We start from the raw sequence: 144,179 nt of genomic DNA, 5'->3' as shown, positions 1-144,179 counted from the left end.
AATCGATGATCATCTCCTTGGTTTTGGTGACATTAGGCATCAAGTTGTTATCCCTGCACCAGCCCTCTAGGTGTTTGACCTCCTCCCTGTACATAGTTTCATCATTTTTGCTGATGAGCCCCACCACTGTGGTATCATCTGATGATCGTCGATTTCAGACGGTCTCAGCCTGAGCACACACCCTTCAGCATCAGCGGCTCCACAGTGGAGAGAGTGGAAAACATCAAGTTCCTTGGGGTGCAGATCTCGGACAATCTCACCTGGTCCAGGAACACCACTGGATGGAAAACTTTGACTGCTGGCAAATATCACCAATTTGAGCCTGGAGGCGATTGAGGTATACAAATCCATCACGTTGTCATGGTGACAAAACTGCTCTAGCTCTGCCTCTGGCTTGGTGCTTTGGTTCGGCTTGTGAATTAGGAGCAGGAAAAGGCCACTTGGCTCCTCCTACCCTCCTCTTCTATTCAATGAGATCCCCGTTTTTGCATGCCCTTTCATTCTCCTTACCTTAATTAACAAATTTTAATGAGTATATTCTTCCTAAATCACAGACTCCCCTCTCAATGGACCATAGTCAGGTATATAAAATCCTGAGAGGCATAAATCAGATGAATGATTACAGTCTTTTTTTTTTCAGGAGAGGGGAGTCTATATGTTTAAGGGCACTTTATCTAAATGCCCATAGTATTTGAAACAAGATTAGTGAATTTGTGGCACAGATCAGTACCAAAGCATATGACTTAATGGCCATTACAGAAACCCGGCTGTAAGGTGGAGATGACTGGGATCTAAATATCCAAGGGTATCAGGTAATACGGAAAGATAGGCGGGAAGGCAGAGGAGGTGGAGTGGCGCTCTTGATTAGGGATGAGTTCAGGGTGATTGTGAGAGACGATATAAGATCTACGGAGCAGAATGTCGAGTCCATCTGGGTAGAGATTAAGAATAGTAAAGGGAAAAAATCACTGGTGGGTGTTGTCTATAGGCCGCCTAATAAAAATATTGCAGTGGCGGAGGCGATTAACTAAGAAATAACTGAGGCTTGTAAGAATGAAATGGCAGTTGTCATGGGGGATTTTAACTTCCACGTAGATTGGGTGAATCAGGTTGGTCAAGGAAGTTGATTTGGAAGAGGGGACTGAGCGTAGCGTAACAAAATTTGCTGATGACACTAAACTGAGTGGAAAAGCAAATTGTACAGAGGATGTGGAGAGTCTGCAGAGGGATAGAGATAGGTTAAGTGAGTGGGCCAAGGTCTGGCAGATGGAATACACCGTTGGTAAATGTGAGATCATGCACTTTGGAAGGAATAATAGAACAGCAAATTATTATTTAAATAGTGAAAGATTGCAGCATGCTGTTGTGCAGAGGGACTGGGGAGTGCTTGTGCATGAATTGCAAAAAGTTGGCTTGCAGGTACAACAAGTTAGTAAGAAGGCAAACTGAATGTTGGCCTTCATTGCTAGAGGGATTGAATTCAAGAGCAGGGAGGTCATGCTGCAACTGTACAGGGTACTGGTGAGGCCACACCTGGAGTACTGTGTGCAGTTCTGGTCTCCATACTTGAGGAAGGATATACTGGCTTTGGAGGCAGTGCAGAGGTGGTTCACCAGGTTGATCCCAGGGATGAAGGGGTTAACCTATGAGGAGAGACCGAGTCTCCTGGGACTATACTCTCTGGAGTTCAGAAGAATGAGAAGGGATCTTATAGAAACATAGAAAATTTTGAAAGGGATAGATAAGATAGAAGCAGGAAAGTTGTTTCCATTGGTAGGTGAGACAAGAACTAGGGGACATTGCCTCAAGATTCAGGGGAGAAGATTTAGGACGGAGATGAGGAGAAACTGTTTTTCCCAGAGAGTGGTGAATCTGTGGAATTCTCTGCCCAGGGAAGCAGTTGAGGCTTCTTCACTAAATATATTTAAGAAACAATTTAATAGGTTTTCACATAGTAAGGGAATTAAGAGTTATGGGAGAAAGGCAGGGAGATGGAGCTGAGCTTACGCACAGATGAAACATGATCTTATTGAATGGCAGGGCAGGCTCAATGGGCCGGATGGCCTACTCCTGCTCCTATATCTTGTCTTCTTGTATGTTTAAGGTGGGAGGTAAAGGATTTAAAAGGGACCTGAGAGGCATATTTTTTCACACTGAAGGTAGTGAGTGTATGGAATGAGCTACCAGAGAAAACAATAGGCACGAGTACAATTACAATGCTTAGGTTATTTAGGAATTTGAGGGATACAGGGCAAATGGGACTAACTCTGCTGACAGTTTGGTCAACATGGACGGATTGGGCCCAAAGGCCTGTTTTTGTGCTGTGTAACTCTGTGGTGCTATGAACTGAACCTTGCTGGTGTTCGCTGATCCTGGGGTTACCTTCTGCAGTTGTCCAGCTCCTAACATCCTGCCGGTTGTGCTGCTGTGGTCTGTCTATGAGTTAGTGTGAACCACCAGACTGCATGCAGCAAAAAAGGATCTGCTCACAACCTTGATTATCCTCTGAAGGCTCATACTGTGGTGGACTTTTCCACTGTTCCCAAATGTCTCCGATGATCAGACATATTTGAAAGCAATTTGAAGCATAGTTAAACAATATAAACAAACTCACTTAATGTCAAATTTAACATGCAAATTAAATAGAAATGTTACTGATAATTAAAATAAAATTAGAAAAATGCACTCACCTGAAATGGATTTGGCTCCATCAGGCAACACTGAATGAAACATACCCGGTCTCAGTTAGGCATTATTAAAAACCACTCCTTTACCTCATAGTTGGGCCAGAGGTGAACGTGATCTCCATTATGATCTGTACTTCCATCTGCAGCGCAACCTGATGCATTGTTCCTCATCATAATTCACGATAGTTCCATGAAAATCGCAGACCTGTTGCTGAGAGTTTACCTCCCTGTCCCCCAGCAGCCTGCCCTCACCCTGCATGTTATTGCTCAGTCCCAATCCCATGCCAGATTCCACGTGGATGTACACTAATACAGCGCACTGGTTATTGAAATCAAGATAGCACATGGGACGCCATTCCCTGCAGAAAGTGGCATACCATTGATCAATCGAAGCAACAGTCAGTAGACATCAGTGAGAAACGAGTCAGCAAGCAAATGATGAATGCTGATGGGCCTCTTCCTGCTGCCAAGCATGCATCCAGCTGAACACACTGTACTTTTAGCAGGAGATTGAACACCAGTTTGGCAGCAGTTGCATGAAAGAGATCTTACAGACTGATTGTCAACATGATAACTAATTCAATATGCATACTGATAGCAAATTAGACTCAATTTGGCACTTTCTGAGCTCACACAGCAGATGCTGCGTAGCTGGATTTTGGACCCACTCTATTGTATATCAACAAATTAATATCTGTGACCATTTCATCTTACTTAAAATATACTTAAGCCACTACTTAAAGCAGATGGTTCATGTAATATGATTGCTGTAAGATACCAAGATTTCAAGTTTATAACCATGGAAAGAATGTAGAGGCAGACTTAGGTTAGAAAGAACAGAGGAGAAAGCAATTATTGATATTAAATTGCGGATGTCACAATTCAAGAGGAGGAATAGTTATTGTAATTTCTGCCAGAACAGGATGAGTCATGACTGGGAGGAGCAGTGAGCAAAGGACTACTGTTAATATTGAAATAACAATGGTACCAGAGAAATGGCTGCAAATTACAGAGGGGAAAATGCACGGAGGTACCAGTGTGGAGGTGTACCACTGGCACTTTCTTGACTGTGCAGTCCCATATTATGTTTCATGAATTTGTATCCTGCATAAGGAAATGGTTAATCCTTCATTAACTTCTGTCTACTTAAGGAGTTTATCTTCAAAGTCTGGATAAGTCAATTTTCTAATCTGGCACAATTACTTAATTGATCCTCAAACTCTCTTTAAAAGGTCTTTATTGATATCTCAGCTGTTCTTCTATGGACAATTTCTGAACAACGCATTTGCTGACAGCTGATGTTAGCAGATCAATAGAAGAGCACTGGACTTCCATAAGTGTGACAATTTATTTAAAATAAAGCTTTGTCAATATGCACAAGAGGCCTTTTGTTAATACCAACGTCTAAGTGAATAACACAATGAGCTTCGACTTTGAACCATGTGAATCTTTAGACAATTGTGGTGAAAGAGGTAAATTAAACTTCAGAAACTGAAAAGATTTCTCTAGTGATGCCCTCCAGCCAGAAGACTGCAAGATGTGAATTTTTAGCAGCTTATGTTGTTCTGAGTATAATCTTATGGGCATGTGCAATTATTATTAACAATGTTATTCTTATTTTTTCAAGGTTCAAAGGTTCATTTCATTGTCAATATATGCATGTACAATACCACTCCGATATTTTTGTCTTCTACGGAAAGACCATGGGAGTTGATGAAAGAAGAGACATCAAGTTCCCCCGTCATGGAAAAGAATAAGAAATAAAGTTTGCGGAACCCAAAATCATACCCCCCTCCACAGGAATAAAAAGCATCAACAGAGAATCCTCGACCTCCTTACTCTCAGAAAAAATATTTAATTTATATGTAGGGTTCTCAGTAATATTAACTGTAATGTTAACTGTTAAGGCTAACAAAATGGCTTCTCTGTAGCGTTGCATGAAATGGTTTCTCTGTAATGGTAACTGCTGAGGTAATGTTTCTCTGTAGCTGCGATGTTTGGGTTAAAGTTACAGATAACAGGGAACTAACAAATGATGACCTGTTATGCTATCTTGTATGGTGGGAACCAGGAGAAGGAGTTCGCGGGCTTTTCGATGAGGCAAGCAAAGAGAAAGGGAGAGTGCGGGAGCTGTTGGTGTTTCCTGGACAGCAGATACCGGAATTCGACAGTTCGGATGCTGTCAGAGGTTCGGAGGTCGATTGTGGACTGATCGGGAAGGCGTGAGCTCCAACGAATTATATTTTGTGCACAAGACTGATAAACGTACTGAGTGGCGCCTTTGCGTTATTTGTTTCTACTAACCACACCACCTAAAAGAGTTATGAAGTGTAATTATTTAATTGTAAATTATGTACTGTCTGATATTTTATGTTGTGGGTTTGTACCAGGATACATTATACAGCATCTACGCAAACGTAGACACAGTTTGGCGGGCAGACGGCAGTTTCCCCTCGATGAATGGGAGTTGTTAGAGCTGTGTGTAACATTTGTGGGTGCTTGTCCAGCGATTCAATTCTCTGGATGCTGTGTGATCACTCTGTTTAAAGTACAGTTGTGATGGCGACAGCTGCGTTTTGGTATGCGGCTGTGGGGGTGCAAGTGAGCAATGTGTGCGTGTTGAGGGGGGTGGAGACTAATATATTAGATGAAGTATTAGTTCAAGGTTTGAGTATGGTTGAGCTGTTGGCAAAGTGGAAATTGTACCGCGAAACTTTGATCTTGAGACGAGCACAGGCTTAGTGTTAGTGCAGACAAGCGAGGACGTACGAGGGGCGGGGTTGCCAGAGGTGATTGGCGTCCCAGGGGAGGCGGGACCATGGCGTCTGCAAATTGTTGGGGACGGAGGGGCCGGAGCTCAGCGAGGAGCTCAGGATGAGGGAGATCTTAGGGAACGAGTTCTCTCGGTACTGAGGGATGAAGGGAAAGAGTGGTCAGATTTGGAAAATTTGGTTAGTTCCCAACCCCTAGAGAAAGGCAAGGGTTCCAAGTTGGCATCTGCCATTCCCTCCCTGGCGAGAAAGGCAGAGGAGCCCCACCAGAAGATAAGAATTTTCTCTGGGATAACACCTAGCCCTGAAGGTAAAGAGGATTATGAGACATGGGTAGAGCAAACGTTGCTGCTCTTTGTTACATATACAAAGTCTAATTAATACCTTTGGATCAGATTATCTTACATAATAACTTAAAAAACCCTTTGTTAACATTGTCACTAAGTCCCAAGTAAGATATGAATCATGCATTTGTTTTAGAATTTTTGGTTGCCATTTTGAGGAATATCAGAAATCCCTAGAGCTGATCTGAAAGGTAGGGGATAAGGCTAAGCTGGCTGTCAAGGGACACCTTGGTGAGAGGGGTTACCTGAATGTACCACTGTAAGCTGTACGACTGTGCAGACCATGCCAGTGGAGCACAGGGCACTTTGTATGTCTTGTGGCTGGATGTGGGGCTGTCATGGGTAGTGGTTGCAAGTGGTCGCCTTAAGTCAGTATGATTTGGCAATTAGCCCTCAGAGCAAAGCACAAATAAACATTTAAGTGTGATCCAACATTGAATTTGTGGGAAGAATTTTATAATAACTAGAAAATAAAGTACATACTGTAGGTAAGCAAATTTCTTATTTCTGCTTTCTTCTGAAGGTTTGCAAAGTGAGTACCTCTAGGAAATTATTCATGATCTTCTGTCTCCCAAGGAAAGCAGCAGCATTTTGGAATGTGAAGATGGAAAAAAAGGAATATTCCAAGTTGTGAATTCTGATTCTCTGGCCAAGCCCTGGGGTCAAAGGAAAAAGAAGGAGCGCCTGCCCCATGAAAAACTCAGCAGAGCATTGAGGTAACATTGTGCATCAGAGTACCAGCTACATAGGGTCAATTCCTGTGCTGTTTGTAAGGGGTTTGTACGTTCTCCCCATGACCTCGCGGGTTTTCTCTGGGTGCTCCGGTTTCCTCCCACATTCCAAAGACGTTGGTACGTTAACTTGTCATTATAAATTGTCCCATGATTAGGCTAGGATTAAACTGGGTGATTGCAGGGTGTCGTGGGTCAAAGGGTCTGAAGAGTCTGTGTCGTAGATCAATAAAAAAAAATTTTAAATCTGACATTGAGATAACATCGAGGTAACATTGTGCGTCTCACGTTGAGGTAACATTGTGCGTCTGTCATTGAGGTAACAGTGTGCGTCAGACATTGAGGTAACATTGTGCGTCTGTCATTGAGGTAACAATGTGAATCTGTCATTGAAGTAACAGTGTGTCTGTCATTGAGGTAACGTGCATCTGACATTCAGGTAACATGCATCTGTCATTGAGGTAACAGTGTGCGTCTGTCATTGAGGTAATGTGTGTCTGACCTTGAGGTAACAGTGTGCACCTGACATTGAGGTAACGTTGTGCGTCTGTTGTTGAGGTAACAGTGTGCATCTCATATTGAGGTAACATTGAGCGTCTGTCGTTGAGGTAACGTTGTGTTTCTGACATTGAGGTAACAGTCTGTGTCTGTCATTGAGGTAACAGTGTGCGTCTGTCACTGAGGTAACATTGTGCGTCTGACATTGAGGTAACAGTGTGCATCTCATATTGAGGTACCATTGAGCATCTGTCATTGAGGTAACGTTGCGTTTCTGACATTGAGGTAACATTGTACGTCTGACATTGAGGTAACAGTGTGCATCTGATATTGAGATAACAGTGTGCATCTGACATTCAGGTAACAGTGTGCGTCTGACATTGAGATATCAGTGTGCATCTGACATTGAGGTAACATTGTGCGTCTGACATTGAGGTAACGTTGTGTTTCTGACATTGAGGTAACATTGTGCGTCTGACATTGAGGTAACAGTGTGCATCTGACATTGAGATAACAGTGTGCATCTGTCAATGAGGTAACATTGTGCATCTGACATTGAGATAACAGTGTGCATCTGACAATGAGGTAACAGTGTGCGTCTTACATTGAGGTAACAGTGTGCATCTGACATTGAGGTAACATTGTGCATCTGACATTGAGATAACATTGTGCATCTGACATTGAGATAACAGTGTGCATCTGACATTGAGGTAACGTTGTGTTTCTGACATTGAGATAACAGTGTACATCTGACATTGAGGTAGTCGTGTGCATCTGACATTGAGATAACAGTGTGCATCTGTCAATGAGGTAACAGTGTGCGTCTGACATTGAGGTAACATTGTGCATCTGACATTGAGGTAACAGTGTGCATCTGACATTGAGGTAATATGCATCTGTCATTGAGATAACAGTGTGCGTCTGTCATTGAGGTAACGTTGTGTGTCTGACATTGAGGTAACGTTGTGTTTCTGACATTGAGGTAGCAGTGTGCATCTGACATTGAGGTAACAGTGTGCGTCTGACATTGAGGTAACTTTATGTGTCTGACATTGAGGTAACAGTGTGCATCTGACATTGAGGTAACTTTGTGTGTCTGACATTGAGGTAACAGTGTGCACCTGACATTGAGGTAACGTTGTGCGTCTGTTGTTGAGGTAACAGTGTGCATCTCATATTGAGGTAACATTGAGCGTCTGTCGTTGAGGTAACGTTGTGTTTCTGACATTGAGGTAACATTGTGTGTCTGACATTGAGGTAACAGTGTGTGTCTGTCATTGAGGTAACAGTGTGTGTCTGTTATTGAGGTAACATTGTGCGTCTGTCGTTGAGGTAACATTGTGTGTCTGTCATTGAGGTAACATTGTGCATCTGACATTGAGGTAACAGTGTGCATCTGACATTGAGGTAACATTGTGCATCTGACATTGAGGTAACATTGTGCATCCGACATTGAGGTAACAGTGTGCATCTGACATTGAGGTAATATGCATCTGTCATTGAGATAACAGTGTGCGTCTGTCATTGAGGTAACGTTGTGTGTCTGACATTGAGGTAATGTTGTGTTTCTGACATTGAGGTAACATTGTGCATCTCATATTGAGGTAACATTGTGCATCTGACATTGAGGTAACAGTGTGCATCTGACATTGAGGTAACATTGTGCATCCGACATTGAGGTAACAGTGTGCATCTGACATTGAGGTAATATGCATCTGTCATTGAGATAACAGTGTGCGTCTGTCATTGAGGTAACGTTGTGTGTCTGACATTGAGGTAATGTTGTGTTTCTGACATTGAGGTAACATTATGCGTCTGACATTGATGTAACATTGTGCATCTGACATTGAGATAACAGTGTGCATCTGACATTGAGGTAACGTTGTGTTTCTGACGTTGAGATAACAGTGCATATCTAACATTGAGGTAGCAGTGTGCGTCTGACAATGAGGTAACAGTGTACGTCTGACATTGAGGTAGTAGTGTGAATCTGACATTGAGATAACAGTGTGCATCTGACAATGAGGTAACAGTGTGCGTCTGACATTGAGGTAACAGTGTGCATCTGTCATTGAGGTAACATTGTGCATCTGACATTGAGATAACAGTGTGCGTCTGACATTGAGATAACAGTGTGCATCTGACATTGAGGTAACGTTGTGTTTCTGACATTGAGGTAACGTTGTGTTTCTGACATTGAGGTAGCAGTGTGCATCTGACATTGAGGTAACTGTGTGCGTCTGACATTGAGGTAACTTTGTGTGTCTGACATTGAGATAACAGTGTGCATCTGTCATTGAGGAAATGTGCATCTGACATTGAGATAACAGTGTGCATCTGACATTGAGGTAACATTGTGCATCTGACATTGAGATAACATTGTGCATCTGACATTGAGATAACAGTGTGCATCTGACATTGAGGTAACGTTGTGTTTCTGACATTGAGATAACAGTGTACATCTGACATTGAGGTAGTCGTGTGCATCTGACATTGAGATAACAGTGTGCATCTGACAATGAGGTAACAGTGTGCATCTGACATTGAGGTAACAGTGTGCATCTGACATTGAGGTAATATGCATCTGTCATTGAGATAACAGTGTGCGTCTGTCATTGAGGTAACGTTGTGTGTCTGACATTGAGGTAACGTTGTGTTTCTGACATTGAGGTAGCAGTGTGCATCTGACATTGAGGTAACTGTGTGCGTCTGACATTGAGGTAACTTTATGTGTCTGACATTGAGGTAACAGTGTGCATCTGACATTGAGGTAACTTTGTGTGTCTGACATTGAGGTAACAGTGTGCACCTGACATTGAGGTAACGTTGTGCGTCTGTTGTTGAGGTAACAGTGTGCATCTCATATTGAAGTAACATTGAACGTCTGTCGTTGAGGTAACGTTGTGTTTCTGACATTGAGGTAACATTGTGTGTCTGACATTGAGGTAACATTGTGCGTCTGTCGTTGAGGTAACATTGTCTGTCTGTCATTGAGGTAACATTGTGCATCTGACATTGAGGTAACAGTGTGCATCTGACATTGAGGTAACATTGTGCATCTGACATTGAGGTAACATTGTGCATCCGACATTGAGGTAACAGTGTGCATCTGACATTGAGGTAATATGCATCTGTCATTGAGATAACAGTGTGCGTCTGTCATTGAGGTAACGTTGTGTGTCTGACATTGAGGTAATGTTGTGTTTCTGACATTGAGCTAACATTATGCGTCTGACATTGAGGTAACATTGTGCATCTGACATTGAGGTAACAGTGTGCATCTGACATTGAGGTAACGTTGTGTTTCTGACATTGAGGTAACAGTGTGCATCTGACATTGAGGTAATATGCATCTGTCATTGAGATAACAGTGTGCATCTGACATTGAGGTAGTAGTGTGCATCTGACATTGAGATAACAGTGTGCATCTGACAATGAGGTAACAGTGTGCGTCTGACATTGAGGTAACAGTGTGCATCTGACATTGAGGTAACATTGTGCATCTGACATTGAGATAACAGTGTGCATCTGACAATGAGGTAACAGTGTGCGTCTGACATTGAGGTAACAGTGTGCATCTGACATTGAGGTAACATTGTGCATCTGACATTGAGATAACATTGTGCATCTGACATTGAGATAACAGTGTGCATCTGACATTGAGGTAACGTTGTGTTTCTGACATTGAGATAACAGTGTACATCTGACATTGAGGTAGTCGTGTGCATCTGACATTGAGATAACAGTGTGCATCTGACAATGAGGTAACAGTGTGCGTCTGACATTGAGGTAACAGTCTGCATCTGACATTGAGGTAACAGTGTGCATCTGACATTGAGGTAATATGCATCTGTCATTGAGATAACAGTGTGCGTCTGTCATTGAGGTAACGTTGTGTGTCTGACATTGAGGTAACGTTGTGTTTCTGACATTGAGGTAGCAGTGTGCATCTGACATTGAGGTAACTGTGTGCGTCTGACATTGAGGTAACTTTGTGTGTCTGACATTGAGGTAACAGTGTGCATCTGACATTGAGGTAACTTTGTGTGTCTGACATTGAGGTAACAGTGTGCACCTGACATTGAGGTAACGTTGTGCGTCTGTTGTTGAGGTAACAGTGTGCATCTCATATTGAAGTAACATTGAGCGTCTGTCGTTGAGGTAACGTTGTGTTTCTGACATTGAGGTAACATTGTGTGTCTGACATTGAGGTAACAGTGTACATCTGTCATTGAGGTAACATTGTGCATCTGACATTGAGAAAACAGTGTGCATCTGACATTGAGGTAACATTGTGCATCTGACATTGAGGTAACAGTGTGCATCTGACATTGAGGTAACGTTGTGTTTCTGACATTGAGGTAACGTTGTGTTTCTGACATTGAGGTAGCAGTGTGCATCTGACATTGAGGTAACTGTGTGCGTCTGACATTGAGGTAACTTTGTGTGTCTGACATTGAGATAACAGTGTGCATCTGTCATTGAGGAAATGTGCATCTGACATTGAGATAACAGTGTGCATCTGACATTGAGGTAACATTGTGCATCTGACATTGAGATAACATTGTGCATCTGACATTGAGATAACAGTGTGCATCTGACATTGAGGTAACGTTGTGTTTCTGACATTGAGATAACAGTGTACATCTGACATTGAGGTAGTCGTGTGCATCTGACATTGAGATAACAGTGTGCATCTGACAATGAGGTAACAGTGTGCATCTGACATTGAGGTAACAGTGTGCATCTGACATTGAGGTAATATGTATCTGTCATTGAGATAACAGTGTGCGTCTGTCATTGAGGTAACGTTGTGTGTCTGACATTGAGGTAACGTTGTGTTTCTGACATTGAGGTAGCAGTGTGCATCTGACATTGAGGTAACTGTGTGCGCCTGACATTGAGGTAACTTTATGTGTCTGACATTGAGGTAACAGTGTGCATCTGACATTGAGGTAACTTTGTGTGTCTGACATTGAGGTAACAGTGTGCACCTGACATTGAGGTAACGTTGTGCGTCTGTTGTTGAGGTAACAGTGTGCATCTCATATTGAAGTAACATTGAACGTCTGTCGTTGAGGTAACGTTGTGTTTCTGACATTGAGGTAACATTGTGTGTCTGACATTGAGGTAACATTGTGCGTCTGTCGTTGAGGTAACATTGTGTGTCTGTCATTGAGGTAACATTGTGCATCTGACATTGAGGTAACAGTGTGCATCTGACATTGAGGTAACATTGTGCATCTGACATTGAGGTAACATTGTGCATCCGACATTGAGGTAACAGTGTGCATCTGATATTGAGGTAATATGCATCTGTCATTGAGATAACAGTGTGCATCTGACATTGAGGTAACGTTGTGTTTCTGACATTGAGATAACAGTGTACATCTGACATTGAGGTAGTCGTGTGCATCTGACATTGAGATAACAGTGTGCATCTGACAATGAGGTAACAGTGTGCGTCTGACATTGAGGTAACAGTCTGCATCTGACATTGAGGTAACAGTGTGCATCTGACATTGAGGTAATATGCATCTGTCATTGAGATAACAGTGTGCGTCTGTCATTGAGGTAACGTTGTGTGTCTGACATTGAGGTAACGTTGTGTTTCTGACATTGAGGTAGCAGTGTGCATCTGACATTGAGGTAACTGTGTGCGTCTGACATTGAGGTAACTTTGTGTGTCTGACATTGAGGTAACAGTGTGCATCTGACATTGAGGTAACTTTGTGTGTCTGACATTGAGGTAACAGTGTGCACCTGACATTGAGGTAACGTTGTGCGTCTGTTGTTGAGGTAACAGTGTGCATCTCATATTGAAGTAACATTGAGCGTCTGTCGTTGAGGTAACGTTGTGTTTCTGACATTGAGGTAACATTGTGTGTCTGACATTGAGGTAACAGTGTGTGTCTGTCATTGAGGTAACAGTGTGTGTCTGTTATTGAGGTAACATTGTGCGTCTGTCGTTGAGGTAACATTGTGTGTCTGTCATTGAGGTATCATTGTGCATCTGACATTGAGGTAACAGTGTGCATCTGACATTGAGGTAACATTGTGCATCTGACATTGAGGTAACATTGTGCATCTGACATTGAGGTAACAGTGTGCATCTGACATTGAGGTAACGTTGTGTTTCTGACATTGAGGTAACAGTGTGCATCTGACATTGAGGTAACATTGTGCGTCTGACATTGAGATAACAGTGTGCATCTGACATTGAGGTAGTAGTGTGCATCTGACATTGAGATAACAGTGTGCATCTGACAATGAGGTAACAGTGTGCGTCTGACATTGAGGTAACAGTGTGCATCTGACATTGAGGTAACATTGTGCATCTGACATTGAGATAACAGTGTGCATCTGACAATGAGGTAACAGTGTGCGTCTGACATTGAGGTAACAGTGTGCATCTGACATTGAGGTAACATTGTGCATCTGACATTGAGATAACATTGTGCATCTGACATTGAGATAACAGTGTGCATCTGACATTGAGGTAACGTTGTGTTTCTGACATTGAGATAACAGTGTGCATCTGACATTGAGGTAGTCGTGTGCATCTGACATTGAGATAACAGTGTGCATCTGACAATGAGGTAACAGTGTGCGTCTGACATTGAGGTAACAGTCTGCATCTGACATTGAGGTAACAGTGTGCATCTGACATTGAGGTAATATGCATCTGTCATTGAGATAACAGTGTGCGTCTGTCATTGAGGTAACGTTGTGTGTCTGACATTGAGGTAACGTTGTGTTTCTGACATTGAGGTAGCAGTGTGCATCTGACATTGAGGTAACTGTGTGCGTCTGACATTGAGGTAACTTTATGTGTCTGACATTGAGGTAACAGTGTGCATCTGACATTGAGGTAACTTTGTGTGTCTGACATTGAGGTAACAGTGTGCACCTGACATTGAGGTAACGTTGTGCGTCTGTTGTTGAGGTAACAGTGTGCATCTCATATTGAAGTAACATTGAGCGTCTGTCGTTGAGGTAACGTTGTGTTTCTGACATTGAGGTAACATTGTGTGTCTGACATTGAGGTAACAGTGTGTGTCTGTCATTGAGGTAACAGTGTGTGTCTGTTATTGAGGTAACATTGTGCGTCTGTCGTTGAGGTAACATTGTGTGTCTGTCATTGAGGTATCATTGTGCATCTGACATTGAGGTAACAGTGTGCATCTGACATTGAGGTAACATTGTGCATCTGACATTGAGGTAACATTGTGCATCCGACATTGAGGTAACAGTGTGCATCTGACATTGAGGTAATATGCATCTGTCATTGAGATAACAGTGTGCGTCTGTCATTGAGGTAACGTTGTGTGTCTGACATTGAGGTAATGTTGTGTTTCTGACATTGAGCTAACATTATGCGTCTGACATTGAGGTAACATTGTGCATCTGACATTGAGATAACAGTGTGCATCTGACATTGAGGTAACATTGTGCATCCGACATTGAGGTAACAGTGTGCATCTGACATTGAGGTAATATGCATCTGTCATTGAGATAACAGTGTGCGTCTGTCATTGAGGTAACGTTGTGTGTCTGACATTGAGGTAACGTTGTGTTTCTGACATTGAGGTAACAGTGTGCATCTGACATTGAGGTAACGTGTGCATCTGACATTGAGGTAACATTGTGCATCTGACATTGAGGTAACATTGTGCATCTGACATTGAGATAACAGTGTGCATCTGACATTGAGGTAACGTTGTGTTTCTGACGTTGAGATAACAGTGCATATCTAACATTGAGGTAGCAGTGTGCGTCTGACAATGAGGTAACAGTGTACGTCTGACATTGAGGTAGTAGTGTGCATCTGACATTGAGATAACAGTGTGCATCTGACAATGAGGTAACAGTGTGCGTCTGACATTGAGGTAACAGTGTGCATCTGTCATTGAGGTAACATTGTGCATCTGACATTGAGAGAACAGTGTGCGTCTGACATTGAGATAACAGTGTGCATCTGACATTGAGGTAACGTTGTGTTTCTGACATTGAGGTAACGTTGTGTTTCTGACATTGAGGTAGCAGTGTGCATCTGACATTGAGGTAACTGTGTGCGTCTGACATCGAGGTAACTTTGTGTGTCTGACATTGAGATAACAGTGTGCATCTGTCATTGAGGAAATGTGCATCTGACATTGAGATAACAGTGTGCATCTGACATTGAGGTAACATTGTGCATCTGACATTGAGATAACATTGTGCATCTGACATTGAGATAACAGTGTGCATCTGACATTGAGGTAACGTTGTGTTTCTGACATTGAGATAACAGTGTACATCTGACATTGAGGTAGTCGTGTGCATCTGACATTGAGATAACAGTGTGCATCTGACAATGAGGTAACAGTGTGCGTCTGACATTGAGGTAACAGTCTGCATCTGACATTGAGGTAACAGTGTGCATCTGACATTGAGGTAACATTGTGCATCTGACATTGAGGTAACAGTGTGCATCTGACATTGAGGTAACGTTGTGTGTCTGACATTGAGGTAACGTTGTGTTTCTGACATTGAGGTAGCAGTGTGCATCCCACATTGAGGTAACTGTGTGCGTCTGACATTGAGGTAAGTTTATGTGTCTGACATTGAGGTAACAGTGTGCATCTGACATTGAGGTAACTTTGTGTGTCTGACATTGAGGTAACAGTGTGCACCTGACATTGAGGTAACGTTGTGCGTCTGTTGTTGAGGTAACAGTGTGCATCTCATATTGAGGTAACATTGAGCGTCTGTCGTTGAGGTAACGTTGTGTTTCTGACTTTGAGGTAACATTGTGTGTCTGACATTGAGGTAACAGTGTGTGTCTGTCATTGAGGTAACAGTGTGTGTCTGTTATTGAGGTAACATTGTGCGTCTGTCGTTGAGGTAACATTGTGTGTCTGTCATTGAGGTAACATTGTGCATCTGACATTGAGGTAACAGTGTGCATCTGACATTGAGGTAACATTGTGCATCTGACATTGAGGTAACATTGTGCATCCGACATTGAGGTAACAGTGTGCATCTGATATTGAGGTAATATGCATCTGTCATTGAGATAACAGTGTGCGTCTGTCATTGAGGTAACGTTGTGTGTCTGACATTGAGGTAATGTTGTGTTTCTGACATTGAGCTAACATTATGCGTCTGACATTGAGGTAACATTGTGCATCTGACATTGAGATAACAGTGTGCATCTGACATTGAGGTAACGTTGTGTTTCTGACATTGAGGTAACAGTGTGCATTCCACATTGAGGTAATATGCATCTGTCATTGAGATAACAGTGTGCATCTGACATTGAGGTAGTAGTGTGCATCTGACATTGAGATAACAGTGTGCATCTGACAATGAGGTAACAGTGTGCGTCTGACATTGAGGTAACAGTGTGCATCTGACATTGAGGTAACATTGTGCATCTGACATTGAGATAACATTGTGCATCTGACATTGAGATAACAGTGTGCATCTGACATTGAGGTAACGTTGTGTTTCTGACATTGAGATAACAGTGTACATCTGACATTGAGGTAGTCGTGTGCATCTGACATTGAGATAACAGTGTGCATCTGACAATGAGGTAACAGTGTGCGTCTGACATTGAGGTAACAGTCTGCATCTGACATTGAGGTAACAGTGTGCATCTGACATTGAGGTAACATTGTGCATCTGACATTGAGGTAACAGTGTGCATCTGACATTGAGATAACTGTGTGCATCTGACATTGAGGTAACGTTGTGTTTCTGACATTGAGGTAGCAGTGTGCATCTGACATTGAGGTAACAGTGTGCATCTGACATTGAGGTAACTTTGTGTTTCTGACATTGAGGTAACAGTGTGCATCTGACATTGAGGTAACGTTGTGTTTCTGACATTGAGGTAACATTGTGCATCTCATATTGAGGTAACATTGTGCATCTGACATTGAGGTAACGTTGTGTTTCTGACATTGAGGTAACATTGTGTGTCTCTCATTGAGGTAACATTGTGCATCTGACATTGAGGTAACAGTGTGCATCTGACATTGAGGTAACAGTGTGCATCTGACATTGAGGTAACATTGTGCATCTGACATTGAGGTAACAGTGTGCATCTGACATTGAGGTAATATGCATCTGTCATTGAGATAACAGTGTGCGTCTGTCATTGAGGTAACGTTGTGTGTCTGACATTGAGGTAACGTTGTGTTTCTGACATTGAGGTAACATTGTGCGTCTGACATTGAGGTAACATTGTGCATCTGACATTGAGATAACAGTGTGCATCTGACATTGAGGTAACGTTGTGTTTCTGACGTTGAGGTAACAGTGCACATCTGACATTGAGGTAGCAGTGTGCGTCTGACAATGAGGTAACAGTGTACGTCTGACATTGAGGTAGCAGTGTGCGTCTGACATTGAGGTAACAGTGTGCATGTGACATTGAGGTAACATTGTGCATCTGACATTGAGATAACAGTGTGCGTCTGACATTGAGATAACAGTGTGCATCTGACATTGAGGTAACGTTGTGTTTCTGACATTGAGGTAGCAGTGTGCATCTGACATTGAGGTAACTGTGTGCGTCTGACATTGAGGTAACTTTGTGTGTCTGACATTGAGATAACAGTGTGCATCTGTCATTGAGGTAATATGCATCTGACATTGAGATAACAGTGTGCAGCTGTCATTGAGGTAACGTTGTGTTTCTGACATTGAGGTAACAGTGTGCATCTGACATTGAGGTAACTGTGTGCGTCTGACATTGAGGTAGTCGTGTGCATCTGACATTGAGATAACAGTGTGCATCTGACAATGAGGTAACATTGTGCATCTGACAATGAGGTAACAGTGTGCATCTGACATTGAGGTAACATTGTGCATCTGACATTGAGTTAACATTGTGCATCTGACATTGAGGTAACAGTGTGCATCTGACATTGAGGTAACGTTGTGTTTCTGACATTGAGGTAACAGTGTGCATCTGTCATTGAGGTAATATGCATCTGACATTGAGATAATAGTGTGCATCTGACATTGAGGTAACGTTGTGTTTCTGACATTGAGGTAGCAGTGTGCATCTGACATTGAGGTAACATTGTGCATGTGACATTGAGATAACAGTGTGCGTCTGACATTGAGATAACTGTGTATCTGACATTGAGGTAACGTTGTGTTTCTGACATTGAGGTAGCAGTGTGCATCTGACATTGAGGTAACTGTGTGCGTCTGACATTGAGGTAACTTTGTGTGTCTGACATTGAGATAACAGTGTGCATCTGACATTGAGGTAACGTTGTGTTTCTGACATTGAGGTAACATTGTGCATCTCATATTGAGGTAACATTGAGCATCTGTCATTGAGGTAACGTTGTGTTTCTGACATTGAGGTAACATTGTGTGTCTCTCATTGAGGTAACATTGTGCATCTGACATTGAGGTAACAGTGTGCATCTGACATTGAGGTAACAGTGTGCATCTGACATTGAGGTAACATTGTGCATCTGACATTGAGGTAACAGTGTGCATCTGACATTGAGGTAATATGCATCTGTCATTGAGATAACAGTGTGCGTCTGTCATTGAGGTAACGTTGTGTGTCTGACATTGAGGTAACGTTGTGTTTCTGACATTGAGGTAACATTATGCGTCTGACATTGAGGTAACATTGTGCATCTGACATTGAGGTAACAGTGTGCATCTGACATTGAGGTAACGTTGTGTTTCTGACGTTGAGGTAACAGTGCACATCTGACATTGAGGTAGTAGTGTGCATCTGACATTGAGGTAACAGTGTACGTCTGACATTGAGGTAGCAGTGTGCGTCTGACATTGAGGTAACAGTGTGCATGTGACATTGAGGTAACATTGTGCATCTGACATTGAGATAACAGTGTGCGTCTGACATTGAGATAACAGTGTGCATCTGACATTGAGGTAACGTTGTGTTTCTGACATTGAGGTAGCAGTGTGCATCTGACATTGAGGTAACTGTGTGCGTCTGACATTGAGGTAACTTTGTGTGTCTGACATTGAGATAACAGTGTGCATCTGTCATTGAGGTAATATGCATCTGACATTGAGATAACAGTGTGCAGCTGTCATTGAGGTAACGTTGTGTTTCTGACATTGAGGTAACAGTGTGCATCTGACATTGAGGTAACTGTGTGCGTCTGACATTGAGGTAGTCGTGTGCATCTGACATTGAGATAACAGTGTGCATCTGACAATGAGGTAACATTGTGCATCTGACAATGAGGTAACAGTGTGCATCTGACATTGAGGTAACATTGTGCATCTGACATTGAGTTAACATTGTGCATCTGACATTGAGGTAACAGTGTGCATCTGACATTGAGGTAACGTTGTGTTTCTGACATTGAGGTAACAGTGTGCATCTGTCATTGAGGTAATATGCATCTGACATTGAGATAATAGTGTGCATCTGACATTGAGGTAACGTTGTGTTTCTGACATTGAGGTAGCAGTGTGCATCTGACATTGAGGTAACAGTGTGCATCTGACATTGAGGTAACAGTGTGCATCTGTCATTGAGGTAACAGTGTGCATCTGTCATTGAGGTAATATGCAGCTGACATTGAGATAACAGTGTGCATCTGACATTGAGATAACAGTGTGCATCTGTCTTTGAGGTAACATTGTGTTTCTGACATTGAGGTAACAGTGTGTATCTGACATTGAGGTAACAGTGTGCGTCTGACATTGAGGTAACAGTGTGCATCTGACATTGAGGTAACATTGTGCATCTGACATCGAGGTAACAGTGTGCATCTGACATTGAGGTAATATACATCTGTCATTGAGATAACAGTGTGCGTCTGTCATTGAGGTAACTTTGTGTTTCTGACATTGAGGTAGCAGTGTGCATCTGACATTGAGGTAAGTGTGTGCGTCTGACATTGAGGTAACTTTGTGTGTCTGACATTGAGGTAACAGTGTGCATCTGACATTGAGGTAACGTTGTGCGTCTGTTGTTGAGGTAACAGTGTGCATCTCATATTGAGGTAACATTGAGCGTCTGTCGTTGAGGTAACGTTGTGTTTCTGACATTGAGGTAACATTGTGCGTCTGACATTGAGGTAACAGTGTGTGTCTGTCATTGAGGTAACAGTGTGTGTCTGTCATTGAGGTAACATTGTGCGTCTGTCGTTGAGGTAACATTGTGTGTCTGTCATTGAAGTAACATTGTGCGTCTGTCATTGCGGTAACAGTGTGCATCTGACATTGAGGTAACATTGTGCATCCGACATTGAGGTAACAGTGTGCATCTGACATTGAGATAACAGTGTGCATCTGACATTGAGATAACAGTGTGCGTCTGACATTGAGATAACAGTGTGCATCTGACATTGAGGTAGTAGTGTGCATCTGACAATGAGGTAACAGTGTACGTCTGATATTGAGGTAGTAGTGTGCATCTGACATTGAGATAACAGTGTGCATCTGACAATAAGGTAACAGTGTGCGTCTGACATTGAGGTAACATTGTGCATCTGACATTGAGATAACAGTGTGCATCTGTCATTGAGGTAATATGCATCTGACATTGAGATAACAGTGTGCATCTGACATTGAGATAACAGTGTGCATCTGTCATTGAGGTAACGTTGTGTTTCTGACATTGAGGTAACAGTGTGCATCTGTCATTGAGGTAACAGTGTGCATCTGTCATTGAGGTAATATGCAGCTGACATTGAGATAACAGTGTGCATCTGACATTGAGATAACAGTGTGCATCTGTCTTTGAGGTAACATTGTGTTTCTGACATTGAGGTAACAGTGTGCATCTGACATTGAGGTAACAGTGTGCGTCTGACATTGAGGTAACAGTGTGCATCTGACATTGAGGTAACAGTGTGCATCTGACATCGAGGTAACAGTGTGCATCTGACATTGAGGTAATATACATCTGTCATTGAGATAACAGTGTGCGTCTGACATTGAGGTAACTTTGTGTGTCTGACATTGAGGTAACAGTGTGCATCTGACATTGAGGTAACTTTGTGTGTCTGACATTGAGGTAACAGTGTGCACCTGACATTGAGGTAACGTTGTGCGTCTGTTGTTGAGGTAACAGTGTGCATCTCATATTGAGGTAACATTGAGCGTCTGTCGTTGAGGTAACGTTGTGTTTCTGACATTGAGGTAACATTTTGCGTCTGACATTGAGGTAACAGTGTGCATCTGACATTGAGGTAACAGTGTGCGTCTGACATTGAGGTAACAGTGTGCGTCTGACATTGAGGTAACAGTGTGCATCTGACATTGAGGTAACATTGTGCATCTGACATCGAGGTAACAGTGTGCATCTGACATTGAGGTAATATACATCTGTCATTGATATAATAGTGTGCGTCTGTCATTGAGGTAACGTTGTGTTTCTGACATTGAGGTAGCAGTGTGCATCTGACATTGAGGTAAGTGTGTGCGTCTGACATTGAGGTAACTTTGTGTGTCTGACATTGAGGTAACAGTGTGCACCTGACATTGAGGTAACGTTGTGCTTCTGTTGTTGAGGTAACAGTGTGCATCTCATATTGAGGTAACATTGAGCGTCTGTCGTTGAGGTAACGTTGTGTTTCTGACATTGAGGTAACATTGTGCGTCTGACATTGAGGTAACAGTGTGTGTCTGTCATTGAGGTAACAGTGTGCGTCTGTCATTGAGGTAACATTGTGCGTCTGTCGTTGAGGTAACATTGTGTGTCTGTCATTGAAGTAACATTGTGCGTCTGACATTGAGGTAACAGTGTGCATCTGACATTGAGGTAACATTGTGCATCCGACATTGAGGTAACAGTGTGCATCTGACATTGAGATAACAGTGTGCATCTGACATTGAGATAACAGTGTGCGTCTGACATTGAGATAACAGTGTGCATCTGACATTGAGGTAGTAGTGTGCATCTGACAATGAGGTAACAGTGTACGTCTGACATTGAGGTAGTAGTGTGCATCTGACATTGAGATAACAGTGTGCATCTGACAATAAGGTAACAGTGTGCGTCTGACATTGAGGTAACAGTGTGCATCTGACATTGAGGTAACATTGTGCATCTGACATTGAGATAACAGTGTGCATCTGTCATTGAGGTAATATGCATCTGACATTGAGATAACAGTGTGCATCTGACATTGAGATAACAGTGTGCATCTGTCATTGAGGTAACGTTGTGTTTCTGACATTGAGGTAACAGTGTGCATCTGACATTGAGGTAACGTTGTGCGTCTGTTGTTGAGGTAACAGTGTGCATCTCATATTGAGGTAACATTGAGCGTCTGTCGTTGAGGTAACATTGTGTGTCTGTCATTGAAATAACATTGTGCGTCTGACATTGAGGTAACAGTGTGTGTCTGTCATTGTGGTAACAGTGTGTGTCTGTCATTGAGGTAACATTGTGCGTCTGTCGTTGAGGTAACATTGTGTGTCTGTCATTGAGGTAACATTGTGCGTCTGTCATTGAGGTAACAGTGTGCGTCTGTTGTTGAGGTAACATTGTGCGTCTAACATTGAGGTAACAATGTGAATCTGTCATTGAAGTAACAGTGTGTCTGTCATTGAGGTAACATTGTGCGTCTGTCGTTGAGGTTACAGTGTGCGTCTGTTGTTGAGGTAACATTGTGCGTCTGTCGTTGAGGTAACAATGTGAATCTGTCATTGAAGTAACAGTGTGTCTGTCTTTGAGGTAACGTGCATCTGACATTCAGGTAACAGTGTGCGTCTGTCATTGAGGTAACAGTGTGCGTCTGTCATTGAGGTAATGTGTGTCTGACATTGAAGTATGTTAAAAGGAGAGCATTAAGCTTCCCTTAATCTATTCATTGATGTAGTAAAATGTGAACAGAGTCAATTAAACATCAGCTATGTTTTTGAGCCAGAAACAACTTACCTCATGAGTAAATATACACAGTAAACAAGTATATATTTGTTTGGCATTATGGGAATAGTTTGACTTCCAGAATAATTCCAGATTGGCACGAAAGTTTCTGTGAATCATGTTGGTAGACACCTGGTATATAATAATGATGAAAGGATTCTGTGAAATGGTTGCCTGTGGAAAACAGATGGTGTAGTGTTTGAACAGGGGAATTGAAAGAAAAAAATTCTCAAGTATAGTTAATGATGGGCAGTGGATATGTAAGTAAAAACAACAGTGCCATAGATGTTGTGCAAACCCATGTTTCATGTGTTAATTGAGTTCTTGCTGCAATTCCTTTGCAGTTATGGAGCACCCAGGAACCACATATTAATTAATGTCAATTAATTAACTTCAGGTTTATGCGTGCTTCATAACTGCAACTGGTAGGTTATCAACGTCAATAACACTTGATTTTCATGTTTAGCAGAGGGATCTAATTATTCAGAGGTCACTTCATTTTATTGTGCTTTTCAGGCATTATTTGAAAACAGGGATTCTGGAATGGGTGGATAAAAGATGAGTGTATAAATTTGGAAAGACTGCGTACAGCTGGAGATAAAAACTTTCATTCACTCATCAATTAAAATCCTTATTGATTGAAAATAGGAATCATTCTACAATACACCAGTAAATTCTTCAGACCTTTTTTTTTCTTTTTCTCCCAGAGATGCTTTCTCTTTGCTTTCTTTAACAATTCGATGACCATAATTCAACTCTACCCAAATCTTCCTGATTTAAAGACATACATCAATATCATCTGACAACATTATGTACACAGTGTAATTATATAGAGTAGCATTTTATTTGTTTTACTGAGGGAATTTGCCTAGCATTTTATAGGAATGTGCAAACTATTTTCTAACGATGGCTGAAAATTACTGTTGATGATGTTGCTATTTTACCAAGTCATTTTATGCGGTGAATGCTTCTGCTAAGGTACTGCAAAGACGAAAGTTATAACAGTGTCTGCTGCACCAGGCCACTGAAATAATAAACCACCAGTTTCAGTCTGTTATTTTCTTTTTTTTTGTATCTGTTTCTTCTTGCAATGTTCAAATTATATATGGAAACACTGAACTTAGATATGGACACTGAAAATACAACATGCCAGGAACAAAGAGCTTCCACTATGAGTGTAACAAAGCTCAATACATTGCTTACATTTGTAACTATACTGTGGAAATTGTGATAATAAAATAAATTTTCTCACATAATTCAAATGATCAGTTTTGCTATGATAGATTTTCTTCATTTGATACATTAATAATTATAATTATAAATTAGGTACATTGAAGCTGAAAATGCACAGACTGAGGAGAACTAGCCAAATGTGGTTGAGTTAGTATCTGAAAACATAATTGAAATAGATATTTCAGCCAACATTTCATTTTCTATCATTGAAAGAGAAATCCGATCTATATCTTACCACCATTCTTTCAACTGGAGCTTTAAATCGTTTTATATATTTTTTAGTGGTAAATTATTGATTGATTTCAGTGTTATTAACTGAGATGGCATCTACTTGTCTCAGCCTTTGCTGGGCCAAGTTCTTCCTGACCTCTTTGGACAAAGTGTCTCTTGATTTCTTCCTAAAGAAATTTTGAATTCCTTTTAGCTCCTCAGAAGAGAAATGTGTTGTTTACATACGATCTTAAGCTCTAACCTTGCTGTCCTTCGCCCCTCCTTAGAATCATCAATATCCTAAAAAACATCCTGAACCATGTGCATGTGAGCGAATTGAAACAAAATTTAGAAACGTTCTCCTCAGAAGCTTGCCTTGTCTAACATACAGGAAGATTAGAGTGACTTAGTCTGGGAGGTAACTGAGGAAAGTAGTCTAGGTAACCCTGCATGAGAGTGAAGGGAATTTAGTGAGTGCGACCAGAAGTGTCCCACTTTGAGTGAAGCAACTGACCCTGTATTACTGGTTCAACTCCCCACTGGTGTCACAAAAGCAGGCAACTTTCAAAAATCTCCTTAAATTGTGTCCCTGGACATTGCATTTATAGACAACAATTTTTAACGTTCTTTTGCTTCAGGCATGGAGCCCATTGCAGAGTCTTGATGGAGACACTATTTGACTGACTGAAGATATAATAAACATCGCTGCGGATCCAAAATAAGCGGCCATTAATTGCCTAAAGCAAGAGAATACCTCACGTGGAGGGTCTCCCCCTGACACTCCCATGCTATTACTCTTGGAATCACTTTGAATCAGGTTTGATATCACTGGCACATGTCGTGAAATTTGCTGTTTTGTGGCAGCTGTACAGTGCACTACATAATAATAACAATAAAAACTATAAATTACAATAAATAACAATAATAAAATTAAACAAGCAGTGAAAAAGAAAGGAAAAATACAGAGGTAGTTTTCATAGTGTTCTCCACATACCAACTGCTATCGTCCCAATCTTCACCTCCCCCAGCTCGCACCTTTCACCAGCTCCCCAGTCACCATGGACTCACCTTCACGATTGGGCAGGTGAGAAGGGCTCTGGGGAAACTCAGGCACGGCAAAGCACTGGGATTGGAGGGTGAGAACCCCCAAGGTCCTGAAGGAGTGTGCTGAGGAGCCGTGTGGAGTTCTCCAGAGCATTTTCAGTCTGAGTCTCAGCCTGGAAAGGGTCCCGACTATGTGGAAAACAGGTGTGGTCAAAGTACCCAAGAAGAGCCAACCAAAAGTCTTGAATGACTACCGTCCAGTGACCCTGACCCTGATCACACATCGTGAAGACCTGAGAGAGGCTGGTCCTGGCTTGCCTCTGACCCTGGTCAGGTCAGCCCGCCATCCCCTGCAGTTTGTCTACCAGGAGGACACTGGAGTTGAATTGGAGAACTCAGGGAAAGAAAGCAAGTTGTTTTGTTTATGTCTCCCCTCTTGCTGTGAAAGGGTGACATCTCTCTGTGCCTTTATTAGGGAGAGAGGGAGAGCCTGTGGCATGTTGAATTGTTGGATGAATGATTAGTTTTTGTTCTATTGCAGATCCTGGTCTTTCTTGGGGGTTTTGTTATTGCTTGCTTAGTGGGTGGAGGGGTGCTGATGTTTTTTTGTTGAAGCAAGAGGGGTGGGGAATATCATTGCTTTGCTGCTGCTTGTATGTGGGAGGGAGAGTGGGGAGGGGGCTTTAGAGTTCTAATGTTTTCCTGTCACTCATTCTTTGGGGCACTCTTCTGTTTTCATGGATGTTTGCGAAGAACAAGAATTTTAGGTTATACATTGTATACGTTCTCTGATATTCAATGGAACCATTGAAATTATAATTATATCACACCACTTAAGTCCTGACCCGGATCTGGGCCGTACCCTCCAAATATCCAGACCTGCATCTCGGTTTTTTTGCACTATCTTACTTTCCATTTTTCTATTTTCTATTTATGATTTATAATTTAAATTTTTAATATTTACTATCGATTTGTAATCCAGGGAGCGGGAAACACAGAATCAAATATCGCTATGATGATTGTACGTTCTAGTATCAATGATGGCGACAATGGAGTATGAAGTATAAATGTTAAAAACATGGTGTGTAAATTTGGGATTAAATATTGGACAGAATCTGAAAGGAAAAGAGAGAGACTTCCTTATTCAGCATCCGTTTTGTCAGATTTAAGTTCAGGCTACATTTTAACTGTTCCTACAATGCACCATTTGTGTTTGTTAAGCATGTGCGAAGGCAAACAATTTTCACCTCATTATATGGCTAAGTATGACCGTTTGTTTAGGATGCAAGGCACTGCATCTGCTGCCAGTGCCCAAAATTGAAAAGGCAGGGTGCTACTATTACTTCCAAGTTATCGTCATGAGAAGGTGCATCTGAGAGAGTTCTCTGAAGAAGCATTCTGTGATAGAAAGGTCTCAGAGAAAATGATAATCAAATCAATATTTTATTCTGGAGGAGTTATTTCTACTTTATTTGTATGATAATATTGCCTAACTGATATGTACGTCTTACTTTCTATAGGATCGTGAAAATATTTGGGATGGAATGAAGCCATTTATCAGAAGTAAAAAGTAACTTAACTTCCTTGCTCAGGCAGTCATATCACAAACAGTGTTGGCCACCTCCTACCCATGCAACAAACCAGTCTCTCAAGGCTTACTTTTACCTCTGCTATTCAGTCCATTGGATTTATACTGATTATCCTTGAGCAGGACACTATAAAAAGACTGATATGATGACTAAAATCATAAAATCAATGGCAGGATACTTGGTAGTGTGGAGGAGCAGAGGGATCTGGGGGTACATGTCCACAAATCCCTGAAAGTTGCCTCACAGGTGGATAGGGTAGTTAAGAAAGCTTATGGGGTGTTAGCTTTCTTAAGTTGAGGGATAGAGTTTAAGAGTCGCGATGTAATGATACAGCTCTATAAAACTCTGGTTAGGCCACACTTGGAGTACTGTGTCCGGTTCTGGTCGCCTTACTATAGGAAGCATGTGGAAGCATTGGAAAGGGTACAGAGGAAATTTACCAGAATGCTGCCTGGTTTAGAGAGCATGCATTATGATCAGAGATTAAGGGAGCTAGGGCTTTACTCTTTGGAGAGAAGGAGGATGAGAGGAGACATGATAGAGGTGTACAAGATAATAAGAGGACTAGATAGAGTGGATAGCCAGTGCCTCTTCCCCAGGGCACCACTGCTCAATACAAGAGGACATGGCTTTAAGGTAAAGGGTGGGAAGTTCAAGGGGGATATTAGAGGAAGGTTTTTTACTCAGAGTGTGTGGAATGCACTGCCTGAGTCAGTGGTGGAGGCAGATACATTAGTGAAGTTTAAGAGACTACTAGACAGGTATATGGAGGAATTTAAGGTGGGGGCTTATATGGGAGGCAGTGTTTGAGGGTCAGCACAACATTGTGGGCTGAAGGGCCTGTACTGCGCTGCACTATTCTATGTTCTATGTTCTATAACCTGGTCCTTGAAGTTTCATTCTTACATCTCTATGTAGCTGCATGTATTGTTGGTGATCCTTCCCATTCCCATCAGTTCTGCCCAGGTCTTTAATTACTGAACAGCTGTGTGTTCTAAACATTGTATCAGGAGGAGTTTTACAGATTCCTTGCCAATCTTTCTTTTTCAGAGGAATGCTAATTTTCTGGCTTGTACATTGAAGTTGCCTTGGAGGATCAGTTTATCTCCCTCTGGGCCCTAAGTTCTTTCAAGGCTAGAGTAGGCCTTATTCTTAGCTTCCAGTGTTGGGGCGGATGTGTTGATGACTGTGGCGTGCTGGTTCAGCATCACAGTAAGCTGGAGTGTCACTAGACATTGCCTCCCCAGAGGGGAGTCACTGAGCTGCCAGACCAGCTCATTCTTGCAAACTAAGCACAGCCCACGAAGGGACTGCACCTTTCCCATTCTGCTCTTATGGAGTTTTTTTCTTTGAGCTGGCGATCTGTTACTGATAATGACTCGTTCAGGGTGATGATGTCAATCTTGCAGCCATAACAGAAGAGCGCCATTCAGATTTGTCATTATTCGAAGTGTCCCTTGGGTTCCAGACTTTCAGGTCTGGAACATTATGATAAGGAGTGGAAGTAGCTCAAGTGCAATTTCTTTCATAGAGGGATTGTCTTGCACTTTAGATATCATACCCAGAGAGGCAAGGGGAGCCAAGATGTCCAGAGATTAAAGATTAAAAGGATTCAAAATACATTTATCATCAATGTATATATGCAGAAAACAACCCTGAGATACATCTTTTCCACAGAGCCACAAAACAAAGACATTAAACCTCCCAGTGTAAAAAGAAACAAACTGCACAAACAATAACAAAACATCACCCCCCCCAACGCATAAGAAAATGACAAATCACACAAATGCCAACAGGAACATCAACTCCCCCCACGTGCAAAAAAAAATCAAATCGTGCAAACGGCAACAAGAACATTAACAACATTCATGTGCAAAAAAGAAACAAATCATGCAAATGGCAACAAGAAAGTATGTGAGACATCATGGAAAATAAAACACAAAATTGAAAGAGTCCATGTTCATTTTGGCTCAGTGTTTGTTAGTTCGATCCATAAATTGCAAGCCCAGAACTCCAGTACCAGCCTCCAGCAGCAACAATGGAAAGAGAGAGAGACCATTTAAACGAAGGGACCTTCCCATGGGAGCAGCGAGAGAGAGAGTGACACACGCAGACACCTCCCTCCGACAGCAAGAGCAGGAGGCTGGCAGACAGTACTGAACACTCACTTGCCTTGATGCTTCAATCTTCCCTGGCACTTTAATTGACAAGATCAGTGAGAAATGAAGTTGATCATGGGCTCACACCCCATCTCTAAGCTTCTTGGCCTCGAGGCCACCTGCCTGCCAGAACCTTCTCAGAGACAGAAAAGTGCTAAATCGCCCAATTGGCTTGAAAACACACCATTAAAGTGTAGATCGCAGGCTCCAACAGTACCAGAGCCACATTTATAAGAAAAAGAAGACATAAAAGATGTGAAAGAAACCATTACATGTACCACCTAGAGAATGTCACCCATGATAGCGTTGTTTGCTGGCGCCATCTTCTTCTGGAATATGGTTTATTCAATAAACAAATACATATGTGGACACACTTTGTAGGTGTTTGTCAGCACGTAAGCACTTTCTCTATCTCTTCTCTTAAACACGTACACACACACACACACACACACACACAGAATGTGCACACAGTATACTGTGTGTTTATATGCAGAGGATTCTGGTTAATTGAGACACATCAGGACAAATATGTTTTGCCCCAATTAAGTGGCTGCCCCAATTAGCTGAAGTTTCATGGAAATACGGTACTGTGCAAATGTTTTAGGCACATGTAAAAAAGGCTATAAAGCGAAGGTGATTTCAAAAGTAATGAAATGAAATGTTTCTAAATATCAAAAAAATTACCATCAAGAGCAATAAACATAAAAAATTAAATCAAATCAATATTTGGTGTAATCACCCTTTATCTTTAAAACTGCATCAATTCTCTTAGGTACACTGTTGTGCAGTCTTATAAGAAAATTGGCTGGTAGATTGTTCCAAGATGCTTGTATGCTGCTGTGTTCTTTTGATTGACCATAAATGAATCAAATTAGTGCAGACACCTCGTGCAGGTAATGGACGGCTTTCATACAATGTTTTTGATGATTGCATCCTCCAAATCTTCATGTTTATTGTAACATTCAAGGTGATTGTCGATAGCTTCAAATATTTTTGTAGTTGCTAAGTAGTTGAAGCAGTGAAACCGTTTCATTTTCACTCCCAGCCCGAATGCTTGACATCGCTGCCAGCAAAACAGTTCTGAATTATCTCTTGGCTACTGTCAGTGACAAAATTCACTGCTTTTTGAACATAAGCACATGTGACTGACGTGATTTGAAAACTGTTGGTTCTAAACACAGTGTGCTGTATCGGCCATGCAAGTGCACATGACGGACTCTGGTTAGAAACTGTTCAGCACTTCTCCTGTCCCAATTAAGTAGCATAGTGTCCCAAATAAATGAAGGGAATCTCAGTAATTTCTTGATTAGTTTTTGTTATGTAAGAGTTGTCCATTGGTTTTAAATATATACATACACACACACGGCACACAGATTATGCACACCATATATGTGTTTACACACTCAGAAACACAGCACAGTTGGCCTTGCCCTATATTTTCTCTTGATTTATATCTCTTTTTGATCCATCCTACTCTTGATTCTCCCCATTCCTGAAAGTATTGTCCTTCGGAGTAATCCTGATCTCTCATCTTTTCCAATCCCTCTCTGTCCTCCTTCCTCTAACCATATGTCCTGACAGTGTACATGTGTACAGTTGATTGACAATAAACTGAACTCGAACTTGAATTCCAGCATCTGTAGGATCTCTCGTGATGTCTGTAAGTAGTTTGTATGTTTTCCCTGTGACTGCATGGATTTCCTCTGGGCGATCAGGTTTTCTCACACATTCCAGAGGCATTCGAGTTGGTAGGTCAGTTGGACACGTGCATAACTGGGCAGTGCAGGCTTGTTGGGATGAAAGAGCCTGTTACTGTGCTGTATCGCAAAAATAAAAGCCCCTGCCCCTGATCCCATCCACTTACTCTGTTCCCTCTAAGACTCTAACCTGTTCCTTTGCATTTTATTCCATAGATACCTTCCCAACTCTCCCTCCCGTCATTCTCCATCTACTGTTTGCTCAGCCTATTGCTTAGTGCAGACTCCCCAGCCTTCTCACAGAAGGCTTCAGGAGAAACTGCAGCGCCATCTAGTGCTGCTTGATGTAACTGGTTCCTCAGGGCTATGGGGGAGGGTAGGTGGGTGCTGGCTTGTGATTTCCTATTCACTGGAGATGCAGATATACCTTGTGGGAATGGGAGCATCTCACACAGTCACCATCTTTCAAAAGATAATTTGATGTGCTCAAATGAATGTTCAAGCTCAGAAGAACACTGTCTGGAGTTTGCAAACTCAAGATATTCTACAGATGCTGGAAATCTTGAGCCATATATAGAAAATCAACCTGCTGAAGGGTCTCGTCTATAAATATTGACAGTTTATTTCCCTCCAGAGATGCTGCCTGACCTGCTGAGTTCCTCCAGCATTTTGTGTGTGTGGAGCTTGCACATTTTCCCTCCCACTGCATGAGCTGCCTCCTATTTCTGGCACAGAACTGGACATTAATTGGCTCCTGTACATTGCGCCAGTGTGCAGGGATGTGGTGGGATTTTGGAGGATGCAGAAGTTGATGGGAGTATGGGGACAATAAAATGAGCTAGGGTGGGATTGGTCTGAAAATGGGTGCTTGCTGGTCAGCAGTAAACCAAAGGGTCTGTTTCCTTGCTGTGTCATTCTATGACTCTGGAGCACCATGGAAAGGCTCTTCTCGGACCACATCTCACAGACTGTCTGAAGAAACCCAAGCACCAGGAGCTGCAGGGTGCAAATAGCATATCGACTGTTCTGAAACCAGTTATAATTGCCATGTGTGATGTGATGGCATTTCTACCAGAAAACATAGGATTGACAGGAGTGACCAGAAGGTCTATGAGCTAACTAACCACAGCAAAGGGGATTGTTGAATTAGGTTTATGGGGACCTGAAAGCAACAATCCTGCAGTACAAGGATTCCAATGAATTGCTAGCTGTCAGGACATTATATTCAAGCCCATGGAGTTGGCAAAGGACAAATACGAGGGAGCATCATTTTAAGGTGATTGTATGGATGTTGGGGGGGGGGGCGGAGTTCAAGAGATAAGTGCTTTTTACACAGAGAGTGGTGGCTTTGTAGAACGCTCTACCAGAAGTGGTTGTAGAGGCAGATGCATTAGGGACATTTAAGAATCCCTTAGATAGGTACATGGAAGATAGTAAAATAGAGAGCTATATTGTTGTGTGAAGAAAGTCACTGGAGAAAAGTACTGATAGATATGAAGCAGCCTCTTCATTCAACAAAACTAGTTACAGCAGGCACCATATTGAGACGCTTTTGGTGGAAAGGTCTGCCTGGCCCACACTACCTGATATTTTATGTGCTGAACATCAAAGGACAATTCCATATTTACAATGCATCCACAATGCTTTCTTTGGAACTACACACAAGCTTTACATGTCCTGATTCACACCCATACCACAGACATCTAAGTAAGCTTTAATCAGCATTGTCTGGTCTGTGATTCAAGGCTTTTTGGAACCTATTGCTCAGCGCTGCATTTTAAATTAAGTCTACAATCTATACTCAAATTTGAAGATTGATGGCTGAAGTTATTTGCTAGGTGTGCAAACCCAAAAATCGCTCTAACAAGCTACTGTATGTTGGAGAGAATGTTTGGATTGACCTTAGAGTGGGGTAAAAGGTTTGGCACAAAATCATAGGTCAAAAGGCCTGTAGAGTACTGTAATGCTCTAAGTTTTACACTCTATGTTCTAAACGCAGTGCCTTGACTGATGAAAACCAGCATGCTAAACACTCTGTCTTCTTGTACAGCTGCTTTCTGTGAACTGTGCACTTGTGTTCCCAGGTCCCTCCGTTCCACAGCACGTGTAAGTGCCCTGCTTTCCACATTTCTATAGCTCTTTGTTTTGACTGACCAAAATGCATCACCTCACACTTATTCAAGTTGAAATCCATTTGCCATTCCTCAGCTCATCTCCCTAACTAATCGAGATCTTTTTGCTATTCATTGTAACCTGCTTCACCATCAACAAGTCCTCCCAATTTAGTGTCATCAGCAAACTTGCTTATCATGCCATGTACATTCATATCTAAATGATTTACATACATAATGAATAACAAGGGTACCAACATTGACCCCTAAGACACTGCACTAGTCACAGGCCTCTGGTTGGAGAATTGACCTTCAGCTATCACCCTCTTCTTCCTATCTTTGAGCCAATTTTGAGTCCATCTTGTTAGCTCCCCATGAACCTAACTTTCCAGATCGGCCTGCCATGCAAGACTTCATCAAAAGCCTTACTAAAGTGCATGGAGACAAAATCCACTGCTCTACCTTCATCTATCCCTGTAGGTACCTTTGAAAAAATAGTCAGACATGACCTCCTATGCACAAAACCATGTTAACTATTTCTGACCAGGCTTTGACTATTCAAATGATCTTGTCTCTCAGAATCTGCTCCAGTAACTTCTCTATGACTGGTCAGCTCATCAGCTTGTAGATCCCTGAACTGTTAGAGCTATACTTCTTAAGCAATAAAACAACAGTCTTCTGGAACTTGCCACCAGCCAACAGAGAAGCAATTGTCTCTACATAGGCCTCTGTGATTTCTTACTTGGCCTTCCATAAGTTTGAGGGGTGTGCTTGTTCAGGCCCTGTAGATTTGCCCACCTTAGCGCACTTCAAATCAACAGATACCTCCTTCATCATAAGAGGCATATGTTCCAAGACCTCACTACTTATTGCCCTCATTTTTTTGGGCATCAATTTTATTTTTGTTAATAAACTCTGACGAAGAAATACACATTAAAAAATCTCAGCCATCACCTGTGGCTCCACACACAAGCAGCCATGAGAGGACCTAATTCTCCCTAGTTACCCTTTTACTATTAATATAATTGCAGAACCTATTGCGATTATCTTTAACCTTTTCTGTCAAATCTATTTCATACTCTCTTTTTACTCTCCTAATTTCCCTCGTGTGGTCTTAAATTTTTTTATATTCATTGAGGGATTCATTCATAGCCCTCTGCCATCAAACACCCAAATTCCAGCCATACTGAGGACCATGAACAGGGATGGCCTTATCAAACACAAAGAAACAACTAGTGCTCACTGGAAGGAGTTCTTGAAATTACCCATGGCTCCAGCCTACAGCAAAATGTTTGGTCAGTCCTTGCCACAAGACTAAAGTCAAAAAGAGCACCTGATATGACAAGCAACAGGGCCCCAAGAGCATATTTTATCCCAGGATACGTCCATTTGCCAGGAGCACTCTGTAAATCCCTGGAGGAAGGCACCACCTCCCAGACCACGCACTCACCTGTACTGCTAAACAGCACCTGCTCCACCTGTGGCCCCGTCACTCACCTTAGAACACACCAAACTGAAGGAAAAGTAACTCAACCCAATTTTTAGCAACTGGGAAAGAAAGTTTGAGGGACAAGCTCCAAAGAAATGCTGTGAAGTTCAATTAATCCACAAGGTGGCAGCATCATGCAGGTGGACAACCAAAGAAGGTGTGTCACTGCACTAAATAAGAGTGAAGAAGGCTGAGAAATTTGAGGGAGTGGGTGAATGGAGAATTGGGTATGAAATAATAATTAACAATAAATTTACAGAGTTATCAAATTCTAACTATAAATATTATACTTATAAAGATTTATTGTAAAGTGGCAAAAATATTAAAAAGATTAAATAAAACTAAATGTAAAATACTAGTGAAGATTCCAGCAGCCATGTAAAGATTTACTGTGAGAGAAAACTGTCATGCATAATTGCATTTACAGTTTGAGTATGTGGTTAAGCCTGACCACTAGTTTAGAGTGACAAGCCAAAGAGGCAGGGCACCACATCAGCTGCCAAAGTACAAGCCTGAAGAAGAGAGAGACAGTTCCTGTTATTTCAGAGTTAACCTCATGGTCTGAAACAGGTGGAAGACCTCGCCGAAAAACACATTCTGCAAGACAAAGGTACTATAGGAAATGGCACTTCTATTTACACAGTGTGTAATGACTTTTCATTTGGTGCAGAACTATGATTGAATTTTTGTGTAAGTTTACTTATTTTTAGTATCTTAGCTGCACTGAGCTTATCTAAATGTTATCAAAACTATAGCCATAGCATGCAAACACTGCATACTGGATATTATAATATCAAATAAACTCTAAGTCTAATTTCCCCCATGACATTTAACTTGCTGAGCATATTGAAACCTGCTAAAAGAATAATAAAATATTCTATTCGGCAAGAGAGTAAAGAATTGTACCAAATACACTCACAATCAATTTTATTAATTTTACATTTTGATGTTTTGAAATTTGCATATTTTAAAATATATATGCTATGAAATAGATTTTTCTTTAAATTTTCATATGGCTCCTTTGCTAAGCAGAGTAAGGCTGGATTTAGGATAATGTTGCATTTTATATTATATTTTACATTAGAAAGAGCTCTTTCATTAAAATGACCTCCCTTTTAAAATAGTTAATAATCAATTCACTTACCTTGGTATTACAGTAACAAGGAACATTAAGAATCTTTTTCGAGAAAATTTTGCCAATCTTCTAAATTCTACAAAACAGAATCTGACACAGTGGTCACCCTTGTCCATGTCTCTGGTAGGTTGAATTAATGTTATTAAAATGTATATCCTTCCTAAATTTTTGTATTTATTTCAATCCTTACCAATTCTTATTTCTAAAGCTTTTTTTGATGCGTTAGATTCTATTATTTCGTCCTATCTATGGAAGGGCAAATGTTCCAGACTTAATAAAGCTCACCTTCAAAAATCTAAAAAGGAAGATGGTATGGCTCTGCCTAATTTTTGTTTATATTATTGGGCAGCCAATATTCGTTGTCTTATTTTTTGGTCTTTCTTCCATAAACAATCTGACTGCCCAAAATTGGTGGCAATGGAGTTGAATTCTAGTAAGGATCTTTCCATCTCTGCACTTCCTTGTCATTTGCCTAGACTAATTGTTGATCCTCTTATTAGACATACTCTGAGAACATGGGCTTAGTTCAGAAAATATAGTGGCCTTCATGGTTTCTCTCTCCCTAGCCCTATTTTACACAATCATCTTTTCCTACCTTCTATGTGGGATTCAACATTTCATGATTGGTACAGAAAGGGCATTAGATCTTTCATAGGTAATAGTTTTGCAACTTTTCAACAACTGTCTGTAAAGTTTAACCTATCTAATACTTATTTCTTTAGATATCTTCAAATTAGACATTTCATTAATAATAATAGGCATCCGTTAGTCTCGTGAGACCATGGATTTGCGCCTTGGAAGGTTTCCAGGGCGCAGGCCTGGGCAAGGTTGTATGGAAGACCAGTGGCTGCCCATGCTGCAAGTCTCCCCTCTTCACGACACTGATGTTATCCAAGGGAAGGGCATTAGGACCCATACAACTTGGCATTGGTGCCGTCACAGAGCAATGTGTGGTTAAGTGCCTTGCTCAAGGACACATATGCTGCCTCAGCCAAGGCTCGAACTAGCGACCTTCAAATCACTAGACGAATGCCTTAACCACTTGGCCACGTGCCAACACATTTTATTAACCCTTTAATGTCAAACTTTCCTGAGATGCCTGAGAAAAACGTTGTGGAACTCTTTCTTTGTATTAACCCATTGGATAAAGGTTTAATATCTGCTATTCGGGATAAGTTAGTGATCTTGAGGCGTGCCCCCTTCGATAAAATTAGAACTGCCTGGGAGCATGATTTAAATATTTCCCTATCTCATGCGGTTTGGGATTCAATTCTTAAGCCAGTTAACTCAACCTCTTTATGTGCTCGCCACTGCCTTTTGCAGTTTAAGGTTATACACAGGGCTCATATGTCTAAAACTAAATTATCATGGTTTCACCCTGACATTAGTCCCCATGTTTGATAAGTGTAAAGGGGGTGAGGCTTCTCTTATCCATATGTACTGGGCCCGTCCGAGTCTAGAGAAATTCTGGTGAGAAGTTTTTTCAACTCTATCCCATATTCTTAATTGCCATTTAGAACCTAACCCTCTGGTTGCTCTTTTTGGCACCTCGGGTGAAGCAGACATGCGCTTGAGTCCGACTAAACGTAAAACATTTTCTTTTGCTTCTCTTTTGGCTAGACGGTTACTTCTTCTTAGGTGGAGAGATGCTGCCCCACCCACTCACGCTCAATGGCTTAGTGATATTGTGTCCTGCTTAGACCTTGAAAAGATTCATTATTCACTTCTTCATTCGGACATAAAGTTTCATAAGGTGTGGGGACCTTTTCTTGAATACTTTCATAGCTCCTCTTTAGATTAAGTTTATCCTTTTTTTTTGTACTACAATCCCTTACTTTCAGCTTTTTTTCCTGTAAGGTTTACGGTTTTTTGCTGTGAATTACATTATAGTTTTGGTAGTCAGCATTATATTTTCTTTTTTTATATATGTATTACAGCTCTGTGGGGTTGAATACTCCGATTAATTTTTCTTTTACACGTAGAAGTGGTTGGCCTGGGGTTTTATAGCGGGAGGGTGGGGAGGGCACTAACTTTATATGATTTTATTTTGGGTGCTTTTTCCTCATTGTTATGAATTATATATTGGATATGTTTGTTTTGCACAGTATAAATCTCCGTTTGGTTTCTGGTTTTTTTCTGTCGCTATATTGTAGAAATGCATAAAAAATTAATAAAAGAAAAAAAAGAAAGAGCCCTGATAAAAATAAAGAGAGGAGGTATGGAGCATTTCCTGGATAATGAGGAATTAAGTTGTTTTTGTGAAATGGTGGAATGTGTTTCTATGAAATTTACTCCAGATGACTAATTCTTGAGGGAATGTACAGAACTATATTAAATTTTTAAAACTATGCTGCTGACAGCTGTGTCACAACATCTTCAGTGTTTGAAAATTTTATAAAGTCCAAATCCATTAACATTAACCTCTAATGTTGAAAATATTAATGTTTTGAAATAGCATTTGTTAAAAATGGCAAGAACATCTATAAACCAATCGACATTTCTGCTATCAGCACTAGACTTCTGAATGCAGTAAATAATTTGTACTGCTTTCTAAACTGAGCACTTTTTACATTGAGTCTCTCTGTTTTTCAAAAAAAGCACGGCAAGTATTACAAAACTTAATGGTGTTTTTGTACTGGCTAGTTGGTGCAATTCTATCATTCTGCATCCTAAGTTTTATCCAGCTATTTAGCTGATATTTAGTCTGGTATCAGTGCAGAATATTACATAATTTACCAAAAGACACCGATGAATCACAACCAGCATTTTCTTCAATTGTCCTTTGTCTACATTCAGTAAGTATATGGTTACTGTAGGAAATTGCTACTACTTTCGAGACAATATAGAAATACATTGTGTCTACAGCTTTGGAATACATGACATCAGTAACTGATAGTGTGTCTGTCTCATTACACAAATTAGGCTTTCTATGCTTTATCTCAAAGAGGATAATGAATAAATATAATAAGTTCAATCATTTGTATAGATTTCTGTTATTTTAGTGGAAAATATTTTACCAATCCAACAATTACAGTTGTTAACAATTTTGAGACAATCTAAAACCTATCAACTTTAATCTTTGGCTTTCACTTCTTTGCTAAAGACTCTAGTCTGTAGTGGACTTAGTTGTGTGATGAATTGATTTCATTGGGTTGACATTATTGATGTGTAATTGTAAACCACTTGCAGATAGAAATGAGGTTCCATTTTCAATCTGTGACTGTTCTTCGGTAGTGTTGCTTGATGTTCCAAATAGAGGCAATTTCTGTAAATTGAAGTGAATTGCACTTTCTCTTAACTCCAGTGTATTCTCTCAAACTTGACAAATAGCCATTTATTGTCATTTCTGTATCTGCCCTCAGTCTAGATTTTCATTGAAATTTGTATGTGACGCTGTTGCTTCTTCTATTCTATAGACTTCAATTTTGCTAACAAGTCTGAGAGGTGAACAGAATAATTAAATTAACAGGTTAATTGAAGGATTGCTTTTCCTTTTGAAGATCTACCCTCACTATTACGTCAACTAAAAAAAAACCTCAATAAATGTAACGGAGCATGATTTGGTGAACTCTGCACTGTCTTTCCTTTATTACCCCATATTATATTCAAATCCTGCTACAGGTTTCCCCCGCCATCCGAAGGTAGAGCGTTCCTATGAAACGGTTCGTAAGCCGGAATGTCGTAAAGCAAAGAAGCAATTACCATTTATTTATATGGGAAAATTTTGTGAGCGTTCGCAGACCCAAAAATAACCTACCAAATCATGCCAAATAACACATAAAACCTAAAATAACAGTAACATATAGCAAAAGCAGGAATGATATGATAAACACACAGCTTATATAAAGTGGAAATACTTTTCCACAACCATTGCCTGCACTGTTCTCCGTAGCAAAAATCTCACGCAAGTGCTCTCAGCAGGAAGTCTCACGCAAGCGCCGTTGGCAAAAACACGGTGCAAGCGCTCTCCAGTAACCTTTAAGCTATGAAGCTGCCAAATCGTACCAAATAACACATAAAAATACACAGTCGATGTAAAGTAGAAATAATGTACGTACAGTGTAGTATCACTTACCGGAATTGGGAAAGCACGGAGCACACTGATGATGGTGTGTTAGGCCGAGTCGTCGGAGGATGGGGTGGTGCAGTGGCCCCCACCTTCCAGGCAGCGAACCGATACCGATCCGCGAAGCATGCAGGGGTACAGTGGTAGCTAGTAGGCACACAGCACATCTTTAAGAAAAAAGCCGAAATAAACATGCTAATTAATTAGGTGCCACCCGGCACGTAATTGTCGGCCCAGATCAGTGCCAATTGCCGATTGCATCGCCTCTGATCTGGGGCGACAATTACGTGTCAGGCTGCACCTAATTAATTAGCATGTTATTTCGGCTTTTTTCTTAAAGATGTGCTGTATGTCTCCCGACTACTGCTGCATTCTCCGCGAATCGGTTTCTGTCCGCAGCCTGGGTGTTGGGGTGGTGGGACACTGGGGTGTCATCTCGTCGTCTGTTTCCATTAGAGCAGGCAGCTCATCTTCTCCTATGACTTCCCGCCTCGATGTAGAAGGTCGAGGTTCATCGTCTGCTGTAGCTGATGTGGAAGGCTTTCAAACCATCCTGCAAATATCCCCTAAACTGACGTACCCTTTCAAAATTAAAGTCGTGCTTTATCATTACTCATTCGGTTTCGATTGTTATCCTTTCCTCTTCCAATTGCATCAGCTCTTCATCTATCAGTTCTTGGTCATGGGATGCCAAAACCTCTTCAACATCATGTTCGTCAGCTTCCACAAGCCAAACTCACTTAGTCCTTACTTCGTTCACCACGATCAAAACGCTTAATTATGTCTAGTTTTACGCTAAGTGTAATACCCTTACGAGCTCTTTCAGGCTTTTCCGATACCATAGAACTGATCTTGCTAACGGCTGCTCACAGGCACGTGTTTAAGCAATGTCGGCGAGAATGCTGTTCCGAATCTGGGGGAGAGCGGCTGCGCAGGGCGCGCACTGACTTTTTTTGTGTGCTGCTTTTTTCATAACAGTGAAAGCACCTTCTGTTAGTGAAAACAGGGTACTAATGTAGGTCTTTCGTAACAGTGATGTTTCGTAAAGCGAACGTTTGAAAAGCGGGGGACACCTGTATTTTTCTCCTGGCTTATTTTTTTAAAGGCAATTTTATCACCAAGGCTAGGCTTGTCATTTTCAGATTCACCCTTCTCCCATTTTTGAACACAAGTTTATCATTTTCAATTCTTCCTTGGTCATCAAAAAAACCTTGGAGATAAACATAATGTAACTTAGTCGAAGGAGACAGAGTGTAAGAGGCTGTTTTGCGGTCTGACAGAGTGACTTACTTAACTCTACAAATTCCTGCCATGTAGAGTATGCTATATTTAACTTCCTCATATTGGATGAGGTTAGAATAACATTGAAATTAAAAGCACAATGTTAGGCTTTGAATTAGAATGTAGGTATTTTAAATTAAACTATGATTAAAACAGACTGTCTTAAATTAATAGCATAAGGAATGATCCTGTTTTAATCAAAATCCACTTTTATGTCTCTATTAGATATCACTTTCTAATGGAAATGGAGGTGCCTATGCAAATTATACCAGAATACTTCAAGAACTCAGAAGCAAGGCCAGCAATAAATGTCCAAACAGAAGCCAAGATTTCAACAGAAAAGGCTTTTGAGTCACAGGCTGTTCTGCCTGTCCGTGGTGTGATGTGGCAAATGACTCCTCCTCAGATCAAGCCACAGGGAGCTATGTCTTTAGAAACATTGCCCTTGGACAAGAAGACTTTGGAAGATAAGTCCCTGGAGAAAACGCCTTTAGATGTCAGCCTCCCCAAAGCCAAGTTCTATGACCATATGCAAATGGAAACAAAATCTTTAGAAGATCACATGTTAAAATTACAAAATCTCTGCCGCATTTGTGGAGTTTCCTTTAATACTAACAGTTATGACATGAAGTACCCAGTCAATGGCCCTGTTGATCATGTCACACAAGAGGTTCTTAAGAAAATGGGGCATGGAAACAGTTTTTGGCCAGAACTCATCCACAATACATTTAATGTAGATGTCACGACAGATTCAGAAGCCAGACATCCCACCCACTTCTGTCATAGTTGTTGGCGGATTGTCATTCAGACAATTAACAATCCAACTAATGAAGATGCATTCTTTCCCGTAAGCACAATTGTTCAGTGGAAACCACACTCCAGTTTTTGCAATGTTTGCAACTCTGCAAGTGGAACACGTAAACGCAAAGTTCTCAAACTGAGTGCACCAGGCACCAAGAAGCCTAAAGTAACAGTTGATGTGCCTATCAAATCAAGAGTTATTAAAAGAAAAGATAAAATAAATTCAACAAGTATCTTACTGGCTAAAAAGATTGTGAACTGCAAGAAGATGCATCTAAGTTCAAAAGTCCTTCTGCATGATTATCCCAATAACTTTATTCAGTCAGTGTCATGCCAGGTTTGTGAACATTTATTAGTTGACCCTGTGCAGTCACTGTGCAAGCATCTCTTCTGCAGAACATGCATTCTCAAATGCACTACAGTACTTGGAAAATTTTGTCCAGTTTGCAGGTTTCCATGTGATCCTGCAGAGTTTAAAAGTCCAGTGAAATCATTCATAAGTGTTCTCAATTCATTAGTTCTAAAATGTCCTGTGGAAGCCTGTGAAAAAGAGGTAAGATTTGGTGAATATCCCAAACACACCCAGAATCACAAAAAAACAAGAATGTCACAGAGCTATTCACCAATAAACAAAGGTGGCCGGCCTAGGCAACATTTGCTCTCTCTAACTCGCAGGGCTCAAAAACATCGTCTACGAGATCTCAAACTTCAGGTTAAGGCATTTGCAGAAAAGGAGGAAGGTGGTGATGTGAAGTCAGTATGCCTTACTCTGTTGTTGCTGGCATTGAGAGCTGGAAATGAGCATAGACAAGCAGATGAACTGGAAGCTCTCATGCAAGGTCATGGATCAGGGCTGAAGCCAGGAGTCTGCCTTGCCATTAGGATTAGTACGTTTCTGAGTTGCAGTCAGTATCATAAAATGTATAAGACGGTCAAAGCAGCAACTGGGAAGCAGATATTCCAACCACTGCATGCACTCCGGAATACAGAGAAAACATTGTTGCCAGGTTATTATTCATTTGAATGGGAGCCTCCTCTTGCAAATGTCTCCACCAACACTGAAGTGGGAATAATAGATGGTACATGTGGCTGGGCACAATGTGTTGACGATTACCCATTGGAAACAATTTCGAGAAGATTTAGGTACGATGTGGCGATTGTTTCAGCACTGAAGGATCTTGAGGATCATATTTTGGAAGGTTTAAAACTCAAAAATATAGATGAGTATGTGGGTGGACCTTTCACTGTAGTAATCAAAGAATCTTGTGATGGAATGGGAGATGTTAGTGAAAAACATGGATGTGGTCCTTCAGTTCCAGAAAAGGCAGTGAGGTATTCATTTACAATCATGAGTATAAGTGTAGCGAATGAAAATAATGAGAAGGTGAAAGTATTTGAAGAGCTGAAGCCAAATTCTGAATTGTGCTGCAAGCCTCTTTGCTTGATGCTGGCAGATGAATCTGACCATGAAACTTTGACGGCAATATTGGGTCCACTAATCACAGAAAGGGAAGCAATGAAACACAGTGACTTAATCCTTGAAATTGCAGAAATACCTAGATCCTTCCAGATTGTCTTTAGAGGCACAGGGTATGATGAGAAGCTGGTTCGTGAAGTCGAAGGCCTTGAAGCTTCAGGCTCTACGTACGTGTGTACGTTATGTGATTGCACTCGAAGTGACGCTTCGCAAAATCTGATCTTTCACTCTATAACAAGGAGCCACGAAGAGAACTTAGAGCGCTATGAAATTTGGCGCACAAATCCATATCATGAGACAGCTGAACAGTTACGCGACAGAGTGAAAGGGGTTTCAGCAAAAGCATTCATTGAAACACTGCCCTCCATAGATGCTTTGCATTGTGATATTGGGAATGCAACAGAGTTCTTCAAGCTGTTCCAGGATGAGATTGGGGAGGTGCACAAAAATCCAAATCCACCTAAGGAGGAAAAGAAAAGGTGGCAAGCAATGCTCGATAAACATCTAAGAAAAAAGATGAACCTGAAACCGGTCATGAGGATGAATGGAAACTTTGCAAGGAAACTAATGACTAATGAGACTGTGGAAGCAGTTTGTGAATTGATTCCCTCCGAAGAAAGACGAGAGATTCTCAGGGAGCTGATGCATCTTTACACTCTTATGAAACCTGTGTGGCGATCCACATTCCCACTCAGAGAGTGCCCTGAACTTCTTTGTCAATACAGCTTTCATTCCCAGAGATTTGCAGAACTGCTTCATACAGAGTTCAAGTACAGGTACGATGGCAAGATCACCAACTACCTTCATAAGACTTTGGCTCACGTCCCTGAGATCATTGAAAGGGATGGCTCTATTGGGGCATGGGCAAGTGAAGGAAATGAATCAGGCAACAAACTCTTTCGGCGTTTCAGAAAAATGAATGCAAGGCAGTCTAAGAGCTATGAGTTGGAAGATATTCTGAAGCACCACTGGCTGTATACTTCAAAGTATTTACAGAGGTTTATGGATGTGAACCATGAATTGAAAAATGAACCAGGTCCATTTGTACCAGAAGAATTAATCAGCCAACATGATCCAATAAATTCAATAGATGATGATTCCCTTTTTTTTAAGTTGAGTTCCTGAATTTGAAGTTGGTTCTAAGTCTTTTTAACCACAGGAGACGGAACAGTCTGTAATGTGGTGGCTTATTGTGGCCATATCTGGGAGACAGAGTTGATGTTGAAGACGTCCCAGAGGTGTGATTAAGAGAATAGGGTCAGTGTATGATGGGCAAGGTCAGCTGATAAACATACGTTTTAGCTGTAATCGAAGCAGGAAGTGATCACAAATCAGTGAGTCTTTCTGTATTTGGATTTTGTTCGGTAATCATAGAAAGCAGGAACTTTGGTTAGATTCTCTGCCTGAAAGATGAGGTAATTTTTCAATGAAGGAGAGATAACTCTCTTTCCCTCATTAGTGAGAGAGAGAGCCTGTTGGGATGTTGAAGTGTTAGGATGGACAGTCGTTTTTGAAGTCATGGTCTCTGGGGGTTTGCTATTGCTTGGGTTGGGGGGTGGCTGATGCTTTTGCTGATGTAAGTGGGGGGGGAGTGTAGATGCTTTTTCTGCCGCTCGTGCGTGGGTGGGGCTTTGGTGTTCTAACGCTTTCCTGTCATTCATTCTTTGTTTTTGTTTCTCTCTTGTGGATGTGTTCGAAGAGAAAGGATTTCAGGTTGTATACTGTATACATCCTTAGTTATTAAGTTGAACCATTGAACTATTCATGTTTTATTTCCTGAGTGCTAAATTAAAATATTTCAAAATCAACCAAACATGTTTATTGTTGGAAGGATAATGATGATGATCCTCAGTGCTGGTTGATTGACACCACAAAAGTCAATGGTGATGTACTGTATTATGATGCTTCTCTGAATAGGTGTCCTTATTTCCTTGAAAAATATGTATTTGGCTGCTTTTAAATTTTATGTTATTATTTCATAATGAAAATGGAAGATAAATGCAGCCAGTGATTACTGCAGCCAATACTAATCCAATGGCTCAAAGTGATCCTTCCCATCAGGAGAGCATAAAGACCTATGAAAGCATGGGGAGCACTGACAGAGCTTCACCATTGTCCAGCTCAGCATTGAGAAATGACTACTTCCAACACTCAGGCCTCTTGCTTCAACATGTGCTGTTTCCATAGCACTGGGTCTGGGTCCCAAAATAGGCAGCAGCAAGTTTGATTCTCCTAAGTTTTTATATATAGTTTTGCTGTCAATTTCTGATACCATTCTTGGAACATTTTGTTTCATTGTTATTAACTTCGTAGGAGATCTGCTAGTGTTTTTATTGTTTTTTTTTGTAGTTTATATCATACTTTGTATAGATATTACATTGCAACATTATTTTTGCCTCTGGATATTTTTCTTTTAAAATGACAACCAGCACCTACAGTTAAATAATTTCTGGTTCTGAAAGCTGAGCTACACTTCTATTAGTAGGCTTTTACGAACACAATAAATTGCAGACAGCATATACCATTAGCATGTTTGGAGATGTGGCAAAGAGCTTTTAAAAATTTGGCCATGTGTGATAAATGTCCTAACATCTAAATATAAAAGAAGATCACATCTTGTAATGTCAGAGGAATAGAGTTAGGCCCAGAATACAAATATAGTGTGTCACAAATACTTTATTTACTTAGTAGAGAATTCTTTTCTTAGTGCCAGTGTATTTTCCTTCGATTACTCTGAAAAGAAATATAAACGTACCAGATCCCAAAAAATAAATATTAGCACATTCGTGTTTAACCATGTCCTGCAATGTAAAATCAAGAACTAACTGAATACAACCATTGGAGTCTTCAGATAGGTGGTGATTATAGTAGTGTATTGGCATCAAAAAGCTGGAAGGAGGCTCTTACAAGTAATGTGCACACAAGTTAATGTTATTGCTCTACTGAAGGACTGAAAGAATGTGATTAAGGGGGAAAAAAAACAAATATCCTTTATTGCATGAGGACAATGCAAATTTTAATTGTTCTCAGCTGAAATCTGATTTGGTAATGGGCAATACACATGGTTCTCTTTAGGTAGTTTGTATTTTATGACAAATGTAATTCATTAATTTTGTTAAAGTAATGGATAATCTCGCATTGATAAACTTTTTTGGAGAATACGGAGCTGTAATGCAGGATTTTGACTCAAAATATCAACGACTCCTTTCCTACCACAGAAGTTGCTTGACTTGCTGAGTTTCTCCAGCAGCTTGTCTGTTGCTCTTTTTTAAAGACACATATGGAATTTATATCTATTTTGTTGAATACAGTGCTCATAAGAGCCACGGTGATTAGATGTACTTGTAGTGCAGTCTGTAGTGTTAGTTTATCATCTCTGTTTTTAGCATTTCACTCGGATACAAAGCAAATTTTGAAATTAATCAATATTCAATAGGTCAAAAACAGTTTTCAATGTTAATTAATAGGATCAGTGTTTATTCACAGCATCTATTTATCTAAAGGTCATAGAAGATGTTAGGCAGCTCATAAAAAAGACAAAAAGTTCTGGAGTTACCCTGCAGGTCATTCATTATCTGTTATGAGAGAAATTGAGTAAATGTCTCGAGTTGAATATCCTTCATTATCATTTTGTGGATTATTGCAGCTTGTGGAGGATGTTATGATGAACGTGCCTCAGCATGCATTTTGAAAATTCTGTGTATTGAAATGTATTCTGTCAAAATTTGCTCTGGTTTTTTAAAATAAAGATTTCAAACTTTCAAATAGTTGGTTATGAGTAATTTGTAACTTACAGCACCAATGATGTATTCGGCATTTCTACAATTCAAGTGATGTTTTGTGACTGAGAAAGTTGGCTGCAGAAAACAGAATGACATCTATACCTCAGATCCCTTAGACTCGCAGAGGTCTTATTTGTTATGTCCTGAACAGAATTTGCTTAGGGTCTCATTTCATTGCGACTGGTGACCTACAATTGCTGTTCCCTTACTGCTATGTGCTGTCTCTTACATCAAGATATTGGTTGGATCCAATACCCATGTTCGGAAAAGAAGACAATCACAAAGCAGGGATAGTGAGCGTGGGGAACATTAAATGGGACAGTGAATCCAGGAAGAATGCTCCTTCACCACTGCTGTGTGAATCTATCACAAAATGACCTAGGTTAGGAATTCATTACGCAACTTTTAATTAATTCAAAGCTTGCACTTTACTGTCTCTACCCAAATATTAACATAACTATGTTGACCTCAGGCCAACAATTTATGTTATGAATGCTATTGTTCCCTTTGTACCAATACTCACTCAGATCACCACTCCAATTTATTATGCAATGGGATCTCCCATTAACCAAATGATTGATCCTTCTTACCCCTGCTCCTGGCATGGTGGGGGGAAGGTCTTCCTTCCAATAGTTAGTCTCCAGGCTTCTTGCTGTTTCCCGTCATTCCTATTCTCTTTCCTTACCAGTTCAAAATGTTGTGTTTTGATTCTGGTCTATCTGGCTAATGTGTGTCAGATTCAGTTTATAGTCTTCTTACAAGTAATGGCTTGTATTAATGTCTTTTTCTTTGTTCTCCCTGAATCAGAGCAGTTGAGACAGATCAACCAGTTCCTAGATTCAGGTTACCTCAGGTCACAGACAGAGCATGCACATTCATAAACATGAATGTTCTATCTTATCAAAGAAACATCACTAATTCTTATTTGGATATTACCTCTAGTTATCAGTAGGTTATCAGTAGGTTATAAGTAGGGACCTCATTGTGTCCACTTTTAAGTGGTTTGTTCCAGCTATTCCTAAGTGCAACCTGTCAACAAAATAGAGGTTGCAGATCAGTCTCACAAAATGGCAACCTCCATTCCTTCCACCACATGGCAAGAATAAAGACATTTGATTTGTCTACTTCCACTGTCTTTGACTTATTTCATTTAGTTGTTTTCTTCCATATTTTTCATGCATGTTTCTTGAGAATTTTCTAGCAATCACCTTAAGCACTTCAAGTTAGATGATTCAATACTTAGTTCAACTTGAACAAACATGAAGGATATTTGCTCTATTCCTTTGTTCCTTTAATGACAAATTCTGCAGTTAGGATCAGGAGTGTCTGATTAAATTATTGGTCTTGTAATTTAAAGGTCTGGATTAAATAAAAGACAAGCCCCAATAATGATAAACATGAAGCTAACAGGTTGATGTAAATACACAACGGTTTACTAATAACTGCTCTACATGTCTTATCTGGCCTTTGAAGTAGCCTGGGAAGAAATTTGGACTGGATTAGCTGGATCCTTCAGACACAGCTGCCAAAGTGGATATGTGATAGGTCTGCAGAGGCAGTTAATACACCAGTATGAGGGCTAAACCAAATTGACCTTATCCTCATCAATCTACACGTTACAGATCTTTCTGCCCGTGACTTCCAGACAGTTCTTGTAGTGACAAAGTCTCATTTGCACACTGAAGAGACCATTCTGTTGATGGTAGACTATCAGAAGATAAAAGCAGAACTAAGTTATTCAGCCTCTCCTGTCTACTCGATCATTCAATGATATCATGGATAAAGCTTTACCGCAGTGATACTCCCCTGCACTGACTTCAGATTCCTTGATTCATTTAACATCTAAACATTCATTGATCTCCATATTAAATATTCTCAGTGACTGAACTTCAACAGTTATACTGTGACTGGAAAAACTTCCAGTACCTACAATGAGTACCAACAAAGGTCCAGTGATATACTTCCATATCAGGTTGGGGAGTGATTTGAAGAGAACCTACAAATGACCGTGTTTCCTTTTAACCTGCTGCCTTAACCTTGTTATGAGGTGCTGTCAGAGCAGACTGGGTGAGCTACTGCAGTGCAGGGCATTTTGAAGATGGTACATGCCTGTCACAATATCAGCAATGGAGGGAACAATTGTTTTGAGTGGTTGATGGGATGTCAATCAAATGGGCCACCGAATACATTGATTTTCTTGAGGGTTGTGGCACTGCACACATCCAGGCATGTAGAGTATTCCATCACACTCCTGATGTGTGCTTAGTAAATGGAGGAATGCCTGCTTAGTGCCAGGAGGTAAGCTACTAGTAGAGTTAAACAACACAGAAGCAGGCCCATTAGCTCAACTTGTCCATACTGACCAAGTTGCCTATTTGAGCTAGTCCCATATGTCCCGCTAAACCCTTCCTATCCCTGTCCAAATGTCTCTTGCACCTTATAACTGTATCTGCCTCTATCATTTCCAGTGGCAGCTTGTTTCATACACCCACCAACCTCTGAAAAATAAAACCCTCAGGTCACCATTAAATTCTTCCCCTCTCACTTTAAACTGGTACCCTGTAGTTTTAGACACATCTCTCCTGTGAAAGAGACTGTTACTAACACCACATAAAGATTCTAAAAGACCTGACTTGCTAGATTTTCTGCACATACTATTCTTTGCAGTTTTCATCATGATTTGGAAGTGTAATGATTAGAAAAGGTTTGAATTTGGTGATTAAAAAATTCAAAAAATCAACAAAGGGCAATGCAAATTGAGTTGTGAATATTAGGCTTGGAGGTGTGGGATGATGGAATAAAATTATTAATTGTAGTCTTCCTTGGAAAGCAAGGAACACTTTAAAGTTAAAGAAAGAGGCTTATGCTTGCCCCAGATTATTCAGTCTCTGACTTGCTCTTACATCTCTACTTCAGGTTGGTTTCTGATTGATGATGGCCCCCAGTGTATTGATGATGAGAAATCTGGTGATGGTAATGCCAGTTTTTGTCAATGGTGGGTACTTAGAGTCTTGGATGGTCAGTGTCTGGTCCTTCTATGCCATGAATGGCTCTTGCCACTTATCCCAAGTGTTGTCTAGATTTGCTGCAGTTATAGATTGCCTTGTGTGATGACGAGTTGTGAATGGTGAAATCATGAGCAACATTTCCTCTTCTGACCTAATGTTGAAAGAATGGTCACTGATGAAAGAGATGATGATGGTTAAACCTAGCGTATAGTCCTGAGGAACGCTGGCAGATATGTCCTAAGGTGGGCTGATCCTACAACCTCAAACATTTTTCTTTTTGTGAGGTATGACTCCAACTTCATGAGTGTTTTACTAGTCTTAACAGCAAGAACAGTAGCTCTCAGCTTGCCTCAGGAATTCAGAAAATTGGCCCATGTTTGGACCAAGGTTGTATGAGGTCCGGTGTTGAGTGGTTTTGGCAGGACCCAAACTGGGTATCGTTCAATAGGGTGCTGGTGTGTAAGTGCCACTTGATAGGATTGTTGACGACAGCTTCCATCACATTGCTGGTGACTGAATGCAGAGTACGTAGGTGGTAATTAGCTGGGCTGGAATTGATCTGTTCTTTGTGAAGAGAGAAATACCCTGGCAATTGTTCACAATATTGCAGAGATGCCAGAGTTATAACTGCCCAGGAATATACTGTAGCTACTCGGAGCATAGGCCTTTGGTGTTACAACTGAGATGTTGAATGGTCCATAGCTTTTGCTATATCTGTGCTCTCAGCCATTTCTTGGAGTGAATTGAATTGGGGAAGATACGGCGTGTACAAAAGGGATGAGTTATACCTAGACCTGAGGGGGTACAAAATCCTTGCAGGCAGATTTGCTAAAGATGTTTGGGAGGATTTAAACTAGCTTGGCAGGGCAATGGGACCCAGAGTGATAGTGCTGAGGATGAGGTAGTTAGCTTATAAACAAAGGTAATCTGTAATGAGACTCCCAGAAAGGAGAGGCTGATGACAGTGTAGAATTGCAGTTAACAGGATGAGTGGCAATGGAAAAGGCAGACAATATTGAAAAGGGTGAATACAAGACTGAAGATGTTGAATGAGCAGTATATAGAATAAGGCAGTTTAACTTGTAGTACAGTGACAGATTGGCATGTATGATGTTGTAGGTATCACTGAATCATGACTGTAAGAAGATTATAGCTGGGAGCTTAGTGTCCGAGGATACACATGGTATCGAAAGGACAGGCAGGTAGGCAAAGGGGGTGACGTGGCTCTGTTAGTAAAAAAATGAATCAAATCATTAGAAAGAGGTGGCATAGGGTTGGAAGGTATTGAATCGTTGTGGGTAGAGCTAATGAACTGCAAGGGTAAAAAGACCCTGATGGGAGTTATATACAGACCCCAAACAGTAGTAAGGACGTGGTCTACAAATTACAACGGGAGATAGAAAATGCATGCCAAAAGGGCAACATTACAATAGCCATGGGGAACTTTGATGTGTAGGTAGATTGGGAAAATCAGGTTGGTGCTGGAGAATGAATTTCTAGAACACCTATGAGATGGCCTTTTAGAGCAGCTTGTGATTGAGCCCACTAGAGTAGCAAATATTCTGGATTGTGTGTTGTGCAATGAATCTGAAATGATTAGAGAGCTTAAGGTAAAAGAACCTTTAGGGGAAGCGATCATAATATGATCGAATTCACCCTGAAATTTGAGAAGGAGAAGCTAACGTCAGATGTATCAGTATTACAGTGGAGTAAAGGGAATTACAGAGGCATGAGAGAGGAGTTGGCAGAAATTGAATGGAAAACAACACTGGCAGGGATGATGGCAGAAAGGCAATCGCTGGAATTTCTGGAAGCAATTTGGAAGGCACAGGATATATACATATCAAAAAGGAAGAAGTATTCTAAAGGCAAGATGACACAACCATGGCTAATAAGAGCAGTCAAAGCCAACATACAAGCCAAAGAGAAGGCATATAATAGAACAATAATTAGTGAGAAGTTAGAGAATTGGGGAATTTTAAAAAATCAACAGGAGGCAACTAAAAAAGTCATTAAGAAATAAAAGATGGAATATGAAAGTAAGCCAGCCAATAATATTAAAGAGGATACCAAAAGATTCTTCAGATACAGTACTTAAAGCGAGGTAAGAGAGGATTTCAAACCACTGGAAAATGATGCTGGAGAGCTAGTAATGGGGTCAAGGAAATGGTGGACAAACTGTCTACTGATGGACTTAGACAGGTTAGGAAAATGGACAAATAAATAGCAGATGGAATACAGTGTTGGGAAGTGTATGGTCATGCACTTTGGTAGAAAAAATTTCTATTTTCTAAATGGAAAGAATATACAAAAAACAGAGGCACAAAGGGACTTGGGAGTCCTTGTGCAGGATTCCCTAAAGGTTGATTTGCAGGTTGATGAGGAAGGCAAATGCAATGTTAGCATTTATTTCAAGAGCACTAGAATATAAAAGCAATGATGTAATGTTGAGACTTTATGTAGCACTGGTGAAGACTCACTTGGAGTATTGTGAAACTGGAGAGGGTTCAAAGGACGTTCACAAAAATGATTCCAGGATTGAATGGCTTGTCATATGAAGAGCGTTTGATGGCTCTGGGCCTGTATTCACTAGATTTCAGAAGAATGAGGTGTGATATCATTGAAACCTATTGAATGGCAAAAGGCTTTGATAGAGTGGATGTGGAGAAGATGTCTCCTGTAGTGGAAGAGCCCACGACCAGAGTACACAGCATCAGAACAGAGGGGCATCCTTTTAGAATGGAGGTGAGGAGGAATTTCTTTAGACAGAGAGTGGTGAATCTGTGGAATTCTTTGCTACAGGCAGCTGCGGATGCCAAGGCTTTATGTATACTTAAGGCAGAGGTTAATAGATTCTTGAATTGGTCAGGGCATGAAGGGATATGGGGAGAAGGCAGGAGACTGGATCCGAGAGGAAAATTGAATCAGCCATGACGAAATGGCAGAACAGACTTGATGGGCCAAATGGCCTAATTCTGTTCCTACATCTTATGGTTTTATGGTCTTATGGTTATGTGATGAGAGCATGTTGAATTAGGATCTTGGTCTTCCTGTTTTTACGATATACTTCAGTAAATAATTCTGCTTTAAGATGGCACTGGTGAAGCTCAGTGACTACTTACTGGTGGCAGACAAAACAAGAAATGGGACTAACACTTTTTCTTGTAAAGTCTATGGTAAACCATCACCACAAACAATGGTGAGGTGAGTGCAGGCGAGGCTGAATCTCGGGTCGAGGCACACGGGTGCAAGGCAAAGTCGAGGTGACCGTCGAGGCATGTTTGAGGCAAAGTCATGGTGAGTGGAGTGGCGCCTTCATTCATTTAATGTTTTGTAAAATACACATTCCTGAAATCCTTTATTTTGTAATACAGTCTTGAGGCCCATCCATCTAAACTGAGAGCGAGGTTACATTGAACTAAGCACCAGGCTGATTTGGAAATCTCTGGTACAGGCTGAAATGTGGTGGCAGGGTTCAGGCATGACGCATATCAATGTGACACCACCTGTGTCCCTAGTGCGGGGAGCAACCTGATGTTTGGATGATTTAAACGCTAGGCCAGATGGATTGAAGGGGCAGGATGACGGGACAAGAGGGAAGGGTTGGGCTGGTTCTGCTTGCTGCTCTGTGACACCTACTTGGCTCTGTGCTGAACTGAGTCTGGGGCTGTGGCCTGCACTGGCTGCTCCAGGCTCCATGTCTGAGGGTTCTGCAACATTTATTCGGCAATGTGCTGAACTGAGGCCGTGGGCCTGCTCTGACTGCTCCAGGCTATGTGTCTGTGGACTCACTTTTGTTCTGAATGCTATTTGCTTATTTCTATTCCTTGCACTTTTTTTTCCTCTGCACAACGGGTGTTTGATGGTCTTTTTTTATGGGTTCTTTTGAGTTTCTTTGTGGCTGTCTATAAGGAAATGAATCCCAAGGATGTATATTGTATTCATACTTTAATAATAAAAATGTACTCTGAACTTCGAACTTTGAAATAATTTAGAACTTAGCCAATTTGACTGAAGTTTTATGACTTTCAAATAAGCACAGAAAATGCTGGAACTACTCAAAAATCAAGTCACACCTGTGAAAAGAAAAATAAAGTCAATGTTTCACATTGGAGACTCTTTTGGAATTTCATCAGAGGAACATTTTCATCTGCTCAAGAAAGCTTGTTATTTTTCAGCTCTACAGCCTCTTGTTTTGCTGGAATAATATTAAAGTTGTAATGAGTAGCCTTCTATGGAATGGAAACAAGGACACTCACATCAAAGGCAGTCTTGCCTGAAGGGGCTTCGAATTTCTTCTTCTATTACTTACTGGTTGCTCCTGTTCTTGATAATCTCTCATCTTTAGCTCTGGTGGGGTTAGGTCTTTGGGCTAAAGGTTGTTTTGGTTAGCCATGGTTATCAACTAGCTGCTGGACCTTTTGTGATTTTCTATACATCTTCTGTTCATTAGATTATTTGCAATATTTTTGCTGGACTTCTAGATCTAAGCTTGTCTAACATATTGTGCATGTGCAGAAACTTTCTCCAACTAAATATTGGGAAGTTTGACTGCTTGGTCCCCTCTATATGCCCTGTGCCTTGACCACTGACTCTGTCTTCTGGAATCTCTCCTGGTATTATATTCAACTCAAAGATTAATTCCTGACCACATCCCTGCTTTCCTCTCTCAGTTCCTCAATGGCTGAAACTCTGATTTGAACTCCTGTTATGACGTGACCTTTTCAATGCATCGTGATCATCTTAATCCATTATGTCTGTGCTCATCGAATGTCTCAATTTAAAATAATCACCCTTGTTTTGCTTTCATATCTTACTGGCCTATAATTCTTCAAGATATATGTGCTCCTACAATTGTGATCTTTTGCACATCCCCAGTATCAATTCCACCTCAATGTGTAAGAATGCATTTAGATTCCAAGTCACTTGGCTCTGGAAAGCTCTCCCTAAACGTCTCCCCCTCTCCTTGTTTTTGTTTGTCACCTTCCAAAATGCTCTAGATAATGGCAGGAATTGAATGTTGGCAAATGTAGCACTGCTGCTTTATAAGTGGAAGAATGTGAAATTATTCACTTTGGTAGGAAAAAACAAAGGCAGATTTCTATTTAAATGGTGATAGACCATGAAGGCTTGAAATACAAAGGGACCTGTAAATCTTGTACACCTGTGACTGAAAGTAAACATGCAGGTGCAGCAAGCTGTTAAGAAGAGAACTAGTGTGTTGCCTTTCATTGGCTTTGAGGTTTTGTGACCACACCTGGAGTATTGCACACAGTTTTTTGTCTCTTTACCTAAGAACGATATAGAAGGAGCACCATAAAGGTTTACTAAATTTATTCCTGGGATGGTGAGGCAGTTGTACGAAGAGACATTTGGTTGATTACATTTACACTCAGAAGAATTTAGAAGAATGAGAGGGTGTCTCATTGAAATTAACAGGTCTTGACAGATGGGACACAGGGAAGGTAATTCCTATGGCTCAAGAGAGGGGTCTACAACTTGAGGTCACACTCAAAATGCATAGTAAATATCTAGGATTGAGATGAGAAACTTCTTCACTTGGAGGCTGGTGAACCTAAGGCATTGTTGTCCACAGGAGAATATGATATGAATATGTCATTACTGAGGAAAGAAACTGACAGATTTCTAGATACAAAGGAATGGGAGATTGCAAGTATATGGTATTGAGATAGAAAATCAAATTAATGGGATTAGCGTAGATGGACAAATGTGTTGATGCGGATGTGGTAGACTGAATATTTTGATCTTTTTCTTCTAGTTGTTTGTTAAACCTACTATTGTGGCCAAGCTTTTTGTCATCTTCCCTTACATCTCTTTCCATGGCTTAGCGTTAACTTTCTTTTGGAATGGGGCTTTGTTGGTGTGTTATGTCAGATTATTGTTATGATAGTATAAGGAGAATTATTTTGAACAACTAGACAAACAACTTAAATTAAATATCCAGATAATCTCCATAGAAAAGCTTTTAATAACGCAAGATATTTGGCAGAGAAGCTCATGGAAGGAATTCCAGATCTTAAGTGCAAGGATGCCAATGCTGGAATAATCAAAATCAGAGATGCTGGATTTTTAAATATGCGCAGAACTATTGGGAATCTTTGGAATGTTGTATTATCAGTGGGAATTACGAAATGAGAGAAGGTGCTGCCAAGGAAAGATTTGGAAGTGAAGATCAGACACTTAAAATTGAGTGGTTGCTAGACTAAACCAAAATAGGTTAGTGATCACATGTGGTAGGTGAATGTGTCTTGACCTAAGTCAGGATTTGGCATGGGAGTTTATTGCGTATGAATGCTGTTAGATCATAGGGATAAGACATTAAGTATCGTACTTGCTAGTATTGAGATTGGCAATACTAAACACATGAACATGTCTGGAGAGAATTTAGAAAACTGTAACACAGCAATTATAACTGGAAACTATTAGAAATGAATCTTCGGGATGTATATCCAAGACAGATGGAGCAAGGGAATGAACGGAAAGTTGAGATTCATCACATTCCAGTAGATGACCGATTTTCTGAGCTTTATGTAACCTTACACTCTCCATTGAATTCTGAGTATCAGAGCTTTCAGTAAATGAAATTTATTGCGTCGATCTTTAAAAGTCTCAATTCAAAGGGTAATTATCATTTTTATTTCTAGGTAACATTAACACCACAGAAGTAAAGTTAATAATCATTGAATTAACAAGCAGAGCAATAAAATGAAATTTGTAATCAGTTTCTTTAAAAATCCATTTCTGCATCAAATGTTGCATTCAAGGCAATAACACCAAAGAAACACTAAAGCTAACATTACAAAATAGCTTATGATCAAACAATAAAAAACTTCTTGGTCTTCCATACATCATTTAAATGTTGGATCTTATTACACAAAAGGTTTTATTGCATTTTAATGTATTTTACTGTGTTTTATAGTATTCTGAGCACCTTTGGCAATTTAGTTTAGTAGTCTCATTTGAGTAAATGGTGTCTTTTGTTAAATCAGATAATTTATATTTATGTTCAAAAAGAAAGAACTTAGACATTGTTATCAGTAAATGATAAGAAGCTAATTCAGTTTGCTGGTTGCTGCCTTTGCATTCCAGAAAACAATGTTTGTTAATTTTGTAGAGTAGAAAACCTAAATAACCTAAAAATCAGTATGCTGAGATATGAACATTAAAAATGCTATTTTTTCATAAATTTATAAACATAGAATTAATGATACATGTCTAACAATTTTAATCAAACAGTCTCTTCAGAAAGCTCTTCTTCATTGGCACCCTTTTCAGTGTTGCCGGTGACTTCTTACGGGGGGATTTTATTGGCGTTCGCTTTATCTGCTTTGGCTTGAGTGGAGTTTTAATTCCTCTGTCAATATAATGTTCATTGCAAAAGTACTTTATGTTCTCCTGAGAAAACTGAATCAGCTGCATTTCTGTGAGATTCATGCACTGAGCGTGTACCCAGTGTCCATCATCACCTGCATTCGAGCAGAAGATCATTGCAGGTTTTTTGAGTTCTGTAGAGTAATAAGGCACCCAGATCTTAATGTTCATATTGCAGTTGGCACTGCATTTAATCCAATAACCTTCTTCATCAGCATCATCCGTGTTTTCCACATCATCAGAGGGATCTGCTTCCACATCAAAGTGAAATTCTTCCGAATCTTCAAATGTGCTGTATTCCTCAGGATCAGTAAAGGATTCCTGGCTGGCAGACATCTGGCTTTCTTCTTTAGGCCGTCCAAAATTTGCAATGTAGAAGTAGTGTGCAATTGGTGTATCTTGTTTCGTTTCTCCAGGAATTCCTATTAACACTGCACTACTTCCCATATCACTGCCAAACCAGGTTTTGCTTGCTTTGATATCATTAGTCCATGCTGGGGGTTCTTTTTCCAAAATCTGAATGTTATTATTCTCCAGAATGATGGTGTTACAAATCATCCGCTTCTGGCTCTCAGATTCATAGCCACCAACAATGATGAATTCATCTGTGCCAGCCTGGGTCACGATTGCACTTGATACAGAGATACCTCCATGTAGTATTGTACATTTCACACTTGGATGAATGTCTGAAAGATCTACTTTTAGACTAAGCAATCTTGCAGGACGATTATTGTTTTTAATAGAATGACCACCTAATACATAGATGGTGTCAAGTTTTGAAATGGCAACATGGAATGAAAAGCCCTCTTCTATTTCTGGAATTACATGGGATGTGCAATGGCCGGTATTCATATCAATCAGAAATACCTCAGGTGAACAATCCACCAGGCTATTCCAGTTTTCTGTAGTTCTTTGTCCAGGAGCCAGGTACGATCTACCACCAAACAGGGCACATATAGTTTCTCCCTTGTCCTGAATCACATTGATGGTGTGGCCATATCTTCCACTGGGAACATCTCCTGTTACTTTCTTTTCAGTGCATTGAAGAGACGTTCGCTTTTTGGCAGCATTGTCATAAACCATCATGACATAAAGTGTATTAGGCAGCTCGTTATTTGGAGTTCTCCCACCATGAATGAGGTAAGAAAGGCTTGCTGCCTCTGCGGGATCTGAGTAATGAGTTACTGCAGGCCGACGCAGTGGTGGGAGATAGCATGATTCAGATGAAAATGAAACAGGTTTAAGTTTCAGCTGGTGACTCTTGAGATGAAGAAGGAAAACACCTGTGTTGCAGGATCTTTTAGGCCATCCTTTCTGTCCAAAAAGAAAGACTTCACTATGAAAATTCATTAAGGAGAATCCTGGGTGTATAAGGTTGGTATTGCTGTTCTCGGAAACCAATTGCAGGGTCATTGCTGCAGTAGAAAGCTGGCTGGACCTTTGAAAGGAAACTGAATAAAAAATCATGTTAGAAATGAAAAGAAAATAAAGACCGCAATAATGCAGAACTGACCATGTACAGACATTGCTATTAATCTATCATTTTAACAATAAGCCGATAATCAGTGCAACTTACTTTAAAACTGAATTATTTTGGGTTCATGATTTATTCATGAAAACATTTGCAAAATGACCTTTTAACAAATAGTTATTGCATTCCACATTGTTAAATTCACGTTCCATAAATCTTCGTTCTGCCAACTCCATACCTTTTGAATTCTAGCTAATGTTTTTTTTCTCTGTTTTAAAGTGTCATTCTTTTATTGAAACATCACTGGGAAGATATACAAATGATTTTTCAATCTCTGGAGCCCAGTGTGGTTTGAAAGTGCATCATCTGGAGATAATGGCCTAGAATTCATGGAAGCAATGAAGGCTGGAATAGGTAGAAAGGTCTGGAAGATGGAGATCGTTGCTAGACATTCCCAGCCATTATAGGAAGCAACTCCTGTGAGAGGAGTGAAAAGAACTGTAGCCAAAATGTGGGTTTGAAATTGCAAAGGGAGCTGGAAAGGGCATGTAATAAGGGTAATGTCACAATTGTAATGGGGGACTTCAATATGCAAGGGGACTGGGAAAATCAGATTGGTGTCAGATCGCAAGAGAGGGAATTTGCTGAATGTCTACAGAATTGCTTTTTAGAGCAGCTTGTGCTTGAGCCTGCTAGGGGAAAGGCTATCTTAGATTGGGTGTTGTGTAATAACCCTGACTTTGTTAGTCAGCTTAACGTAAAGGAACTCTTCAGAGGCAGTGGTCATAATATGATTGATTTCATACTGCAATTTGAGAGGGAGAAGCATAAGTCACATGTATCAGTATTGCAATGGAGTAAAGGGAATTACAAGGTGTGAGAGAGGAGCTTGCCCAGGTGGATTGGAGGGGGATGCTTGTGGGAACAGAGATGGCTGAAGTTTCTGGGAATAGTTTCCAACGCTCAGGATAGATATATCCCACTGAAGAAGTTGTTCTCATATGACAAGGGTAGATAACCATGGCTGACAAGGGAAGTTAAGGGCTGCATAAAAGCCAAGGAAAGGGCATATAAGATTTAAAAGGGAGTGGGAAGTTGGATGATTAGGAAACTTTAAAAATCCAACAAAGGCAGCTAAAAAAAACCTGTAAGAAGGGAAAAGAACGAGAAAATCTGCAGATGCTGGAAATCCAAGAAAGACACACAAAATGCTGGAGGAACTCAGCAGGCCAGGCAGCATCTATGGAAAAAAATAGTTGACGTTTTGGGCCGAGACCCTTCAGCAGAACGTTGAGTCCTTTTACACATTGTCTGTCAATGATTTAGATAATGGAATTGATAGCTTTGTGGCAAAGTTTGCAGATTGTATGAAGATGGGTGGAGGGATAGATAGTTCTGAGGAACACCACTAGGTAGAATCTGTGGTATGCCCTGTCACAGTCTGCGATGGAGGCCAAGTCCGTGCGTATATTCAAGGAAGCTGATAGATTCCCGATTGGTCGGGACATCAATGGATATGGTGAGAGGGCAGGTGTGTGATGTTGAATGGGATCTGGGATCAGCCATGATGAAATAATGGAGCGGGCTTGAAGGGCTGAATGGCCTAATTCTGCTCCTATGTCTTATGGTCTCGTGGTCTAACAGAAGTTAGCTTGATCAGGAGAAATGAGAATTGATTGTGGTGTGGTAAATTGGAATGAAATTTTCCAGAAGATTGGGTAAATTAATCAGAAAGAGAAGTTAAGTGATGGCTGGCTTTAGTCCAGAGCTATTTTGTGGTTTGATCAGGACCCAGGAGGAGCTGTGTATTTATTGTCTGCTTGGGACTAAAAGCAAGCAGGGTACTAATAAGTTTCTAAACCCATTTTAAATTTTATTCTATTTAGAGGTACAGCACAGTAATAGGCTCTTCTCCTCCAATGAGCACCCGGCACCCAATTACATCTATGTGATCAACTAACCCTCTAACCTGTGTATCCTTGGAATGTGGGAGGAAACTGGAGCACCCGGAGGAAACCAACGTAATCATAGGGAGAATGTACAAATTCCTTATGGACAGTGGTAGAGTTGTACCCAGGTGACCGGTGCAGAAACAGCATTACGCCAGCAGCTACACTATCATGCTGCCTCTGCTTATGTGAAATGCAAAGTCAGCCTATTGGTATTAAACTTTGAAAAATCCATAAATTCAGATTGGCTTTGCTTTAACATCTGCAGCCCTGATCTCTTTAATATTGTTTCTAAAGGTGTCATTTGGCAACTTTATTTTAATATTGCTTCAATCAGGATAAGCATGCCATAGTTGATGCTTGCGCAGTTAACATTATTCTAGGGCTACACTCATTTTATTCAAACCTTACCAGGGCACAGTTGTTATCAGCTCTTTTGGCCATTGACAATCTTAGTTATGAATTCTTTTTGTTATGGAGCCTAATGCGAACCTTTAAACATCCACCAGCTAATAGCTGAAGCCAGAACCCAGTTTCAAAACCTGAGTGTAACATTATTCATCTAACCAGCATCTGACGTGAGGAAAAGCTGTGAGCCGAGTTCTCTGTCATCCTTTCAACCTTTGTGCTGCTTGTGTCATGGGGGCAATTGTACACTCTCCTTCAATGACTTTCCTTCCCAGCCTAAATGAGATGGATTGCCTTCCTTTCTTTCCTATATTAAATATCTAAAGGTCCCACTCTTGCCTCCACCTTAGCTTCCTTTGAGGAACTATTTATGATTCCCTGCCTCTTCCTCAATATGCTATCCTTAATGACAATCTTGCTGCTGATGTAAGTTTACCTCTCCAACACCTTGCTCAACCCATGCTCTGTCGTTATCGGCCTGCTTTCTGGCGTCCAATTCTGGATTACTGTGCGTGGGAAAACCAAAATTATTATCTTCAATTCCTACAACAAGCTCCATTCCTGACCAGCTGATTTTATCTTCCTGTCTGGTTAGTGTGAAACTGACTCCAATTTTCCTAGTTTTGTTTTCTTATTTCACCTTGAACTGAGCATCTGAATTCCTACTCCCCCATTATCTTCTTTCTTTTAAAATTTTTTATTTTTATTTGGATAAGGAATTCACAAGTATCATGAACTTTTTTCACATGTATAACCTTTTCCATTTTTTTTATATATGTATAAGTCTATAATTATTTATACATTCCTAAGTACACATTAAGATGATATAAAAAGAAATTAGACACTTAAATAGATAATTATGTGCAGTTGAAATTCTACTCTATTAGGCTAAATGATGATATTAGTTGTTAAGAAAAATAGTAATAATAGTGGATTAATAATAATTTCCATATATCTCTTCTGGACCATTTCTTCCTGGTCCAAAATATTGTATGTAAGCCTATGTAACTACCATTGTAGGTGTTTATATCCTAACTTGTTCGTGTTTGCTCCTACCCCCAAACATAATTATCCAATCCCTATGTACTTATTTACTTAATTTTATCATTTTTTTCCCCTTTCCCAAATGTTTTCCTTTACTTGTGTTAATTCTCCATTTTCCAAAAAAAGGAAAAAAAAACAGTAAACATTTAGACCAGGGGTGTTTACGTTAGCAATATTACTGTGTTGATGAGAAGAGCAGTATAAATCATTAGGAGAGTCATCTAAAGTCTGCTCGCTTTGGGGTTAAATATTCAATCCATTTATTCCAAATTTGATAAAATTTTTCTTTTTGAATTCTCAGCGTACTCCCCCATTATCAAGGACACCTACACCCTTCTCTTGTCAATGATCTCTTCCTCAGGTCCTGGGCTCTAATATTCCTATCCATTCATCTCTGTCTTGCTGGCTTTCTCTCTTTCTTCACATCTAAGAAAGGAAAAACTTATCTATTCATTATTATTCATGAACTGAGAATGTTCGATCCAATTCATTACCAATTGGTTCTATCCAATGTTTATTACCAACTTAGACCAGCTATACTTGACTTTTTCCTTAAAAAGTGAAACAAAGAATCATAGAGTTATGAGCAATAAAGCACAGATACAGGCTCTTTGCCCAACCAGTGCATGCCAACCATGGTGCCCACCTAGCTAGTCCCAGTTTCTTGCATTTGGCCAATATTCCTCAAGAACCATCCCTGCACATACCTATACAAATGCTTTTTAAATGGTAATTCTATACCTACATCTATTACCTCCTCTAGGCAGCTCACTCCATATATTCAATACACTCTGTTTGAAACAATGCCCTCAATTCCCTTTTAGATCTCACTCTAAGTCAATACTCCTTATTTTGAAGTTCCTACCCTGGGGAAAAGACTGCTACCAGCCACTTTATCTATGTCCCTCATGATCTTATAACCACGGAAGCAGTTCGTTTTGTTCGTTAAGTGCCGTGTTATATGATATGGGTGATCATGGTCTTTCCATGACCCTGATTGTTCTTGGCAAATTTTCCCACAGAAATGGTTTGCCATTGCCTCCTCTGGGCAGTGTCTTTACAGGACGGGTGACCCTAGCCATTATCAATACCCTTCAGAGATTGTCTGCCTGGCTTCAGTGATCGCATAACCAAGACTTGTGATCTGCACCAGCTGCTCATACGACCATCCACCACCTGCTCCCGTGGCCTCACATGACCCTGATTAGGGGGCTAAGCTGGTGCAACACCTTGCCCAAGAGTGAGCTGCAGGCTAATGGAGTGAAGGAGCACCTTACACCTCCTTTGGTAGGGATGTACTTCCACCCAGCGTAGCAGTTGGTGCGACACTATGAAAGCTTGGGGTGTCAGAGTTCGGAGTTCAATGGTGCTCTAGTTTCCTCCCACAATCCAAATATGTACCGGTAAATTGTCTAGTAATAAAGCTAGGGTTAAATAGTTGGGTAGCTTGGCAGTACAGCTCATTGGGTTGGAAGGGCCCGTTCCACGTTGTATTTAATAAATCTGTATAAGGTTATCCCTCATTCTCCTGCGCTCCAAGGAGTAAAGATCTAACCTGGACAAACTCTCCCTATAACTACAGCCTGCTAGTACTGGCATAATTCACTTAAATCCTTTTTGTGGTTTTTCCAGTCTAACCTCATCTCTCCTGTAGAGGTTGAGTACCCCTTATCCGAAACCCAAAACCTTTTTGAGTGCTGACGCGACTTCACAAATGGAAAATTCCACAAGGTACTGGGAAGGTTCCCCGGCAATGCACAGGTCTCTGCGCACCACAAACAGTTCTGAGAAGTGACCTCACATATGTAATGAGGAGAAGGTAATGAAAAACAGAGAAAAACACTGCCTAAAGTGAAAAATAAAGACCTCAATTGTGTATTGAAAGAATGGATTCATCAGCATCGGAGTGAATATATGCTGCTTAGTGGTACAGTGATTATGAAACAAGTAAAGATCTATCATGACAAACTGAAAATGGAAGGTAATTGTGAATACAGGTTTCAGAGTTGTATATGGATGCATGCTTTGATAATAAATGAACCTTAGAATATTCAGCAGACTGGTTGCAGAGATTTAAGAAAAGGCACGGCATTGAAGTTTTAAAGATTTGTGGTGATAAAGCGTTTGCTGATCGTGAAGCAGCAGAGAAATTCATTGATGAGTTTGCCAAGATGAAAATCTAACACACTGAACAGTTGCATCACATTTGTGCGATTAACTAGTGTAAGACAAAGACTGCTTACTGGTAGCAGTAAATTCAGAGTTGGAAATGATGGCGATCCCAAGCTATCTCGTTATTTATTCCAAACTCCGAAAAAATCCTAAATTCGAAACACCTTCAACCCCAAGCATTTCAGATAAGGGGTACTCAACTTATAATGGGTTTGGCCTCACCATTGACTTATACAACAACAATATAATGCTCCTAAAAACCTTTTTCACCACCCATAACAACACTTTCAATGCTCTGTGTACTTGTATACTCCTATACTCAGTGGCCAGTTTATTAGGTACACCTGAGTATCTGCTTGTTAATGTGAATATCTAATCAGCCAATCACGTGGCATAACTCAATGTACAAAAACATGCAGACATGGTCTGGAAGTTTGGTTATGGTTCAGACCAAACTTTAGAATGGGGAAGAAATGTGACCTAAGTGATTTTGACTGTGGAGTGAAGGTTGGTGCCAAAGGGGAGGGTTTGAGTATCTCAGAAACTGCAAACTTCCGGGGATTTTCATGCACAACAGTCTCTGGAGCAGGTTTTCCCAATCTGGGGTCCATAGACTCCTTGCTTAATGGTAGGGGTCCATGATATAAGAAAAATTGGGAACCCCTGCTCTAGTGTTTACAGAGAATGATGCAAAAAAAATGACACACATTCAGTAATGGGCAGTTCTGTGGGCAAAAATGCCTTGTTAACAATAGAGGTCAGAGAAGAATGGCCAGACTGGTTCAAGCTGACAGGAACGCAACAGTAACTCAAATAATCATGTGTTATAACAGTGGTGTGCAGAAGAACATCACTCAGCACATTGACACGAAGTGGATGTGCTACGGCTGGAAAAGATCATGAAATCACTCTGTAACCACTTTATTAGGTACAGGAGGTATATTACACTGCTCCATTACATTCCCTAGTTTCCTCCCTCACTGAATGTTTTGAATTGTAGGTAACTCCGTTTGTGTGTTTTTTAAAAAAAACTATTAATACCCTGAAATGGAAAATTTCATCAACTTTTGATCAATTTCTACCCTTTTGTCATGTCCATGTGAATCCATTTCCTGCTCTTTTCTTCCTTTCCTCAAGTTCTTGATCTGCATGTCTCTTAAAATGTAGTTGTTTAGTATGTACTCTTTCCTGTAGGTTTATAACATAACAAAATCAATTCGAAAGATTGAGTTTCTCCCTCCATCCGGGGAGAAAGTTGACCTGGTAATCATTTCCAGTATTTTCAGTGTATTTTCTTTAGTTTCAATTATTTTCTTTTGCTTTAAAAAATACTGCAGATACTGTAATTTGGAAATCTGAAAAAGCAGAAAAGGCTGGAAATACTGGGCAGGTCAGATGACATCTCTGGAGAGCGTTTAAGGTCGACCCAGCGCTTTTACATTTTTCGTTTAGTTTGCACAGATTTTATAGTTACAAAGTTTTGCATACAAATAATGTTACAGAGACTTTAAATTACGCTCAGGTTTCCTTCCCTACTTTATATTTGCTTCCGGAACTAAATCTGATAATATGTTTTCCTGGCGGACACAATTCCGATTAAAGAAAGGACCACGCTACCTGATGGGATTTGTAGTTTATTTTGTTGATGTTGGGCATGGTCTATATCTCCCGGCAGGTATCGCGCCAGAATTTGGCGTTGCCAGGGCCACGGAGTAGGAAACGGACGCTATAAATGTCGGACCAGTGAGTAAACTTGGTTGAAGCGGCGGCGTTGAAGTTAATCAGCACTGTAAAATGACCGCTTGATTTACTCTGGTAACGCAATTTAGTTTGGTTAGCTCCCTAACGCAGAACAACTTCTGATCTATTTTATGTTTGCAAGGGTTTAGGTGCCTGTGGCCTCTGATGCACTCCATAAGCTTGTCTCTCCTCATCCATTCGTAAACCATGCTCACTGACCCGCAGTCATCTGGTCATCTGGTGATCTGGTGCTGGCAGATCCACACTCTCAGCAGAGAGGAGGCTAAGCGTGATTACAACCAAAATACTACAGAATACTCTTCATCGATTTGCACAAAAAGGGTGGATTCCTTAATAGAAAATATATTATAGAAGTACAATAAGAAGATGTTGATAGCTTTTTAAAGATTGATATTCCCCCAAAACAATATTTGTTTACTTACATGATTAAAAAAAGAATTGTTGGAAAGCCTGAAATGCTAAAAGATTTTAATTGAATTGGTATAATTAGCTACACGCTTTCTTTTGGGGAGACATTGCTGAGCTGCCATTTGGATACAATCCTTCAGGTTTAACCACATGCAAAAAAGGAAGCTGGAATATGCCGGGCACTTGTTAAGAGGTGGTGGACTGCAGAAATTGTTATTGGAAGGAATGATAGAAGGAAAGAGGGAAAGAGGAAGGCAGTGAACCACTTGGTACGATAATGTGAGGCAATGGACTGGGTTGAGTTCTGCTGAGGCCAGAAAAAGAGCGCAAGATGGAAGATGATGGAGGTGCATAGCCGCCAACCCCGGACTCGGGACGGCACCCACTGACTGAGTGACAATATTATTTATGCAAAAGTCCATTATGAGAATTCTGCAGGACTTTAATGAGATTGACAATATGTGTTTTCTGTGTATGTCTTACTACTAAGTGCCTGTCCTGGGTCAGGTGTAGGATATTGGTCTTCGACTTGAGGTTGTGAGTTCAGATACATCTCCTGACACTTCAGCAGTTCAGCTGGAGCCTCAAAGCTACTGTCTCAGTTATAATATCTGAATTTGTAGGATCCAACTGGCTTAATTAGTTCCATGTTCAACAAAGAGCTGCTATTGACCGCTTACTGCATATAAATCCTTCAGTAACCTGAAGTTGGGATGGAAAATGGGGAAAATAAATGTTTTTAATTTTGTATTTATATGTAATATCCCATAGTTGTTTAGTGAATTGGAAACAAAAGCATACAATGTTGCCCCTCAATATTGCCATTTGATTTATGTGGTATTAAGATAGTTGTAACCTTAAACCCCATATGAATTTTTTTAAGGCATCCGTTAGTCTTGTGAGACCATGGATCTGCACCTGGAAAGTCTTCACTCTCCAGGACACAGGCCTGGGCAAGGTTGTATGGAAGACCAGCAGTTGCCCATGCTGCAAGTCTCCCCTCTCCACTACACCAATGTTGTCCAAGGGAAGGGCATTAGGACCCATACAGCTTGGCACCAGTGTCATCGCAGAGCAATGTGTGATTAAGTGCCTTGCTCAAGGACACAATGAATACTTAAGCTAAATCACACTACAAGGCACAAGCATATTTAAAATTTTAGTTTCACAGCTAATGTTTTGGTGAGTTAAAGCAGAACTTAGTGTTTTTACATGATTCTTGTGTTCAGTGAAGTTGACATGCTATGCCGTTAAAGTAATCCTATTCAGTCACACTTGATATCTTGTTATGCCAAAATGAGACATGCTCTAGAGTCAACAATGAGAAACCTCTGCTGTCGTCGTGATGAAAAGAAATTATTTTTATTTAAATGTCAGTTGGTGGCATTTTTTCCTATGGCTTCGATCGAACCTTCAGCACTAATTTGTTACTTTTTAACATCAGTCTTTGAACATAGCGGCACTATATTGATAAAGAAATATTGAAACCAATTTTGTCATAATTATATAATGGTAAATGTGGTAAGTTTAGTATCATTTTAACATTAACATTATTTAGGCTTGGAATCAGAATCGTGTTTAATGTCACTGGCATATGTCATGACATTTGTTTTGTGGCACAGTACAGTGCAATTGATAACAAACTATAGATTGCTATAAGAAATATACATACAGACTTTGAATAAGTAGTGCAAAAAGAGAGCATAAGTAGTGAGGTAGTGTTCAAAGGTTACTTCATTGTCCATTTGGAAATCTGATAGTGGAGAAGAAGCTGTTCCTAAAACTTTGAGTGTGTGTCTTCAGGCTCCTGAAGTTCTGTAAATGGACATTCTAAATGGACTTCTAAATGGACAATGAACCCATGAACACATTGCATTGTACTAGTGCCGCTAAGTTAACAAATTTCACGATATATGCCTGTGATATTAAACCTGATTCTGATTCTTGTATCTCGTCCCTGATGGTAGCAATGAAAAAGGGCATGCCCTGGGTGATGGGGATTCTTAATGATGGATGTGAGCTTTTTGAAGCTTCAGCCTTTGAAGGAATCCTTGATGCTGCAATATTCTTTACTTAAAATTATATCTAATTTGGTTTCTACTTAAAGAAAGCTTCGTTACTTTTTATAAAATCTTTCAGGGTCTTTGCTGTTTTTCCTTGCTGAAAACCCACTGCATACAGTAGAACGTTTTCTTTGCACAGTTATGTTTAGCTCATGGACATGGATTTAAGGTAATTGAGCAAAGGATTGTAAATGAATTGAGGAATTAACGTTTTGTGAATAGCATAGACGCATTGAGCCCACTTCTAATTTGTTAATTTCTATATTTCAATGAACAGTGCTTGAATTGCCTAAGTAATACTCTAAATGTAAATAACTTTCGGACTTCGTCAAGGAATGTGGAAAGTCTCTGCCTACGTGCAGTTGTCCTTTTCTTTGACTTATTCTCTCTCTCTTCTTTACTAAATGTATTTAAAGCTAACTCAGCTTTTCCTCAATAAGATGACAATTGGGAATTTCAGACTTTCATTCAGCATCTTTTCTCATTTTGTACTTTCTTTCAATAAAGCTACTGTTGATCCATTTGAATTTGATTGGGTATTTTAACATGTAATAGTTTAGCATATGGACCTTCACTGCCCATAGATGTAGATATATTGAATGCATACTGCTAATATGATGCTCAGCTGTACTTGGCTACAAAAGAAATTACTTCTCACAACAACACGCGATAATTGAGTAGTCTGTTTTTCTTTTCAGTTTATAGCTTTGCAGATGTTAACATTTCCTTTTAACCTTAAAATTAAGATATAATTATTCTTTTCTTTATTTTAACGAAGAAAATTACTGCAATAGAGAAAAATATAGAGACTGGCTGTTATTTAAATCACTTGGCATCACTTAGCACTTTTTCCAAACCTCAAATAGCATAACAAATAACTCAAGAAGAACTAGTTTAGATAAAAACGTATGTTCTGTATTAAGTATTGTAAATCTACTTTACATACAAGACAGCTGTTAATTAGCACAACTACTGTGACAAAGTGTATGCCTGCCTTTAATATGAATATAATACCAAAATAATATTACCTGTATAGTGCAAATAGTTGCAGAGACTGGAATTGCTTGCAGAATTAGAATTTGCTGAACACCTGGTAAATATGTAGCATTCGGTCAATGTAGAGTGTCTCTGAGAGCATTTACAGCTGGTGCAAATGATACCAAGCGTTTCCTTGATGAGAGCAAATGCTAGTGAACAGCAGATGCTTCAATGACGTGGTATGTTTCAAATGTGCAAGATATTAAATGCGTTTATGTATACATTACTTTATAACTAATATCTAATCTTGTTCTTTATTTGCACTTATTACCTCCTGATTCCCTTTGTGCAACTGTCTTAATATTAAATCTCATTCTGAATTAAGATGCATCTAAAACAGTGGGTGTTAAATTAAGTGTGCTTATGTTCATAACATCAGTATAAACTGCAAAGAATTAGTTAAATCAGCACACCACAGTTGTTGAATTTTAATAGTGAATAATGTCAATGACATTTATTCTGGACTAAGAATCAATTTGCCCATTTCAGATGTCACCCACAACAGTGGTTCTGCTCCCTTAAATTTCTACTCTGTAAAACAGCCTCATCAAATAGAAGATATATTTTAAAAGGTTTTAAAAAATTTCTCAGTTACCATAATTCTGCTTGAAGTTACTAGTGCTGAAAAGGTTGGTGAACTCAGTGGATTCCGGTTAATTCGACACATCAGGGCCAGTACATTTTGGCCTAATTAAGCAGCTGCCCCTGTGAGCTGAAGTGTCATGGAAGTACTAAAAAGGTATTTTAAAAAAAAAGCCAAACTACCATTTAAATGAGGAATTTGAAGAGATTTGGTTTGTCAATTAAAACACTTGAAAACTTCTATCGATGTACTGTGGAGAGCTTTCTGACAGGCTGCATCACTCTCTAGTATTTGGGGGGGGGGGGCGTGTGGTGGTTTGCTACTGCACATGACCGAAAGAAGCTACAGAAAGTTGTAAGGTTAGTCAGCTCCATCTTGGGTCCTTGCCTTCGTATTATCCAAGATACCTACAAGGAGCAGTGCCTCAGAAAGGCAGCGCCCATTATTAAGGAGCCCTATCACCCAGGACATGTCCTCCTTTTATTGTTACCATCAGGAATGAAGTACAGAATCCTGAAGGCACACACTCAGCGATTTAGGAGCAGCTTCTTCCCCCCGCCATCCGATTCCTAAATGGACATTGAATCAATAAACACTACCTTTGTTCTTAAAGAATATTATTTCTGTTTTGCACTATTTTAACCTAACTATTAAATATACGTATATACTTACTGTAATTGATTTACTTTTTTTTCATTCTATAATATCATGTGTCGCATTGTACTGCTGCTGCTAAGTTAACAAATTTCATGACACATGCTGGTGATAATAAACCTAATTCTGAAATTATGTATTTAAATGAAATACAGAACAAATTAGAACACTTACCAATACAGGACTGTAAAACTTTATTAGTTCCTAATAGTTATTGACAGAGGAATTCATCTAGAGCAGTGGTCCCCAACCTCTGGGCCCGAAGCATGCAGCAGTACAGCGGTAGCCGGAGCGCACCCAGCACACCTTTAAGAAAAAAACCGAAATAAACAAGTTAATTAGGTACTGCCCGGCATGTAAATGTCGGCCCAGATCAGAGGTGTCTAATTAATTAGCTTGTTTATTTAGACTTTTTTCTCAAAGATATGCTGGGTGTGCTCCAGCTACCACTGCACCCCTGCCTGCTTCGCGGATTGGTATCGGTCCGCGGCCTGGAGGTTGGGGACCACTGATCTAGAGTATGCTGCTGTGTTCTTTTGATCGACTGTAAATGAACAAAATCAGTGCAGACATCTAGTACAAATAGGAGATTGCTTTCATGGAATGCTTTCAATGATTGCATCCTCCAACTCTTCATTTTCATTATAACATTCAAGATGGTTGCAGATACCTTCAAATTCTCTGTAGTTCTTAACTTATTGAAGTAGTGAAATCGTTTCATTTTCACTCCTAGCTTTTTCCAGCATCTCCAAGTCTGAAGGCTTGAAACCACAGCGAGCAAAACAGTTCTGAATTGTCTTAAGACCATAAGACAAAGGAGCAGAAGTCGGCCATTCGGCCCATCGAGTCTGCTCTGCCATTTTATCATGAGCTGATCTATTCCCACATTTAGTCCCACTCCCCTGCCTTCTCACTATAACCTTTTATGCCCTGGCTACTCAGATACCTATCAATCTCTGCCTTAAATACACCCAATGACTTGGTCTCCACCACTGCCCGTGGCAACAAATTCCATAGATTCGCCACCCTCTGACTAAAAAAATTTCTTTGCATTTCTGTTCTGAATGGGCACCCTTCAATCCTTAAGTCATGCCCTCTCGTACTAGACCCCCCCATCATGGGAAACAACTTTGCCACATCCACTCTGTCCATGCCTTTCAACATTCGAAATGTTTCTATGAGGTCTCCCCTCACTCTTCTAAACTCTAAGGAATACAGTCCAAGAGCAGACAAACATTCCCCATATGTTAACCCTCTCATTCCCGGAATCATTCTAGTGAATCTTCTCTGTACCCTCTCCAACGTCAGCGCATCTTTTCTTAAATAAGGAGACCAAAACTGCCCACAGTACTCCAAGTGAGGTCTCACCAGTGCCTTACAGAGCCTCAATATCACATCCTTGCTCCAATACTCTATTCCTCTAGAAATGAATGCCAACATTGCATTCGCCTTCTTCACTACCGACTCAACCTGGAGGTTAACCTTAAGGGTATCCTGTCCGAGGACTCCCAAGTCCCTTTGCATCTCAGAACTTTGAATTCTTTCCCTATTTAAATAATAGTCTGCCTGTTTATTTCTTCTGCCAAAGTGCATAACCATACACTTTCCAACATTGTATTTCATTTGCCACTTCTTTGCCCATTCTTCCTATCTATCCAAGTCTCTCTGCAGAGAATAATGAGCCAACACCCAGGTGTGTTAAGCAGGAGGGAAGAAACAGATGATATAATTGATGATCCATTTACATTAGCAGAAATGGTGAGAGCAATAAAGAGATCGAGACCATCCTCCCCAGGGAAAGATCTGATATGCTCTGTGATGCTAAAAAATCTAGGAGAAGGAGCGCTCTTGAAGTTGCTGCATTTTTATAACAGAGTGTGGGAGGAGGGAAGATTACCAAGTGCATGGAAAGAAGCAGTAGTAATTCCAATAAAGAAGCCTGGCAAGGATCTGTCAAAACCCACTAGCTACAGACCAATTGCATTAACATCAAGTATATGTAAGATAATGGAAAGGATGATAACAGAAAGGTTATCATATGAGCTTGAGAAAAGGGGAATGCTGGCAAGTTATCAGAGTGGTTTTAGAAAGGGAAGGAATTCCATGGACTCAGTGATTATGTTAGAGACTGAAATAAGGAAGGCCCAGGCAAATAGAGAGTCAGTAGTGGCAGTGTTCTTTGACATTGAAAAAGCCTATGATATGATGTGGAAGGAAGGATTATTAATTAAACTGCACAAGATGGGGGTTGGTGGGAGAGTTTTTAATTGGATTAAAGATTTTTTGTTTGGTAGAAAAATTCAAGTTCGGATTGGATCAGAATTATCAAAACAGTACATAGTGGAAAATGGCACACCTCAAGGTAGTGTGATTAGCCCGTTACTTTTCATGATTATGATCAATGATGTCTTCACAAAGGTACCAGTGGATATAGGTAGGTCACTGTTTGCGGATGATGGGGCCTTGTGGACAAGAGGCAGGAACATGGACCATATAATCAGGAAACTACAAGAAGCAATTGATGAAGTGGTGGAGTGGGGTTATGATTGGGGATGTAGATTTTCAGTAGATAAAACTCAAACTGTATTTTTTACCAGGAAAAGGGTTGAGGTAGGGAAGAAGTTAAGGATGTATGGGGTTGAATTAGAAAGGATTGCATCATTTAAATTTCTGGGAGTTATATTTGATTCACGATTAACATGGGCAGACCATATCAGGAAAGTTGAGGAGAAATGTAAAAAAGTAATAAATGTGATGAGATGTTTGACTGGTAGGGAATGGGGAGCAAGTTGCTCAGCTTTGAAGAGAATGTATGTGGCTTTAGTAAGATCTGTATTGGATTATGGGAATATAGTATATGGATCAGCAGCTAGGTCTCTTATAAGGAAACTGGATTGATTCAGGCTCAGGCCTTGAGAGTGTGCAGTGGGGCTTTTAAAATGTCACCAGTGTCAGCCCTACAGGTAGAAATGGGAATAATGCCTTTGGAACTAAGAAGGATGCAACTGATGGCAAACTACTGGGCTAACTTGCAGGGGCACAATGTTTCTCACCCTACTAAAGGAGTGTTGCAGGAGTGCTGGGAAAATGGGAGGTTTCAGAGGGATACCTTTAGTCGGGTAGGGAATGATATCGCGAAAGAATGTGGAGTATTTGATCTGAGGATAAGTCCTTCAGTAGTTTATCCGGTTGTAGCTCCATGGAAGCTTGTATGGCCTGACATAGACTGGCATTTGTTAGAGGTAAAAAGGAAAGAAAGATATAAAACAGATTTGGTAAATGCATTTAACTGTCATGTGATGGAAAAGTATAGTGATTATACTCACATTTATACGGATGGTGCGAAGGAACCTGAAACAGGAGTGACAGGGTTTGGGGTGGTAATACCAGCAAAAGAAATTGGAATCAGCAGAAGAACATCTAATAAGTTAGGGGTGTTTACAGTGGAGGTGCTGGCAGTGTTGGTTGCGTTGCAATGGGTGCAGAAAGCCAGACAAGCCAAAGCATTGATATGTTCAGATTCATCCTCAGTTCTAGCAAGTTTAAGGTCTTTTCACACAAACAGTCGGCAAGATGTACTTTATGAAGTCCTTCAGTTAGTTACAAGAATTGCAAATCAGGGCGGTCAGGTAAAATTTCTATGGGTTCCAGCACATGTAGGGGTGAAGGGGAATGAGAGGGTGGATGAGTTGGCAAAGAGGGCGTTAAAGAAAGAAAATGTGGAAATGCACATTAGTATCAGTAAAGCAGAGGTTAAGTGTGTAATCTGGGAAAAAGTCAACCGAATGTGGCAAGAAAGATGGGACAGGGAGGGGAAAGGGAGGCATTTATATCAAATACAAAAGAGTGTTGCAGTTACTAGGGTAGGTAATGGAAACAGAAGAGAGGAAATTGTGTGGACTAGGTTAAGGCTGGGGCATTGTGCATTAAACAAAACATTGAAAATGATAGGGAAACACCAGACAGGATTGTGTGAGGAATGTCAGGAAGAGGAGTCAGTAGAACATGTAGTTTTGTGTTGCAGGAAGTATGGGATACAGAGAGATGATGAGAAATAAATTAAGGGAGTTGGAGATGCAGGAATTCACATTAAAAGGGTTGCTGGGCATGGGTGAGAGAGCACAAGTCCGGGTATTTTTAGCGTTTTTAAGGGGTACAGGGGTTTTTAATAGAATATGACGAATAAACAGGAATAGGATACTAGGATGGTCAAAGATGGGAGGGTGAAGTGTAGGTCTGTGTGTGTGTGTGTGTGTGTGCGTGTGTGCATGCGCACGCGCGATTGGATGAAGGGATTTAGAATGCATGTCTAGTGCACATTCTGGAGCAGAGGGTGGCGGTAATGCACCATTAAGTTGGATGCCAACCGCCGTAAAACAAGATACAGACAGCCAGACTCTCCGTTTCCTCAGCACTACCGGCCCCTCCACCTATCTTTGTATCGTCAGCAAACTTAGCCACAAAGCCATCTATTCCATAATCCAAATCATTGATGTACAATGTAAAAAGAAGCGGCCCCAACACGGACCCCTGTGGAATACCACTGGTAACCGGCAGCTAACCAGAATAGGATCCCTTTATTCCCACTCTCTGTTTCCTGCCAATCAGCCAACGCTCTATCCACATATGTAACTTGCCCGTAATTCCATGGGCTCTTATCTTGTTAAGTAGCCTCATGTGTGGCACCTTGTCAAAGGCCTTCTGAAAATCCAAATATACAACATCCACTGCATCTCCCTTGTCTAGCCTACTGGTGATTTCCTCATGTCTTCCTGCTTATTTCTTGCTGTCAGTGACAAAAATCATTGACATGTGCAACTGATGCTATTTTAAAACTGTTTGCTATAAGCATGATGTAGTGTCTAACAGACATGCATGTGCACAGAACTGATGCTAGTTAGAAACTACAAACGAGAAAATCTGCAGATGCTGGAAATCCAAGCAACACACACAATATGTTGGAGGAACTCAGCAGGCCAGGCAGCATCTATGGAAAAAAAGTACAGTCGACGTTTTGGGCCGAGACTCTTCAGTCCTGCCGAAAGGTCTCGGCCTGAAATGTTGACTGTTGAGCATTCTGTTGGATTTTTTTGTGAAGGTAAGTTGGGTTGTACTTCCACAGACTGGTAAGTCAGTAAGAGTGATCATTTCAAAACTGAGGACAAAGGTTGGAAGAAATTGTTTCATGGAAAGGGTTGCTGGAACATGCAGTTTTAAAGTATGAGACACAGGATATTGTAATCTTTACAGTAAACCTGACAAACATTCTGATGCAAGTGAAAAGTTTGAACTGTGGAAAGAGAGAGTAGGAAAGTGAGCTGGCACAACACATTTGTCTAAACATTTTCAACTTAGAATTCAACAATTTAAAACAAAAGAAAAAAGCAGAGATATTATAAACTACTTACCGTAGTTTCCTTCGAATGTTTTACATGTATTCAAAATATGATGATTTATTTAGTAGAATGCTGTTTCTCTAGTTCCTTTAAAAATGAACATGCCTGATCTGGTGGCTTGTGTAATGACCTTACAGGCAGTAGTTTCTAATCTACTCCAGGTCTGCAAAAAGTATATTCAAAGCTACGCTCTTCTGTCGTGAACGAATTGACATTGCAACGTACTGAACTTGCTTCTGTGAATTATTTCAAATGTACCTACAAAAAAATGAAGAAATAGAATCTTTAAATCTCCTGGTTTGTACTACACAATATATGGTGAACTAATCACTTACAAAAATTAGACTGAAGAATAGAATTGACTGTAAAGAGCATGCACTGACTTATTTCTGATCCTTCTGTATTTTGTACTTAGCAAACATTACATTTTATTGTGGTTATCGCTGTATAAAATCTTCTTCCAAGAAAAGGAGCTGACAGATGCCTATGTTTCATCAGTTTAAACCACAGAATAAAGAGCTCTATGCTCTTTTTAATTTATAACTTGCGAAACCATTTCCAAAGATTTTATATAATACTCTTATAATTGTTATTTATTTCTTGAGGTACAGCGCAGAACAGGCACTTTCAACCACTTGAGCCATGCTGGCCAGCGGTGTCCTGATTTAATCCAAGCCTAATCACGGGACAATTTGCAATGACCAATTAACCTATCAACTGTTACTTCTTTGGACTGTGAGAGGAACCCCACACGGTCACGGGGAGAACGTAAAAATTCCTTACAAGAAGTGGCAGGAATTGAAACTTTTTTGCTTGTACTGTAAAGTGATGCGCTAGTCACTACACTAATATTCCGCCCCTCTAATATTAAATAATATAAATATAAAGTATTACATAATTGGGTATTTAATATTATTAGTCTATCACAAGTGAGGTTTTCGTATATTAAGGGTAATATGATTGCAGTTCAAGTGTAAGTTGCAATGTGAGGTAAGTTCATTGTAAGAAATATTTGCTTCTCAAAATGGTTCAAGGGATAAATAGGTTTAGAATTGTATCCCTGCTGGAAACCATATGCTACAACGATGACGTCCTGGTTTGACTTAATGCTGTTTGTACCTTTTGTAATAGCAATCATGCAATTCTTTGTTAGTATTAGTTCATAACAGGTTCAGTTTTTAAGAGATAGTTGAACAAGCAGAGGAAGGAATTAATTATCAATTAACAAAAGGAGATTGACCACTTCGATTTATATTCAATGTAATAAAATTGGATGAAAAAGTAGTGATGCACATACTATTAATAAGCTTGGTTGAACATGACCTGTATTTCTTTTAGCGACCTTTAATATTTCTTTGTTTATTTTTAAATCCTGGTTAAAGAGGTAGGCAGTTAATCTCCTCTTTTGTTAAGGTTTCCTGGTATGCTGTTGTCAACTTGAATTCTAGCAAGTTAAAGTGCAAAGTGTTTTGAGCAAAGAGCATTTTGGATAGAAATTCCAATGGATGGAATGTGTTTCTGTTGATTGTAATTCACTGAGAAGAAATTGATGAAGACGGATCTAATAAAAGAGGCAGAGTTCTGAGGTTTAGAGCTTCGAGTGGCATAGTAAGTGAAGATCTAATTCAGGATTACTGTGATATTTATCAAGGTGACAAAGTGGTCATGCCGTTTGTAAAATTGATTTTAAAATATTATAGGTGTTAGGGAAAATATTGACTTTGATTTGCTGGATTTTGTCAGCAGTTCTGACAATCTATAATAGTCCTTGAAATTGCAAATCTACTGGCCAGACTCAGCAGGCTGTTTCCTGGTTGTACCCTGCTACTAGAATCACATGGAATCTGTTGATTGGGAAACCTGCATTTAGATTATGCCTGGGCTAGTTCGGGTAAGGACCTGTGAGTTACTTAACTTGAATTGGGACTTTAGAGATGTAAGGATAAAAGGAAGAAACAAAGTAATTTTTTTTGAAAATAACGTTAAAATAATTTCTGAATTCCAATAATATTTGAACTCATTGAAAATCTTGGCATCCTCGACAGTTGACAGATCTGTGTGCCTGAAGCATTTTGGTCAGGATTATTCTGTCACTGAATTTTATTTTGAGGCTGTACCTACCTTTGTGGGCTCCATTGCTCAGTCCAGGGCCATGGAATATGGCTTTTCATTCCAATGAAGGTATGTTTTGTGTCATGAAGAAAACAGACAGAAGTGACTGGCAGAAGATGCTATTTAGAAAAAAGTTGATCATTTGAACCTTTTGTTGATACAGTACCACAAAGCTGAAATAATATTGCAGTATTATCGAGAAGAATTAGCTTTGTGATACAGAATTTGTTTGATGTTTTGTTGAAAATAGATGGATAATTTTCAGAAAAGGACATAATTTGTAATGGTGTCCTTTAATAGTCAGTTTTGTATGTATCATGTTATGCATAGTTTTTAAATGGCTTAGTTTTTGCAATGATAGAAGTTACAAAACTTGGCAAAATAGATATTCTTGATGGAAGTGGAGACTAAGATGACATTGACAAGATGGTGAAATGTTTAGAAACATGAGCTCACTGAGCAGACAGATATCAATGTGGAGAATGGGAAGGCAAAGCAACAGTGAGCTCATGGACTGTATACAGATTACAGAGGAGGAGGTGTTTGCTGTCCTGAGGTAAATTAGGGTAGATAAATCCCCAGGGCCTGACAAGGTGCTCCCTGAGGGAAGCAAGCAGAAATATTTAAAACAACTTAGCCAGGGGCAGTGGCGTATCTAAGGTATGGCGGGTATAGCACGTGCCCTGGGCACCACTTGAAGGGAGGGGGGGCGCCACTGAGCAGTTTCTTTTGAAGTCAGACAAGCCATCCTCAGATAGTGAGAAAAGAATTTTCTTCAGATGTATGATCTGTCTTTGATTATCATGGGTGAGAAGCACTAGGATGGCCTTATTTGGCCTTATTTGAGAGCATTGTGTAAGAAGTATGGGCACGTGACCAAGTGGTTAAGGCACTGGAATAGTGACCTGATGGTCGTCAGTTCGAGCCCCAGCCGAGGCAACGCGTTGTGTCCTTGAGCAAGGCACTTAATCACACATTGCTGTGCGACAACACTGGTGCCAAGCTGTATGGGTCCTAATGCCCTTCCCTTGGACAGCATCGGTGTTGTGGAGAGGGCAGACTTGCAGCATGGGCAACTGCTAGTCTTCCATACAACCTTTCCCAGGCCTGCGCCCTGGAGGGTGAAGACTTTCCAGGCGCAGATACATGGTCTCACAAGACTATCGGATGTGTAAGAAGATCATGAAATATTTCTTCACAAAGAAGAAGGAAAATGGAGCTGAAAGACATCAGAGATGAAAGAAACGAATGGCTGATGAGAACTTGAGAGACACTGGGTTAACAGCTAAGGAAGAAATGGAAAGACTCATGAAGGGAACACTCGATCGTCTTCACAGAGAAATGGATGAAAGGTTTGCTTGTTTGCACAACACTGACACCAAGTTTGGGTTCCTTCGCAATGTCGAGGGACTGTGTTATGGCACCGATGGTAACGACTTAAAGAAGAAAGACGAAAATTTGGGCGAATTGTACAGCCCTGATGTTGATGGACAGCAGCTCTATGAAGATATTTTGGATTGCAGAATGTTGCTATCAAGGCGGGCCAACATGAAAATATCAAGACCTGAAGATCTTCTTGAATTTATTGTTCAGTATGGAGATGAGAGCGTCTTCCCCAATCTTCGCATTGCTATCCAAATAATGCTAACCATCGCAGTTTCCATCGCCAGCTGTGAGAGATCATTCAGCAAGCTAAAGCTAATACTGTTGTATTTGAGAGCCTCCATGGGTCAAGGCAGACTCTGTGATCTTGCTCTGCTGAGTGTAGAAAGAGAAGAGACTGAAAAAACTGACTTTGATCACATCATAGACCAATTTGCTTCAGTGAAAGCAAGGAAGGTGCAGTTATAATTTTCATGTCGTGCCATAATTTGTTAATTAAAAGATTAATGAGCTTGACTTGTATTTTTGAGCTGATATTATGGTAAAGTTATCTAAAAGATGGGTGTCAGATGTTTGTACAGAGGCGCAATTTCAGTGCTTGCCATAGGCGCTATTTTCCATAGATATGCCTCAGGGGTGAGTTGCTGTAGGATTGGAGGATTGTTAATGTTCCATTGTTTAGAAAGGCTCTAAGAATAAACCGGGAAATTAAAGTCCGGTGAGCCTGACATCAGGAGTGGGAAAGTTTAAAGTTCAAAGCACATTTATTATCAACATAGACTATATACAACCTTGAGATTTGTTTCCTTACAGGCAGCTACAATACAAAGAAACGACCGATAAATACCCAATGTGCAAAGTAAACAAATAGTACAAACAATAAAAAGTAAGCAAATAACATTCAGTACTAAAGTTCACGAAACTGAGTTCACAGCCACAAAGCCAGTCATCACTACGAAGAGTGCAGGAGCCCATTACTTACAGGCCACAGCCTCAGTTCAGCACCAAGACCTTGCTGAGTAACGAGCTGAACACCAGCATGCCTCTTTCCTCCTGCCCCAACACTCTGACCTTTTCAATCTGGCCGAGTGCTTAAATTGCCCTAGCCTTGGTTCGTTCATCATTCTCAGAGCCAGGCCCTGCTGCTTCAATATGCTGTCGGGCCTGGGCTTTGCCACCTTGTTTCAGCCCATACTGACCTTTCCAATCTGGTCTGGCACCTAACTCGCTGAAACATTGCTTGTTCCTCGCCCCTGGGCCTGGACCCTGCCACCTCGACTCTGCCTTGCCTCGGATCTGCCACTTTGAATTGGCTCCAAGTCAACTCCAGCAGTAGACAACCTCACTCTCAGGCCTGTGCCCCACCGCCTCAATTTGACCCGCACATGTCACAACGTAACCATTCTGCACCTTCGAGATTTCAGTTCACACTGCAAAAATGCCAGGTCATACAGGCGATTCAAAAGCCTGTTTACAAAAGGGAAGTCACAGTCTATTGATTGCAGTGGTCTTTTTCCAGATGAAGTGTGATCGATAGAGTAGTTAGTAGTTTTGTTTGCTGCCAGCAAGACGCCATCTAAATCGGAAGCCCATTTTAAATAAGAAGTTATTGGAAAATATTCTAAGGGATTGGATATACAAGTATTTAGATAAACAGGGACTGATTAGGGATAGTCAACGTGGCTTTGTGCATGGAGGTCAGGTCAAACCAATTTTAAAGTTTTTCGAGGAAGTTACCAGGAAAGTTGATGAAGGCAAGGCAGTGTATCTTGTCTAAATGGACTTTAGCAAGGCCTTTGACAATGTCCCACTTGGGAGGTTGGTCAAGAAGGTGCAGTCAGTCACTTGACATTCGGAATGGAAGTAGTAGATTGGATTAGACAGTGGTTTTGTGGTAGAAGGCAGAGAGTGGTAGCAGATGGTTTCTTTTCTGACTGGCGGCTTGTGATTAGTGGTGTGCCGTAGGGAATCACTGCTGGGTCCATTGTTGTTTGTATTCTTTATCAACAATCTGGATGTTAATGTGGTAAACTGGATCAGTAAATTTGTGGATGTCACCAAGGTTGGGGTGTAGTGTACACCGAGGAAGACTGTCAAAGGTTGCAGCTGGATCTGGACCAGTTGTAAAAATGGGCTGAGAAAAGGCAGATGGAATTTACTGCAGACAAGTATTGGCTGTTGCACTTTGGGAGGACAAAGCAGAGTAGGACTTATATCATGAGTGGTAGCGGGAGTGTTGCCTCTCCCAGAATCATCTGGGAATATAGATACGTAATTCCTTGAAAGTGGCGTCGCAGGTAGATAGGGTCATAGAGAATGATTTTAGCACATTGGCCTTCATAAATCAACATTTTGACCTCAGGAGCCGGGATGTTATGTTGAAGGTGTCTAAGATACTGGTGAGGCCTAATTTGGGATATTGTGTGCAGTTTTGGTCACCTACGTACAGGAAAGATGTCAGTAAAATTGAAAGAGTACAGAGAAAATTTATAAGGATGTTGCCCGTATATCTCCTTGTCAGCATCTAAGATTCTGCTAACAACTGCGGTGTAATTGGCTGATTTATAAATGGCATTTGAGCTGTGCTTAGCCATGAGTATAGAGAGTTCAGAGCGAGTAGAGCGGTGGCTAAGCACACATTCTTGAGGTGTGCCTGTGTTGATTGCCAGGGAGGAGGAGATGTTATCACTAATATGCTACTTGAAAAAGTAACGTTGATGACCATAACCTGTTTCCAAAATTGTAATCAGGGTAACCAGCACAGACTTCAAAAAGATGAATTATGCTTGAATTATCTGGAAGAAGCAATAAAATAAGAAGATAAGAGATTGAATTGATATTGGATCAATTGTGTCCTGACCTGTTGCATGGCATAGTCTCAGTGAGCTAAATTGCTATCGATTGAATTGCTCTTTAGTGAGCAAAGGGCAGTATATAGCATTCTTAAGAGAATTAATAAAAACTAATGTTTGTCCAGGCTTACTAGTTTCCACATATTTATAGCTAGGGTGCCTAAGACTTTAGCACAGTACTGTATTTGTCAAGGTGGAGTGGAGAATAAGTTTGTAAATCTGGCAGGAGCAAGAGATGTTGGGAATGGTGATGGTGGGAGGTGTGTGGGACAGGTGGAAGGGAAGGAGTGCCAGGTGTGGGGTTGGTGCGGGTGCAGACACACCCTGCCTTGAGACACCAGGCAAGGTTGTTTGATTCCAAACAATTGGTTTATTGATTGTTATAGAATGCCTCTCTGATGCTTCCTGCTCCCTCCCCTCTCTGTTCCCTTTTTCCAAACCAGTTTACACTAGAGACCCATATCAGAATCAGATTTATCATCACTCACATAAATCATGAATTTTTTTTTTGTGTCAGTGGGACAGTGCATTACAGAAAATTACTACAGTACTGTGCAAACGTATTAGGCACCCTAGCTACATATATGCTGTGAAGACTTTTGCACAGTACTGTATATCCTATGTTTAAGAAATTACAATGATATTACCATACATTCTGAAGAAATTATGCAGATGTGAAGCTGCTGCTTAGAGGAGACATTTAACCACAGCTCTTTATGCCTTCTTGGACTGACACAAAAGATTCCATGCCATTATCTGATGGGGAAAAGATGTGATATTATCATCTTGATGTTTGTCACTTGTCCAATGTCATTGAAGATGTTTACCTGTTGCTATTTATGGGCTCTAGCTGCATTTGAGATCCTAATGCTCTATGCTGGAGTTGTGCAAACAGATAGGAAAGCATTGTGGGGTGTAAAGATGACTGTGAGGGCTTGATAAAGGGAAATGTGTTCATGTTTGCTAAATCTTTTTTTATTTATTTAAGGCAGGGGTTCACAACCTTTTTTTATGCCATAGACCAATACCATTAAGCAAGGGGTCCATGGACTCAGGTTAGGAACCCCTGATTTCAGGGATGTGGGCTTTGCAGTGGAACCAGCTTTAATTATCCATCCTTCATTGCCTTTGAGAAGGTGGTGGTGGCGAGCTGCCTTCTTGAACTGCAGCAGTCCTTGAGATATGGATATACCCACAATGCCATTAAGGAGAGAGGTCCATGCTATTGACCCAGTGGTGGTGAAGAAACCATGATCAAGTTCAAGTTTAATTGTCATTCAACCATACATGAATACAGCTAAACAAAACAGTGTTACTCTGGAGCCAAGGTACAGAATACAGTACCAGTAGTCATATACAGCACAAGGCACATATAGCACATATAAAATAGCAGTAAAATACAAAAAAAAAAGTCCATGTGGCTGAGTCTGTGAGTGTCGCAGTAGTCTGCAGTCAAACACAATATGGTTTTCCTTCTGCCGAGTGAGCAATGGAGGACAGCGCCGAATCCATGGTGAATGCTGCACACACCGCCTCTGGTCTCCCATGAAGCGCGCCCAACTCCGATGCCTCCCCCTGGCCCGTTGCAAACAGGCGACACCGCAGCTTGAGGCCTTGTCCTCACTGTGACTGAGGTCATGCAGCCTCCCGGCCGTTCGCCAAGATACTAATGAATTGCACTTGCAGCATTCCATGCCACCATGGTCCTCACCAAGTCTAGCTCCTTTAGATTCTCTATCAACGAGCAACTTGCTGATGGAGTAGACCTGCAGTACTTCAAGTTCTTAATGTCCAGCAGGGTCTTAGGAATGTAACAAGCCGATTTAACAAGACAATAAAACCTTTGGTTGACCCCATAGAAGCGGCTGCATCTGTGCGCGCTGCCATCTTACCGGAACAAGTACTGGTATACAGTGTTTCTAAGTCAGGATGGTATGTGGCTTGGAGGGCAACTCTCATGCTTTTGCTGCCCTTGTCCTTCTAGCTGATATTGGGATTAAGAGGAATTGTGGGTTAACAAAGTCCCACTTTTGTGGTCAGCCCAGTGGCACAGCTGGTAGAACCGCTGTCTCACAGTGCCTGTGACCCAGAATCATTCCTGATTTTCAGTGCTGTCTGTATAGAGTTTGCATGTTCTCCATGTGACTCCGTCCTGATAAAGGGTTCCGGCCCGAAACATTGACTGATCGTTTCCATGGATGCTGCCCGACCTGCTGAGTTCCTCCAGCATGTTGTGAGTGTTGCTTTGACCCCAGCATCTGCAGAGTATTTTGTGTCTCCATGTGACTTGTAGGGCTCGCTCTTCCAGTTTTCTATCATGTCCCTCAGCTGGATAGTGAATGGGACTTCATGAGACAGGGAGAGGAGTGTTTAAGTGTGATTAGTGTAAATGGGCTTCTAATGGTTATTGTGGACCAGGTGGGCTACATGATTCCATAGACCATGGCATTTTTTTTGAACAGGAATTACAAGTTCTTCCAGTTTACTAACCAGTATTTTTCCTCCTCAGTTAGTACCACAAAAGAAGATACATCTAAGTTGCTGTTTGCAGTATCTATATTTTATTGACAGAGACACATTTTAGAACATCATCGTGTATGAAGCACAGAATTATAATTGCAAGTTCTTCAGTCCTTTAGAGGAAAATTGCACTTGTGTAAAAATAGCTCAATAAAAGATCATAAACAATTGATTTAGTTCTATTTGCATTCCTACACAATTATTTGTAAAATACAGCCACACTGGAAAGAAATAATTTGATCACTTACTTGATAGCATGTTTTCTGCAGGGGATCACTTTCACGTCCGATGTCAGTTATAACATCAACACATAAATTGGGTAATTTATCTAAAGATGTTTTCTACTACTTTTTCGGACAAGCTTTAAAAACATGGCATCAGTTTTCTATGTATCCTAACTTAGTTATCAATGCTAGAAGTCAGACAATAGATACGAATGCTTCCTGTTACCAAACCACCAAGTTTTGCATAAATCATTGAGATTGCTTCATGTAAACATTTCGTACTGGTTCATTCATGATTCCCCAGAGGAAAAAAATTGCAGAAGTTGGATACCTGCTCTGTAATAGATTTTATCTGTTATGTTTTTAAGTGCTTTGTGATTTAGTATCCTTGTTTCATTGTTAAAAACAATTAATTTTGAAAACATAAGGTATATTCAGATTTATTATTTGCTTTGTGAGTTTTTCCAATTGTCAAATACTCAATACTCAAAATATACGATTCTTTCTATACTTTTTTATAAAACTCACATTAATTCTCCCTTTACATTCCAGCTCACTGAAGATAAAAGCTATCAATATATCAGACATATTTATATTTGTTCACTAGTTTTTATTCAGATCTGTACTTATGTAAGTATGTTTGCCATAATTCCTGAATTATCAGTATTCAGAAAATAATAGGTTCAGGATTGATTGGCCATGTATGCAAGGAGTCATAGAAAAGCATAGCATAGAAACTGGCCTTCGGCGCACCTAGTTCGTGCCGAACCGTTTAAACTGCCTACTCCCATCATCCTGCACCGGGTCCATAGCCCTCCATACCTCTACCACCCACGTAAATTTTCCAACTTCTCCTAACCGTTGAAATCAAGCTTGCATATGCACCACCTGTGCTGGCAGCTTGTTTCACACTCTCACACCCCTCCGAAAAGGTTTCCCCTCATGTTCACCTTAAACTTTTCACCTTTCACCCTTAACTATGACCTCCAGTTTTAGTTCCACCCAACCTCAGTGGAAAAAGCCTGCTTACTTTTTACCCTATATGTACCCTTCATTATTTTGTATATCTCTATCAAATCTCCACTCAATTTTCTATGTTCCAAGGAATAACGTCCTAAGCTGTTCAACCTTTCCTTATCACTCAGGTTTTCCAGTCCCAGCAACATCCTTGTAAATTGTCACTATACTCTCTCAACCTAATTTACATACTTCCCATAGGCAGGTGACCTAAACTGCACTTAATACCCCAAATTAGATCTCACCAACGTCTTATAAAACTTCAGTATAACATCCCATCTCGTACTCAGTACTTTGATTTATGAAGGTCAATGTGCCAAAAACTTTCTTTATGACTCTATCTACCTCTGCTGCCACTTTCAGTGAATTATGGACCTGTATTCTCAGATCCCTTTGTACTACTGCACTCCTCCATACCTTACTGTTCACTGTGTAAGACCTACCTGGTTGGTCCTACTGAAGTGCATTAAATTCCATCTGTCATTTTCTAGCCCATTTTTCCAGCTGGTTTAGATCCTGCAACAAGCTCTGATAGTCTTCCTTGCTGTCCACTCCACCCTAAACTTGATGTCATCCCTGCAAATATGCTGATGCAGTTAACAACATTGTCATCCAGATCATTGATATAGATGACAAACAATGACAGATCCAGCACCAGTCCTTGTGGCACTCCACATGTCACAGGCCTCCAGTCAGAGAGGCAACTATCTACCATCTCTCTCTGGCTTCTCCCACAAAGCCAGTGTCTAATCCAATTTATGACCTCATCTTGAATGCCTACCTGACCAACCTTCCATGCAGTTGGATTTAACATTTGGAGGAGCAAATGTTTCAATGAGTGGATGATATCTAAAAGGGAATGCTGATCATTCATCAAATTTGCAGTTTATGAGATTCTATTGTGTCCAAAATGTCTCTATATTACAGTCTTGCACAGTAAAAATGTTTGCAATGTAGTTATAATTTATTTGTTCTTGAGAGCATGGTAAATGCAATTTTGATTTCCATTCTTTTCCAACTAATCTGGAACAATGTCAATTAAAAGATAACCACTTAGTTAGCAATTCCTGTTAAATAGTCATCAAATTTAATTTAACCTAAAGCATTTGGAATTAAAACGCTTGGACATTTGATTTGATATGGAGACTTCTTTCCTCTCAATGCCCCCCACCCTCGCCTTAGATTTGCTGAAAATATCTGTGAATTTTGGTGCGTTTATGTCTTTTACACCATTTCCTTTCTATTCCAGAGTAATGCATAAGATACACTATTGTTTATGACTCTTTCAACAATGGAGAAGGAAGGTATAACTTGTGAAGCTTTGGAAAAGTTTTGCAGGAGCCATGAACAAACATATGAGGAATTTCTGGAATCTTTTATTCACCTTAGAAAAGGTAAGCAGCTCTGTCAAATTGGATTAAAATTTAGTATTTATTTTATTCATTGACAGGATGTGGGCATCACTTTCTAGGCCAACATTTATTATCTATTTATAACTGTCTCTGAACAGAGAGTGGCTAATGAAGACTGTGGATTGGATTATGGGACTTGTGTTGGGCCTGCAAATGACATAGTTTTCCCTGCGTAATGGTCTGAGTGCATCAGAGCCTTGATGCTGGGGATGTTGGCCTGAATGAGCACAATGATGCTGTTTTGCTTATCCTTCCAATGAACTTGGGGGATTTTGCTGAGGTGTGTTAGTGGTATTTCATCCAGTGCCCTGAGATGCCATCTATTGCCCATCCAGGAATGCAGGGATCTCCAGTATGCCATGAGCTTTTCCTCATTTGACCAAAGGCAATAGAGAGGTGGTTTCTGATATGAGAGGTTCTCATGGTGAATTTTTATGAGACCATAACACACAGGAGCAGAATCATGCTATTTGTCCCATTGAGTCTGCTGCATCATGTCATCATGGCTGATCCATTTTCCTCCCGTGCTGTTTTTGTGCTGTCATGAATCCAAAGTAAGATGGGAGTTGAATTTCTGTGGGTAGCCTAATTTAAGGAGTGTGTTCCACAGTGCCTCCTAGATTCAAAGGTTCAAAGCTTTGTTAAGGCCATATGTAGAGTATGCTGCTGCTTTCTGGATTTTTCTTGGAGTTGCATGTGAAGATTGTGGCATTATGGCTGCAATTGGATAGAGCCCATTCTGTAATTCACGATTGGTTTTTCCCACTGGGAGGAGACCTTTCAAAAGAACCCTGATAATGACTTTGACTTTTATTATTAGGAGAAATAAATCCACATCTAGATTTCTCTTCTTTCTTGGAGATGGCTATGATTCTGGCATCCCTTAACTCCCCTGGTCTATTCTGTTTTTCCCTTGAGGGGATTGAGACTGTGGATTCCTGCTTGAAACATTTTATCGCCAAGTGCAATGGGACATGCAGGACTGTAAGCAATACCACATATGTGGTCTAGCCAAAGGTTTATACAACTGCCATTTGACTTACTGACTTTTGTACACAATACCCTGGCTAATGAAGGCAGGAATACTTTGTAATGCATTTGTTATCTTATCTAGCAACACACATCAAAGTTGCTGGTGAACGCAGCAGGCCAGGCAGCATCTATAGGAAGAAGCGCAGTCGACGTTTCAGGGCCGAGACCCTTCGTCAGGACTAACTGAAGGAAGAGTGACTCTTCCTTCAGTTAGTCCTGACGAAGGGTCTCGGCCTGAAACGTCGACTGCGCTTCTTCCTATAGATGCTGCCTGGCCTGCTGCGTTCACCAGCAACTTTGATGTGTGTTGCTTGAATTTCCAGCATCTGCAGAATTCCTGTTGTTATCTTATCTACTTGTTTTGCCACTCTCAAGGAACTCTGGACTTGGACTCCAAAATCCCTCTGTATATCAATTCACTTAAAGGTGCCTCAGTTTTTGTTAGATAGAATTAACAGTCCATTTTTAAAATTTAGATTTTGTAACTGTGCTTGAGATTTATTGGTCTTCACAAATGGAAATCTAAATCCCTGTCTTCCTCCAAACTGAATTTCTAATCTTAGGTACGTTATAAGTTTCTATTGGAGAAATTATTAGTATTTTCTGCAACATAGCAAAGGTCATAAGGCACTCATCCCAAGGAAAACTGAATTTGTTCTTCTTTTTCATAAATGGCAGAGGGCAAAATGGCAGAAGGGATTTTCTAGGATAATGGTGCAACAAAATGTCACCACACTAATATTGCATTGAGGAATCCACACTAAAATCCTGACACGTAAAATCTTCCTGTAAGATGGCAGCATGTGCGAATGCAATGGCTTCTCGGGGGCTAACCAAAGGTGTTTTATTCTTCGTAAAATTTGTTTTTTTACAATCGAAAGACAGTTCTACTCCAAGAACATCGAGTACTGCAGGGCTACTCCATCAGCGAGCTGCTCGTTGATCTGAGTAGTTGGACTGGTGTCGGCAGCGGAGCCGGGTGAGGTGTAGAAGGGGCCAGCCCCAGTGTTGGAGAGAGAACTGGGTGAGGTGTCGAGGGGGCTGATTGGGATATTGGAGAAGCTAGACAGGATATTGGAGGAGCCTGCCGGTGTGTCGGAGGAGCTGGTAGGGATATCGGAGGACAAACAGGAGAGAATCTGCAGATGCTGAAAGTCTAAGCAACAAAATACTGGATGAACTCAGCAGGACAGGCAGCATCTATGGAAAAAAGTACAGTGGACTTTTCAAGCCGAGATCCTTCGGCAGGCCCTGGAAGGGTTTCAGGCTGAAACATTTTGTGGGTATATCGGAGGAGCCCACTGGGATGTTGGAGGAGCTGGTTTGGGTTCGGAGGAGATGACCTGGCTGCAGACCATGTTGCTGCTCAGAAGCATCGAAGTTGGTGCTGTATATCCGTGGAAGATTGTCTTAGACGTTTCTCTTGCGATTGCAAGACTCTTGGATAGTGATAATGTAAATTACTGCAGGCTTGTTACCCTGGTCTGATGGAGGGACGGTTGACATGGGAGCTATGTAGCCTTGTTTATAATGAGAACTAGGCCACAAGCCTTGGGTTTGTCTGCTGCAGTGGATCAACTGAGAAATGTGGAAGTACTACAACATGGTTGAGCTCGGCTGTGGCCTAGCCTTGCCCTTCAGTGTGGCTCTTCCGTGTTTGAGTGGTGGAATGACAGGCTGGATTGCGTGCGTCTGTATACTGTCGGGAGATTGCTGGACATTGTCGCTCCGGGTCTTGGAGTATATGTTTTTTTTACTGAATATGCTTCTTTGAATTTGTTACTCACTTTTTTTTTAATGTTTGCTTGTTATTTTTGAATGTTTTGCACCTTGGCGTCTAAGGAATGCTGTCTCATTCAGCTGTATCTATGTATGGCTTGAATGATAATTAAACCTGATTTAATTCGATTGATTTGACACCTAGAACTTAGCATGATTCAATGTGTTGATTTAGAGGTCTGCCTGCCTTTTCATCACTTAGATTATTTAGTAAAATGATACATTGCTTGCTTTTTGATGGACCGTATTGTCAAGCTGTTTGACTTATGAACAAATGTAGTATTTAAATCGCTGAGTAAATATTAAAGCCTTTTTATTTCCAGAGGACACAAAGGAACAAAATACAGTACCTCCGACCATTGCGGACATAGCAGAAGATGCTGAAAAATGTATAGATATGAAGAAAATACTGACAAACTCTCCTGAGAAGGGAGGACAATCATCTAAGGATGATGAAGAGACAAGATATGAACCGGAGGTACTTAGGAGTTATGTTAACTTATCACTGCATTGACTTGTATCAGATTTTTTTTTTACGCAGAGGCAGTTCTTTTGGCATATAGGAAGAACAAGGGTAATAGAAGCAAGAGTAGGCCATTTGACATTCTGAGGCTATTCCACTATTCAACAAGATTATGCCATATTTTCTACCTCCGCGCTATTTCCTGCACGATTTCCATATCCTATGATTCTCTTACTATTGGCACATCTATTAATCTCGGTTTTGAATTATCTCAAAGAGTGAGCTTCCACAATTTCTTTGGGTAGAGAGTTCCAAAGATTCCCCACTCAGTGAAGATTTCTGAAAGAGGTGGCTGAAGAGATTGTAGAGGCATTAGTAATGATCTTTCAAGAATCAATAGATTCTGGAATGATTCTAGAGGACTGGAAAATTGCAAATTTCTTTCTTCAAGAAGGGAGAGAGGCAGAAGGAAGGTAATTATAGGCCAGTTAATCTGACCTCAGTGGTCTGGAAGATGATGGAGTCAATTGTTAAGGATGTTGTTTCAGGGTACTTGGAGGCACATGACAAAATAGGCCTAAGACCATAAAGCACATGAGCAGAATTAGGCCATTCAGCCCATCGAGTCTGCTCCGCCATTCCATCATTGCTGATCCCGGATCCCGCTCAGCCCCATACACCTGCCTTCTCGCCATATCCTTTGATACCCTGACCGATCAGAAAACTATCAACTTACGCCCCACAGATTCCCTATTCTCTGGCTAAAACTCCTCCTTACCTCTGTTCTAAAAGGTTGCCCCCTCAATTTTGAGTCTATGCCCTTTAGTTCTGGATACCCCCACCATATGAAACATCCTCTCCACATCCACCCTACCTAGTCCTTTCAACATTCGGTAGGTTTCAATGAGATTCTCCCCACATTCTTCTAAATTCCAGTGACTACAAGCCAAGCGCTTCTCATATGTTAACTTCTTCATTCCCAGAATCATTGTCGTGAACCTCCTCTGAACTCTCTCCAATGACAACACATCCTTTCTGAGATGTTGGGCCCAAAACTGTTGACAATACTGCATGTGTGGCGTGACTAGTGTCTCATAAAGCCTCAGCATTATCTTTTTGCTTTTATATTCTATTCCCCTTGAAATAAATGGCAACATGGTTAGCATGGTTTCCTTGAGGAGAAAATCTTGCCTGATAAATCTTTTGGAATTCTTTGAAGAAATAAGAAGCAGGATAGATGAAGGAGAATTGGTGGTTGCTGTGTTTTTGGAATTTTAGAAGGCCTTTGTCAAGGTGCCACACATGAGTCTGCTTAACACATTTAGAGCCCATGACATTACAGGAAAGATTCTAGCATAGATAAAGCAGTGACTGATTGGCAGAAGGCAAAGAATGGGAGTAAAGGAAGCCTTTTCTGGTTGGCTGTCAGTGACTAGTGGTGTTCCAGAAGGGTCTATGTTGGGACTGCTTTTTACGTTAAATATCAATGATTTAGATGATATTGATGGCTTTGTGGCCAAGTTTGCAGATGATATGAAGATAGGTGGGGGAGGTGGATAGTTTTGAGGAAACGGAGAGGCTAAAAAAAGGACTTGGACGTATTCGGAAAATGTGCAAAGAAGTGTCAAATGGAATATAGTGTCAGGAAGTGTATGGTCTGTCTCCTGATGTCAAAGAGGTTGCCATCTAATCTGACATCCACTGCCACATAGCTGCTGTCTTCAACCTCGTTTTGGAGAAGCTTGGTAACACACAAGAGGAAGATGTTAAAGAGCGCTGGTGCTAGCACACACCCCTGCCTCACCTCTGTGCGTACAAGGAGGGGCTCGGACTCTTGTCCTCCTATGGTCACCTGAGTAGAAGCTTGGGTAACCTACAGGCGTCACATCAAGTCCTTGGAGTGCTTCCACATAAGCTGCCTCCAATGCATCCTGGGAATTACCTGGCGTGAGCGTGTGCCTCACATTGAAATACTTGTAAAGACCATCTGTAGAAGTACTGAGGCCATGATCACCCAGCGCCAGCTGCAGTGGCTGGGGCACGTGATGAGGATATCCTCATGTCGGCTACCCCACAGTGTTATACGGCCAGCTGCATCATGGTCGACGCTCAGCTGGAGGGCTGAAGAAGCGCTATAAGGATCAGATGAAGAATGCTTTAAGGAAGTGCAAGATCAGACCCGAGGACCTGGAGGAGGTTGCTGCTGACCGTACCACTTGGAGACAGCTGTGTAGGGACGGGGTTCGTATTCTGGAGATGGAAAGAACAACCAGAAGACAGCAGAAGAGAGCCAGGAGAAATGCAGCCATGGTTGCCACCACTACCACCACCACCATCACATATACATGTCCCACCTGCAATAGAGCTTGTGAGTCCAGGATAGGACTATATAGTCATCAAAGATCTCACCGTTGAAGAAGTGGACGTTGTCATCAGATTTCAATGGACAACCGAAGAAAAAGAAGATGGTCATGCACTTTGATATAAGAAATAAAAGGGTAGACTATTTTTTAATTGGAGAGAAAATTTAAAAATCTCAGGTGCAAAGGGACTTGGGAGTCCTCATGCAGGATTCCCTAAATGTTAATTTTCAGGTTGAGTTGGTGGTGAGGAAGACAGATGTGATGTTAGCATTTATTTTGAGAGGACTAGAATATAAACAGGGAGAATGCCGGAGTTTGGGGGTAAGAAGGAAAATGGATCAGCCATGATGAAATGGCGGAACAGACTCAGTGGGCAAAGTGGCCTAATTCTACTCCTATATCTTATGGTCTTAAACCCCTGTAGATCTGCAGTAAAACATTTTGGCTTTTGTATACAAATCTTTTCCTAACTAAGGCCTTCCTAACTGTTACCTGCATCTGTATGCCAACTTTCAGTGAATCACATTGGCGATCAATGCTACTTAGTATTTAGTCTAAAGAAATTTAGACTTAGAAATTAAGTCTTTTGAAGACTTAAAGAAGTCTTCTAAAGGAAATTCTCTGCTTTTCGGTCTTGGGCATTAAGTAGACAATATCACATTTTCCCATACCATATTCCATTTGCCATATTCTTGTCCTCTCAATTAGATGGTCTTTATCCCTTTAGCCTTTTTATATTCTCCCAGTTTTACTTAGTTTATCATTCGCAAACTTGGAAAAATGGCACTTAGTTCCCTCAGTCAAATCATTGATACTGTATAGATTTTGAAAATCTGGGACCCAGGCACTGGTGTTTGCTGTACTCCATTAGTAACAGTTTGCCAACCTGAGCCTGCCTGCTCCCTTGAGTTTAGAAGATGAGAGATGATCTCGATGAAACACTCAACTTTTTTTTAGGGGCTGAACTGAGTTTTTGTGAGATTGATGTTTGTCTGGCTGACGTATCTAGAACGAAGAGTTAGAATCTCACAATAAGAAGGTGGGGGTTCAGGGTATTCAGATGAGATGCATTTTCTTCAGTAGAAGATGGTTAGGATTGTGGAAGCTCAAAGTATATTCAAGACAGAAAATAGATTTTTAAATGCTAAGGAAATCCAGAAAATGGAAATATTACATGAACATGACACTATCTTATTGTCATTACTCCTTTTATTTCTTATTACCTATCTTTGAATTGCTCCAATATTATAGTTAGTATCAGCTGTCAGCTGGGCACTCGAACATCTGCTAAAGGGTGATTATCGTGATCTTCCTTGTATTATCAGTTAAGGTTTGTGGCTGCCTTCACTAATCTTGACGAGATTACAGCGATAAAGAACTTCTTTTCGCAATAGGATCAGATCTGTTTTGCCTCAGTTCTGGCTTTTAGAACTCATGACACAGTCAGACATTATTTGGTCTAGGGGCTATTCTCAGATTTCTGAAGGCCAGCATCAATGGATCTGGGAACTGTTCCTAGTTAAGTGCCTGCAACTATACCCCAGTGTTGCATTTCTTGTGTTGTGTAGCATTGTGTAGAAATGGAGACAGAAGGGACTGCAGACGCTGGAACCTGGAGCCATACGCAAAGTGGCAGAGGAGCTCAGCGGGTCAGATAGCATCTATGGAAGAACCGGACAGTTGACATTTTGGGTCAACATTTTTCATCTAGATTTGTGTTCAGATGATGGGTTTTAATCCAAAATATTGACTATTTCCTTCCATAGATGTTGTCTGATTCACTAAGTTCCTCCAGTGCTTTGTGCGTTGTACAAAAATGTTTAATTCAATGCTTCATTCCTTTTTAAGAACTGGAGGCTTGGTACTGGTTGGAGCTAGTTGCTTTTCAGGTTGTGGAAGGTATTCGCAAATCTGTTAGCAGATGTTCCTTAGTAGATCCTTGTGATTTGCAATTCACTTCTGCATATGCTTTTGTGACATGTCATGAAGGCTTTTACCTCTTCTGCTGTTTCAGGTAGTTACAACTAATTATGCCAAATAACTTAATCCACTAACAAAAGCAAATGAGTTCTTTGTTTACGCTATTAAAACTCATGTGATTTTACACACTGTTTGTGCCAAAGAAAACAGCCCCAGCCTTTCCAATCTTTACAGTACTTGCCATACAGAATAGTTGCAATAAGATCAAATTCTAATTTTAACTTGAAAATAAACCTGTGCCTTGATGTCTGAAATATCACATTTCAAATTATGTGAATCAATAATTTCACTAACAATTTGTTAGATTTAGATAAAAATAAATATGTAAGTATTTATAATTTTTTTGAATAATTGTAGCATTCAGCTGAATATTTTTCAAATTCAGTTCAATAATATGGTATCCACATGAAGAACAATGTATTCATGTAATTTCCTGAAGACTTCTATACAATATTAAACTATGTTAACTTTATCCATCAGCTGAATTTACACTTAGATGGTAAGGAGGCCTGGAACCTGTTGTCTCAAATGGGGTAGAGGTGTAAATTCTCTCTGCACTTGAAAAGTACTTGAATGTGTATTTGAAGAGCTAAAACTTGCATGGAATGGCCTCCTTTCTCAATATAATTTTCCTGTAATTCTATGCAATATATGTTCCGTGTATTTATTTCATTTAAATAAAGCCTGCCTGTTAAAGATATTATGTAGATACTTCACAAAAAGAGAAGCATTGAATAATGACCGAATATACTACTTTTAATGGAATTTTAATGATCGCTGCCTAACTAAGTAACTGCTCAGGCTTTCCTCATGTGATGTGATGTACTAGCTTATGTTACTTATAACAAATGTTTCCTGTTTTGGCTAACCATGTAGAACATTTGTTATTTTGTTAATGCAAGAGTGAACAGAATGCATTTATCTCACAGTGTTTGGAACAAAATATATTCTATATTGTAATCTCGATTAGTATTTTGCAGAACTTATTAGAACTGTTAAATAACATTTAAATTAAATAGGCCAAAGAGAGAGAATTTTGAAGTAATTCTTTCTGCCCACCTTAGGAATGTTTCTTTCCATAACATGATTAATATTTTAATCCCAAAACAATTAAATGCATTGCAAAGGACAATATCAACGTATTTGCCAAATGAGCTATTTTCTTTGTAGCTTTTTTAAAATCTTTTATTTTATGCATTCATTATCCCAGGACAAACTGGCCACCAAAGCTGCTGGTTCAGGATTAATGAAGAAAAGTCACCTACAGCTTTGCTAGTATAGTCATGCCCCCTACAGTCAGATCTAAAGTGGTGTGTTGCTCAAAGTAGGCTGATTTGCCATGTTATGCAGCAGAGTGCCTTGCATTCACTCTAAATAATTTGTGACTTCATTTGACTATACTTAATAACAATATAGTTAGTAAATCTCTTCCAGTGATGATTTTGATTTTTTTTAAAGTTTGCAATTTGCTGATGACTGTATTTGCAAACTAATTACTAAATTATGATTATATATTTGTTATTCTTCACAATCCACAGAATTTTAAAATATTTTTTGTTTGTAAATAACTATGAAGCTAAAGAAACTGGTTTTATGGTTATCTCTGAGAATTGTTTTCAATTGTTCTACTGTTACTTGGTAGTGCTGACATTTTTGTGATTGACTCTCAAACAAGTGAACTAAAAGGCCTAAACATTCTTCCATCAGGCTTTAAGCTCCGAATAATTGCCTATTGCCTACTTTTTTTTTCCTCATACAGTTCACAAAGAAAAATATGATAAGTCCAGGACAAAGTTCTAGTCCTGGTTTTGGGAAAGAGAGAAGGGCCAATCAAATCACTGCGTGATAAGCTGAAGGTGGGAATGGTAGCTAGAGATTGGAGTTAGTAACAGTGAAGGCAGGTAGTGGTTACTGGAAATTGGAGAGGGTAGTAGGAGATTCTTTGAATGTGTTTAGAGGGCCTTGTGCAATGTTACCTGCAGAGTTGAAACTGTTGAGGTGAAAGTTGGCAATTGGAGCCTTGGAGGATGAAAAAGTCTGACAAGAAAACATGGGAGTCATTTACGAGATTGCCAGAGTGGTGGTAAGTGAGTGAAGAATCTGAGGCCTAAGTGGAGCAGGTAGGGGCGTAAGGTAGATTAAAGGGAGCCCACCTGTAATAGGATCTCTATGCTGGGATAGCATCGTTTAAAAAGCATTCTTTAAATAGGTTTCGTAGAAAAAATGACTACTGTGCTTGGGTACTTCTGGTTCAAGATGGCGCCAGTGAAGCTCAGTGACTGCTTATCGGCAGAGTCGGGGTGAGTGGAGGCAAGGCAGCAGGCCCATCGCTGAGAGTGAGGAAAGACCCGAAAGGTTCGATCAATTTAAACTCGGAGCCGAATTGGAAAGGTCGGGTACAGGCCAAATCGAGGTGGCAGGGTCCAAACCCCACATATCAAAGCGACAGAACCCAATGTTTGACTGATGATTTAAGTGCTGGGCCAGATTGAAAAGGTCAGGATGTTCAGGTCGGAGGTAGGGGATGGGCCTGTTTAGCTCACAGCTCCGTGACATTTACTCGGTTCTGCGCAGAACTGAGGCTCTGGTTTCTTGTCTGTGGGCAGACTCTCTTTCATGGACTTCGGTTCTGAATGTTTATTTGCTTTCAAGGTTGTATAATGTATACATACTTTGATAATAGGTATACTTTGAACTAGTATTCTGGACCAACATTTTTTAATTGCATTGCTATCTGCATTTGGCCAGCTGGTGGCATAGCGGCATCAGCGCCGGACTTCAGAGCAAAGGCTCCCGAGTTTGAATCCAGCTGGCTCCCTTGCACCTTTTCCATCCGTGCTGGGTTGAGCATCCAGCTAGCAACTCGTCCTTGTAAAAATAAGAAAGCCTGCTTAAAAAAATGCCGTCATGACGGCGTCCCGATGACTCCACTTGGGGATAAGGACTTTCTTCTTCTATCAGCATTGGAATGAAGCACAACCATCTTAAATTTTATATATGTTTTTTGTCAATTTGGAGCTTTCATTCCATCATTTTCAATTTGTTAAAAAGTCCAAGTGAAAAGATTTAACAGACACAAGAGTATGACGTCTACATTTTATCTTCCACTTTTGACAGATGAACAGATGTTACAGTCTGCAGGTATTATTTCCAGTTTAATCACTAGTCCCTCTAGAGGAATGAATAAAAGGTAATAATATTTAAATCAGGTTCTTTTCCTGAGATTTTGAGATCCATTTGAACTTAATGGTATGGGTTTAATTCCCTAGGGCCGAGGAATGCCATCAACTGAAATGAGAAGGTAGCTGTTGAGATTTTCTAATACAGTGGATTCCGGTTAATTGGGGCAGCCACTTATTTAGGACAACTCTTAAAGATCAAAAAAGAAATGAGAAAATAGCCCTTTGTTTTCCCTTTGTTTTTGGATTCCCTTTGTTTATTGGGGACATTATGCTGCCTAATTGGGACAGGTGACTGTTTCTGAATAGTTTCTAACTAGCATCAGTCATGAGTACTTGGCTAGCCATTAGACACTAAACTGTGCTTAGAGTGTACAGTTTTTAAATACTGTCAGTTACATATGTTTGTGTTTTAAAAAAAAACTTGTGATTTTTATCAATGGTAGTTGGCAAGAAATAAGCAGTAAGACAATTCAGAACTGTTTTGCTCATTGCGGTTTCAAGCATTCAGGCTTGGAGGTGCCAGAAACAGCCAGGGGTGAAAATGAAATGATTTTGTTACTTCAACAAGTTAGGAATAATGAAGAATTTGAAGGTATCAAGAATCATCTTGAAATTTGTAATGAAAATGACAATTTGAAGAATGCAACCCTTGAAAGCATTGAATGAAGGCAGCCCATATCTGCACTAGGTGTCTGCACTGAGCTAGTTCATTTACAATCAATCAAAGGAACATGGAAGTGTGCACTAGAAGAATTAGGATCTACTACATAGTTTTTTTAAAATTTAGTATTGGTAGTCTTCTAATTTGTTTTGCATTTCATTTAAATACATAATTTGTTAATTTGTTAAATAGTGGTTTGTCTTTTTTATACCTTTTGAGTTATTTCCATGAAAATTTGGCTAACTGGGGCAACTGGTTAATTGGGCCAAAATGTACTGACCCCAAAGTGCCCCAATTAATCGGAATTCACTGTATTGTCTTGGATATGTCGGTGGAGCTGTTTCCTGCACCTTGAAGCAAATTTATAATTGCTCCTCAAGAAAGAGGAGCATTGTAGGGTACTGGTTTCCTCTATTTTGCAAACTTCATGCTGTAATTGCTTAATTTATGGTACTGCACAGCTATGAGATGTTAGTAGTTAATTCAAATAAATTTAACAAGCTGATGGTTTGCTTTTATAGATGCCCATCGCTAAATTATTTTTATTAACATTTTGTTTATCTTTAAATCATTTAAGGTAGAGAAATGTATTGACATTGAAGACATAGACAGTGACAAAGGAAGTGAACAGCAAAGTTGCACTGGTAGGTAAACAAGTGCAATCCTTAATTATTTAATCTGGATAAATGGACTTGCCAGAATGAAGAGTGTTTTCTGGTGGTTGTGGTCTATACAGTTCTTGCTGAGTTTTTTTTAGCAGACTGTACATGATCAAGTTAAATTCTAATTTTTATATTTGCTGAAATTGTTTCCAGTCATTGTGAAACAACTTGCATCGAGTAATTTCAAGGCTAATACCTAGCAGCTCAACTTTACAAATCAACGATATGAAAAACCATTGTAATTTATCACTCATTGAGAATTTAAAAAGTTAGTTTTGATTTATTGTTGTCACATGTACTGTGATACAGTGATTTTTTTTTTGTTTGAGTGCCATCCAGTCAGATCATGCCATATAAACACATTGAGGTAGTATATAGAAAAAATCCGAATGCAGTATGTAGTGCTTTAGCTACCACTGTAGTGCAGGGAAACAAATAAAATACAACGACCACAATGAGATCAGGAGTTCATCTTAATCATCCAAAAAGGTCATCCAAGATTCTGATAATAGCTGGTTAAAGCTGTCACTGAGTCTGTTGGTATATGTTTTCAAGCTTTTGTGTCTTCTGCCTGATTGGAGAGGGGAGAAGAGAGAATGACTGGGGTAGGAGGGCTCCTTGATTGCATTGCCTGATTTCATGAGGAAGCTAGAAGTGTAGGCTTGATGGAGGAGAGGCTGATTTGTTTGATGACCAGGGCTTTGTTCACAACTCTCTGCAATTTCTTAAAACCTTGGGCAGAGCAATTGCCATAGTAAACTGTGGTACATGTGGGTAGAATGCTTCCTTTGGTGCATCTGTAGAATTTGGCAAGAATCTTTGAGGACATGCTGAATTTCTTTAGCCATCTGAGGAAATAGAAGCATTCATATGCCTTCTTGGCTATCACATCTATGTGGCTGCAACAGGACAAATTGTTGGCGAAATTTCCCTAGGAACTTAAAGTTCTCAACCATCTCCACCTCAGCACCATTGATAAAGACTGGAATGTTCTTCACCATGTCCACTCAACAATTAACTTGGTAGAATTGTATTTCTTTGAAGGAGGCCATTTGGGCAATTTTGCATGCAAAAGTTGACTTTCATTTGTTAGTCTGTAGTTTCTAAGATATTAAATAATTTCATCTTGAAACATTGTCTTAAAAACACTCTTACTGCTGATATCTAGTGTACTCTTTTCCAGTTTTAAAACAAGGCTGTAGTACTAAGAAGAAACTTAAGAGCAGGAATAGAACATTCGGGCTCTACTGTCTTCTCTGGCACTTAATGATAAATAGAAACATAGAAACATACAAAATAGGTGCAGGAGTAGGCCATTCGGCCCTTCGAGCCTGCACCGCCATTTATTATGATCATGGCTGATCATCCAACTCAGAACCCCGCCCCAGCCTTCCCTCCATACCCCCTGATCCCCGTAGCCACAAGGGCCATATCTAAATGTGATGTAATTTCCTGTATTAACCTCTGTTAATCAAAAGACACTGAGACCAGAAGCAAAGATTAGATGCAGAGCTCTTGTTTCTTTATCATGGCCTGATCAGCTCTATATTATGAGATGCATTTGGGATAACATTGTTCTTAATAATATTAGACTTAATTCAGTTTAGTACCTGTGCAAAATATTGTAATTGATCACTAGCCATGTTTACATATTCACTTCCAAATTCTTTTTAAAGTATGTGCCTTTGAGGCCTTGCCTCTGAATTTATAAATATTCAGGAAATAAGTTCATGTTTTAATACAATATGAACTTATTTTCAGATCTAAATGTAGTTATGTCTTTATTTTTCAATTGCAAAAAGTATTATTGACCTTTATATTTGAATGCAAGTTATTTATGATAAAATTAATGAAGAGTCTAGCAACTGCTACCCAGGGACAGTCCCTGCTATGCCACAGTTCCCTCAGACTGGCTGTTCTGCACTAGTGCAGCTCATTAATCTGCAGCTGGGCAGATAAAGAGCAAAACAGCAGATACCAATAGTGAGCACACTTTATGGCTCAGGAATTGAGACAATATTGTACTTGGGGCATTATGATAAAAACATTGTTTCATGCAGAGATTCATTTCAAATAAAAGCAGGAAGTAAAATAAATGTCAATATTGAATTGGATTTATGCAGATTTTTCTTTTTGAGAACCTTTGCTGGTTAGACAATGAATAACTGCGTCTTTTTCAATTAATGCAAGAGTAATTTAATGAAGGAACTTAAATGAATTCTTAGAAAATGGGCAGTCATGCGATAACTGGTGTACCACCATAACTCTCAGACAACAATGGTTCAAGAAAAGAGGCCACTATTAGACAATTTATTGTCATTGTCTAATGGTGACCTTTTTTCTTGAACCACTGCTGAATATGATGTCATGGTGGTCTTTAACAGTGGTAAAAGGATATTCTATGATTTTAGCCTGGAGGCATTGAAGAATGAAATGTTCCCAAGGCAGATGTTGAGTTATTTGGAAGGTGACTTCAATGCCTTTCCACCACCTGCAAGGATGGAATTCTCTAAATTGCCTGGATGAATGCACTGCCAACAACTCTCAAGAAACTTTGCCCCTCTCAGGACAAAGCAGAAGTACTGTGCTTTAAAACGACCACAGTTGCTCACCCAGACGATGTTGACAGCATCTTTCCAACCACAGACATTACCTTCAAGGATAATGGTAGTGGGTGTAGGCTTATAATCCTGACTTGTAATTACATCACTTGTCCTTCATCACAGCTGGATCTAAATCAGTGATTCCCAGCGATGGTGGGTACATGTCCTAAGAGGGCATTAGGGTCAATAGAAGTTTTTGTAGGGGGGGGGGTGGTAAGCAGCACCCTAACTTGAGGCATGAGACCTGACTGACCATGTCAACTTGCTGCCATCATCAACATCTGATAGGTATTCCCAGTTTGTGTTAATTAAAAAAAAATTTAGCCCTGTTAATAATGGATAAATACGTATGGTGCGATCTCTATGAGTCTGAAGTTGGTGAAGCCTTGAATTCTCATCCTGCTAAGAAACAGAAACTACAGAAAGCACGTCAATACAATGATACATACCTGGAGTATGGTTTTATTCCATTCCCAATGGATCAGCGATGCTCCATGTGTCTTATTTGTAATACTGAACCATCTAATGAAGCCATGGAACCATTAAGATTGCAGGAACACTTCCGTAAAAGACACCCTGAAAAGACTATTTATGGTATTACTCAGTTCCAGAAGATGAAAGAAGCATTTGAAAAGTGTTGCACCCTCAAGTCATTTGCCAAGAAAGCTAAAAATTACCTTGATAGTAGTCTCATTGCTTCTTATAACATTTCCAAAATGATCGCATAGTCTGGAAAATCTCGTACAATTGGTGGAAGGTTAATAATGCCTGTTGTATTAGAAATGCTCATCACTGTACTCAAAATGGAATCCAGTATTTTAAAAACATTTCAAAGAGACTTCATTGCAGTGAATCACAAACTCACAAAAATCAGAAACCGCTAGGCCATTGTTGCGCATGGGGACTTAAGGCTTTTGCTGTCGCAACTTGGAGCCAGCTATTTCAACTTATGCCAAAAATCATTAAGCTCAAGGATCACATTGATACTGAAGCTGATGTACAGCACACAAGTACAGTGTAAGTTAATTTTAAAGACAAATAAAAATTTAAAGCAGAATCATTTTTCTCATGACATGTTAGCATAAGGTAGACAGGTTTTTAAACCGAGGTCCCTGGAAAGTATATTGTGCCTAAGAGGGGTGTTGGCCTAAAAAAGGTTGGGAAATACTGATCTAAATCCTACCCAACAGCACTGAGTCAGTACTTCCTTTGGAAGTGCTACATCAGTTTAAGAAGGCGATTCTCTGCTATCTTTTCATGGGCAGTTGGGCATGGGCAATAAATGTTGACTTTGTTTGAGCCTGAAAATGAATAAAAAACAGATGATTGATATTCTTGTGTCTGCGGTCGTTGAACTAATGGTTTATATAGGAGAACAGCTGTCAAAGAAATTCCTTGGTGCAGAGCATATTATAGGAAATACTATTACAGTCATAATAGAAATAATGGGTCTTTGGATTGCTGCATAGCTGCTCAAGAATTTGCCTTGGATGAAAATGAGCATCTTGAATGGTGCTGCATCTGCACACGTTCAGGCAACAGGAGATAATTCTGTTAAATTCCAGGCATCTTCTTTGAACATGATGGAGTCAGAAATTGAACCGGTAGTTACAATATATTGCCTGGTCTAGTATCCATAACATTTATATGGCCAATACGTTGAATTTTTGTTCAGTGCTGATGGCTAGAAGGTTCTTTGTGTTTGCTTTTAAACGGGGGAAAAAATGGAGATCTCTTGTTGGAGTTAGCATAAATACTACTTGGCATTTATCACCTGATGTTCTTCAAGTTCTCTATATGTTCAAGGTCTATTTACATAAATACTATGACCTAAAAATGGAAGGAAGGCCTTAAATGCTGCTCTTATTTAGAGTGTGCTATCTCACATGTTTGGGCACTTTGGGTGTGTTTCCTTTCTGCCTGGTGACTGCTATTTGTGGATGTCACCTTAAAGATATCCTTTATGTCTGCAAAGTGCCAATTTCTCAGCCGGTGGCTAAAGAGGAAGTGTTGTTTTAATTCTGATCCATTGTTGTCTGACTGAGTAGATATTCTCATCTATTAGAAAGAAGAAATGCACACATAAAAGTAAGCAGCAAGAACGAGATATGTGTGTGCATTGTCAGCAGTTTCTAAATCTGAAAACAGAGCAAATAAAAATAATATTGGATCTATACATACTGCTATCTTTAATGATCTATGCACCATTGCTGGTTACGCTCAATGGCAGTTGCACAAATGAGGGAGAGGAAGAGAGAATACGCTGTGTCTATAAATGTTCAAGTTATGATTAATGCAGATTGTTAGGCGAGTGTATGCACTGGTGAATTGTTGAGAGTTGGGATTTGATCACTGACCGTGACAAGATTTATGAGATCATTAAATACATTGTGAACTATGACCATGTCCTTTGGGCTTCACTGCTGCCATTGATCTGAAGAGCAGCCTTCTGTGGCTTCATTATTTTATTTGGACTTGGACCTGTGAGGCATGCTGGTGACCTACGATGCAACTGCCTTTGTCTTTCTCTTCATCTTGTCAATAAGGGTGTTTAGAGCCTTCAGGATCTTCACTTTTCTTTGACCTGCTCTCATCGTCCTGATTCTTTGAACTGACTCTCACTAGCTGTTGCAGACATTGCTTAATGCAGCTTTCTTCAGATTGTGCCAGCCACTCATGAAATTTTACATTGGTGAATGCACTCAAAGCCTGTTTAAGCAGTTTATTGAAATCTTGATGAAATGGTGGGAGCATAGATGTTGCCCTGGTTCATAGATCTAAAGATATTTTTGTACCATTTGAAGAGGAGCAGAGCATTTTCCTGCTATGTGTGAGGCACGCATCTAACATTCCTCATGCTATTTACAGGGCTTATGTTAAAAAATGTTTCCATGTTTTCTTACATTGCAATATACAATTTTAGTTTTTAACTGTGACAACGCTTGGGGTGTGATGGAAGTGGGTTTGTAAAGGTTTATGTTCAACCTTATTATTGTGTACTTAGTTATGAATATCTCTTAACATAACTTGCATATTTGTTTCCTTTCATCTATGTGGGAAGATGCTACAGCCTTGCTGATTAATAAGACTAAAAAACAGCCTATTGTTGAGACTAATATTGTGGGCCACTGCCATGGTGAGTAAAATCCTTCTACTTTAGTGAACAAATATGATAGATATTGGCATCATTTTGTGGCTTGCACCCCATGACACAGTAAAACTCATTCAACAAAATTCTGTTACTAAGCATTATGTGGTAGTGAAAGAATATCAGGCGGTTCAAAACAGGGATGATGATTACTTTCATAATTTGATGGCACTGTATCTCGTGAAGTCACAGTGTGAAAATAATGCATGGGTATTGCTAGTAATTCCATAGGTGTTGCACAAGGAAGTTAATGATGGGCATTTTCTGTGATGATATTTCAGTGATGCAGTGATAGTTGTGAGTTTGTATGTTTTATTAAAATAATTATTAGGAAATAGTCTTCAAAAATTCTAGTAATGAATAGACATTCAACTATTTTTTTCCCCGTGTAGCACATTTTGGCTGCTCAAGTATTTATAGATATTATCAACATGTTACTAACTGTCACTGTCCATTGAATCTAGAAGCACTCCCAGGTAAAATCAGAGAGGAGATTCCTGCAAATTATTCTCATTGTGAATGCAAATACACGATCCTTGACTTCAAAGTGTATCCATGTGTTGAAGAGTTTAATAACAAAGCACATGACCAGGTACGCATGTTATTTAAGAAATCTTAAAATGCTGTTGCAAAGTAGTTACATTGCTGAAGCTCATAGAATTAATTTTCTGTGAAGAGCTGATCAGTGTTTTGATGCTAAATTTGGACATTGATCAAATCCAAAATGCATTTATTTTTATTTACTTGAACATGTCAAATACAAAGTAATTGTCCCAAGATCGATCTTGCCAACTCATTGACATTTTAATTTTCAAATCAGATAATTTCCTGTAGTTTGTTGTATGAGGGAAAAATAAGAGTAAAGCGAAGTCTTTGTGTTTCTGTTTGCACTGTTATGAGTGTTATTGCTGGCAAAGAAATATAGACATAAGTGCAATTCCTAGAAAGTTTCAGTCATCAATTTAAAAACCAAGTGGACTTTGAGCAGGGTATAATTCTAAAAGTATTTTTTTTTACTTTAAGTACTGAGCACTATTTTATATTAATTGAGCACAAAGCAGATGCTTATGCGTGTGTACTTTCTAATTTGCCACATGATATAAAATCCTGTGGCAAGCAAATTGTTAAAATTGTTTTATTATTGTCACAAGTGCTGAGGTACAGTGGGAAAACATGTCTTTCAGGTGGTACAAGGTAAAATGATAACAAAATTCAGAGTAAAGTATTAGTTACAGAGGAAGTGCAGTGCAAAACCATTACAATGTAGATTGTGAGTTCAAAAGGGTTCTGTTTTGTAACTCTTAAACCTAATAGAAAAAAAACACAGGAGAGCCAGGACAACCTGTGTACTTTGTTTTCACTTTGGTGATGTGCGTACTTATGACATGGTTGGGTAATGATGTATGTCGTTCGCGTACTTTTACATATAGCTCATAATGAGTTATGTAATCAACAAAGAATGCTTAATCAAACAATATGTTTACAATATTATTGAAATTTTAAATGCACAACAAAAAGTTCATCTTATCAGAGTAGGGGACCATTCAATGGCGGGATAGAAGCTAGCCTTGAGCCTGCATGCTTTTAGGCCTCTATATTTTCTGCCTGATGGGATGTGGGTGAAGAGAGAATGGCTGGGGTGGGAGGGGTTGTTGATTATGTTGCCTGCTCTACTAAGGCAGAGCAAAGTGTAGACAGAGTTCATGGAGGGGATGTTAATTCCTGTGATGTGCTGAGCTGTGTCCACAACTCTCTCTGGTTTCTTGCATTCATGGGCAGAACTGTTGGCAGAGTAAGTGACATTAGAGGAGGGCCATGTTTCCAATTGTAATTTGTGAGAATGAAATCTGCTTTATATTTCATCAGGCATTGACAGATGAAGTCCAGCCATTCACATTGGATGAAGAATTTGACTATAACTGTGTCTATCTTAAACCCAAGTATAGTGAGGCTGAACTTAAGAATCTTTCTGCCTTGTCACAACAGCAAAAAGAAAGTGGAGAATATAATGCAGCAAAGCTGAGTGACTCTGACTTATAACACAATTGCCACTTTTTGATGTGGTCTACCAGGCAGCATTACTTTCTGTTACAAACACTTTGCCGCATTTGAAGCAGAATTTGGGTATGAGAACTTTACAATCCCACAAAAATTTCTACTAATTAAAATCATTCAGTGAAGTGTTAATAGATTTCATATTAGTTTAATAACATTTCTTATTTTGAATCATTAAATTAGACAAAGATATAAAATGACTTTGATTCATTTGTGTTTTTTTCTATGTTACAAAGCCTCATGTTGCCCCATTAGAGATATGATGATTATTATGAAATATAATATATACCCATCCAGTTTCACGTATCCATTCTTTGAACTTGAACAGAATGAGGGAATATTTGCCCATTCCTAGTTGTTTCACTTTTAGAAGACAGTTTATTTGTCTGCTCCAAAGCTATATTGAAGCTTGGAGCTAAGTGACCTTGAGGGAATGCAAGACAAGTAATGACTTTTTGGTCACTTGAAGGCATACAGTGAAATCTTTTATTCCATTGCCATTAATTGAGAGTAGCCTGACTGGCTGAAACTGGTCATATTGGATCTTTCCTAAACATATCATATTTCTAAAGCTTCATTGAGCTGATGCAATGTTGATGCTGGACTGGAAACGTTTGGTTAGCAGGGCACCTCTTTTAAAATAATACTAGTGTAATGTTAGATAGAACTCATAGGATTTCTTTTGTATTTAGTGCACCTGGGCATTATTTGATATTTGACATGAATCAGAATTCTGTGATAAAGGCAAATTTGAGCAGAGGCTAGATATAATATCCATCTGATATTTCAGGCCAGAGGTGGTTACAAAAGCTTACACTCTTGCACTTGTACCTATCATTACTGATTATGGAAATTTACTATAGTATATTAGTAAGATTTTGTATGTTGTTGACTATTCAGAAACCTGTAGAGTCATACAGCACAGAAGCAGGTTCTTCTGCTTCATGTCAATGCTCACCATTGTGCTTATCTATACAGTTCCCATTTATCCACGTTTGATCTCCAGTTGTCTATGCCTTGGTGATTCAAGTATAGTTTCCTACAAACTAGATAGAAACAGCAGGTAAATTAATGTGACATATACGGTTTGAGTTTTATTGGTTAGCAAATTATTATTTACTCTCAATCGCAAACAAGTTTCAATGAGACGTCCTTCTAATAGGCTCACTCACTTGTCCTATTTTTTATTCTTAAGGTTGAATAATGATTTGTTTTTCTCATCTTTTTCACTATCAGCAGGTTGGCAAGTATAGGACAAGAGCATAGAAGATTGCTGTTTTTTCTCTTTGTATTTCAAACAGAAAATAAAATTTAAGAATGGCAGGATTTATTTCTGTCAAGATGTAATAGCAAGTATTCTTAAATAATTCCATACAGCTCTTGGCAATGTTTAACTCTAGAGCTAAGGATACATTTAATCAGTTTCTGAACAAAGTAGATAATACTTATTCTAGAGTATTGGAAAATATTTGCATCTTATTTTATTAAGACATGGTCAGTGAGCATTGTTTTGTGCAGGGGAGATCATGTCTGAGAAAACTTTTGGTGCATTTTGAAGAGGTAGTAAGTGGATTGATGAAGATCAGGCAGTAGATGTTCTCTATATGAGCTTTAGTTCAGCCTTTGACAAGGTCCGGGATGGCAGCTGATCTGGAAAGTTAGATCAAATGGGCTTCAGGAGAAGCTAGATAGATCTCACTGAATGTGGTGCAATTGCATTACGGCGCTAGCGATCACCAATCTGGGTTGGATTGCTACCACTGTCAGTAAGGAGTGTGTACATTCTCCCCGTGACCACAATCTATGTATCTATCACTATACTCCAAGTGTGGATTCACCATTGTTTTATATAATTGCAACATATTGTCTCCTCTTTTAAATTCAATGCTTTGTCTAATGACGGCTAGCACTTTCTTCACTACCCTTTCTGCTTGCGCGGCCACTTTCAGCAACTGAGCACTTGTATTCCCAGGTCCCTCAGTTCCATGACACTCATCAGTGCCTGCCATTCAGTATATAGGTCTTATCCTGATTTGACTGTCCAAAATGCTTCACCACACTCTTGTCTAAGTTGAAATCCACTTGCTGTTCCTCAGCCCATTGGATCAAGACTTCTTTGCAGTTCATTGTAACCTGCCTCACTATCAACAAAACCCACTTATTTAGTATCATCAGCAAACTTGCTAATCATGCTATGTATATTCATATCCAAATTATTTATATTAATAATGAATAACGGAGAACTCCGAAGCACTACTAGTCACAAGCCTCCAGTAAGAGAATCAACCTTCAGTCGTCACCCTCTGTTTCCTATCATTGATCTATTTCTATTGATCCACCTCAAAATTTTTATAAAAATGAGCTTTATTTGTCATATGTACACTGAAACAAACAATGAAATGTGCAGTTATCCGTGAACAATCAACGCAGTCCAATGATTGTGCTGGGGACAGCCCGCAAGTCTCCCAGTGTTTCTGGCGCCAACGTAGTGTGCCCACATCTCACTAACCCTAACCGTACATCTTTGGACTGAGGGAGGAAACTGGAGCACCTGGAGGAAACTCATGCAGTCACCGGGAGAACATACAAACTCCTTTTAGACAGTGGCAGGAATTGAACCCCAATTGTTGATTTCTGGCACTGTAAAGCATTGCACTAATCACTACATTATTGTGCCACCTGCTTTTGTCATCCTTTTATAGAAAAGCACATTGTCAAGCTGGAGAGGGTGCAGAAGAGATGCGGATTACGTCAGGACTGGAGGGCCTGATTATAGGAAGAGCTTTCCATGTTGAATCTTTATTCCCTGGAGAGCAGGTAAATGAGAGGTATGGATAAGGTGGATGGTCATAAGGTTGGAAAGCCAAAAACTAGATACAAGATAAGAGGAAAGTGATTTGAGACCTGAGAGAGAACTTTATAGAGTGAAGTGAGTACGTGGAATGACCTATCAGAGGAACTGGTTGAGGTGGGTATAATTGCAACATGGAAGGAGGGGGTTGGAGGCTATGAGTCTTACACGGGCAGTTTGTACCAGCAGAGTGGATGCTGCAGTTGGCATGGAACAGTTGGGCCAAAGCACTTGATTCTATGCTGTATTACTTTTATTTGTTTATGTGTGATGGAATACTGAAAAAATGCAACTTTATGCTAATACACATAAATGCTTTTATTTGTGCTAAAGAAATTTCCAGTATCTTGTAGTTATTTTTGTTATTAAAGTTCAACGTTCAAAATAAATTTTATTATTAAAGTATATGTATGTCACCATATACAACTATGAGGTTCATTTTTTTTTCTGGGTATACTCAACCAATCTATAGAATAATAAACATAACAGAATTAATGAAAAACCATCCACTAGGCCGTTCAAGCAGAATGCCGAAGACAACAAACTGTGCAAATGCAAACAACAGTACTTAATAAATTAGCAATAAATATCAAGGACATAAATAGAGGACATAAGTAGTAAGTCATCATACTCATTATTGATTTATTGATTATTTTGATTTGTAGAATATTTTATTAATTTTTCTGATGAAATAATATCAGGTCTTCAATTTTTACATATGGTTGCATTTGCCAACAAGTCGAATTTGGGTTGCCTTGATTCAATAGAAGAATAAAGAAAAATGGCTATTCATTCCAAGTGGAGTTGTCACCCCAGTAATCTGGAAAATAGAATCTCATCTTCATTTCAAACATTAGTTGGATTAATTTGTAAGAATATTTGCCTGTGATTTCCAACACCATTGACTCTAAATCTGTCAGGTCTGTTGAAGGCTGGCACAGACCTCAAAGGTCAAATAGTAATCAAGGGATTAGAATTTTGGAGATGAAATTTGATGGTGTTGAGAAATGCAGAAATTTTTATCTTTTGGCTTCTGACTTGTGTTGATGTTCCTGCAGAGTTATTTGTGCATGCCTTTGTGGCCTGTGTTTCCTGTTGGAGAAAATGCAGTGGTTTTGGAACTCACATCAGAGAAGTGATGTCACCATGTATCTTCACAAGATACCTTCAACTGTGAAGGGCCTGGTTATCATGTGTTTCAGGTATTCATCTACACCAGCAATTTGCTATTCAAGGGCTGTGATTGTAATCTTTTTTGGAATCTGTTTTCCTTCTATCATAAATGTTATCAATTTTACATTGCTAATTTGAGAAGTTCAACGATTATATCAAACACTTTGGTTCCATTTGTGTAAAGTTGAGAGTTTTAGAAATCTGAAGAAACGGTAGGTGATGATAAAGTTGTTGAATCATAGAATAATACAGCACAGAAACAGCTTCCTTGAGTCCATGCCAACCATCAAGCACCCATTCACTCTAATACCACACTAATCTCTTTATTCTTCAGGCATTGTGATCAGCTTACCCCAGACTATACCACTATGACTAACTAACTTGCCAGTTTATCTGCTTTTGGCTTGTAGGAGGAATGCCGAGGACCTGGAGGATTACAAGCAAAGTGCACCAGAAGTTAGGGTTGAACAGAGTTGCTGTAGCTGTATAGCGGCAGAGTTAGCTGACCACTGTCCTGTCTGATTCATATGGATTTAGATAGTGCTGTGAGTTAGATGGAACTCAGGTGAACAGCTTTTCAGGGGCAGAAGTAAATGATCTTGACCACTGGTTAGAAAGGGGGCTTTAAAGTTCATCTGTGCTCTTGATCGAAAAGGAAGTTGAGGTTTACAAAAACAAAACTTGCATTCAGGCATGGAGGTTTGATTACATGCCGTTTTGTGGGATGTGCCACTGGTTCATGTTAACAGTTATGGCCTACCCCATGAGGAGCTGTCTGATCCAAAACCTAATATAATTTAGACAAGCTGACAACGTGGCAATGGTTATAGAGTTGAGATAAACTTATATTTTGGTTTAATATGATCACATTTACTGAGGTATAGTGAAAAAGTTTGTTTTGCATTACCATCCATGCAGATAATTTAATGACAACAATTCATTAAGGAAGTACAAGGGAAAACAATAACAATGCAATATAACAGTTACAAACAAAGTGCAATGCAAGCCATAAGGTGCAAGGCCATAAAGAGGTGGATTGTGAGGTAAAGAGTCCAGTTTATCATTCTAAAGGTTGTTCAAGAGATTTAAACAGTAAGATAGAAACAGTCCTTGTGCTTCAGGCTCTATATCTTCTGCCCAATGAGAAGGGGAAGAAGAGCGAATGTCCTGGATGGGTGGTATCTTTGATTATGATAGCTGTGTTTTTTGCATTCAATGTTGAAGCTGATTCTCTGCCTACAGACATTACCAATGGACATCGTCATATATAGGTGCACACCAGCCCGATTTTTAAATTTCATCAGTTGATTTTAAACTAACTAACAAATTTATAGTGCTTGGTTAATAGCTTTTAGACTTTCATCCAATTAATTAAAAAAAATGTAATTCATTCTCAGACAGTGGAAAATGTTAAACAAGAAATAGGTACTTGGATCATTAAATCCAAAGCGCACAGGCAGATCCTACCATAAATCCCACACTACTCCAGTGGGGAATCAATCCTTAATCCTCAATATTTGAGAAATTATGCAACAATTAAATTGCTAATGCTTAAAAAGGGATTATTCGTGGAGTGCAAATAGTTAAGCGGTTTGTAAAGTTGGAAGGATTGCAAAGATAGTGGGGGTCAAGGCCATGGAATGATTTGAAAACATAGATAATATTTTTATAATCATGTTGTTTGTTAACAAGGAGCTAATGTTGGCCAGGGGGCATGAGTGATTAGTTTGATATTTCGAAGACACAATAACAATTCTGCTGTTCTGTTTTAGTGCAAATTGCAGAAAATATGGTAGCTTAGTAACCCGATTTTACACTGACAACAAATAAACTGAAAATGGGAGGAGGAACGTGCAGCAGAGCATTAGGAGCCAGGGGCTGGGTGGGAGGTACTGGTGGAATTTCAGGAGCCTGAAGTTGGATGGGAGCATGATGAAGTGTAGATGGAGCTTCAAAAGCCTGGATGTGGTTTGGCGACCTGGAAATGTGTGAGCTCCCAATCCTGAAGAGCTGCTGTTGAAAGAATGGATCAGATGGAGAAAGAAGAATTGTGGATCCCAGCACATTTGGGAAAGTGAAAAGATAAAGGAACAGAAGACCTTGATGTATGGCAGAGGTGGTAGAGAATGGGACATAGGAGGAAAACTGTAGGAAGAATTGGTGATTTGAATGTACATACCTGAGTTACTGGCTGAGTTCGAACTGGGAGACCAGGAAATAGCTGGAAGCCATGTGGGTAAAATGGTGATGAAGATGAGAAAGGATATGTCAGTCTTCATGAGAACATGGTCAAAGAACTGCAAACAATGGATATTTTAGAAGGGAGCAGTGAGAGAGGATCTCACAGAACTCCTGCAGAGAGAAAACCTCTAAAGATGGCATACCTTGAAGAGACTTCGCCGTGGAATTGTACATTGGCAATACAAGAGACTGCAGTTGCTGGAATCTGGAGCAACACAATATCTGTAGGGTTTCAACCCAAAGGGTCAACAATTCCTTTCTTTCTACAGATGCTGTTTGACCTGTTGAGTTCCTTTGGTGGATTGTTTCATTCTCCAGATTCCAGTATCTGCAGTGTCTAAACTGAAAATAGGGAGAGGGCTACTGCAGCAGTGACGATATGCTTGCTTGCACATTGCAGGGATGCTTATGAAATAGAAAAAAGAAGCATTTCAGAGTAACTCTGACAATATGCTCGACCATCTCTGCCATGAAAGCTGTAGTAAATTTACCAGTGGAACAAGCCCTTCTGGCCCAACAAGCGTGCTGCCCAGCAACCCACCTATTTAACCCAAGTCTAAACACAGGACAGTCTACAAGGACCAATTAATTCAATAACTGGTATGTCTTTGGGTTGTGGGATGAAACCAGAGCACCCCGAGGAAACCTATATGGTCACCGGGCAAACATACAAACTCCTTACAAACAAATTCTGAATTCAGATGCACTGAGCTGTAATAGTGTCAAGCTAACTGCTACGCCACCCTGGCACCCACATATTGAGTGTTGTCTTCTCTCAGTTAAGTGTAAGCGACATACCTTCACGTTGCACTGAAGTTGTACATTTGGTGACCAGATTTACAAATGTAATTCTTTTCTTAAAGTTTATTTTCATGAGCAGCTGCTACATTGCAGAAACAGCTTGTATTGTGATTAGAAAGCAAATTTTTATACTTTCTGTAAGCAGAGTACCGGATAGAAAGGAATTGGCATTTAGAAGCATTGTGGCTAAGATTTTTTGAAGACTTGGTGCAGTTTTTCTTTAAACTATGTAGACTTGTAAGATGATCACAGATGGTTCAAGTTAATATTTTAAACAAAGAAGACTAAAGCCAAAGGAAAAACCACATGTGTTTCAGTTAAGTGCACCACAAAGATGTATATGCGATAATGGGCTTTCCCACTCCAAACAACTTAGAAGTGGGTTTAAATGGCAGTTGCCACAGGTGGGCGTAGGTATAGCACATGTGGTAAGAGTTACCTCAAGCTGAGGGTGCCCAAATGTGATTGGATCATTTCTAGGCCATCTGAAGAAACAACATCCAGCAATATCAGGTGCTCCCTGTTCTGCATGTTAAAGCTCAGCATTATCTTTCTGAGCTTTTTGCAAAGGTATTTTTTTGAGTTAAACAAAACCAGACCCTTTGCAAATTACATCTTCAAGTGTTTTTTGTCGGTGCGCAGTAGCACCATACATTCGTGAGGTTTGGTGTTTATTGTATTGTAGGGAAGTTGCGTGTGCAATTCTTGGGATATCAGGACAATGTTCTCAAAACACTCACAGTTTGAAGTCTAGATGTGGGCAGTCTGTTAAAATATTATTTGTAAGTTCAACAATGGAGTCATGTAGTATAGATTTGTGGCAAAACTGCATCTCAATACCATCTAATTTGTACTTTATTTCCAGTGCAACTATTTCTAGGTTAGGTTACATATGAAGTATTGCTGTGCATCTAGTAGTGATCTGATATTTCTGTACTAATGCACATTCTCTTGATTGATTTTATTGAGAATCTCCTGCAAATAACTTTCCAACCTAAATTGAAGTAATGGTGATTCAAATAACAATGGATGAAGCATTATGATGTCTAATACCGTCCAGAATCTGTCCTTGTAAATTTCATGCAATGGCTACTTATTAGGTACATCTGTACCTACTCATTAATGCAAATATCTAATTAGACAATTATGTGGCAACAACTCAGACACAGACGTAGTCAAGAGATTCAGTTGCTCAGATCAAACAGCCTAATGGGGAAGAAATATTTTCTGAATAACTTTAACTATGCCAGATGGGGTGGTTCGAGTATCTCATTATTGTTATTATATTTAGCACAGAGTGACCTATCAACTTTTGTGAAATACTTCCCAATAATTTCTCCATTCCTTTTTCTAAACAATATTTGAGTATATATCTGTTTTACACATCTTTACAACCTTTGTCACCTGGTTGCAATTGTAAATTTCGTAGACATTACTGCAAAATGATTGGATCGCACTTTGGGGTTTACCCTCCGATTACTCAAAACATGACGTCCTTGGGATCACTACAATGTGCGCAGTGATACTTTCATTCTATTTGATACACCCTGTTAAATCTCATGCTCTTTAATGTTTTGCTTACTAAGATACTGTTCTAATGTCACAGATGTCTTTGTTAACTGCTTATAGAATAGCAGTTATAGCAAAATCCTAAATGGAACAAATCTTATATTGTGACATCCCAAAGTAGCTGAAAAAACATACAAATGACTTGTTTGTTATCTTCCCAATTTTTTCTTTTACCATATATTTCCAAAATGTATCAATTTCATTTTGAGGATCATGGCTATAATGGACTAAAATAGGAATAACAAGGATAATGATTACATTTCAAGAATTTTGCTTGTTATTAATATTCATCACAGGTCTTCGGCAATTGTGCTTTTAGCATTTTCAGTTTTTTTTTAACTTTGACACTTACAATTAATATAACTGTGCATTTCTTTATTGTCATTTGAATTGTTATTGTTCTTAAGAGGCCAGTCAAGATGCAAATACAGATGCAAATTTGTTTTGAAAATATCCTGAGGGGTTTACGTTTACAAGTTGCAATACTGTTTTTCCGTCATTCATATGAGTTTTGGTTTGAAAAATCCAAATTAAATATGACATTGATTTCAATATGACTATGTCACATTTTCAAGACATTATACTGTCAGCATTGTTTATTATCATTAAAGAAAAGCAATAATGACATTGTTTGTTTCATGTGTGTTTTTTTTCTCTTGAACCTTAAGCCCACCTACACCAAAATCTCTAATCCTTCTCTCAGTACAGACTTTTACCACCTTAACATCTTTACTACTGTTTGGTAGGAAGTATTTAGCTTAATTATTTTTTTCTTAGATGTACCATGGAGAGCATTCTGACTGGCTGCATCACTGTCCGGTATGTGGGGTGGGGGAGGCTACTGCACAGGAACATAATAAGCTGCAGAGAGTTATCAAATCAGTCAGCTCCATCATTGGTACTAGCCTCCATAGTATCCAGAAATGGTGCCTCAGAAAAGCGGCTTCCATCATCAAGGACGCCCACTTCCCAGGACATGGCCTCTTCTCATTGTTGCCACCAGGAAGGAAGTATAGAAGCCTAAAACCACTCATTCAGCGATTCAGGAAAACTTCTTCCTCTCTACAATCCAATTTCTAAATGGACATTGAATACTACCTCACTACTTTTTAAGTTTCTGTGTTTTGCACTACTTATCTTAATTTAACTATTTAATGTACATATATATACTTGCTGCAATTCAGTTTTTTTCCTATATTTATCATGTATTGCATTGTACTGCTGCTGCTAGTTACTGAATTTCACAACATATGCCGGTGATATTAAACCTGATTCTGATTCATAATTGACAGATGTCACAAACTGAATCTGATAAACTGAATCATCTCAGTGATGCCCTCCATCTAGTGGCAAAGAAGAGAGCTGACAATGTTAAACACGAGAAAGTCTGCAGATGCTGGAAATCCAAAGCAACACAGGCAAACTGCTGGAGGAACGCTGAAGGGTTTCAGTCCAAAACGTCGACTGTACTTTTTTCCATAGATGCTGGCTGGCCTGCTGAGTTCCTTCAACATTTCGTGTGCATTAGTCCTTTGTGCATCATCTTTATCCCAAGTTTCATACCAACTCTTCTATAAGTCACAAACTCTTTACAATCTTCAATTTCTGCCAATGATGCTAATCTATTTTTTCAATCCCAATTGAAACCTTGTTCACCTATCACCAACTTAAGTTTGTGATTATGCTTTTACAGACTGATTTCGATGTAGATAGATCAGTTAAGATAATATTTACAAAGACTCTGATTACCCTAACATTTAACATCATTTTCATCTCTGGTTTGGTGGTTGATGTTACAAAGATGATCAAGTTGTAGTCTGAAAAGCACCATGATGAAAATCACACAGAAGGAAAATGTTGCAAGAGCACACTAAAATATAAATTACTTTTTTTCAAGGTATAAGATATAAGCTATGTACTATTTCTTTGCTGAAATTTGAGCATGTTTCACCATTTTTGACATCATTATACTGGTTGCTGGAGTGCTTTATGATAAATTTTAAAATATTCTTAATTGTGTATAAGGCTCTGGGTTATCTAGCTCCTCCATATGTTTTGGAGTTTCTATCCCCGTACATCCCTAATTGTAATCTTAAATCCATGAATACTGGTTGGCTTAGTGTTGCTCGAGCCAAGCATATAAGAACTGGTGATGCGGCCTTTTGCTCTTATGCACCAAAAATCTGGAATACTCTTCTGACTGAGATATGTTCCTCAGTGGGCTAGTACTGTGGAATGTTTTAAAACACTTCTAAAAACCTACTTTTAAAATTTGGCCAACTTATAGGCTTACTTAATGTTTGTTGATGTTGATTATATAATTTGGGACATTCAATTATATTTTACTCTATATAATGTTTGTCATATGATTTTTTTTATTTTGTCTTGTATTTTGTCTATATTGATTTATCTTTACAATCTATGTAAAGCACTTTGAGCCTGCATCTTAATGTCCGAAAGGTGCTATATAAATAAAGTTATTATTATTAAATTATCCAACCAGAAGTTGCTGAATTCAGAATGCAATTAATCAATATACGCATATTTTCACTTAAATATAGAAAATACTGGATATATTCACTTGGGTAGGAAGAACACAATTAAATTTCACTAATGATCTTTCATCTGTATTTTGGTTTGAAAAATATGTATACTAAATTCCATATTTACCTATTTGACAGTATGGTGTCATACAAAGTTCTGCTGTTTCATAAGGCCTCTCTACCTAGATTGGGGTGGATGCTGGGACCAAGACAACATCAGTGCATTTCATAAACACAAGTGATTCTTCAGAAGCTGAAAAGCCAGAGCAACACATGCAACATGGTGAAGGAACTCAGCAGGCCAGACACAATCAATGGAAATGAATAAACAGTCGCTGTTTCATCAGCACTGAGAAGGAAGGGGGAAGATGCCAGAATAAAAGTAATGGGGTTCGGGAAGGACGCAAGCTGAAAGTTGATAGGTGAAGGTCAAGGGCTGGAGAAGGAAGAAATTTGATAGGAGAACAGAGTGAACCATAGAAAGGGAATGAGGAGGAGACACAGGACAAGTAATAGGCAGGTGAGAAGAGGTAAAACATCAAGAGTGGAGAATAGAGGGTGTGGGGGGGGGCAGTATTTGTTTACTGGAAGGAGAAATAGATATTCATGTAATCAGGTTAGAGGCTACCTAGACAGAATGTAAGGTGTTGCTCCTCCACCCTGAGGGTGGCCTTGGCACAAGAGGAGGCCATGGACCTACATGTCAGAACAGAAATGGGAATCAGAATTAAAATGTTTGGCCACCAGGAAGTCCTGCTTTTGGCAGATGGTGCAGAAGTGCTTGATGAAGCAGTCCCCCAATTTACAATGGGTCTCACCAATATAGAGGAGGCTGCATCAGGAGCACCAAACAGTATAGACGACTCCAGCAGATTCGCAGGTGAATTGTTGCCTCACCTAGGAGAACTGCCTCAGGCCCTGAATGGCGGTGAGTGAGGAGGTGTAGCACTTAAGCCACTTGCAGATATAAGTGCTGGGAGGGAGATTACTGGGGAGGAATGAATGGACCACGGAATTGCTAAGGGAGTAATCCCTGTGGAAAGTGAGAGGGAGGAGATGTAAAGATATGTTTATGTAGGATCCCTTTGGAGATGGCGGAAGTTACAGAGGATGACGTGTTGGATGTGGAGGCAGATGGAATGGAAGGCAAGGATGAGGAACTTTATCACTAATAAGGCAGCAGGAAGATAGGGTGAACATGGACGTTTGGGAAATGGAGGAGTTGCAGGTGAGGGCAGCATCAATAGTGGAGAAAGGGAAACCTCTTCTTTAAAGAAGGAGAACATCTCTGATGTCCTGGAATGGACAATGTTGTGTATTTCAACCAGTGCATTTCCAAATTTTGCATTCAGATTCTTAGATATTTATTTATATTTTACTGGCTTGTGATTCTATTCTTTAGTTAGAAATACATTAGTTCATAAAAATATTCATTATAAACATTAGTCAAAGATGATGTTTTCAACTTTTGTAACCTTGACTATGTTGCTTGGTCAATGTTGGTCATGACACAATATTGTGATTTACTTCAACATCTTCACTGCTGTCCATGTAGCATTGTTCTCTTGGCTCCATTCAGTACTGTTATAATGCAAATACTCTATTTTATCCAACTGGCTTTTCTTTTGCTTATGTCATATTTTTACTGGTTGCTTTTCCTTTTAAGGGTGCACAAAAATTTGTTTTCATAAGTCTGATGACAGATTTAATCCTGAGTGCTAAGACTATTACAGCATTTTGTGACAACCTGACTGACTTCATGGTGTGCTAAAAATTAAGCTTAATAGAATTAAATTTTTCTTTTGTTTTTCTCCAAACCTCAAATTACTGCGTGACCTGAACACAAGTTTCTTCACCTACAATCACTGTTCTCTTAGGAATAAGTTATTCCATTTTATTACTCTATTTTTTATGCATTTCTTTTTCTTGTTCAAGTCAAATCCAGACCTTCATAACCACTAAATGTGTCGTTGCAAATAGCCTATTGATAATGACTTTCATTGCAACACTCCAAGAAATCAACATTTCAGTACTTCTCTCTGTAAATGGATCTTGGATTTCTTGACAAAGACCACTGTCAGTCTGTGTTGGCAGCAACATCTTATGCTCCATCACGTGGAGCACAGGCGCCCCCCCCGCCCTCAAGACTGCATTCATGCTGCTGATGTATGACTTTACTGCTAGATCCAGCTCAAACAGAATCCGCAAGATTGCTGATGACACAACAGCCTCATCAACAACAATGACGAGATGTTGTGCAGAGAGGAGATAGAGGAGCTTGTAGAATGGTGCGAGCACACAAACCTGTGGCCAAGACTAAAGAGGTGGTTGTGGGCTTTAGGAAAGTGCAGGCTGACCACTCCTCACGGCACATACTGTTCACAGCTACTCTGGAGAGGGTTTGGAGCACCAATTTTTTGGGAGTGCAGATAATGGACAATCTCATCTCGTCCTTCAACTCCCCCAGCCCCAATTTTTACAGAGGCACCACTGGGAGTGGCCTGACCAGCCACATCACCATCTATTATGGGAATTACAAGGCATCTGATCACAAGACCCTACAAGAGATTACAAGGACTACTGAGAGAATTATTCAGTCTCTCTTTCACCCATTCAAGATATTTATCAGGAGCACTGCATACGCTGGGCCCTCAGCATTGTCAAGGTTCCCTTTCATCTACTCCACAATCTCTTTGACCCCCTATCACAAGGCAGGAAGTACTATAGCATTAGGACAAGGACTTTTATGATGGGAAACAGCTTCTTCCCCCATGCCTTCAGACTACTGAATTCCACACAGGTCTCATCACTTATAAAGCACCAGTAGCATTATCTCTCTACTGTGTTATGCTGCTGGTGGTTAGGGCAGCAATGAAGGTCCTCCATCTCTAGCAGAGTTCAGGGCATCCTTCATCATGGCAGTAGCCTTGTTTTCACTACTGTCAGTCACGCAAGTTCCGATTGGAGACTCTGGAATACTGTTGCACTCAGATGTAGAAGGATTCTTCAGGGCTGTTTCCATAGCAGCTTTGTTTGACCAGTCAGGGTTGTTGGCCCTGTGCTGAACCCCCGAACCTGGAGGACCAATGGACCACTCTTAGTCTGGCCTCTCTACCATTTGACCTGTTTGCATGGGTGACCCTACCAAGATGCGAAGCATAAAGCTCTGACTCCAGGCAACATAGCTCTCCAAGTCAGTGAGGCACGCAAGCCACCAAACTACGATAAGTTTATGCTGTTTACTTTTTAACTTGTGTCGTAAATGCACCTTATGCTAAATGCCAACCTTCTGGAATATATTTTATTATTTGTTAATTTATTTGTGGTAATATTACTTTATTTGTTGTGTGTGAGTTGTATGTACTGTGTTGCGCAACTTGGTCTGGAGGAATGTTGTTTCATTCAGTGGTCTACTGTATACAGTTGAATGACAATAAACTTGAACTTGATAAAGGCCTTCCAAATGCCATAATTGACTCTGAACTGCTTAACTACGATGCCATTTTTTTTCTGCCTTCAACCTACTGGTTTCCGTATTTCTAAAAGAACTGCACTGACATTCTTCATACACCTTATCTAAGTGATTGTCACAATTCTTAAGTGTTAACTACATATTTAATATTAAGTTACTTTTTGTTCCTATAGTAACTGTACTCTGGAATCAAGGTCACCAAAATCCCTGTACTCAAACTGCAGTATACACATAAAGTTGGCATTTGCGTATGCTCTTGTGGGCTGACCTTATTGACCTAGTCAGTGTGGCATGTGAGAGAATGTGCCTTGTGCTGAATATCCTCAAGACATATGTCCTCTATCAATTTGTCCCTGCTACACAAGTTTCAACATTTAAGGCTCACTGGGAGATGCTAGAAATGTGGATAATCTTGAGAGTCACCTTTTTGCAAAGCCAGATGTTGCTGATAAAATTCACCACCAATTTCAATGTTCTAGCACTGATCTTGGTGATGGAGATCAACTTTGGACCAACAGAAAACTGCTGCTCTACCAGTAGCAGCGAACCTGCACTGCTATATCCTTCTGAGAGCTGGATTAGGTACCACAACACTCCAGAAAGGTATCACCAATGCAGTTTATCCATGAAGATAATGTTGGTATCTTTCCCAAACCTTGCACCCAGCGCAGAGGCTCTAATCACACTCAGCTGGCTCCATTGGGCAGGCATATCATTGGTAAGACTGACACCAGACTCCTGAAATGGTTGCTATTCTGAACTCTGTTGTGGTAGCAGAAGATTCAAGGATGTGCCAAAAAGAATACAACGTCTCCAGTGACTCTAATAATCTCTGATGACATTCATGATGATATTACAAATCCTGAGTACATCGGAAACAAGTAGAAACTGAGTTCACCCCCCATTGTCAGTCTTTTATCTTATCTGTGGAAAGGTCTGTATTTCTCACGTTGGCCTCAGAACTTACAGAACTGGAGTGGAAGCAAGTCATCCTTAATTCCAAGGTGCTGCCTTAGATGAACTTCGTTGACTCCTCTACTATTATCTCCCTCCAAAGCACTTCCATCTTGTGCCTGAATGGCTGAAACCTGGTGACTTTTTTTTAACATGTTACTCATTTCTCCTCAACACAAAGTGCTTTGTTATTCCTTCAGGATGCAAGGAATGTTGCATTAATATACATAGTAATCTGCTGAGTAGAATGTATAACTTATATATCCTACGTCATGATCAGAAGGTTCAAAAATCATCATCTATCTTTCACTTTTGTATTTGAATTACATTCTCTTTCTGTTTTATTGTAGAAATATTGAGTCTGGCATTTGGACAAAAGAATAAATTCTGTGAAAACACAGGACATAAAATTACTTTGCACATCCAATCTGTTTTTCATTATTGGATGAAACAGCCAAATGAATGGAAATCGGTCTTTCATGTGGCTCATAGATCCAACATTTATCACTGCAGATAAGACAAAGCTGGGAGAATTTATATTAGTAAGATAAAGTATCTCATAATTTAGTCTCTGCTACCCTGCTTGGTTTAGCAAGTGTTGGCTGCCAAAGAGCAATATACTAGATAATATCAGTGTCTGGAAATTAGTTGAACTGCTAATACACACAAAAAGCTGGGGGACCTTGGATGCTGCCTGGCCTGCTATGGAAAAGGGTAAACAGTCAATATTTTGGGCTGAGACCCTTCATCAGGACCGCTGAAAGGTCTCGGTCTGAAGCGTTGACTGTTTACTCTTTTCCATAGATGCTGCCTGCCCTGCTGAGTTCCTCCAGCATTTTATGTGTGTAGCTTGGATTTCCAGCATCGGCAGAGTTTCTCTTACTTGTGAACTGCTAGTAGTTCTTGCATACTTTCGCATTTAAGCAAAATGTTGAGGAGCATCATTTCTTATATAATCTACCAAAAAAACTGTTTCTATTGTGTATTTCTAAGCATCATTGAAGAGTTGTACCTGAGCTGTCCTTGACTTAGGAAATGAGGCTAAGAAGCAGTGAAATTGTTGGTAATTAAATGTCAGACTGAAAGTTTCTCCTTGCTGGATTATTTTCTGTGAAGAGCATCAATACTCAAATGAAGTTGCAGCTTTGTAAAATCATGCTGACCGTATCCTCCTATCACCAATTGCTAGTTTCCACTGTAAAAGTCATGTATTCAAGTTTGAAGACTGTTATTTGATACAATATCTATGTTGCCAGAACTAAAGCAATTTACTTCAGCAAACAGACCAAAAGATTTAACCGAAGTCTTTCAAATAAAGTTTGACTTAACCATAAAAGAAAATGTGAGGAGCAAAAATTTGTCCAAAATAATGGACTTAATTTACTCCAAAGTCTGTCTAATGTTCAATCCCACATAGCCCCCCACCTTTCTTCATCCATGTGCCTATCTAAGAGTGCCTTACTTGACCCTAATGTATCTGCCTCTACCACCACCCCGCCAGCACATTCCACGCGTCTTCCAGTCTCAGCGTAAAACAAAACCTAAATTCTGATATCACCCCTATACTTTCCTCCAATTGCTTTAAAATTATGCCCTCCCATTATTAGCCATTTTGGCCTGGGAAAAAAGTTCTGGCTGTCCACTCTATCTATACCTCTTATCATCTTAAACACCTCAATCAAGTCACCTCTCATCTAGCTTGCTCATTTTATCCTCATAAGACCTGCTCTCTAATCCAGGCAGTTTCTGAGTAAATATACTCTGCATCCTCTGTAAAAGTTTTACATCCTTCCTATAGTGAAGAATCCAGAAATGAACACAATGTTCCAAGCGTGGTCTAACTAGGGTTTTATAGAGTTGCAATACTACTTCATGGCTCAGGAACTAAATCCCCCAACTAATGAAAAACAACACACCATATGCCTTCTTAACCATCTTATCGACCTGTACAGCAACTTTGAGGGGTTTATGAATGTGGACCCCAAGATCCCTCCATTCCTTTATGTTATTAAGAATCTCATCACTTACCCTGTACTTTGCCTTCAATTTCAACCTGCCAAAGTGTATCAGCTCAGATATTTCTGGTTTGAACTGCATCTCCCACTACTTCGCCCAACTCTATATCCTATTAATGTTTCCGTGCAAAAACCTTCCACACTATCCACAACAGCACAAACCTTTGTGTCATCTGCAGACTTACTAACCCACTCTTTCTTTGACAGAATTATTAAATCAAGGCATTGCTTTATTCAGAGCCTATGTACATTAGTGATCCAAGGTGTGAAGGGCGAACAGAAAATGACGTGAGCTCAACCAGAGACATGAGAATTTTAGGTTTGTTCATGAGTACATAAGTTGCAATAATGGTGGCCAGCCCTGTGGTAATGGTGTCATGGGAAAGGCTTTCAGCAGACGATAAACTAAAATTAGGGTGGAGTTTGATGATGTTACAATAGAGGCAACAATAGGGTCATACACATTACTAAGATTGTGTACAATTTGCCTCCAGCACAGACATTTGCCAGACCAGAGAGATCAGAATTGGTGACTGGAACAGAATTTATACTGGGGCTCAAAATAACAATGTTGGTCTTATATTGAAGACAGTTTTGTTTCCTTCTGGATATTGAGAAATTAAGTTGACAATTTAGCGATTGTGGCAGTTATTAGGAGAAAAGAATGCCAATATTTGAAAGACAGTGTCAAGAGGCAGAATCCATATAATAATTTAGAAGTGACCTTTGAAGGATCATGCAAAGTGCTGGGGTTTGTGGAAGTCGGGTGGTGAAGTAGGGTGGAAGGCAGACAAAGGGATTTCTCAGTCTATGGTTGGATAGATAAAGACTGAGCCAGGTATTCAAAGTTTAAGATTCAAGTACGTTTACTATCAAAGAATGTATAGATTATCCGACCATGAGATTTGCTTGCTCACAGGAGGCCACAAAGCAAGAAACCCAAAATAACCCGACTTAAAGAAAGGAATAAATATAAAAATAGAAGATCAGCACTTGATGTGCAAGAGAAAGAAAAAAAAATACAAGTCATGCAAACAATTGAAGTGAACCACAGCATTTCAAACGAAAAGTGAGTCCTCAGGTCCAAACCGCAGAGCATCCGGAGTAGGCCCAAAGCCTCGCTTTCAGTTCATCATGTTAATGAGTATTGAAAGATACTGGCAGAGGATGCTGAGTCATAAAACGTAGAAGGGCTAAGAGGGACGTGGAGGTGTGAATTACCCTTTCTATCAATGGATGAAGATGACAAATAATTATCTTAGAGATTTATTTAATGTAACATTCACCCTAATTATGGATTAGATTACATAAAATTGCATTATTCCACACTACTTTGATTTATTTTCCTAGATTAAGAAATAAACGTTTTCGAATTTTCTAAAAACAAATCTGAATGAGGCTGTTCTAATACTAACTGTAGAAATGATTGGTAGGCATTTATGATTTTTAGAATGTTCTACATGTTAATGAATATGTGGTTAACAAATTATAACTATAGAGAGACAACTCCTTCTAGTGAGGTAAAAATAACGCCTGAATTTACGATAATTTCGTAAGGAATGGTGGAGTTGACAGGAAAGGCTAGAGTTTTTTCTCCTAGAGTGTATGAGGTTGAGGGGTATAGATAAGGAGAGTGGGAACAGTCTTTTTTCCAGGGGAGAGAAGTCTAAAATTACTGAGCATAGTTTTAAGGTGAGAGGAGAAAGATTTAAAGGGGACTTGAGGGGAAAGAGTTTCACATGGAGGTGTTGGGTATATGGAATGAAGTTGCTCTGCCAGCTGAAGTACCAAAATTAGGTAAAATTGTGATGTTTAAAAAACATTTAGATAGGTAACGGGCGGGAATTGTTCAGAAGGTTATGGGCCAAACACAGGTAAACTGGCCTCCTCAGGTAGACCTATTTTTATCAGGTTGTCATGGACAAGTTAGGACAGAGGGCTTGTTTCCATGCTGTTCAACTTTATGACTAAATTTTACAAAGCTTAATAGACATTGTAAGCATATTTTTGAAAAGAGTAAAAGGATTCAAGGAAGTACACAAGAATGCAGGAAATACGAACAGGAGTAGGTCACCAGGACCCTGAAGCTTGTCCTGCCATTCAATATGCCCACAGCTGGTCTATACTGACCTCAACTCCTCTTCTATCACAGAACTCTTAACCTTTAATGCCTCAGTCTTACAAATATTTACCTATGTACAGCCTAGATATTTTGAATATTATTTACCACCATCTGCAACAGAGTTTCAGAGATTCACAACCCTCTGAGAGAAAAACCTTTCCATTCATCTCAGTGTTAGATGATTGTTGCTTCATTTTGTAACCATGTTTCCTTGTTGAGTTTCTCCCACTAGTGAAAGCTAATAATACTGGGTAACTTCAATCACCTTCACATCATTTGGCTTTTATCTGTGTACAAGCAATAGCGGGAAAAATACTAAACTGTGTGCAGGAGAACATTCTTTAACTTGTAATTTGCAAGCCTAACAAAGCTAAATTGGGCTGAGATTAGTCTAAATGTAATGAAGAGGATCAATGATCAAATGCAATTTAAAATAGTTCAAGCAAAACAGAATTACTAAAACAATTACTTGAAGATTGCCTTAAATTTTTTATACTGTTTGATGAGTCCCTTTGAAGGAATAGGACCATACCAGACAGCGATGGCTGGGGTATATCTGTGAGGATGGATATGAAGTATATCTTTGTTCCTCGGCTCAAGATTCAAAGTTCAAAGTAAATTTCTTATCAAAGTACATACAGTTGAAGTCAGAAGTTTACATACACCTTAGCCAAATACAGTTAAACTCAGTTTTTCACAATTCCTGACATTTAATCCTAGAAAACATTCCCTGTCTTAGGTCAGTTAGGATCACTGCTTTATTTTAAGAATGTGAAATGTCAGAATAATAGTAGAGAGAATGATTTATTTCAGCTTTTATTTCTTTCATCACTTTCCCAGTGGGTCAGAAGTTCACATACTCTTTGTTAATATTTGGTAGCATTGCCTTTAAATTGTTTAACTTGGGTCAAACATTTTGGGTAGTCTTCCACAAGCTTCTCACAGTAAGTTGCTGGAATTTTGTTCCATTCCTCCAGACAGAACTGGTGTAACTGAGTCAGGTTTGTAGGCCTCGTTGCTCGCACACGCTTTTTCAGTTCTGCCCACAAATTTTTTATTGGACTGAGGTCAGGGCTGTGTGATGTCCACTCCAATACCTTGACTTTGTTGTCCTTAAGCAATTTTGCCACAACTTTGGAGGTATGCTTGGGGTCATTGTCCAGTTGGAAGACCCATTTGTGACTGAGCTTTAACTTACTGGCTGATGTCTTGAGACGTTGCTTCAATATATCCACATAATTTTCCTTGCTCATGATGCCATCTATTTTGTGAAGTGCACCAGTCCCTCCTGCAGCAAAGCACCTCCACAGCATGATGCTGCCACTCCCATGCTTCACGGTTGGGATGGTTTTCTTATGCTTGCAAGCTTCACCCTTTCCCCTCCAAACATAACGATGGTCATTATGGCCAAACAGTTCAATTTTTGTTTCATCAGACCAGAGGACATCTCTCCAAAAAGTAAAATCTTTGTCCCCATGTGCACTTGCAAACTGTAGTCTGGCATTTTTATGGCAGTTTTGGAGCAGTGGCTTCTTCCTTGCTAAGCAGCCTTTCAGGTTATGTTGATATAGGACTTGTTATACTGTGTATATAGATACTTGTCTACCTGTTTTCTCCAGCATCTTCACAGGGTCCTTTGCTGTTGTTCTGGGATCGATTTGCACTTTTCGCGCCAAAGTACGTTCATCTCTAGCCGATAGAATGCGTCTCCTTCCTGAGCGGTATACGGCTGTGTGGTCCCATGGTGTTTATACTTGTGTACTATTGTTTGTACAGACGAATGTGGTACCTTCAGTCGTTTGGAAATTGCTTCCGAGCATGAACCAGACTTGACATCATTTTCTGACCTCAATCTGATAGAAAAGTTGTGGGCAGAACTGAAAAAGCATGTGCGAGCAAGGAGGCCTACAAACCTGACTCAGTTACACCAGTTCTCTCTGGGAGAATGGAACAAAATTCCAGCAACTTACTGTGAGAAGCTTGTGGAAGGCTATCCAAAACGTTTGACCCAAGTTAAACAATTTAAAGGCAATGCTACCAAATACTAACAAAGAGTATGTGAACTTCTGACCCACTGGGAAAGTGATGAAAGAAATAAAAGCTGAAATAAATCATTCTCTCTACTATTATTCTGACATTACACATTCTTAAAATAAAGCAGTGATCCTAACTGACCTAAGACAGGGAATGTTTTCTAGGATTAAATGTCAGGAATTGTGAAAAACTGAGATTAAGTGTATTTGGTTAAGTTGTATGTAAACTTCTGACTTCAATTGTATGCTTCACCAAATAAAACCGTGAAATTCATTTTCTTGTCTGCATACACAGTAAATCCAAGAAAGACAATAGATTAAATGGAAGACCATACCCAACGAGATGGAAAACCAATCAAAGTGCAAAAGATAACAAACTCTGCAAAAACAAAAGAGAGAATAAAATAGTAATAAATAGATAAGCAATAAATATCGACAATATGGGACGAAGAGTCCTTGAAAGTGAGTCCATACGTTGTGGGAACAGTTCAGTAATGGGGGAGTGAAGCTGAATGAATTTATCCTCCCTGTTTCAAGAGCCTGATGGTTGAGGGGTAATAACTGCTCCTGAACCTGGTGATGTTGGTCCTGAGACTACTGTATAGTCTTCCTGATGGCAGCAGTGAGAATAAGAGAATATCCTGGCTGGTGGGGGTTCATGATGATGGATACTGCTTTTCAGTACAGACAGAGCTCTGTGTACAGTAGGTGTGCTCAATGGTGGGGAGAGCTTTACCTGTAATGGACAGGGCAATATCTATTACTTCCTGTAGGATTTTCCATCCAAGCCCAATCATTTTTCCATACCATGCCATGAAGCAACCAGTCAATGTACTCTCCCCAGTGCATCTATAGAAGTTTGTCAAAGGTTTAGATGACGTTCTGAATCTTCGCAACCTTTTAAGGAAGTAGGGGTGCTTCCGTGCTTTCTTGGTGATTGGACCCAGGACAGATTTTATGAAATAATAACACTGAGGAATTTAGAGTTGCTGACCTTTTCCAACTCTGTTCCTCTGATGAGAACTGGCTCATGGACTCTGGTTTCCTCTTTCTGAGTCAATAATCAGCTCCTTGGTCTTGCAGACATTGAGTAAGAGGCACTGCGCAGAGATTTTCATTCTCCCTCCTATATGCTGATTTGTCACCACCCCTAATTCGGCCAATGATACGTGGTGCCATCAGTGTATTTAAATATGGCACCGGAGCTGTGCTTAGCCTCACAGTCATAAGTATAAAGCAAGTAGAGAAAGGAATTAAGCACACAGCCTGTTGTGCGCCTGTGCTGATGGAGATTGTGAAGGAGATGTTGTTGTCAATTTGGACTGACTGGGGTCTACAAGTGAGGAACTCAAGGATCCAATTGCACATGGAGATATTGAAACCTATTGATTAGATCCGAGGGGATGATGGGATTGAATGCCAAGCTGTAGTTCATAATGAGCATTTCGATGTATGCATCTCTGCTGTCCAGATGTTCTAGGGTTGAGTGAGAAGCCAATGAGATGACATCTGTTGTTGACCTGTTGTGCTGGTAGCCAAACTGGAGTGGATCCAAAATGATCTCATGCAGAAGCTGACATCACCAACCACTCAAAGCACTTCATCACGGTGGATGTAAGTGCGTCTGAATGATGTCCACTGAGGCAGGTTATCAGGTTCTTTTTAGGCACTGGTATAATTGAAGCCAGCTTGAAGCAGGTGAGTGCTTCAGACTGCCAGAATGAGAGGTTAAAGATATAAGTGAACACTGCAGCCAGTTGATCAGTGGAGGTCTTTAGTACTCGGCCAGATACCCCATCTGAGCCGGATGTTTTCCATGGGTTCACCTTCCTGAAGAATGCTCTCATGTCAGCCTCAGAGACTGGAATCACGGGGTCATCATGTTTTGTTGGATAAAACAAGCAGAGAAGACATTGAGCTCATCTGGGAGCAAAGCCTTGCCGTCACCTAAGTTGCTGGGTTCACTTTGTAAGAGTAACAGCCTTCAAGCCCTCTTCACAGCTGCTGAGCACCCCCCAGTGACACAATATTCAGAACTTTCCTTGAAGCCAGTAGTAAATGCAGGAATGGAGTAACAGGTCAGGTATTCTGGTAGTTTTTACATGGTTGCTGCACAGTGCAGACATGTACTTGAGGAACTTACAAACCTGCGTATTGCACTTTGCTGAGAGCCCTGTTCTGAACAGTCAGCAAAAACTATGCGAACATTTTGGGCTATTGTTGTTGCAGTCAAATTCTGGATATTTAATGGAGACACAGGAGAATTCAGATTCTGGAATCTGCAGCAACACATAAAAAATCTGAGGAACCCAACCGAGCAAGCAACATCTATAGAAATAAATAGATAGTCGACACTTTGGTTGAGGCCCTTCACCTGGATCCCTCCATAGGTGTTGCCTGACATGCTGATTTCTGGATATTTATTTTTATTTTCTTACCATATAGAAGTAAGCCATTTAGGCCATGTATACCATCTCTTAGACCAATTCCACCAATCCCATTTCCCCAATTATTTCCTTGTAACCTAATCTCTCTAACATAGCTCAACTGTGCTATGCTAGAAAGAATATATTTGATTTTTTTACTTAGTTGTGTTGATCTTTAGATCTTCAGCTGGATGTTAAGAAGGCCAGCTGCTGCATCTTATTATACTTTATACTTTATTGTCGCCAAACAATTGATACTAGAACATACAATCATTACAGCGATATTTGATTCTGCACTTCCCGCTCCCTGGATTACAAATCGATAGTAAATATTAAAAATTTAAATTATAAATCATAAATAGAAAATATAAAAATGGAAAGTAAGGTAGTGCAAAAAAACCAAGAGGCAGGTCCGGATATTTGGAGGGTACGGCCCAGATCCGGGTCAGGATCCGTTCAGCAGTCTTATCGCAGTTGGAAAGAAGCTGTTCCCAAATCTGGCCGTACGAGTCTTCAAGCTCCTGAGCCTTCTCCCAGAGGGAAGAGGGACAAAAGGTGTGTTGGCTGGGTGGGTCGTGTCCTTGATTATCCTGGCAGCACTGCTCCGACAGCGTGTGGTGTAAAGTGAGTCCAAGGACAGAAGATTGGTTTGTGTGATGTGCTGTGCTGTGTTCACGATCTTCTGCCGCCTCTTTTGGTCTTGGACAGGACAACTTCCATACCAGGTTGTGATGCACCCGAGAAGAATGCTTTCTGCGGTGCATCTATAAAAATTAGTGAGGGTTTTAGGGAACAGGCTAAATTTCTTTAGTTTTCTCAGGAAGTAAAGGTGCTGGTGGGCCTTCTTGTCAGTGGACTCTGCTTGGTTGGACCAAGTCAGGTCATGTGAAAAATAGTAAGACCTACAAAGATGTCTTCTGATCCTAGATGATAAACTTTCAATTTACAATGAAATTATTTCTAAAATCATGTGGCATGTAGTCCATCTCAAAATATACCCATATTGCAACTTGATCAAAATGTCTCAAAAGTTGAGCCATTTCAGCCTATGAGAAGGTCCAGTGCCCCATCCTTACAAAACATCAAACAGCATGAGCACAAGCAATAATATATCTCCTTCTTGTAATATTTAAGTTGAGTGGTTTGTTTCTTGTAGGTTTTTGGATTGGGGCATTAATTATGTCTGTAATGTCTTGAAATGTTTGGGGAATGGTGTGAATGTAAAACTCCTTCAGTGATTGTGTGAATGTGCTGAAAGCACATAGAACACAATCAGTATTCTATGACAACGTGTTATCTAATTTCCCATTTGTTGTGTGGCCTCAAATTTTCATGCTTGTGTTTGATTAGGTTCAATAGCCCATTTAATAATGTTGTTATTTGCCACTGCTATTCGTTCCCAGCAAGTAGTTCATGACAGTGAAAGTATGAAAAACAAACGTTTGTATATCAGAACCCATGAGGGATTCGATTGAAGGTTAAGCATAAATTCAACTCATACAAAACTCATGTGACAGGGCAACGAATCCTATTAACGTATTAAATAAACTAAAATCCCTCCTTACCTTCCCTGAAATTAGCCCCAAATCATTTCCTCTAATAATGTCTAATATAGTTTGCAGCCCAGAGGCTTTTCTATAAAATGACACAGCTTTGACCGAAATGTATTATCTAATTTAAATCCCATTTCAATCTACCGTTCAGTTATTCTCCATAATTGATTGAATGCTGCAGAATAGTGACTGCAAGGATTCATAGTATAAATAGCCAGGGATTTCCCATTTGAAAGTATATCTTCTTAACTTGCCAAAGACTCGGTGTATTGTGTGCTAAGTTTTGGGGTGGAAGGAGGTTCAGGTAATTTCTTGGTTTGTGTATCAGTTCTTGCTAAAGAAAAGCAGTCATGCTTTGATTACACCACATGGTGGCAATCTTGTGTAATGTTGAAAGGCAGAGAAAAGGCAGCTGGAAATCTGAAATAAGAACGTAAAATGCTGGCAATACCCAGCAAGTGATGCAGCATCCATGGAGAAGGACAGAGAATCAATGTTTCAGACCCATGAGCGTTCACCAGAAAGCTGAGCGTTGTCCCAATCCATCCTTTCTTTGTGTTCAGAAGTTCTTGATCCATCGGTCGTTCCAGGAAATTGCAACCTCCTATTCCAAAAACTTGTCAAAACTAAATTGTGCTGACAATCTGTTGGAGCAAATTAGACAATCCTTAGAACAAAAGCAGACAATTTTTGCCTGTTGTGACTGTGCCAATGCTGGGGATTGTCTACTTTGTTCTTATTCTTGATGTTTTCCCCCGTAGAAACCAAAGAAAATAATTCTGTGAAAAAGACTAAAATGAAGGGGGGTGCTTTGGATGATGGCACCTGATGGCAACTCCTTCGCTTGCATCTTCGAAAGCAGCTCTATTTCTATCTTTAATATCTCTTTTTTTCCTTTTTGGGCTTCTTTTGAAGACACTGACCTGGAGTTACACGCTGACTTCGGTTCTTTGCTGAAATGGGACTTGCTCTCAGGACCTCATGACCGCCCGCTTTTTGACATGCCAAGGATGCGGCCTGGAAGACTAGCGCACCTTTAGGGTACCGGGCTTTCGTGGCTCTGGAGGCAGGTGGATTCGAGATCGGTGTTGCCACTGCCTGATGCGTCATGGGAGACGGAAGATCGAAAGCAGAGAGCTGGCTGCTGGCTGTGTGCCCAGAGATACGAGTTCTTTGGGCACAGAGCTCGGAAAAAGCGACACAACAGGCTCTTAACATCATAATTCGGTGAGTTGTTTTTGTTATGTCTCCCCTCTTTCTGTGAAACGGGGACACCTCTTTTTCCCTTATTAAGGAGAGAGAGAGAGAGAGAGCCTGTGGTATGCCGAATTACTGGGTGAACGAGTCGTTTTTGGGGTACTGCAAGTCTGTGTCTTTATTAATGCTTTGCTGCGCGCTTGAATGCTTGGTGGGGGATGCCGATGCTCTTTTGCTGGTGGGAGAGGGGAGGGTTGTTGGTTTCCTGCTGCTTCTGCATGGGAGGTGGGAGTTGGGGGGGTGCTTTAGGGTTCTAACATTTAATTGTCATTCATTCTTTGGGGCACTCCTCTGTTTTCATGGATGTTTGCAAAGAAAAAGAATTTCAGGATGTATATTGTATATATTTCTCCGACATTAAATGTACCTATTGAAGCCTATTAAAATTGATGAAAATAAATTTTGATGATCAACATATAAGGATTGCTACATTTAACAGGCACCTACAGGATGAATTGTTATCATTCAGATTGAAATATGTCAACTTGTATATTCACAGATTTTTAAAAATGTTCTGTTAATATTATTTTATGGGTTGTATTTGATATATGCAATAGGTTTTGTACTTTGGTCCCAGAGGAAGATTGTTTTGTTTAGCTGTATACATGTATACTTGAACTTGAATTTGAAATTAGGAATAGACAGGAAGTTAACTTTATAAGCACCCTCTGATATGAGCTATGAATCGTAGAATGTGAAAATGTATTGAATGGGCCCTGAGCAAAGGATTGTAACATTCATATGTATTGGGATTGGTATATTAGCTCAGATTTGGAAGTTTGTGAATTCTTTTAGCACATTCAGTTTAGTCTCCAGCAAGAGATATCCCAAGGCCATTCTTGCAAAGTGAATGTACCTGTACTCAAAAATGATCAACTAATTTGCATTTGTTTTACTCTTTGTAGTGGATAGCAGACCCTCAGCTTCAAGGGCAGTACACTAAATTGGAAGAAATACAAGTAAGATGTTGCTTGATTGGAAAGTGTTTGTGTCCTTGTCTGGTGGGAAGGAACAAGACTAAATGGGCAGAGATTGCATGAGGGATGCTGTGAGAAAGTGAGTGGCTATTGGTGGAGATGGGAAGAGGGAACCCAAGTATTATGGAAGCTTAGTCACTTTGGAATGTTGGAAGCGGTAGGGGGGAATTCACAGAGGATGATCTATTGAATATGGAGTCTGTTGGTGTGAAAGCTGCAGATAAGAGGGAATGCTACCCCAAGTTCCAGGTGGAAAGAAAGTCAACTCATCACCAGACTCTGGATCCTCAGAGTGAATGCCTTCCTCTGCAAATGGAATTTTGATTTTTTGACCAACAGACCACGGTCAGCGAGGATAGGCAGCAGCTCCTCCGTCACACTCACTTGAAACACCAATGCTCCACAGGGCTGCGTCCTCAGCCCCCTACTCTACTCCTTGTACGCTCATGACTGTGTGGCCAGATTCTGGTCCAACTCTGGCTGTATCTAAAATAATGACGTGTCAGAGTACAGGAAGGAGATAGAGAGCTTAGTGATATGGCGTCACAGCAACAGCCTTTCACTCAATGTAATCAAACCAAAAGATATGGTCATTGACCTCAGGAAGAGGGTGGTGCACAGGTTCCTGTCTACATCAGCTTCAAGTTCTGAGGTGTGAACGTCACTGGTTCAACCACATGGACGCCATGCTAGAAAAGCTCACTGACTCCTCCACTTCCTCAGCAGGGTAAAGAAATGTTGGCTCTTACCATTTTTTGTCAACATACTATAGAAAGCATTCTGCCTGGATGGCATAATAGCTTGGTATGAGAACTGCTCTGCACGTAATCACAAGTAACAGCAGAGAGTTGTAGACATGACTGAGCACATCACAGGACTCGATGTACTCTGTCTATACTTATCACTGCTCCAGTAGATGGAGGGGAGGGAGGAGGGAACATCGACTCAGACCATGAGTGGCCTGCATCGGGCATTTTCATACCTTACAAGGCACAGATTGGAAGTCTGTGTGGGGTGCCACTCCTCGCACAGACACTAGAGCAATGTGTGGTTAAGCGCCTTGCTCAAGGACACAAACACGCTGCCACAGCTGAGGCTCGAACTAGCGACCTTCAGCTCACTAGGCGAACGCCTTAACCACTTGGCCACATGCCCAACACAACCCAGTAGAACACCAGCATGAATCAATGACCCCGCTCACCCCAGACATTCAGGCATTTGTATCTTCTCCCAATGGGCCTGTAAACATGTACCACCAGGCTCCAGCACAGCTTACGCTTATGCACTTGTACGATAAATGGACTCCTAGCTTCACAGCCTAACTCATGATCTTTCACTTTATCATTTACCCGCACTACTCTTTTTCAGGAGCTTTTACACTTTTTTCTGCAATTCATCGTTATTATTGTACCTTATTCTAGCTCAATGCACTGTGTAGTGATTTGAAATGTATGAACAATATGCAAGACAAGCCTTTCTTTGTAGAATAATAAACCAATAGAAGGGGTGAGAATAGAAGTACAGAAAACAGAACTCTGTCAGCTATAGTGGTCTAGGAGAAAGAGGGTAGGTAGATGCAATGCACAGCTGTGATCTTTGATATTGTCATTGAGAATAATCAAATGGTGGACACGCTGAATAATCAGTGTATATAGTAGAGAAAAAGGTTTATTCACTTGATATCCCAAGGGAGCCAGTACAGAATCAGGATAAGCGTTGGACTAACATTAACAATACAAATGATGGGAAAGTGTAGGATAAAGTTCTGAAAAAAATCTATCTGTGAGTATGGTTGAAGGTAGAAATGTGGAACTTCCATCTGCAATTGACTCAACCCCAGATGTTAATTGTAAAACTAAGATTTTTGGAATTTGATAATCAAAGGTCGGAATCAGAATCAGGTTTATTATCACCAGCAGTGGTTCAATGCAATACATAATATAGAAGAAAAAACAAAATCAAGTAATAATAATAATAAATAAGTAAATCAATTACAGTGTGTGTATATTGAATAGATTAAAAATAGTGCAACAAACAGAAATAATGTATATTAAAAAAGTGAGGTAGTGTCCAAGGGTTCAATGTCCATTTAGTAATCGGATGGTGGAGGGGAAGAAGCTGTTCCTGAATCGCTGAGTGTGTGCCTTCAGGCTTCTGTACCTCCTACCTGATGGTAACAGTGAGAAAATACTTAGGCATTTGGCAAAAAAATGAATAAAGTCACAAAGCAGATAAGCAAATAAAACGACGGGCTTGCGAAGCTGGCTTACATTGGTGTGCCTACATTCTACATTTCTGTGTTTTTCTACTATGTCTTTTTCTTAATGACTTCGTTTTTCAGCTGTTACATTTACTCCCCATTTTGATGATATGAATTTATTTGCAAAGAAGTGCAGAATCTTCCATTCTTCAATCTCTCAGCAAAGTTATTCCTTTATACATCTTCTTTATCCCAATTATCATATCAACTCTTCTAAAAGTCACAAACTATTTATAATCTTCAATTTCTGCTAATGATCCAAATCTGTTTTTCAATCCCTCTTGAAATTTTGTTCACCTATCACCAACTTAATTTTATAATTATGCTTTTACAGACTGATTTTGATGTAGATAGATCAGTTAAGATAATTATTACAAAGACACTGATTACCCTAACATTTAACATCATTTTCTTTTCTGGTTTGGTGGTTGATGTTACAAAGATGATCAAGCAGTAATTTGAAAAGTACCATGATGAAAATCACACAGGAGGAAAATGTTGCAAGAGTACAATAATATATAAATTACTTTTTTTCAAGATGTAAGCTATGTGCTATTTCCTTGCTGAAATTTGAACACATTTCACCAATTTTGGCATCATTAAACTGGCTGCCAGTGTGCTTTAATATTAATTTTAAAATACTGTGTGTAAAGCTCTGAATTATCTAGCTGCTCCATATATTTTGGAGTTTCTATCCCCTTACATCCCTAATTGTAATCTTAAATCCATGAATACTGGTTGGCTTGGTGTTGCTTGAACCAAGCATATAAGAACTGGTGATGTGGCCTTTTGCTCTTGTGCACCAAAAATCTGGAATACTCTTCTGACTGAGATATGTTCCTCAGTGGGCTAGTACTGTGGAATGTTTCAAAGCACTTCTAAAAACCTACTTTTAAAATTTGGCCTACTTATAGGCTTGCTTAATGTTTGTTGATGTTGATTATATTTATATAATTTGGCATATTCAATATTATTTTACTCTATATAATGTTTGTCATATGATTTTTAATTTTGTCTTGTATTTTATGTTTATATTATCTTTACAATCTATGTAAAGCACTTTGAGCCTGTGTCTTAATGTATGAAAGGTGCTATATAAATAGTTATTAAATTATCCAACCAGAAGTTGCTGAATTCAGAATGCAAATAATCAATATACTCATATTTTCACAAGTATAGAAAATACTGGAAATATTCCCCTGTGTAGAAAGAACACAATTAAATTTCACAGTAATGATCTTTCATCTGTATTTTGGTTTGAAAAATATATATACTAACTTTCACATTTACCTATTGAACAGTATTGTGTCATACAAAGTTCTGCTGTTTCATAAGGCCTCTCTACCTAGACTGGGGTGGATGCTGGGACCAAGACAACATCAGTGCATTTCATAAACACAAGTGATTCTGCAGATGCTGAAAGGCCAGAGCAACACATGCAACATGGTGAAGGAACTCAGCAGATCAGGCAGCATCTATGTAAGTGAATAAACAATCGACGATTCGGGCCAAGACCCTTCTTCAGGAATCAGTGCATTTGTGGTTCTCTGCTGGGAGCAAGTTCTGGTCATAATGCTTAGCCTGTTATTCCACTGTGAAGCTGATGGACTCACCAAATGTAGATGGCTGATGCTGATGCTTGACCTGTTTTTCTTGCACTGATCCAAGCAAAAATGCCTACCTAAGCAGAGAATCTGTGACCTGAGATATGTTGTGTGAGGCAGATGCATGGATGTTGCCAGATAAATTGCTGTGCTTCTGAATGATACTGACTTGAGACAAAAAAAGGTTAATGTTCAGGTAAACTTCACATTGACAAGAACAGTATGACCTTGCACAGTGTTGGCTCTAAATTTCGCGTTTGAATGCCAAGCCAGATTTAATGCTTCAGTCTTTTTGTGCCTTTTCCTTTACCAAACTTCCTTTCTTAACGAAGATTGTGATTAGGGATACGTTGACTGTGTCTTCCAGCAAAGGTTGAGGGTGAGGAGTTTTTTAACCACATATTCCATTCTGAGCATCAAAAGCTAGAGAAGCCACTGGCATAAATTAACAGCAGTGCTGTGTGTTATTGATAAGATTTGTGGGGTAATAGAAGACTCTGAAAATCAATGGGCATCAGCGTGCGTGTTTTGCTAATGTAAGCTTCTCCAATTAATTTATCTACCAAGTGGCAGATGAAGATCAGCATTTTCCTGCATGTCGTGAATCGTGATCATTTTGCTTAGTCACTGTATTCATGATCAACCACGATTCTAAGCACCATTTCCTGATTCCTTCAAACTACCACTATCAGAAACCTACAGCGATAGTGGATGAATAAAATCCTTGCAACTTTGGACAATCCCCCTTTAATTTGGTTGTATCTGTTTGTGAATTTAAGGCTGCAACCAAAACATAGTAAAACATATAGAAGCACACGATTAAGTGAACGCTGTACTTTATGCATTAAGAACTGAATCAACATGATCAATACACTACATGAGTAGCAATCAGTTTTGCCATCTTCAGAACATAGAACATAGAACACAGAAAACCTACAGCACAATACGGGCCCTTCGGCCCACAAAGCTGTGCCGAACACGTCCTTACCTTAGAAATTACCTGGGGTTACCATTAGCCCTCTATTTTTCTCGGCTCCGTGTACATATCCAGGAGTCTCTTAAAAGACCCTATTGAATCTGCTTCCACCACCGTTGCTAGCAGCCCATTCCACACACTCACCACTCTCTGTGTAAAAAACTTACCCCTGACATCTCCTCTGTACCTACTTCCAAGCACCTTAAAACTGTGCCTTCTCATGCTAGCCATTTCAGCCCTGGGAAAAAGCCTCTGACTATCCACATGATCAATGCCTCTCAACATCTTATACACCTCTATCAGGTCACCTCTTATTCTCCGTCGCTCCAAGGAAAAGAGGCCAGATTCACTCAACCTATTCTCATAAGGCATTCTCCCCAATCCAGGCAACATCCTTGTAAATCTCCTCTGCACCCTTTCTATGGTTCCCACATCCTTCCTATAGTGAGGTGACCAGAAATGAGCACAGTACTCCCAGTGGGGTCTGACCAGGGTCCTAAGTAGCTGCAACATTACCCCTTGGCTCCTAAACTCAATCCCACGATTGATGAAGGTCAATGCACCGTATGCTTTCTTAACCACAGAGTCAACCTGCACAGCAGCTTTGAGTGTCCTATGAGGACCCCAAGATCCCTCTGATCCTCCACACTGCCAACAGTCTTGCTGTTAATACTATATTCTGTCATCATATTTGACCTACCAAAATGAACCACCTCACACTTATCTGGGTTGAACTCCATCTGCCACTTCTCAGTCCAGTTTTGCATTCTATCAATGTAACCTCTGACAGCCCTCCACACTAACAACACTACCTCCAACCTGTTTTTGTTTGATAGCGATCAGTAAAATATTTTAAGAATCTGTCTTTGACTAAGAGTGGGAAAACAGTGTGTTATATATTAAACTGTAGTGTTGGAAAATGTAACCATAATATGAATATTTAGGTTTTTTTCACTCCTAGCCACAAAACTCACATACTTGTAAATCATCTTATCATCTGCTATGGGCCATTTTTGATCAGAGTAATTAACCTGTTTCCATCCTCACTGAAGGGTGATAGTGATTGTAATTTTTAAACTCTGCTGATCTTTCTGCACAATGAGTGAGAATGTTGTCATATTTGAACTTATGCTTTGTTGAGTTGGAAACTTTTGTTTTGGATGGTATTCTCTAGTCTATTGTAAGTAGAAACCATAGAAACCATAGAAACTGTAGAAACTACAGCACAGAAACAGGCCTTTTGGCCCTTCTTGGCTGTGCCGAACCATTTTCTGCCTAGTCCCACTGACCTGCACATGGACCATATCCCTCCATACACCTCTCATCCATGTACCTGTCCAATTTATTCTTAGATGTTAAAAAAGAACCTGCATTTACCATCTTGTCTGGCAGCTCATTCCATATTCCCACCACTCTCTGTGTGAAGAAGCCCCCCACTAATGTTCCCTTTAAACATTTCCCCCCTCACCCTTAACCCATGTCCTCTGGTTTTTTTCTCCCCTTGCCTCAGTGGAAAAAGCCTGCTTGCATTCACTCTATCTATACCCGTCATAATTTTATATACCTCTATCAAATCTCCCCTCATTCTTCTACGCTCCAGGGAATAAAGTCCTAACCTTTTCAACCTTTCTCTGTAACTGAGTTTCTCAAGTCCCGGCAACATCCTTGTAAACCTTCTCTGCACTCTTTCAACCTTATTTATATCCTTCTTGTAATTTGGTGACCAAAACTGAACACAATACTCCAGATTCGGCCTCACCAATGCCTTATACAACCTCATCATAACATTCCAGCTCTTATACTTAATACTTTGATTAATGAAGGCCAATGTACCAAAAGCTCTCTTTACGACCCTATCTACCTGTGACGACACTTTTAGGGAATTTTGTATCTGTATTCCCAGATCCCTCTGTTCTATTGCACTCCTCAGTGCCTTACCATTAACCCTGTATGTTCTACGTTGGTTTGTCCTTCCAACGTGCAATACCTCACACTTGTCAGTATTAAACATTTTTCAGCCCATTTTTCCAGCTGGTCCAAGTCCCTCTGCAGGCTCTGAAAACCTTCCTCACTGTCTACTACACCTCCAATCTTTGTATCATCAGCAAACTTGCTGATCCAATTTACCACATTATCATCCAGATCATTGATATAAATGACAAATAACAATGGACCCAGCACTGATTCCTGTGGCACACCACTAGTCACAGGCCTCCACTCAGAGAAGCAATTCTCCACCACCACTCTCTGGCTTCTTCCATCGAGCCAATGTCTAATCCAATTAACCACCTCTCCATGTATACCTAGCGACTGATTTTCCTAACTAACCTCCCATGCGGGACCTTGTCAAAGGCCTTACTGAAGTCCATGTAGACAATATCCACTGCCTTCCCTTCATCCACTTTCCTGGTAACCTCCTCGAAAAACTCCAATAGATTGGTCAAACATGACCTACCATGCACAAAGCCATGTTGACTCTCCCTAATAAGTCCCTGTCTATCCAAATGCTTGTAGATTCTGTCTCTTAGTACTCCCTCCAATAACTTACCTACTACCGACGTTAAACTTACTGGCCTATAATTTCCCGGATTACTTTTCGATCCTTTTTTAAACAACGGAACAACATGAGCCACTCTCCAATCCTCCGGCACCTCACCTGTAGACAGCGACATTTTAAATATTTCAGCCAGGGCCCCTGCAATTTCAACACTAGTCTCCTTCAAGGTCCGAGGGAACACCCTGTCAGGTCCCGGGGATTTATCCACTTCAATTTTCCTCAAGACAGCAAGGACCTCCTCCTTTTTGATCTGTACAGTTTCCATGATCTCACTACTTGTTTCCCTTACATAACACAATGTAGTTGAGATATATGTAGAAGTTGTAGACCCAATGGACACTTTAAATGTTCATAGAAAATTTCCATGTTACTACTTTTGTGTAGATTAAGTATGATTATTTTGAATCAGTTAATACATTCTTTGGCGCAGCAAGTATTTCTAGTATAAGGCATGTAGTAGACAATAAACAGCAGCCTTGCCAGCAGGGCTTGTATTGAAGAATGAATATAACAAAAGTCAAATCGTCTGCCGTAATTTCTAGAATAGGAAGAGGACTGAAAACATCATTGTTTAATTAAAAGTAAGGGAGGGGTTTCAGAGAAACAAAATCATGTCAACTTCTGAGCTTCTTTCCCAGGAATCTCGCAGATGGTCAGGGAAGAGCTGAAATGAAACCTTGAAGGTTTTGGGTGGTTTGATCATCACGAGACGGCAATATAGTTGGAAGGAGGTGGGGCTTATTACTTGGAAGCTGGAATTTGTTGTATAAAACAGAAAGTAATTTCTTCCCTTCACCTGATTTGAACCTTTAGCTCCACAGCTGTGCTATTTTTTTTAACAGTCTAGAACCACTACCTAGATGCAAACTAGTCAATTGGCTTGGTATCCAGTCTGTAGGTAGAATGAGTTAGAATTTGATTTGTTTTTACAGAGTGTTATCTTTTTAAATCTGTTATTCACTCCTACCATTCTTTCTGGGCTCGTTGGGCATTTCTAATAGTTTTTGTTCATTTGTCA

At 40.0% G+C, this 144,179-nt stretch overlaps 3 protein-coding genes across 6 annotated transcripts; 2 read left to right on the top strand and 1 right to left on the bottom strand.

Annotated features, from left to right (window-relative positions):
- Window positions 1-41,457: 41,457 nt before the first annotated feature.
- Window positions 41,458-44,325, top strand: rag1 (recombination activating 1). Its single transcript, XM_063063095.1, has one exon. It carries the CDS (start codon window positions 41,458-41,460, stop codon window positions 44,323-44,325), a length of 2,868 nt encoding a protein of 955 aa, XP_062919165.1.
- Window positions 44,326-57,235: 12,910 nt separating this feature from the next.
- On the bottom strand, window positions 57,236-58,795 carry rag2 (recombination activating gene 2). Its single transcript, XM_063063159.1, has one exon. It carries the CDS (start codon window positions 58,793-58,795, stop codon window positions 57,236-57,238), a length of 1,560 nt encoding a protein of 519 aa, XP_062919229.1.
- Window positions 58,796-66,102: 7,307 nt separating this feature from the next.
- iftap (intraflagellar transport associated protein) lies at window positions 66,103-111,039 on the top strand. Of its 4 annotated transcripts, XM_063063157.1 has the most exons (8): window positions 66,132-66,169; window positions 85,973-86,050; window positions 87,687-87,831; window positions 90,984-91,138; window positions 99,887-99,953; window positions 105,636-105,710; window positions 106,187-106,314; window positions 107,589-111,039. In XM_063063157.1, exons 3-8 carry the CDS (start codon window positions 87,714-87,716, stop codon window positions 107,760-107,762), a joined length of 717 nt encoding a protein of 238 aa, XP_062919227.1. In that variant the 5' UTR covers window positions 66,132-66,169; window positions 85,973-86,050; window positions 87,687-87,713; the 3' UTR covers window positions 107,763-111,039. The 4 variants fall into 4 exon arrangements, with proteins under 4 accessions (XP_062919226.1, XP_062919227.1, XP_062919228.1 ...); XM_063063156.1 differs by lacking the exon at window positions 85,973-86,050 and having other exon boundaries at window positions 66,103-66,169; XM_063063158.1 differs by lacking the exon at window positions 85,973-86,050 and having other exon boundaries at window positions 66,133-66,241; window positions 106,190-106,314.
- The last annotated feature ends 33,140 nt before the right edge of the window (window positions 111,040-144,179 follow it).

Source organism: Mobula hypostoma, chromosome 11, assembly GCF_963921235.1.
Source record: "Mobula hypostoma chromosome 11, sMobHyp1.1, whole genome shotgun sequence".
Taxonomy (NCBI): domain Eukaryota; kingdom Metazoa; phylum Chordata; class Chondrichthyes; order Myliobatiformes; family Myliobatidae; genus Mobula; species Mobula hypostoma.
The sequence above is the reverse complement of the archived record's forward strand: the minus strand, read 5'-3'. Positions and strand labels throughout refer to the sequence as shown.

Bases quoted from the DNA above. Each gene is read 5' to 3' on its own strand.
- rag2 (XM_063063159.1), bottom strand. From the start codon at position 58,795: ATGACCCTGCAATTGGTTTCCGAGAACAGCAATACCAACCTTATACAC.
- rag1 (XM_063063095.1), top strand. From the start codon at position 41,458: ATGGAAACAAAATCTTTAGAAGATCACATGTTAAAATTACAAAATCTC.
- iftap (XM_063063156.1), top strand. From the start codon at position 87,714: ATGACTCTTTCAACAATGGAGAAGGAAGGTATAACTTGTGAAGCTTTG. The intron at 87,832-90,983 runs GTAAGCAGCTCT...TTTTATTTCCAG, and splicing joins TTTTATTCACCTTAGAAAAG to AGGACACAAAGGAACAAAAT. The intron at 91,139-99,886 runs GTACTTAGGAGT...AAATCATTTAAG, and splicing joins AGACAAGATATGAACCGGAG to GTAGAGAAATGTATTGACAT.